At 50.9% G+C, this 142,089-nt stretch overlaps 2 protein-coding genes across 4 annotated transcripts; both read left to right on the top strand.

Moving 5' to 3' along the window:
* Positions 1–43,222: 43,222 nt before the first annotated feature.
* Positions 43,223–83,335, top strand: LOC112928727 (guanylate cyclase D-like). The gene is made up of 19 exons (XM_072725332.1): positions 43,223–43,259; positions 44,951–45,709; positions 48,024–48,319; positions 50,349–50,703; positions 53,968–54,052; positions 54,673–54,769; positions 54,857–54,985; positions 56,272–56,352; positions 59,573–59,749; positions 59,981–60,137; positions 60,414–60,563; positions 64,105–64,253; positions 67,291–67,454; positions 67,866–68,058; positions 74,242–74,416; positions 75,443–75,541; positions 76,570–76,664; positions 78,431–78,516; positions 83,031–83,335. The coding sequence occupies exons 1-19, from the start codon at positions 43,223–43,225 to the stop codon at positions 83,137–83,139; spliced, it is 3,393 nt and encodes a 1,130-aa protein (XP_072581433.1). The 3' UTR covers positions 83,140–83,335.
* Positions 83,336–97,955: 14,620 nt separating this feature from the next.
* Positions 97,956–110,534, top strand: LRRC32 (leucine rich repeat containing 32). Of its 3 annotated transcripts, none has more exons than XM_072725964.1 (3): positions 97,956–98,178; positions 102,876–102,963; positions 106,546–110,534. In XM_072725964.1, the coding sequence occupies exons 2-3, from the start codon at positions 102,880–102,882 to the stop codon at positions 108,448–108,450; spliced, it is 1,989 nt and encodes a 662-aa protein (XP_072582065.1). In that variant the 5' UTR covers positions 97,956–98,178; positions 102,876–102,879; the 3' UTR covers positions 108,451–110,534. The 3 variants fall into 3 exon arrangements, with proteins under 3 accessions (XP_072582065.1, XP_025866224.2, XP_025866223.2); XM_026010439.2 differs by lacking the exon at positions 97,956–98,178 and adding an exon at positions 98,785–99,031; XM_026010438.2 differs by lacking the exon at positions 97,956–98,178 and having other exon boundaries at positions 102,652–102,963.
* Positions 110,535–142,089: the final 31,555 nt, after the last annotated feature.

Raw genomic sequence — 142,089 nt, 5'->3', positions numbered from 1 at the left:
TGGAAGGTTATGCTTTTCATCACAAAACAAACATTCCTGAGGATCGACTCCACCCAGGGTACCTTCAGTGGGCACTGTGGGCGCTCCCACCTGCCCGCGCCTCCCGCCTCCGACCGGAGCATCCATCCCTCTGATGGCAACAGCTCGCAGGCTGGGACTCTCTTCCCTGCCATTGCCTTGGGCTGAAGGGACCCTCCTCATCTAATGTCACTCCCCTTCTTGGGACCAGCCCCCAGCTACTGACTGGTCCAAATGGGGCTCTACCACCCAGCCCCCATGCCTAACTTTGGCCCAACTGTGAAAATTCATTCCAATGGCAGAGCTCCCCAAGGGGGTGGCTGGGTTCTGGAGGGATCTGCCTCACAGCCCAACTTGTCCTTCTGCCCAGTGCTGCTTCCGTCATTCGCCCACAGGTGTTGATCTTGGGATCCATCCCCAATAAGCCTCCGGTCAGCCCTCACCAGGAGCCCGACCCGTGACAGCCATTGCTGAGGGTGTCGATGCCTGAGAATGAAATCCCAGGAGGGGTCAGAGTGCAGAGGCCAGTGAGGAGGCCGTTCTGATTCAGCAGAGGACTGGTGAGGGCAGGGGGTGGGTGGGGGCAGGAAGGAGGAATGGATCTGGGGGACTTAGGGCACACAGAATCGCCAGACAGGGAGAGCCTGGCTATGGAAGCTGCTATGTGGAGCAGCTGGGTAGAGGTGGAGCCAATTCCTGGGCTGGGTTTACCAGGACCCAGTTCAGTCTGGGAGTGGAGAGCATGCCATGCCCAGGAGGCATCCAGATGGGAGTCCAGGAGGCAGGGCAGACTATCCACGATCAGGAGATGGACTGAGGGGCGCCTGGGTGGCTCAGCGCTTGAGCCTCTGCCTTTGGCTCAGGTGTGATCCCGAGGTCCTGGGATCGAGTCCAGCATCAAGCTCCCTTAGGGAGCCTGCTTCTCCCTCTGCCTGTGTCTCTGCCTCTCTCTGTGTGTTTCATGAATAAATAAAATCTTAAAAAAAAAAAAAAAAGGAGGTGGGTCTGTGAAGAAGGTGTGGATCTAGGGGTTAGCCAGCACCTGACAGTTTATAAAGCATTTTCTCACACCCATTAGTTTAATATGGCACCAGCCAATTTGAAGGGTCACCTGGGTCCTGGAGATCCTCTGTTGGGCTAGGTGTTAACCCTTTAGTTGCTGAATCGTGGTAGGGATGGTGATGTGTTGGGTGGGAGGGGTGACTCAGGGGGTTCTGAGCATGAGCCACTTGGCAACCAGTAAGTTAGAATCTTTGGATGCCAGCTGAATATCTGGTTCCTCATATAATCCTCAGAGGAATCTGCTGAGGCTGATACTATAATCCCTTCTTAAAAAGAGGAAACCAGGGCTCAGTGAGGTGAACAGCTTGCCAGAAATCAGACAGCACCTAAGCAGTAGAGCTGGAGTTGAACCCAGGTCCATCCGAGCCTGTATCCCATGCCTGTAATTGCTGGAGGGGGGATCAGAACCTGAAGCTCTTGGTTCTCTAGCCAGGCTTCTTTTCCCACTGTTCAAATGGCCACTTCCTGTAGTGAATTCCAGAACTTCTGATCATAAGCCAGTATCTCCTTCCAAGAAACGGTGCTGAGAATGTCCAGGCCTATGGGGGAGGTGGGGTGGAATGGGAAAACCTAGCGCCAGGCGCAAGGGAATTTCCAGACCTGGGGATCCCCCAGCTCTTGGTTCAAAGCCCAGGCATGTGTGGGAAGGTTTGTGGTCTCTCCAGTGGATAGTGCCTCCCCAGGGACAGAAGGAGACCTGGGTGGCCCAGCTGGGCCTGCCTTGGCTTAGGCCCACCACTTCCAACCTGTTTCCTTCGTGGAAATGGGCTACCTGTGAAGCAGTGAGCCTGGTTCCTGAAAATGTTCCTGTCAAGCCTGGCTGTTCACTCATTTGTTCATTCATTCATTTAACACTGAACAACTGTTTAGGGAGTACTTCTCACATGCCCTGTCCATCTGGGTCCTGCCTCACCTGGGTCTAGTCTTAACCTGTGTCCAGGCTGGGAGAGAAGTTGTGTGCTTGACAAGCAATGGCAATCCAGTAACACAGACTGGGGAGTGGACAGGGGCTGTCTGTTTGTTCCTGTGTCCCCTGGGCCAGTACACATCAGGCCAGCATAGAGATGCGATCAGCGGCTATTTATTCATGGATAAAGAGGCTGGACAAAAGGGAGGCTTCCTGACTGGTGTGAGGGAAAGCCCTGTAGATGATGAAAGTTGGGGTGGCATCTCTATCCTTGGAGGGTGCCAGCCTCTCTAGCTTCAGAGTCTGACAGCCACCTACTTAGAGGCAGGAGGTTGGACTCAGAGATGAGAGGTCTTCCAAGATCTAGAATCTTCAGTTGTGCTATGGCTCCACGTGGCATCCAGCTGCCAACAGGACACTCTGGCTATTTGCTCAGTTGTGACCCAGAACACACAGAACTGACTCTTTTCCTAAATCCTGCTCAGGGAGGAGGCGGGGAGTAGAGGAGAGGGTTTCTGCCCTCAGTGCTCTGCTATCCTGTCCCTGAGACCCAAGGTCCCAGGCACAGCTGTATAGGGTAGTGTCAGGTTTTTGAAAACATGACCTGGTAAGTTTTTTTTCTTTTTTAAAACTTTTTACATTTCCCCGAGAAGATGATTTTAGAAGCCAGTTTCTTAGTCTTCTGTCTCTCAGTCATGATCTCATCCTCACACTCATGGGCCATGGTACTCAGCAGAGAGGACAGGTCTCCCTGTGGCCCCCCACAGAAGAAGTGACTGTGTGAGGAGGGGAAGAAGCCGAAGAGACCAAGTTCTGGGGAGCACCTACTATGTGCCAGGTCTTAGGCAACGTGCCTTGCATATCATCTTCCTTTTTTTGGATGAGGAAACTGAGAGATACAGAAATCTATACAAGAGCACACAGTTGAAAACGATTACTCTAAAACTAATAAAAATGATAATTATTGGGTGAAACCATCATATAAAACACTGACGGTTTCTTTTGTTCAACCTTACACATGTTATTCAGGCACAAAGCAGTATGTTCTATGTTCTTGGGGGAATTCTCTGCAAGGAGGAGTTATTCTTCTGATTTCAAAGCTGAGGACGTTGAGGTCGAGAGAGATCAGGTGACTTGCCAACATCTCCCAGCAAGCCAGCAGTGGGACAAGGCCTTGAACTTGGGTTGGTTTCCAAAGCCCCTCAATCCCCTGGCCTCAAGCCATGACCTGCTTTGTCTCCTTTCCTGAAACTCTTGCTGACTCAGGAGATGGAAAGACACTGGCCTGGTAGTTGGAAAAGCAGGTTGGAACAAGCTCTGCCCCAAAGTGGTGGGTGGCCCTGGGCAGGTCCCTACACTCTCTAGGACTCTCTGTTCACATCTGTAAAAGTGGATTTTAGTTCATCCATTTCCCACGGTGACCCCCTCTGGGTGTGTGCTATGTGCTTGGAAGGCTGGGACCTCATTTGTGTCCCCAATGCCTGGGGGGCCCTTCATTCAGAGGGGGCCTCAGTGAACTTTCACTGACCATGGGGGCCACGGGGAGTGTGTGCAGAGCTGTGCTGGGGATGGGCAACTTGCAGGTACCAGCTTGAGTGGCAGAGAGTTCAGGTCTGTTCATCGTGGAGTGCTAGGCTGCACCGCTGGTGACAGGGCCATTCCTCCCTGTCCAGGCCTCTAAAGAGGGAGATTCTGGGGACTCCTCTCAGCCTCACTGGGGTGCTTATAGTCTGAGATGCCCCTTACCAGAATGGCCTGTGGCTCACGATCTCATTCTCACACTCATGGGCCATGGTACTCAGCAGAGCAGTGAGGGCAGAAAGGGGGGTGGTGGGGGTGGGAAGCTTGCTAGTGGGCTGCAGTGTCAGAGCTGAGCTCCTTCAGTCACTCATGTCACCAAGTATTCAGCTATGCCCCCCACTCCCACTCTAGAGAAAGAGGAGCGAGACCATGGGAACGCCTAGCAGGAGATAGACAGAGCTGTCTGTCTGCCCGCCTCAGATACCCTCCCACCCAGCTCAGGGAGAAGGGTGAGAACACCAGTGCTTTCCACAGCCAGACTCAGGGGAGGGAGGGAAGTCTGGCAGCCCCCCAGGAAAGAACTCAGATGTTTTATACCACAACCTGGCTTGACCTCACTCATGAACTTCAGGTGGTTTGAGTTGAGAGAGGCAGGGTGGGCCTTTATCTTACCATCTGACTGGCCAGCCATAGTAGCAGTGGTGACCATTTATTGAGCACTTACTGTGTGCCAAGCAAGATGCTTAACTCTTTGCATTTATTATCACATTTGATCCTCACGACAGCTCTGTAAGTTACTATTTTTATTCCCATATTACAGCTGAGAAAACAAAATCTTAGAGACATTATATAACTTGTTCAAGTTCACACATCTAATAAGTAGTAGAGCTAGTATACAAATCCAGGCTGTAAGACTTATACTCTTATCTACTCCATTATGCTAGTTCTATCCATCCATCCATCCATCCACCCATCCATCCACCCATCCATCCATCCATCCATCTACCTATGCATCCATTTATCCATCCATCCGTCCGTCCATCCATCCATCCATCCATCCAACCAGTTACCCATTTGTATCAGATAGAGTCCCAGTAGAAAACAGTTTTACACTTAAAGTAGGAGAGTTCAAGGTAGGTTTAATAAAGCTTCAAGGTAGGTTTATTTATTAAGATGAGGAGGTGTGGTGTGAAGGGAAACCACACAGGATTTTTCAGTGTCCTAGAGTTAGGAACAGCAAGGTTGATATTACCCAGAACCTGAAGGAATGAGGAGAGGAAGATATTAATGGAACCTGAGGATAGAGGACCTGACAGGAGCAGTTCTCCTTGTCAAGAGATCTGTCAGTCTGAGACACCACACAGAGAGAGGGCTTGAGAAATAAGTACCCCAGCTTCTTCCTTTCTCCTCTCTCCCTTTCTGTCTTCTGCTGGTCTTCCCTTCGGCTGCTCCAACCAGAGACCAAAGGGCACTGTGGTTGGTTGATGCAGTCCTTTCAGGTCAGCCTCCGGGACACAGAGCAGGTGTGGACAGTTGGTGAACAGAGCTGGAGAAACAAAGGAAAACAGGCAGCACACCAAACGTCCATTCACCCTAACATCTCTCCTGGCACTGTGCTAGGTCACATGTGTTCTGTTATTGGTATGAGGATATTATTCTAGGCACAATAGGCATGATTCATTCATTCATTCATTCATTCATTCACTCATTCATCAAGTACCCTTTTTTTTTATTTTTTTATTTTTTTCCGCCTTCCTACCTTGTTAGAAGCAAAAACCTTTCTCTCAGCATTCCGGCTATTCTCTCTTTAAATCTCAGGTGAATTCGTAGGTGTTCAGGATGGTTTGAAAGTTATCTAGGTAAGTTGGTGGGGCCAGGTGAGTTGAGGACCCTACTCCTCCACCATCTTGCCCTGCCTCCTCACATCAAGTACCTTTGTGGCCTCTGTGAGAAGCTCTATTCTGTGCGCTGGGAACCCAGGGAGAGGTGGGATCCAATTCTGCCTTTGAATTGCTCGCAAACCACTGATAGATCAACCTGAGATGTGCTTTGGGCTGCCTGCTTCCTTGTGTGGGTCTGGGGAGTTAGGGTTGGGGAGTCAGATGAGATGGAAGCAGTCCAACCATCAGAAAATCTATCCGCTGAATTTGACCAATTATTCTTAAGATTATGCCTTTTGGGAGTAGGAGCTGTAGTCAGGGGATGAGGGCCCAGCCTAGGGACAAAGCTCGGTGCCTTGGTCTCATTAACATCATTATGTTATGATGAGGACACAAAGCCCCAGCCATGTGGGAGCGAGTCTCAAGCCTGGAACTTCCATGGCTCCTGCAATGTGTGGGGAGGTAGGAAGAGTCCTCTCTTACCAAAAGACCAGGCCTCCACTACAGCATAGCTCTGTGCCTTTGAAGGAGTCCCTGCTTCCACCCTGGACCTGCCTCCTCAGCTGTACAGAGGCTGTCAGGATCTGTAGCTCTGAGGTTTGGTGTATGTGGGAGGAGGCCACACCTGCGACCTTCCCTGTGCTGTTCCCAGAGCTCTGACCAGGGGAGTCCCAGGTGAGTGCCTCTGGGCTTCTGTTTTTCTTCAGGAGCTTGAGGTTGCTGCTTTAATTTCCTGCACTCAATTACCACCCCTCCTCCTGGGCCTGATTTAATTACTGTGCCAAACCCCTTGGAGGGATACTCAGACTAGCTGTGAGGTTAACGGTGCCAGCTATGCTGACCCAAGGTTGCCTGGGCATGCTGGGGGCAGCTGAGAGCCCTGGATATGTGGGGGGTGGGTTGTGAGGGGTCTGCCTCTCCATGCCCTTTTACCTCCTAACACCTCAGTGTGTCTGATGCAGAGATGCTTGATGATCACACAGTGGTGTATTCTCAGCCCTGGGGCCTCTGGCCTGACAGGGATGAAGAGAGTTTGTCTCCGACTTCCAACTCTGGTCTTCTTTGCTCAGTCTGTTAAGTGGGCTTACAAAATAATTTCTTACAAGACTAAATCTATATACCTGCATCTATATACCTATATTTCAGTCTTTGTGATATGGATGAGCCTCGAGAGCACAAGACCCAGGCAGGAGTCCCTTTTGCCCAGATCTAAGATGGGTCTGATCAGATGGGAATGTCTGCTCTTCTATGGATGCCAGTGGAGACAGAGGCTGGTGGCCAGGGCCACCAGTGGGAATGAGGGGATAGTAAGGGTTTGGTATCATGGAATGTAAGGGACCAAGGGTGGGTGGTTCTTGCCATTGCCCTGGCACTATACACCGTACCTACCTCAGAACTCTAGCACCCCAGGGCCCTGAATTATCTGAGAGGACCTTCACCTGACTTGAGTTATATCCACCAGCAGGAGAAGTTAAGCATGGAGGTCACATTCCTGCACCCCAGAAGCACAGCTGAGTCAGCCCATCTATTTCTCCAACCTGAGCCTATGTCATAGCTCTCCAAGGTCAGCGCCCCCAAGTTACTGTGTTGTAAGGAGCAGTAAATTCCCTCCCACATGAAAGCAACACTCCCTTTTTGGAGTGGGGGTACATAACCCGCTTTATGTAGGACCACGACATCTCTCTGGTCACAGAATTCTGCATCTTGCCCACCGGCTGCTGATGGCACCCTCCACTCAGTTGGCAGCAGGTAACTCCTCATAGCATTTTGGCTATGCTTGTGTGTGTGACCATAGGCTTGACTGTGACTTTAAGTGTGAGTGACCAGAACCAGATGGGCTGTTGACTCTGTCCTTCATGTTCAGCTCAAGTTTCTCTTCACTACCACCCTGGTAGGTTGGATTATTATCCTCACTTTATAGCGAAAGCAGACTTTCCAAGAGGGCAAATGACTTGCCTAAGGTCATGCAGCCAATAAAAAACTCCACCTTATCACAGTGGCCCTTTTGTTCTGTAATGCACAGCAGAATTCCTGCTTCAGGAAGTGGAGAGGAAAGGGGTAGGTCTCGGCTTTCCCAGAGGATAGAGCAGGTGGTCAACATGATTCTGAGATACAAAGAGCCTGGATGGGGAGACTGACTAGGTGGGGCTTTGGAGTTCAGTACCCAGAGGCCCCCTAGAGGCTGGGGGGAGGGAGTTCAGTACCCAAAGCCTATAGAGGCTTTGGAGTCCCTGTGTGCAGCCTCCTGGACAGTACTCTTGGGCAGGTCATTTCACTTCCCAGATCTGTTCTCTTACCTGTAAAGTGGCGATAATGATGTGCTCCACTCTCTTCAGCAGATTCTCTTGAGAGTTGAAAGAAAGGCTGTGAGGGAAGCACTTAGCCTGGGGTCCTGGCTCAGTGCTCACCTGTGGCTGTCATCATTAGTGCTGGGAGGGAGGTCTCCTGGGGTTGGCATGAGTGCCACACCTGGGGAAGGGAAATGGCAAGGTGTCTCCAGGAAGGAGAGGACCTGGGCAGTGACCCAGGTTGCTTTGTATCAGGAACAATGCATGGGGAATTCTTTGTTCTTTCTTATCTCAAGAAGCCATTCCCATTTCTACACCCTCTAGTAAACTTTAAGCTTCAGATAAACAGCTGAGCTGGTGAGAGAATTGCCTGGCTTTTCAGGCTTAACCCCTTGGCATCATCACCTGATGATAGGCCCTGAGGACAGCTTCTACTGAAGCTCGGCTCAGGAGGGTGCTGGGGAGAGGGGAGACAGAGGGAGGAGCAGATTGCACCCGCTCCTGGCAGGAGGTACACCCCCCCCCCCCCCCCCCGCCTCCAGGAGGGATGATTTCAGTAGGGCTGATGTCAAGCTTCCAGATGCAGTACTGAACCCTTCAGGTCCGTTACTTATCTCTCTGTTGCTTCATCACGCAACACTTGAGATGTGTGTGTGGACTGGCACACACACTGACCCCACTGGCCATGCCCTCCACCAGGTCCCCCGAAAGCTCTCATCAAATCCAATGGACACCTCTTGTACGCTCCTAATTGGTGGCCCTCTTAGTGTCTTCGGTGCTCTAGATCTGCCCCCTTCTTCAGACACTCCCCTTAGTGCTTGTGATTCGTCTCCACACCCCGGCGGGCTCTTCCCTCTTTCCTAGGCTGTGCCTTCCCAGTAGCCTGTGAAGGCTCCTCTGTCTCCATACCCACCCTGTGTCCCACCCCATTGCTGTGTCCCAGGCCCGTCCTTGGTCCCAGGCCTTCTCCACATCACAGGTTCTCTGTCCTCCCTGCTCTGACCACTCCCTGACCTCCCTCTCTGGCTGAGGTGCCAAACTCCCCCAGCTCCATACCCACCACCCTCCAGCCTCAGGGCAGCACCCCTGGGATGTCCCTGTGCCCCATACGCCCCAACTTTTCAGAGACAGATTGCCTTCTCTTTGCCTGAAATGTTTCACCTATGAACACTTTAGAAAACGATTCGGCACCACATATTAAAGCTGAACATGGGTATACTCTCTGACCCAGACATTCCACTCTTTGAACTACTCCTCCAAGTGTGTATATATGAACTCCAAAAGATATGCACAGTAAAGCCCACAGCCCTGTGCCAAAGAGCCCAGACCTGAGACTGCCCGCGTGCCCATCAGCAGTGCAGTAAGTGTGCAGACAGCAGTGTCCGCTCAGGCTACCGCTCTAGCACCTGTTTCAAGGACTCTCACAGACACCACAGGGTTCATATTGTGTGATTCTACTTAAGTGAAGTTCAAAATAGGTGAACTAAAACTATGGTGCTGGAAATCAGGACAATGGGTTAACGTGGGTGTGTGTGTGTGTGTGCATAATGACCAGAAGGGGCCCAAGGGGACCTCTGGTACTGAACATGTTCTGTATTTTGATTGGGATGCTGGTTACATTGGTGTATTTCCTGTAAAAATTTGTCAACATGTATACTTATGATATGTGAATTTTTCTGCAAGTGTGCCAATAAAAATTCAAAACAAAGAAAGAAAATGCTCTGTGGGCTCTTGACTGCCATCAAGATAAAACCCACAAGCTCCTTTTGAGCCTGGGAAATGCAAGACCTGTTGTGACCTGGCCCCTGTCTTGCTGCCTCCCTCTCATACCCCATGGATACTGTCCTCTGGCCCTAAAGTGCCAAGGGCCATTCCCCAGAAGCAAGATGCTGTCTCTGGCCTCTGGGCCTTCGCACAGCTGTTCTGTCTGCCTGCATGCCCTTGACGGTCTATTATTCCATACAGCTACATCCCGGGACCTTTCCCTCCACCTCAAGCAGTTAGTTACCCACCTCACTGGCTCCAAACTTCTGTTCCAGCATTTATTTCTGTAGGATAGAATTGTTGCCCCCCTGTCCTCCCTGGTGGCCATGAGCTTCACCTTGAATCAATGTACAGCATCTTTGTGCAGGCATCCCTAAATCTAGCTCAGGGCCTGGGACAGGGTTAAGTGTGGATAACTTATGAAAATTAAACCATATATAGTCACACACTTAAATACTTCCATTGGAAAGAATAGACTGACATAAAGGGAGTACAAATTTTGGTCATACAGCTATCAATTAATATCATATTTTAATATTTAGAATCAGGATGTCCCTGGAAAATCTGGGCTGTCTGGTTGTCATAGTTTTTCTTGTCACAAGGGGACCCAGTGATAATCTAATTCATACTAAAGCATAAAGAGTGGAATATGTTTGCATTTAAAGAAAGCTCCCCCAAAAGGCATTTTACACAATGGAATGACATACTTATGGTGACATTTCAGGCGAAGTGGCTGATGGGTGCTACTCTGAATGTCTATATGTACCTTAGTGGTCACTCTAGAATTCAGATGGGCAATGGGCTCAGAAGGACTGTCCTGTGAGGAACTAAGCTATATTGTCTTTAATGAGAGATGCTCTAAGCAGAAAATAACCTTGGGATTCCCGAGTGTGGCCTTTCTTAGAATGTTGCTGTAGGGGAAGCCCCCAGATGTCCTACAAAAATGAGGAGTCCTCAGGGGGAAGGGGCAGCAGATCAGTATTTTTGAGAAGATAGACACTGGAAAATACCTGGATCCCAGGCCCTGGGGTTACTTGGAAATGAGAAGTGAGAAAGGGGACCCTGAAAAGCTGCATAGCATGGGCTCAGGCTGTGAGGGTGTGAGGGGCTGCGAGGGAAGGAGTGAGGCAGATGCCTTCTGCCCAGCTCTGGGAAACGCAGCCACCCCTGGGTGGGGCCAACAATGTGGTCAGGGACAGGGAGTGGAACTAGAGTGTAATTAGAGTGTTTTGTGGGCTGAAAAGGAAAAGCTGCCAGATTCCAGAGAAGAAAAAGGGATCAAAGTCTTATCCACAGGAATATGGAGGCTGAACCCTGCCCTACTAGGACTGCCATGGTCTTGGGCCAAGCAGGCAGATCTGCGTCCCTTATCTGAGCTTGGAGTGGAGATGATGGGGTGATCCCTTGGAGAAACATGTGGCCTGCCAGAGGGCCCTGTTTTGGCTGTTGGATCAGTTGGGGGGGGGCAAGTGATGCCGGGTGATGCTGGGTGACAGACAGAAGCAATGGTGGCAGTGGCTGCTCAGGTGCTCTGTCACTGGCTGGGAAAGTTGGACTAAATCATTTATGGGTCAGGCACTGAGTCCCTTATGTGGGAGACCGTTCAGGAGGCCCTAGCAACATTTAACTTTAACTCAGAAAACAACAAAATATAAAATAAAAGACAATAGCTCTAAAGGATAAGTTTACTATATTTGACCACATGTCAGTTAGGAACTTCTTTGTAAAAGGAGACAGCATAATGTCAAAACTTGAATGACGAGTCAAGAGAAATATTTGCCACATACATAAGAAGGGATCAATGTCTGGAAAATAGAACTTCTATAAATCAACAAGAAAAGATAGGCAACCTGATGCTAAACTGGGCAAAGTGTTTGAACAGAAAAGTCACAAGAGAAATAAGGTGGATTTACACATGCTAAGATGCCTGCTTTGCTGTTCCTCATGGAAATGGAAGTTAAAGGGGGGAATCTTACTTGGGAAATTAGTTTGACAAATAAGAAATGTTGAAAAATTTCAAAAATTTGACAAAACTTGAAAAATATCAATGATATCCAATGTTGATGAGTGGCAATGTAAGTTGGCATAGCCCTTTTGGAGGCCAACTCACAGACTCAATTCAGAATTTAGAATATTCATACCTTGGTGTATTTGACCCTGTGATTTACCTCTTGGTATCCACCTCAGGAAACATTTGCATATGTGCACAAAAAGAAAGATTCAAAGACCTATATTAAGGGATTGTTCATAATATTGAAAAATTGGAGGTAAATATACAAGAACTGGGGACGGTGCATTCATCCTCTGCAATACCATGCAACAACAGGGGCATGCAGCCTTACACCGTGGTCCCAGAGAGGGAGTCCTGAGCACCTGTTTTCCTGGGCTGTCCTGCATTCCAAGTAACCTGGAGGCTGAACTGAGAACATGTGAGCAAACAGTCCTGGGAGGGTAAAGGATCAGGGCAGTAGAGGTTGAGGGAGACCACTGAGCAGGGGACCAGATGGGAGACAAGTGAGAGACTGTGGTTTTGTAAGCACCCAGCAAGGTGTAGCCAGACCAGCTAGGGCCACCCCTGGGCCTCGGCTGGAGATCTCCTGTGAGGACCCCATCATCACCCTAGAGAGGCAGACTGTATGGACCCCAGCTGCTCTGCAGGGCAACCCTGTATCTGCCCGGTTGCTCACATTAGGGCCACCTCCACACACTACACACACACACACACACACACACACACACACACACCCCTGAGGAGGCAGGTGGAGGTAGAAGCTACCTGAAGGATGGAACATTTTTATGTAAGACATACTGAATATTACCTAAAGAGATTATTTACATCAGGTCAGACCCAGCTTTAAACCACTTAGACGACATTATGTAATATGTTGCTGCTAACCAAGGCAGGGCGTGGTTTGGAAGGCAAGTCAGATTAATAACAAACAGAATAACCGAGCTTCCCTGGGTCTTGGGATGCACAGTGGGCTGGATTTTGTTACCCTGACGCAATGCACTTTTTCATTCTGTTGCCTCTGCAGGGCATGCCCTCCCCTTCCCCCACCCCCAGCCCCCACCTTCCTGGTTGGCTGCACTCACCTCTCAATTTAGCCCTGTTATTCCTCCTTGGGGGACTACCCTTGAACCCCTAGGCTGGTTCCACACCCCAGAGCTCCCCGTCCTCACAGCGTTCAGCGGGCTGTGTTGTCATGCTTGCCTCTCTCTGGGGAGGGAAGGTCATCTACTATTCATCTGGGTCCCCTTAGTACCTAGCACAGTACTTAGCATTACTTCCAGCCAATGCTTGTGGAATAACTGAGTGAATCCGTGAATGAGGACTGGGAGGGGCAGCAGTTCTAGAAAACCTGGAAACCGTGTGACCTTGGGCCAGACATTTTCCCTCCTTGGGCCTCTGTTTTCTGTCTGCAAAGGAGTGGCAGCAAGAGAGCCGGGCTTCCCTCTGACCCCCTTGCCCACCCAGTCCTCCTGTGGACCCCAAGATTCCTGGGGGCGCTGTCCCTTCGGCCCTCTGAGAAATATCAGACCGGAGAACCCAGTCTGTGGAGCCTCCCTGCCCCCAGCCAGTTCAGGCCTTTGCAAAATCCTGCCACTTTTCAGACGTGGCTCATGCCTGGCTTCGTCCCTACACCCTCCTCCTTGAGGGACCCTGACTGCTTCCAGATGGGTGCGGTCCCCGCCTCCTTCCCAGAGTCCAGCAGGCAGAGTCCAGCAGGCTGCGGCCGAACCCCAGCTGAGGAGCTGCCCGGGCCTCCACCGGTCGTGACCCGGAGGAGGGGGCAGTCCCTCTTCCCTCCGCTCAGACTCTCCTGTCCTCTCCACGTGTCTGTCTCTGGGCCTCCGTGCTCTCTTGTCTTTTCTCTCTCTGCTGGTTCTTGGCGTCTGTGTGTCCTTCTCTGTCCCTCTCTCCGTGTCTTGGTTTTTCCGTGTTCTCCTCTCCAGACTCCTTTCCCAGCCGAGGGCCCCCCCTAGTCTTCCCAGCCCAGTGGAGGGGTGGCTCTAGTTTCTCCCGAAGCCCCTTTCCTGGTTCCTGACTCAACCCAGCAGCGGCCGGGCCTGATGAGCTTGAATTCCCACCCACCCCTCTGCTGAGCAGGTGCTCTGGGCCGGTGAAGGGCATCAGCACAGTGGGGGGAGCCCGCGGGACCCGAGACATCCTAGCACTGGCTCCCCCGGGGGAAGCAGGGAGTGGCTGTGACCCCTGGCCAGGGTTGTCTGGGCCTTCTCTGGGGCCTGGAGACACCCCAAACTACCCCTTGTGTGGTGGCTTGGCCCCCTTCCCGTCCCTTCCTGCGTCCCAGTGCCCTGGGCAGGGAGCAGTCCCCCCAAACAAGGGCTACACTTGTGGGCTCCCCAAGGGGGGGTGCTTCCCTCTGCTGCCTTCCTCTCGCAGAGCCTGCTGAGAGCTGGGCTATTAGATACCAGGGCTGCTTCTGTGGAGAGCAATGAAACCCCAGGACCCAGCCAGAGTGGCATGAGGGAACCCAACCAAGAACAAATGTGAGCTGGAATGTGAAACCTGAGGTGGGGATTGAGCATGGGGGATCTGTTGGGCCCCAGGCTCTGCCCCCTGCCAGTGGGGTAGCCTTAGGCCAGCCACTTCTTTCTGAGCCTCTGTTTTCCTGCCTATAAAAAGAGACAGCAGATTCCCTCCTGGTGTGCTGTTGCAAGAATTAAGGGTTAAGAAATGGATCAAACACCCAACATGGAAGGCTCCCAATAAACGTTACCTGAAATGGAATCTGCGTTCAAATCTCACCTGTGCCCTCCTAGGCTGGCACGGGGGGGGGGGGGGGGGGCAGGGGAGGATGCTTAGAAAACCTCCATGTACAAATAAAGGAAGGGATGGGGGTAGGATGAACGCACCAGTGGTGGCCTTGCACAAACCACAGGTCCTCAGTAAAATGGAGAGGTCATCCTGACCTTGCAACATTGTTATAAGAATGAAATTGGGGGGCAGCTCGGGTGGCTCAGCGGTTTAGTGCCGCCTTTGGCCCAGGGCGTGATTCTGGAGACCTGGGATCGAATCCTGAGTCGGGCTCCCTGCATGGAGCCTGCTTCTCCCTCTGCCTGTGTCTCTGCCTCTCTCTCTCCCTCTCTCTCTCTCTCTCTCTCTCTCTTTCTCAAGAATAAATAAATAAATAATTTTAAAAAAGAATGAAATTGATGGTGCCTGGGTGGCTTGGTCAGTTAAGCATCTGCCTTCAGCTCAGGTCATGATCCCAGGGTCCTGGGACAAGCCCCTCGGGGGGCAGGGGGCCTTCCTGCTCAGCGGGGAGACTGCTTTTCCCTCTCTCTCTGCCCCTACCCCTGCTCATGCTCTCTCTCTCTCTCTCTCTCTCTCTCTCTCTCTCTCTCTCTCTCTCACTGTCTCTCTTTCTCAAATAAATAAATAAAATCTTAAAGGAAAAAAAAGAATGACATTAAGTAAAGAATGTAAAAGTATGTAGTCAGTGTTCAATAAACCTTAATCCTTATACATTATGATCATGGCACAAGAATTACAAGGAAAAATTTAGCTTACAAGGATCAATCCTTATCTTTATATATGGGGCCAGTTCCCCCGCTGAAACCCAAGCTGCTAAGGAGCTTGGGGAAAGGGTCTGGCTTGCCTTTTCATGTCCTTCAGGCTCACAGCAGACTGAGTGAAGGTACCTGAGAGTTGTTTCTGTAGGCTGTTTGCCAAGTGGCCAGGGTGCGTGCTGAGGAACCAGAGCTCCAAACCCAAGGAAACCACAGCCTGGCACAGACCCATGTAGGGCAGGGTCAGGGGGCCGTTCCTGACAGTGAAGGTGGAGACCAGGGCTGAGGCTATTGACTGCAAGCTTCATCCCATCTTGATAGTGAACCTGGGCACATCCTACCTCCGGGCTGGGCACCAACTCCTGCTTCACCTGAGTGGGTGCCACAGAGCTGCCCTTACCTGATTCTGGTTGCCCTAGAACACATCCCACATGCAACCACATCTGTGCCTTGGTGCCCCTTCGGTCCTTGCCCCCTGGTACGTGCAGTCCAGCCTTCTCTTGCTGTTACTCTTTTGCTAAGCCTTTAGCTTGCCAGCTCTACTGCAGCCATCTCAAGATCTCCCAAGTCAGAAAGAGTCATTCTTTAACTTGAACCTGGGCAGTTTACCTGACTTAGCGAGCTTTAGTTCATTCACTTGTAAAGATGGGACTGTTCATACTTACCTGTGGGTCTCATGAGCACTTAGTGAGAAAACTCGTGAGAAAGAGGTAAATCCTTGAGGACAGGATTTTCCCATCACCAGTGCCTAACACAGGATCTGACCCAATATCATACATGCAAACGCAAGTGGTCCCCTGCCCTGACAGCTGCCGTCTCTGAGCACTTACTATGAGCCAGGCAAGGTGGTGAGCATTCTCTGAGCATCATTCAACCACCTAACAAATACCCGGTGAGCTCTTACACTGTCAGGTCTTGTCAACAGCATTTAGGTAATCTATCGGTGTAAAAGAGTAAAAATCCTGTCCTTGGAGAACTTGCCTTCTAGCAGAGGGAGCAGATGACAGATAGCAAACGTGAGTGTCAGAAGGTGCCAAGTGCTGTGAATAAAAAGAGCATTGCCAGGGGGAGTGTGGGGAAAAGGGAGTGGGTTACAATCTAAAATAGAGTGGTTGGTGTATGGCTCCTTAGAAGAGGAACTTTAAGCAAAAGCTTGAAGGAAAGGAGGGACTTGGCCACATAGTTATATGTGGGGGTGAGGCAGGGGGCAGGGGAACAGCCAGGGCAAAGGCCATCAGGTGGATCTGATTAGTTTCTTTTGGGTGGAGAAGAGGGACAGGAGAACATTAGGGCATGTGGCCAGTGTGGCTACTGGGCTAGTTCACCAGCCCTTAAAAGCCATCAGAAGGACTTTGATTTTTCCCTGAGTCAGTTAAGGAGCCACAGGAGGTTTTGAGGATAGGGATGACATGACCTGATTTGATTTGATTTATCTAATATTTACTCATCTTTGTAGAGATATATGTGGCGTGTGATACTGTATTAGTTTTAAGTGTCTGATCTGATCATTTGATACACGCCCAATGATTATCACAATAAATTTAACATCCATCACCACACCATAGTTACAAAAAACTGTTTTTTCTTGTGATGAGAACTTTTAAGATCTATTCTCTTAGCAACATTCAAATATACAACCCAGTATTATTAACTAGTAAGTCATCATGCTGTGCACTACATTCCCCGGTTTATAACTAGAAGTTTGTACCCTTTGACCGCCTTCACCCATGACTTATGTTTTAAAAGGATCACTCTGCAGGTACCAGAGTGGCTCAGTGGTTGAGCATCTGCCTTTAGCTCAGGTTATGATCCTGGGGTCCTGGGATCAAGTCCCGCATTGGACTCCCTGCAGGGAGACTACTTCTCCCTCTGCCTGTGTCTCTGCCTCTCTCTGTGTGTCTTTCATGAATAAAATAAAATCTTAAAAAAAAAAAAAAGGATCACTCTGCATGGCTGTTCCGTGGGTTCAATACCAGCTCTGCCTCTTTGTAGCTCTATCACTGGGCAACGCATTTTACCACTCAGCTTCATTTTTCTTCTCTCTGCAAAAAAGCAGATTAAGAATATGCGTCTAACAGATCCTTGGCAGAAATTCCCGTCTGCATTCAGGCCTAAGAATAGCAGTCCTTCTAAGCAGTTGGTCTTGTGAACTATGGCTGTATTGCTTGTGCTGACTGGCTGCTGGAAGCTTGTTGCTTTCCTACCTGCTTTAGAATTGTTTTCTAACGTTATGCCTCTTAAATCATTTCTTTACAATAACAATTCTTCCTCAATTACAAGAATAAGACGTGTTCACGTTAGATATTTTGGGAAATGAACATGTAAAATATATGTGACTCAAAGGTAACTACTTTTAGTCTTTTTGGGTAGAATTTCCATTTGATTATATATATATGTTATACACATGTATGATACATAGATGTATATGTAACATATGTATGCAACATATGTGTAACGTGTGTCACATTGAGCTACTAAACGTCTATTTTCCTTCTTCCATAGTTCCTTTAACTGAATGCCCTTTCCCTCACTCAGGCTCCCAGGGGATTGAAACTTCATGCCAGAGTGGAAAACAAATAATAAAGGAAGCAAGTATTTGGCTTTTGAGGTTTGAGTATAAGCAACACATTTGGAAGAATTAAGGAAGAGTCTAGCAGCCCAGAGTCCAAACCAGACAGGAAGCGGGGAAGGGGGGTAGCATTGGAGGGAAGGTGAGGAAATGTGGGGATCCTGTCTGTCTCCCCCTGTCTGTCCCATCTGTCCCCTACCCCTGCCTTGTCCCAGGAAGTGGGGACCAGCATGGCAGAAGAATGCTGTAGGATTCCAGGAGCAGGGAGGACCCATGCCCTCCTGTTAGCACATCCTGATGAGGCCAGGACACTTGACTTCCTGATACACCACTGAGATGCTGGGGAGCAGAGCAGAGCAGACTGGGAAGTCCCATCAGATGGGCTGAGAGAGCCCTGCAGCATGTCCCCCGGCCCACGAGAGGCTAAGGGAGGGAGAGGGGGGTCCTGGGCTCTTGGGAGGTTGTGGGGCATGATGGAGATCTCCGGGGTTCCCCTTGTCTGGTGCACACCAGTGGGACACAGTGTGGGACACACCAGTGGGATCACAGTGCCCCTCTGTGGGGCTGCACCAGTGTGCTGTGGCTGCTAACTGTGCAAATTACCACATGCTTGCTGGCTTGAAACAACAGAAATTTATTCTCAAAGTTCTGGAGGCTAGGGGGATCCCTGGGTGGCTCAGTGGTTAGGCGCCTGCCTTTGGCCCAGGGCGTGATCCTGGAGTCCCGGGATCAAGTCCCACATTAGGCTCCCTGCATGGAGCCTGCTTCTCCTCTGTCTGTGTCTCTGCCTCTCTCTCTATCTGTGTCTCTCATGAATAAATAAATAAAATCTTAAAAAAAAAAGTTCTGGAGGCTAGAGGTCCAAAATCAATTTCACTGGGCCAAAATCAAAGTGCTGGGAATGCCATCCTCCCTCTGGAGGCTCTAGGAGAGAATCTTGCCTCCTCCAGCCTCTGGTGGCTGTTGGCATTCGTTAGCTCATGGCTACACCTCTGTTCTGTCTTCATGCCTGTCCAATCTCCCACTGCCTCTCACTTACAAGGGTACATGTGATTGCAGTTAAAATCCATCTGGATAATCTGGGATAAGCTCCTTCCCTCAAGATCCTTATCCTAAACAGAAGAAAAAATAAACATGTGGGACTACATCAAACTAAAACCCTCCTGCGTAGCGAAGGAAACCATCAACAATGTGAAGAGGCAGCCACTGAATGGGAGAAAACATTTGAAGGTCATATATATGAGAAGGGGTCAATATTCAAAGTATATTACACATAAAACAACAAAATATATACCTCCTACAACCCAGTAATGAAATGAAACAAAACAAAAACAGTCTGATTAAACAATGGGCAGAGGATCTGGACAGACATTTTTCCAAAGCAGACCTACAGATGGCCAATAGACACATGAGAAGATGTTCTACATCACTCATCAGCAATGACATGAAAATCGAAACCATTGAAATAAACCATGAAATATTAGCTTGTACCTGTTACAATGGCGATCATCAAAAAGACAAGAAATAACAAGTGTTGGTGAGGATGTGGAGAAAGGGGATCCTCGTGCACTGTTGGTGGTCATGCAAGCTGGTGCAGCCACTGTGGATAATAGTATGGAAGTTCCTCAAGAAATTTAAAATAGAACTACCTCATGAGCCAGCAATGCCTCTTCTGGGGATTTATCAGATGAAAACGAAAACACTAACTCGGGAAGATATATACATCCCCTTGCTCACTGCAGCATTATTTACAATAGCAAAGATGTGGAAGCAACTGGGGTGCACTGATGGATGAATGGATAAAGAAGGTGTGGTGGATCTATAAAAAATGGCATATGTTTTGGCCATAAAAAATGAGGAAATCTTGCCATCTGTGACAACATAGAGGGGCTTTAAGGGCATTATGCTTGGTAAGCCAAAGAAAGATAAATACTGCAAGATCCCATTTATGAGTGGAATCTAAAAAAACACACCTCCACCCCCCGCCCCCAAACTGAACTCATAGATACAAAGAAATGATTGGTGGTTGCCAATAGTGGGTAGAGGTGGGTGAAATGGATGAAAGTGGGTCAAAAGATACAAAATTCCATTTATAAAGTCCTGGAGATAAAATGTACAGCACGGTCACTATGGTCAATAAAACTGTATTGTATATTTGAAAGTTGCTAAGAGGATAGATCTTAAGAGTTCTCATCACAAGAAAAAAATTTTGTGACTATGTATAAGGAAGGATGTTAATTTGACTTATTGTGGCGATCATTGACAATATATACAAATACCAAATCATTATACCTGAAACTAATACAATGTTACATGGCAATCATGTCTCAGTAAAAAAGCTTACTTTATAAATAATAAGATAAAAATAATTAAGGAGAGTCTGGGTGGCTCAGTCCATTAGACATCTGCCTTCTGTTCAGGGTCCCAGGATTGAGTCCTTCTTCGGTCTCTCTCCTCAGTCTGCTTCTCCTTCTCCCTCTGCCCACCTCCCCGCCCCATGTTCTCTGCCCTCTCTCTTGGTCTCTCTCTATCTCTCGAATAAATAAATAAATCTTTTAAAGATTTTATTCATGAGAGACACAGAGAGGCAGAGACATAAGCAGAGGGAGAAGCAGGCTCCCCACGGGGAGTCTGAAACGGGACTTGATCCCAGGACCCTGGGATCACGCCCTGAGCTGAAGGCCGATGCTCAACCGCTGAGCCACCCAGGCACCCCAATAAATAAAGTCCTTTAAAAATTAATTAAACACAATTTTGGGATGCCTGGGTGGCTCAGTGGTTGAGCATTGGCCTTCGGCTCAGGGCGTAATCCCAGTCTGGTGATCGAGTCCCACATAAGGCTCCCTATGAGGAGCCTGCTTCTCCCTCTGTGTCTCTTGTGAATAAATAAATAAAATATTTTAAAAAATTGAACACAATTTTAAAAATAAGTTAAATTAAAATTGTAAGCAAATACATAATAATTTAAATAGGCAAATCATTAAAAACTGTGAATAATAATTTAAATACATCAGTGAATTTATGCCGTAGGTGAGAATAAAATAAAGATGTCAACTCGTGCACTTCTCCGCCTCTATCCCTGTGTGTGTCCTTCCGTGTCTACCCCTTGCACAGGAACCAAAGAAGTACTGGGTGAGGTGGGGCTTGAGTCACTGCTGTTCTTTTGGTAGAGACAACTGAATGCATGAAGTATGCACAGAATAAAGGACAGAGAACGTTTTGTTGGCCTCTGATGGGTCAGAAAGGCACATGTAGGGTCTTTGGGTAGAAGAGACCAACTGAACAAAGGTGAGGAAGATTCCTTCTCTCCACAGGAGCCTAAGCTTAGCGAGGGCCAAGGTATGTGAGCCCCAGCGCTTAGCAGAACTTGTGTACTACAGGTTCTTAGCAAATGCTGAAGTTATCAATGAATTCAGTTTGCCCACTGATGGCACTTCTCTACATTATCATGCCCCATTATGTTTTATCCTGATGTGAACAAAAGAAGGGGAAAAATCAGGAGCCTCTAGCAGTGATCTGCGGTAAGGGAACTCATTTCTTTGGATCCCAGTTTCTTTTTTGAAATTATGGGATGGGATTTTTTTTAAAAAAGATCTTTATCTCATACTTTTCCATAGAAAGCAATATTCAGCTTTTGCCATATAAGGTAATATTTACAGGTTCTGAGGACTAGGAAGTGAATATGTTTTAGAGGTGGGGACATTTTTTTCTGCCTATCATGGGGACCAAGAAACCTGCCTGGACTGAAGGGTCAGGTGGACGGGAACAGGCCTTGACCCACCGCGCCCCATGAGACCTGACAGCTGGGGCCGGCCAGGCTCATAGGATATCTCCAGGGATGTTTCACCAATGTGGGCAGATGACACTTGAGGGCGGGGAAAAGGAGATGGAGCTGGTTGCATGCATGTGGACCCAGAAAATGACTGAGGTTAAGTTTTCATTGCACAGAATGGAGGTTTGTAGTACAAATTAAATTTAGTTAGAAAAATGCAGTTACCACTTTTTTGTGTACTGAGTGGTCTGCATTTGGAACACATTATGTACACTCATGAATACACTGCCAGTTAGGGCTCCTCTATTCTCTCCTAGGCTAATTTTTCTTAACTTAATAAAATGCTGTAAATTGCTTTCCATGTCATTAAGTATTCTTCTACATCATCGTTTCCACAACTACCTTTAACACTCCACCGATTGATACACAATCCTGTACATACCTTATCCTGTGTTTTTATGAAATCTTATAAGCCACTTTAAATCCTTTTTTTGCTTTTTGACATTATGAGAAATCAACATACTTATGAATATCTCACAAGGTTGTTATGAAGATTATCTATAATATATGTAAAATTTGAAATTGTAATCCACTCAAAGCTGGTCATACTTTTTTTGCCAAATTTGCTTTACTGTTCCTTTTTTAAAAAAGATTTTATTCATTTGTTTGAGAGAGGGAGAGAGAGAGAGAGAGAGAGAGAGAAAACGTGAGTGAGGGAGAGATGCAGAGGGGGAAGGACAAGCAGACTGCATGCTGATCTCAAGCCCCCACCCCAGATCACAACCCTGAGATCACAACCTGAGCAGAAACCAGGAGTCGAACACTCAACAGACTGAACCACCCAGGCATCCCTACTTTACTGTTTCTTATGGCAGTAAAGGTGTTGCTCAAATTAGAAAGCTGGGTGTCTCTGTGCTTCCCCTCCCTGCTTTCTCACCTTGTCCCCATATCTAGCCAGATCATGCCCATTCTGCCCTTGAAACTTCTGTGGGATCTGCAGGCTCTCTGCATATTCACCGCCCTCCCCTGGGTCAGGCCTTATCATCCCTCCCCACACTGTTGCCTCAACTGCTTCCTTGGCTGTCTTAGCTTGGGTTCCTCCCAAAGCAGGCCCTGAGACAAGAACTTGGGTGCACATAGGTTATTTGCGGGGTGACCCTAGAAGTAAATCAGGCAGAGAAAGGAGAACAGACACTACAGTGCACTCCCCCCCGGATGCCCGGAAGTGTCTGCAGGGCCTAGCAGGCTCCTGGGAAAGCCTTTCTCTTCATGGGCAGAGAGTAGAGGGATCAAGTAGAGGGATCAAGTGCTGGGGTGGGAAGCTGTCAGCATGAATGGAACTGTTTCCTGAGGCTGCTTGTGAACTTCAGTGATCCAAGGCGACCCAGGGCAGGACATCCTAGCGTCTGTGACACTGTTCTGCCTCTGTGTCTCCTGCACTGTTCTGCCTCTGTGTCCTTGCATCCACAGGGTTCTTTCAGAGACATGGTGTCCCAGGCTGAACTGTATGGAAAGGAGGAAGCAGGTAGAGAGATGGTGAGACAGCTCGGCTCCCACAGTGGGGCTCACTGAGGGATCGCCCTCTGAATGCAGTCCAAGCTGAGCTAAGCTGGGCCATTCTGGAAGGGAACAGGCCACAGGTGTGTGAACAAGCCTCAGGACATCAGATTTTATTTGGTTCTCAGATTAAATGGGAAAGGTCGAGTCTTCAGGTGAGAAGAAGTGACTCGGGAGGCCCAGGGAAGCCACCTGGGAGTCTACATGGGCCATGGACGATCCACATGCAGATATTTGAGAATTTACCCCGTGCGGTTTGACGATGGCATGAAAGATTTGAAGATGTATTTGAACCAGCACTAATGACAATTAATATCCATTTATATATGGATATCTACATTTTTCTTAACAGGAAAATAAAGTATGCCACCCTTGGATTATTGCCACTACTGGAAAATAAATGAATAAATGAGAGACTCATGTGTGTCATGAGATCAGCTGAGAAAGCAGCTGTCTGGAAGCCGGTGACTTTCCCCAATGGCCCCGTGACTGGCCTCACTGACGGGAATCTCAAAGCTGCCTGGGACTTGGTTCTCCATCTGACTGTTGTGTGGCTTTGAGCCAGAGTGGCCATCAGCCAGAGCAGCCCCTTCTGGGTGCTCTTAAACGAACAGCTTTCTTTACGTGCTAATTAAGTAATTAGTTCAGCAGCCGTTTCCTGGGCTGGGTCCTGGGACACAGATGTGGTTCAGATATGATTTCTGCTCTCAGAGGGCTCACCGTCAGGAGTAGCTGAAACGGGAGGCAGAGTTTAGTACTGTGATAGAAGGAAGCACGGAGATGGCAAAGGGGCCTGATGAGTCAAGGGAGATTTACTGCAGGGGTGATGTGTCAGATGGGTCTTGACGAATGAGTAGAAGTTTACTGGATAGAAACAATGTGGGGGACAGGGTGAGGGAGCATTCTTTCAGAGCCATTTATGGAGCACCTGCTCCATGTATCAGACCCCCTGCTAGGTATTAAATGGATGAAAATGATGAACACAGGAATCCTGGTGTTAGGGAATCTGAGACCCTTAGGGGCAAAGTGACATGCCCAGTGTCACATAGCATATGAGGAGCAGAGCAAGGACTTAGAACTGTCCAAGTCCCAACCTTTCCTCACCCTTACTGGGGATGACTCTGGTGGACAGCACTGGGTGGCTGATGGGGACATGGTTCCTCATTCTAAGTGTACCCAAGCCTGCTTGCTCCAGACCACCCCTCTCTCCCCAACTCCTCAGCACAAATGGAGTTGGATATGCCTTGGATTTCTGTGCCTCTCTCCATCTCTCAGGTTGGAGACTGTGAAAATATATGTCCCAGGTAAGGCCAAGGCAGGCTTCCAGGCCAGGTGGTCCTGCTGGAGGATCTTGCTGAGACAGCTGGAGAAGCCAAGCCCATGCAAATATTAGCATATCAGATGTGGTGAAGACAGAGTCTGAGCCGGAAAGGGCTCTGTATCACCTGCAAAGCACAGGTGGGGAGAGGGGGCAGCCAGAAGCAAGGAATGGAGGTTAAGGCGTATTTGATGACTAGCCCGGAGAGTCACATGGCATCACTCTGGCAGTCCCTTAGTAGTCAAGGCAGTTACAAGAGCCTGCCAGGTCCAAGGGGAGAGGGTATAAAGTCTTCTTCTTCTTCTTCTTCTTCTTCTTCTTCTTCTTCTTCTTCTTCTTCTTCTTCTTCTTCTTCTTCTTCTTCTTTTTTCTTCTTCAAGATTTTATTCATTGATTCATGAGAGACATAGAGAGAGAGGCAGAGACACAGAGGGAGAAGCAGGCTCCCTGCAGGGAACCCAATGCAGGACTGATCCCAGAATCTCTGGGTTACAACCTGAGCCAAAGGCAGATGCTCAACCACTGAGCCACACATGTGCCCCTAAACTCTACTTCTTGATGGTGAGGGGCAAGGTTCTAAAAGAGCACGTGGGATGGGAGATATTATTGCAGCTCTCTGGGGAAAATAAAATCTGCCACACCCACCCTGTAGCTTGCGTTTTGACTTTATGGTATCTTTTGATGAACAGAAGTTCTAACGTCTGTGACAATCAGACTTATTGCACTTTCCCCTTTATGTCTGCATTTTTAATTTCTTGTTCCATAAAGGAAGTTCATAAAGGAATTTTCCTATATTTTCCCCCAAACTTAACAACAACAAAAAAGTTGGCTCTCATATTTGAACCCTCAACCCATCTGGAATTGATTTTTGTGTGTGGCGTAAAGTGCAGATTGCATTTCATTTTTTGCGGAAGGATAACCAGAAGTGTCAGCGCATTCAGTGAATAGTCCTTTGTTCATCTGTTATGCAGCTGTCAGATATCAAGTCTCCATACACACAGGGGCTTACTTCTATCCCATTTCATCGCTTTAGTTGTTTATCACCTGTGCCAATACCGACTTTCTTAATTTCTATCGTTTTATGATAAGTCTCAGTAGCTGGTAGGGTAGGCCTCTCTCCTTATTTTTCTTTTGGGGGGAGTATGTTGGCCTTTTTGCTTGTTGATTAAAAGAAAAAACATTAAAATCAACTTGCAAAATTCTCTAAAAGATTTGCTGGAATTTTTAGTGGGCTGATATGGAATCTACAAATTGATTTGGAGATAATTGACACTGATAATTGGTCATTTTTTATCTGTGAATCCTAAATGAGTCCCCATTTAATGGGGGACTTTAATGTTTAATGTTTTTCTTTTTTTTTCTTTTTAAAGCTTTTATTTATTTATTCACGAGAGACACTCAGAGGCAGAGACATAGGCAGAGGGAGAAGCAGGTTTCCCATGGAAAGCCCAATGGGGGACTTGATCCCAGGACCCCAGGATTACAACCTGAGCCAAAGACAGATGCTCAACCATTGAGCCACCCGACGCCACTAATGTTTTTCAATAGAGTTTAAAATCTTTCTCCATAACAGGGCTCGTATGTCCTTGTTAAATTGATTTCAAGGCACATTTTAATTTTTGTTATTATTATAAATGCATCTTTAGAAAAACTACCTTTTTGAACTTTATGTTGCTGGTATAAGAAATGCTACTGCTATTTATGTATTTATATTCTTTGAACTCATCTTGCTAAACTCTGTGATTTTTATTATTTGAGGGTTGTTTGTCAATTATACATAGACAATAATATCTGTAAACAACAAGAGTCCTGTTTTTCCCTTTGATATCTTTATACTTCTCATTTCTTCTTATTTTATTTTGCTGGCTAGGGACTACAGAACTCAATTCCACAGAAGCTGTGACAGCAGGGACCCTTATCTTGTTCCTGATCTTAAAGAGGATTTTTTTTTTAAACATCTCACTATTGAATATGGTTTGCTGGTGGAGGCTTTGTTAGGTATTCTTTGTGAAGTTTAGGAAGTTTTTCTGCCTTCTGAGTCAAAGACACTCAGTTTTGTTTGTTTAGTCATGAGTGAACATTGAATATTACTGAATTCTTTTTCATCTACGGGATGAAAATATGGCTTTTCTCCTTTAATCTGCTATTGTTGAGTATTAGGCAAGATAATATTCAGCAGTGAATGACAGAAAGGCCAAAATAATAGCTTAAACATAAGAGGAGTTTATGTCTCCCTCACATACAAGTCTGGAGTGAGCATTCAGGGGTTGTAGGGTAACTGTATTCCAGGAAGTCCTCAATGTCCCAGGCTCTCCCATTTTGCACCCTGTCACCTGTCAACCAGGGTGGCCCTCATGACCCAAGATGGTGCCCCAGCTGCACAGGCTCCTGCTCAGGAGCAAGGGGCCAACCAACTGGCTCTCAGGAAAGGTCCTGGAGTGTGGTGCCCTACACTTTGCTTGTGTTTCATTTGGAATTTTTAAAAAAAGATTTATTTATTTATTTGAGAGAGAGAGAGAGAGAGAGAGGAAGCAGATGGAGGGGGAAAGGGAGAGGGAGAATCTTAAGCAGGTTCCACACCCAGTGCAGAGCCTGTTGTGGGGCTCAGTCTCATGAGCCTGAAATCATGACCTGAGCTGAACACTTAACCGACTGAGCCACCCAGGCGCCCCTTTATTAAAGAAAATTTTTTAATTAAAAAATTTTAAAACAATGTTCACATTTACAGAAAAGCTGCAAGTAGAGTATACATAATGTATTTTTTCCCTAATGAATATTTTAGTGTTTCCTACAAACAAGGGCATCTTCCTAGATAACCACAATAGGACCATCAAAATCAGGAAACGAACATGTGTACATTACCATAATCTACCCCTTAGGCCCCATTCAGGTTTTCCCAGTCGTCCCAATAATGTCCTTTATAGCCAGAGGATCCAGTTCAGAATCTCCTGTTATGTCGTGTTTCTTAGTCTCCTTCAGACTGAAACCATTTCTCATGACTTTCATGACCTTGACACTTCTGAAGAGCATAAACCAGCCATTCTTGCCCTGCCCTGGTAGGATGCCCTTCAATCTTGGTTCGTCTGATGTTCTCTCATGATTAGATTCAGGTTTTGAATCTTTAGCAGGAATATTCACAGAAGTGATGCTGTGTTCTCAGTTCGTGCTATCAGGTGGCACATGATTTCAATTTGTCTCATTACTGGTGCTGTTTGATTACCTTGATAGTGTTTGCCAAGATTCTTCTGCACAGGAAAATAACTCAGAAAATTATTCCCTTTCCATCTGTACCAAAAGAGTATTTTGTGGGGAGGTATTTTTTTTATATATTTTTAATTTATTTATTCATGAGAGAGACAGAGACACAGACAGAAGGAGAAGCAGGCTCCATTCAGGGAGCCTGATGAGGGACTTCATCCGGGTCTCCAGGATCACGCCCTGAGCCTAAGGCAGGCACTAAACCGCTGAGCCACCCAGGGATCTGTGGGGAGGTATTTTGAAATGATATAAATATCCCATTCTCCATCAGGTTCTCCTTCCCCTCCTCCTCCCTTCCCTTCCTCACTGACAGCTTAGACTCATGGTTTCTTATTTTATTCAATAAGCTGTAATTATCATTACAGCTTACTACCATTATTTATATTGATGCACAAAATGTTCCAGATTAGACATAGTGACTTTGGTGTTTTTTTTAATATATCCCCATCTTTAAGTACTTCCTCACTTTCCAGGACAACAGGCTTATCTTATTATTCTGGCCTCAGGAATAAGCCACTTCTACAAGGAGCCCTGCATCCTCTTAGAAGCCAAGATCTAGGTATTTGGGGTGCTCGTTGCTAATGGCATGTTACTTTTCCCAGGTCTTCTCAGTGGAGAGAGCTAAAAGTACATCTATCTATAAAACCATGAGTTCACCCCACTACCACAATTCCTCTCCAATACCACACAGCTAATTCTGTATTTCTCTTTCCATATTTGTTACTTTCTCCTCCAACAGTGAGAAACCTAGCTCCCATTAACCTGCTTATATTTACCTATTTGATATATATAAGCAATCTCCCATCATGATCACTGCCCCTTCCTTTGTGCGGGGCTTCCTCAACCCTTTCTGTGCTCTGCTACCCCATGCTGGGCCAGTCCCCCACGTGGTCGCAGGGCCTGGCAATGGGGAAGTAAAGGTCAACATTTGTTGAATCGATCCACTCAATGCTCAGTCTTTCTTGAGTAACCCTCACCAAGAAATTCAAGCTGTATGCTACAAAAATCTTTTCTAATTTTGAATTGTCAGTGAACAAGAGATCACTTGTTTTCATAACTGGGAAGATAATTTTTTTTTGTTTTTTGCTTTGTCTTTTAATCCCAGTATAGTTAATATGCAGTGTTATATTAGTTTCAAGAGGACAATACAGTGATTCAATAATTCTATATATTATTCAGAGCTCATCATGGTAGGTGTACTCTTGATCAATTGGGAAGAGAATTTTTTAAATAATATAAAATAAGGAAAACACACGGTTAAAAAACCCCTTAGAAATCAGCGGGACGCCTGGGTGGCTCAGCGGTTTAGTGCCTGCCTTTGGCCCAGGGTGTGATCCTGGAGTCCCGGGATCAAGTCCCACATCGGGCTCCCTGCATGGAGCCTGCTTCTCCCTCTGCCTGTGTCTCTGCCTCTCTCTCTCTCTCTCTGTGTGTCTCTCATGAATAAATAAATATAATCTTTAAAAAACAAACAAAAGAAATTAGCAAGGAGTCTGCTTGAGGTTCTCTCTTTCCCTGCCCCTCCTGCTGTCTCTCTCTAAAAATAGACAAATCTTGAAAAAAAAAAAACCTTATACCCTCAGAATATATTGCCAGACTCCTGATTTGAGACACTTTTCCTCAAATGCATGCTATATTTCCACATCTTTGTGAGCAATGTTCACTAAGGTGGGTTACCTTCTTGATAACTATGAATCACTGTGAAGCACACTCACTGTTAAATTCTGATGCTTCTACTCTGCATGGTCCCAGAGCAGTAAATGTGGTCACTTCTGGCATCTGTTGTTCACAACTGTACCCTCCCCGACTTTGCTGTCAGCTGGCATTACTTAGACCTGCCAGCGTGCCCACCTCCATGTGCTCCCTTCTGATAAGTCTGTGAAAACGGATATTGTTGCATTGGTTTCTTCAACCCAAACCATATCCCCAGTTTCTCTGCCTGCACCTGGTACTTGGGTCAGGCAGGAGATCCTTGGCTCCGTGGGCCCCTGCCGGAGCCCCCCAACCAAAGGAGAGGTGGGTGTGCACGGCTCTGGGTGCTTGGGTCTCCCTGCTTCAGCAGCCTGGTCTGCAGCCATACCCCAGCCCCGTCACCCCCATCTTTTCTTGCTCCCTTCAACTTGGCAGCTTTTTGTCAGGCTCTCATCTTTTCTCCAGGTTTCTTTCTCCTTTCACCATCCTTGTCTCCTCTATGCTAAGCTTGATTCTGGCACTGGCTTGCTGGGCCTCGGCTTCCTCATCCGGAAAATGGGGAGAGGGTTGAATGTAGATATTAAGGCCCCTCCTGGCTCCACCCTCTCCTACCTCCCATCTCTGCCGTCTCTTTTTTTGCTTCCTGTCTACTTACCGTATTCTCTTCTCTCTCTGCCTCTGACCCTCTGGGAGCCTCTCTCCTTCCTCTTTCTGTGAGTTTATTCTGTTCTGTGACTCCAAACATTGACTTCCTATCTTAATTTGTCTTTCTTGACTGTGTTCTTTCTCCCTTCCCTTTCTCTGTTTCTACTGCCTCTGACTCTTTAGTCTCTGTCTCTCTCTGCCCTGCGCTCTGGCTTTCTTCCGCTTCTCTGTGACTTGTTCTGAATTCTGTTTCTCCTTCTGATCACTGCCTCCTGGCTCCCTGCCCCACATTGCTTTCTCGGCCTATTCCTGAGCCAATGTGTCTGGATCCCCACCCCTTTCTCGTCCCTGCTCCCACCCTGTCCTTGTCCCCTTTCCCATCCATGCCCTGGCCTGGGGCTAGGAGCCGGGCGCCGCTGCCACGCAGCCCCTACCAGCGCCAAGCTCCTCCCTATAATGGAAGAAGCAGCTGTGAGGCTGTCTCTGACACACATGTTGGGCCCTGTTGGTTGTCTCTGGCTCACAGAAGGCTCAGAAAGTCACACGCAGTGCTCAGAGAGGATGTCCAATCCCATCACAGCCCAAACCCAGATAGCGGGCATTGGCTGCACAAGCAATCCCAACTACACACACACACACACACACACACACACACACACACACACACACACAGCGGTAGGGCATGAGCACTGGCAGTCATGCAGTCATTTCTCATCAAGAACTGCTGTTTGCTCTCAGGTTCATGTAAACAGTGTTTTCTCTCTTTGAAGTCTATTCTGGCCTTAATTGCAAGCTTTCAGCCATTGGAATGTTCTCCATGTACACATGGATCAAGATTCAGTAGGGATAGAGAATTCTGACCAATAAGGGTTAGGATCTGGCTTCATTCCCCTCAAACTGACAGGTTTTGCACCTTGCAGTCTGGACCCATGTTTTCCAGAATCCAGGCCTTGCAGACATTCCCTTGGCACCTCCCTCCCAGTGCCAGGGCACTCGTCACCTCACTCAGGACTCAGCAGCCTCGAGAGGCAGGTGCATTTATGTCCCCCATTTCAGAGGTGAGGAGGCTTAGGCTCCCAAAGTCACAGGCCCAACAGACCCACACGAGTCTGACCTGCTATGTGCTCCTCTCCCCATCCAAGGACATGAATGTGGCCGTGGGAGAAGCCGAGAGATCCTGTGGAGTAGACCTCAATGGCTGGTTCTAGTCCTGGAGAAGCCAGAATAGAGACGAGGCTAATCAGATCTGATACCCCAGCAGCTGCCCTGATACTGTCAGAGTTCTGATGAAAGGCTCGAGATCTATACTTTTAGGGGTGAGGGAGTGCTTCATTTGGGGTTGGGAGCAGGCCACATCACACGAAGTGTGTCCTTCAGGGAAGCAAGAAGCGCCAGAGTGAGCCCGGATGTCAGGGTGGGAAGTGGCAGCCTGCCTGTTTGGAGGCAGCCGGCTGGTGGCCTGCCAGCATTAGGAGGAGTGGCCTCCTTCCTCCCTCCCTGCCCAGAGCCCCTCGACATGGAGCCATAGTGGTAAGCTCTACAGACACTGTGCCAGGCCCACCCTGGCTGGGGTACTGGGCCCACAGAAGATAAGTCAACAGCGCTTTGCGCTGCAAACTCTCAGCCCCACACCCCCCAGGGCACTGGCAGTGGCCCATGTGACAAGTGTGCTTCACTTTCTCCTCACACTGTTGTTCTGGCCTTCTGGGTTCTCCCATCTACTCCTCACCATTTGCTGCTGGCTGTCGGTCAGCAGGCGAGAGTCTCCGCCAGCCTGCCCTCCGTGGCTTCTGCTCTGCTCAGTCAGCTTGCTGGGGGTGGGGGTGAAGCAGCGGTGGGCAGGCTCGACAAACTGCACAGCATGAGGAGGTGGGGGCTGGGATCCACCAGACCACAAGATTCATTCCAGAGCATTGTTCCCACCTTCTTCTGGGCTTCTGTCCTCCACTAGGTAGCAACCCCCTGCCTCCCTCACAAGATGAAATTATAACAGGGACCCTGGCTTAACCACCCTATCTCTCCTAGTACAAAGATGGAGCTGGCCCCGAGTGGGACAGCAGAAAATGTTGACGTCACGGGTGTGAATAGGATATGCCTGGAGGAACTTTATCAAGAATGAGTGCAAAGCTCCCGCTCAAGCCCAGGACAGGGAGTCCTGCAGCCAGGGGTGAGGCAGGCCCTCCGGTGGCAGAGGCTGTGGGCTCACCACCCCCTCCGTGTGGTGGGGGCTGTGGGAGCAGATTTACACCAGGCTGGCTACGGTCCCACCCAATTCTACATTGGCCTGCAGGGCCTTGGAAGGTTCTATACGCTGCCTTACAAAAAGAAAAAAGGCAAAACAAAGCATCACGGCTCCACTTTTGGATCCTCTCCCAAAAAGGGAGGCCTATCCTGTGCAAGCCACTTTCAGAAATAAGAGCACTGCAGCGTGGATAATATTCTTGCTCAAGATCAGGGCCACGGTCAAGGCCAGGGGACTGGGAATTCACTTGCTGTTGTGTTCAGGCCTGGACACTTCCTCAGTCTGGCAAGGCCGCTTGCTCCAGGGAAACACGGCATGGGTTTTCTGTTTATGTTTTTGAAACCATCTAGAGCTGGGTTTGGCTTTCTGCAGGGCCCGCCTGTCGTCAAACTCAATCTCAGGCAGCTCAAGCCAGGCCTGGTCCCTGCGATAAGTCTCTGGCAGGGATCAGGAGTGACAGCCACACATAAAATAAATGCCAATGGAAGAACTCCTGAAAGACCCGTTAAGATGGCAAATTCACCCGGCTGCCAGAGGATGTGTGAGTCAAGTTCCACATTAAAAATCTTAATTTCCCACACTACCAAGATGCACCTGGAGCTCCTGGGCTGGCTGTTAGATGGGTATTGGTTATCCACCCTGGGTGGCAGGGGAGCTCCCTTAACTCAGAGTCTCCAAGAATCTTCCCCAGCCCCTGAGCAGCTTCCCTCCCCCCAAAACTTCCACACTCACCTAGAACTCACTCCATTCCCCAGAACCACTTTTATCCTAATATGACTCTATTCTCATAGAAATCTCCTTAGGATCCTTAGAAACCACCTCATACTTGCCAGGTGGCCTTGGGTGAATCAGAAAAACCTCTCTGAGCCGAGGATATGCACACTGTAGGGTATGTCTCATCTAATTCTCACAAGCCTAAAAGTACACTTATTTTCCCATTTCACAAAAGGGAACGGCTCTGGGGTGTGAAGAACTCCCCAAGATCCCCGTTACTGGAGGTGGGCTCCTGGATCTGTCTCTAGCCTGACTCTACTCCTCGCCCTTCACCCCTGGGACTCTGCTGTGGTCCCCTATGTCTGCATCCTTTTATCTGCCAGAGCTGCTAGCAAGCTACAGGCCAAGCCCCCTGCTGGTGACAGTGTCCTCCGGCAGGCCAAGCAATGCTCCTCTAGGCCGATTATTGAGGCCTTGGTGCCCTCTGCTGCACACAGACTAAAATACTAGCCTGAGTCCACAGTGCTACATTAACATCTTCAGAAGGACACTTACTTCTTCAACCATCCATTCACCTTCCATTCACCCACCCACGTGCGCATCCATCCATCCATCCATCCATCCCAGTTTTACTGGCATCCTGTAGCATCCCTGTCACTCTCTGGGGCCCACTGAAGCCCCCCAGCTCCTTTTCTATACCTGGCCTTGCATGGGTCTCAGCAATGAGAAGGAAATGAGGAAGTCCCACACCATGTCCTTTCTTGTTTGCAGAGCGCCTTCACATCCATTGTGTCCTTTGTCCCCACAACTACCCTAAGGAGGCTTAGAATCTGCATTAAACTGATGAGGAAACTGAGCCCCAGGGAGAGACCCAGCAGCAGGGTGCAGAAGAAACAGTCTTTTGGGAACAGAGACTGATTTCAAAGCAGGTCTCTATCACTTACTAAGGCTGCCACCTTGGCAAGATTCCTTTTTTTTTTAAAGATTTTATTTATTTATTTGAGATAGAGAGTAAGTGAGAGAGAAAGAGAGCAAGCAAGCATGAGTACAGTGAGAGGCAGAGGGAGAAGCAGACTCCCGTTGAGCAGGGAGCATGACTCAGGGCTCCATCCCAGAACCCTGAGATCATGACCTCAGCCGAAGGCAGATGCTTCACCCACTGAGCCACCCAGGTGCCCTGAGCTTCCTTTGTTTAAAAAACAAAAAAACAAAAAAACAAAAAAACAAAAACCCCACACCTTATTTATTTGTTTGTTTGTTTGTTTGTTTATTTGAGAGATGGGGGAGGGGCAGAGGGAGAAAGAGAATCTCAAGCAGACTCCTCTCCCTGAGCACTGAGCTGACATGGAGCTCAATCTTATGACCCTAAAATTGTGGTCTGAGCCAAAATCAAGAGTCAGATGCTCAACTGACTGAGTCATCCCAGCGCCCCTGCCAACTCAGGCAAGTTTCTTAAGCTATACGAACCTCAGTTCCTCATCTGTAAAATTATCTCACACAACTTCTATTTATTGTGCATATGCTCTGTACCAGGCATAGCTTTCGGGGGACAGCAGTGAGCAGGGCTGGGACAGCCCCTGCTTCTCCAAACCCATACTGCAGAGGTTACAACAAGGCTTAAAAGAGATGAGGACACATCACCGTGCCATATAAGTGTCATTCATGTCACATCATTGTCACTGCCTCTATGAGGAACAGGAAAGGATTTGGAGATGCTTTGTTGGAAAGAAAAAAGGTGAGAGAATGGTTGATGTTATGTTAAAAAAAAAAAAAAGGCAGCACTCATTAGAGTTGAGGGCACCCATGGAGTCTGGAGCTGGACCACCTGGTGTTAAATCCTAAATTGAAATCTCAGCATTGCCCCTTAAGAGCTGTGTGATCTGCAGCAAGTACTAACTTCTCTGCGATTTGGTTTTCTCATCACCAAATAGGGATAGTAATTCAATATACCCTTATTATCTAGCTATTAAGTGCTGGACAGGGCCTTGGGGACCCAGAAATGAACAAGGCAGGGGAGATCTGTCCTACCTATAGGAGTATGATGATTACATGAATTATTACATGCTAAGCACCAAGAACAGTCCTAAACATATGTGCACTGTGTGTTTGCTATTGTGATTATCCTGACTGTTGACTCTTTATTGACATACTTTATGTTTGGTGTCGCTTCTTGACTATCTGTGGCTGATGAGGGTGACAGGCGGCAGGCTTGTTCTGTGGGCAGAGTGTAGAACAGGGACCCGGGTGTTGAGGCCAGAGGGAAGCAAGACAGAAGGCTTACCCGCCATGCAGCCCACAGCAGGGCAGCTGGCCTGGGGCAGTGAGTGGCTCACCAGTGGACGTGTGCAGCATGAATAGAGATACTGTCTGAGAGGTGGCACACAGGCCACTTACAGCCTCTTCCTCAGCTAAAGGCTTCCATTTTTCTGGAGGAGAGATGGTGTGGACTCTAATACTCCTGTAGAGAGTGCCCTAAGATAGAGAGGAACAGCCACCTCCTGGTCTCAACCCCAATGCCAGGCAACTGTCCTCTGCTTGTGACTTGGTCTCCACCAGGACCTGGGAGACCAGTGGAAACCTGACTGGCCTTCCCAGAAACTGCCTCCTGCTTCTAGACATGCCTCCACCCCTACATGCCTCAGACAAGCTGCCCAGCTTATGCAACGTGGCTGAGAGATAAACCTTCCCTGCCAGCCTCTGCCCAAATTGCAGATGCATGGACAAAATAAGTGGTGGTTGTTGTGGTAAGCCTTTACGTTTGAGGACGTTTCCCAGCATTAGATGACTAGACCACACTCTGCTGGTCTCCCCAGGAATTGAGAGATAGTATGCTTATAGAATGTATGGATGCATCTTGCACAAGCCAGGTCACTTTGTGCAAGTTACATACTTTCCCTGAGTGTCAGTTTCCTCATCTGTAAAATGGGGACAACAATAATAACATCTTGAAAGTACAAATGTACTTTCAATAGGAAGGTCTTGAAAATGCACTCTATGTACCACCTCCCCCCCACCTGCCCTTGTCTTCAGGGTAAAATCTAAGCTCTTGAGCCCGGTATTTGAGGGCTTTTTTCATTAGGTCTCTCCAGTCTCTTCCCCTGCCATGTCCCCAGCCCCAGGAAGCCTGGTGTTCTCCATCTCCCATACCTCCAGACACTTATCTCTGCTGGTCCCACTACCTCATCTACCTTCCTCTCCTATCCACTGCAGAACTACTGCAGACACCTGAGACCTAGTCGGGTGACACCTCCTCCTGGAGCCTTCCTAGCCTCTGCCCAGGCAGCTGGTGCCCTCCCAAGGCTCTGTGTGGACCTTGCACTTTCTTCTGTCAGGGCTATGATTGCCACAGGACTTTCTCTCTGGAGGCAGACGCCAGACTATGGCCCCATCGGGCATGGAGACCTTGTCTGATGGCAGGGCTGGGCAGGCAGGACAAATTGGCTAAAGACTAAGTTGGTCAGATGAGCCCTGGTGAGAGCAGGGTTGGAAGGCTGTGGATTCTGGGTGGACAGCAGGGCAGGACGTGCAGAGTCCTCGCTGGAGCTATCAGTCCTGAATAGACCATTCATTGTGAGCAAAATTTCCTGAGGTCTCTGGATGCCTAGTGCAGGAGGTCCCCAACCCAGAAAGATGGACAGACTCCAGAAATAGGGAGTCTTCCAAATGAATGGAGATTTGAGCCAGGCCTGCCCATGAGCTGTGTGTGTTGACCCCGACCCTCTTTCTAGGTACGCAGCCAACATCTGGATGTACCTGGCACTCTCTGGTCTCTGTACATTTGCTTGTGTTACTTCCCTCTCCTTGTGTGCCCTCCTGTGATCTGCTCCTGGGCAAACCTCCCCTTCTCCGAGGCCTAGATGGACTAAAGCTGCCTGCTCCTGGCTCTCTTGGGGAAAAGTGGCTGTACCGGTGTCTTCCATTCAGCCACCCAGATCAACTCTTTACCTTACCCACCCCTTGGAGCTCCAGAGGACTGGCCTGTATCGACAATGTCACCAGGGTTACACTGCTCCTTGGATTCCTCCCTGCCGGGGTGCTGCAGTCTGGGTGTGCTCTTTCACCTTTTAAGGCAGCCTGCTTGCTTCTGGGCTCCAGAAAGCTCTCTTCTCCCATTTCTTTGGGCCTGGGGAAGCAGCAGTTCTGCTACCATTGCCTCAACTTATCGCAATATTCCTTATGATACTTCCATCTCCACCTTTATAATAGGTCCTCATAAAGGAGGACCTCCTAGAATTATCCTAATTTGAGTGTGCCTTCAGTTTCCTGCTGGGACCCTGACTAGCACCAGGAGCTGCTTTAGGAAACAGACCCTTCAAACAGGATTCTGGAATTCGGTAGGTCTTGTATTTGAGTGATGCAGGGATAATCTTACTGAGGCAAATAGGATGCAACTTGTGGCATCTTGTAGTATCACCACGACTCAGATGATCATTAGTAGTAGTATGGGATGCAGTGCAGGTTGGAAGGCCAGTTGGCATAGCAAGTGGCTGTGGCACTTGGCACTGTGGCAACAATACTCATTATAAAGATAGTGGAAGTGCCTGGCTTCTTCTTATGGCCCAAGAGAAAATATAGAGGAAATAAATGAAAAGCCACATAACTGAGAAGATGCATGAATAGCAGAAAGCATCTATGAGAGCTTGAAGGAGTCCCTTATGTTCTGGGGCTACAGGAAAGATGTAGCTGGACAAACCCAGGTTCAGGTGGTAAAGGCTGCAGGGTCATGGCCTCCCCAGCCCAGGTGTTGTACCTTAAAAGAAGGGTACTAACAAGGAAGTAGTGGGCATTGGGGAGATATGGTTGGGGCTGAGAATTTCGACCTGCAAATTCCCCTGGACCTCCTCTGCCAGCAGAGGCAGCCCCTCCCTTCCTGTCAGAATGCGCTCCCTCCTCTGCATAAAAGCCTCCAGTGGTCCAACGCGGAGCAGTCCTTCCAGAACCTGATCCTACACTCCTCAGAACACACTCTCATGCTTGTTCATAGCCTTCAAGCCCATAACTGGAGCTTGATTCTGGCGTGGCATGGAGAGAAATACAAAGCCTACGCCACAGGAAAATTGTCCATACAGTCAAATTCTTAGAAAGCTTTGTCAATCTATATTGGCAGGAACCTGTCGGAGTAGATTCCAAGGATGTTAGACCAAGGGGAAGAATTATAAGACTCGACTGGACCAAATTCACTGACAAATGCCCTAGCCTGGGATTTGGGGTTTAGTTTTCTCATTTGATCACCTAGAAATAATTTTAGGAGTAGTTTTAATCTTCTGCTAGTTTGCCTAACTGAAATTTGAACACAATGATGGCCTCACCAGGTGAGGTTGACATGCCAGAAATTCCTTGGAATTCTTGTAGGAAAGAGCCTAAAGTCTCAGGAAAGTAAACATGTAGAAATGGATCTATTATATGCAACCAATTCACACCCCTAGGAGAAGCTGGGGTGTACTTCCTTCACTAAAGCATAAGGGATGCATTCATGGCAGGGGGTGCTAGTGGTACAGTAAAGCCATATTCTTTTCTGCAGACAACTTCTATCCATCTAAGAAGCAATTTATGACTTGTTCCTGACCCTGGTACAGACTGAAATACACTGTAAACACCCAGTGACTACACCATCAGAATTGACATGTGAACTGAATGTTATCTGATCCACTGAACCATAATACTGACATGCACAGAAGCATTCCTTAATAAAATAGAGGTGGCAAATAGGAGACCAAGGAGATGGCTCAGACTCCCATGGTACTTACCCCTGCTTTTTGCCACTTCTCCTTCAACCTGTACTCATGACCTTATTAGGAATTCCTTGTCATAGTTAGTGGAGGAGTTAAAAGTAGGCCTGGTTCATGGATGGATATTATGATACACTGGAATCAGCCAGGAACAGATGGCAGCTGCATTACAACCCCCAGCAAAGGCTAGTTTTGAAACACAAATGATGAAGGAGACCTTCCTAGTGGGCAGAACTTTAGGAGGTCCCTCTTGTTGTCCATTTTGTGCAGGAGAGGTGGCCTAAGGAACTAATTTGCTTTGACTCATGGGTAGTTGATAATGGGTCATCTGGATGGCCAAGGTCTTAGTATATTCATTTATACTGTATTATTTCATTATAGGAAAACTGGTGTCAATGAGGTCTGTGGATAGCTCTCTCAGAATAGGCACAGGGTATGAAGATACACATCCCATGCAAATGCCCCACCAGAGGGCATGTATGCCAGAGAAAGCCCTCAGTACTTAGACGGACAAGATGAGCTGTGGTTATCAGTCAGCTTCTTCCCAGCCACTCCAGGCACTTGTTTAATGGGCTCATATACAAAGTGGCCATGGCAGCCAGAATGGAGACTGTGTGTGGGCTCCATAACATGGACTTCTGTGGCTCATCTGACCACTGCCACAGCTCAGTGCCCAACCTGCCAGTAGCAGAGGCCAAGCTAAACACACAAACTAGCACCATTTCCCTAGGAGGCTCAGCCACCTACCTGTTATATCAGATCTTTCCCCTCATAGAGGAGGTAATACTTTTTTCTACTCACAGAGATAGGACTTATAACTATATATAGATTTGCTTTCCTTGCCCCCTTTGTTTTTGTCAGAACTGTTATTCCTGGTTTTACTGTAGTGGCTTCTACAACAGTGATCTGAGTAGGGGAGCATCTGACTGCAAAGAAGCTGCAACAGTGGGCTCGCTGATTTAACTTCAACTCCCATCATCCAGAAGCATCTGGCCTGATGGGACTGTGGGATGGTCTGCTGAGGCTCAGATACAGAATGAGCTGGAAACGCTGGCTTGTACTTACAGGATACAATATATGCTTTATACTATGACCGAGTGTGCTGTCTTCCTGTGGACAGAATGCACAGTTGGAAACCAAAATAAAGAGCAGTGGCCTCTCTCATTCTTAACCCACTGGAAGAATGTTTGCTGCCACTTGTGCTTGATCTTGGACCTGGCAGTCTGGAACATTTATTTTCTAGGAGACAAACAGTTCCACTGGAGAATGCAACAATTCATCTTAAGGATTGGAAGCTGAAGCTGTCCCTTGACCTTTTGTCCTTATGACCCTGAATCAACAGGCAGTGAAGGGAATCACTACTGTAGAAGCCAAGTGATGGGTCCCAGTTGCTATGAGGAAATGTCATTTGTTGCCTCACAGTGGCAGGGAGGACTGTAACCAGCACCCAGGACATTAATTGGGGACCCTGTTAGTCCTCCCTTGCCACTCGGTCCTGATCAATAGTAAATGGAGTAAATCAGTAAAGAGCAGGCCACTGAGGACTCAGTTAATTACCAGATTAATTGGTAATCTGCAGGCTCAGCTAGGGAAGGATCTGCTTCTGAGCAATTACAAAAATGTTGGGATATGAAGCAGTTCACACATCAGCAACAGCAGAAAACCTCTACCACCCCTACTGGGGAAGGGGAAAGGGGGAAAGAAGGTGGTATAGTACCTGAGCCCGGAAATTGGAGCCACATCAGGAAGGATGTTTGAAGAGGCCAGGACCAGAGAGACACAGCCATTGCTGGGATATCCTCTACATGTGGGCGTGGGTGGGAGAATCTCTGGCTTCTCTCTTTCTCCTTGCCATCATTCTCCTTTGAATGTCTCCTCTTGGCTAGATCCAGCCAGAAGCCAGCGGCAAGGGATGCTGGGAGTGAAGTTTTCATGGTCAGCTCTCTGTGGGATAGAGCCCCCTCCTTAACCTCCCTATTGGGAGCCCAGTCAGGTTTGGGAAAGTCAGCAGATGGATCTGAGAGCGAAAAGCATAAGTCGGGCACATCAACAAGGGCCCTAAAATCCTTCCAGAAAAAGATTAGGGCTAAAAATATACAACAAAAAGATAATTACTGACTTATGACACATCCACCCAGTGTGTTCCTTGACCATTGAGTTTATAAATATGAAGATTGATTAGCAATATATAAAATACTTATGTTGAATTATACTTAATTCATTATCTTTCTTTACTTTTTCTTTTTATACCAACTATCACTATGTAAAATAAAAAAAATAAATCTATTTATCATGTTTATGATTTGTTGATAGCCTACCCCTGCTACAAAGTTAGTTCCGTGAAGGGGAAAATTTTTTTTTGCTTTTTTTGTTTGTTTATCTTAAGTGAACAGTGCCTGAAACATAGTAGGTGGTAAGTCAATATTGTTAGTATGAATAAAATGATGTGAAGTAAGGAAAATACAACACCCACTTTATAAGGTTGTAAAAGTTAAATGAATTGGGATCACTAGCACATGGTAAATACTTAGTGTACTTAGTCAATTTCACCTAGGTAGGAGAGAACAGGTAGAGAAGGAAAAGCTGAAAATCCACTGGACTATAGTATCTATCTTCATAAAAGGACTCACCCCAAAAAGGAAGATAGAAAAATCACCATTATAATCCCAAAGAATCAGTGTGGTGTGAGGAGCAGAAGCCTGGACATGTAATTGGCCCTGCCACTTACTAGTTCTGTGCCTTTGGTCAATTTACCTAACCTCTCTGGGTAGTATTTTCCTTATCTATAGAGTGAGAACAACAATAATACCTGTCTCACTAGGTTGTATAAACGTTGCCCAGCACAAGGCTTGGCACATACTGGATGCTCAGTAATGCTGCTTGCTTTATTGCGGCTTGCCCAGCCTTCCTTCCTCCAGGCTGGAGCTGTCCGGAGTGCTGAAGACATCCTCCCTCCTTCCCTCCCTCAGTTCCTTTCTCCTTCATTCTCTCCTTCCTTTCTCTGCTTGGCTCCCCAGAGCCCTAGCATCTAAATAGATTGAATTTTCCAAGTGGCTTCTTCAGGCCCCTGAAGGGGACTGGGAGGAAATGAGCCATATATGAGGCGCTCCTTGGGCAAGAGCCCTGGGAAGCTGACAGGCCGCTGAAGCTGGAGTGTTAACTGTGGGGATTGTGGTGGGAATGGGGGCTCCCCAGGTCAGAGCCAACTTGACATCTGAGACCCTGGCACAACAACCTTAGGGTCTACAATGAGATGGTGAGTCAGTCCAAATGGCACAGCATAGCAGCTGGGAAGACAAGAAGGGCCAGGCTGGGGGCAGGAGTGGGGTGGGGTCCAGTCATGAGGGTGACCCTTGGCTATAGGAGCTAAAGGAGCCCTGGCTCTAACAGGAATCCTCCATCCTCCTTCCTTGTGTTCCCATTACTTTTTAATTTTGCTCATTTGTCTGTTAATGCAGCCAAAGGCATCTTTCTCTTTTTGAATTATGATACTATGAGTTGACTAATTCCATGGGCTTGGCTCTACGAGCCAAGAAGTCTGTGCCTATTCATCAGCATCCATCTCCTAGAGTCTAAAAATACAAATGGTTTTCCCCAGGAAGGTATTGAATTAACCCATTGTGCTGGAGGCGGAAGCACTGACAGCTCACACACTCCTGGGGGAAGGGCTGGGAGATATGGCCAACTTCAGAGACAAAAACCACTCATTTCCTGATTTTTACTGACAAGGAGAGCATTAGAGCTGAAGGATCTTTGGAGACCTACACATCTAAACTAAGTCTTCCTTGTACAGATGGGAAAATCAAGGCACAGAAAGAGGTGTGGACTCTTGTTCCAAACGTCAGCAGCAGAGCTGAGCTAAAAGTAGCTCTGGGCCTGAGCTACTCTGAGTCCCTGCATGCCATCAGCTGCAGGATTCCTGGGATGCTGAGTGTAGCCAGCAAGACTGTGCGCCAGGGGGGCCTGCTCCTGATTTTTGGGACTAAAGGAAATCCATATGCCTTCTGTACCTCAGTTTCTCCATCTGTACATAGAGGAGTTGGTTTAGGTACTTAGATCTTCAAGGATCCTTCAGCTGTGATATTCTAGGTGTTTGATAAAAAGTTGATTTTTGTCTTTGGTTGGGAGGTAGGAAGCCAAGCTCCAGTCCCAACACAGTCCTAACTTTTGGCAAGAGCTTAGACGTATTGCTGTTCCCCTGGAGTCAGTTTTCTGCTCCAGAAAAGAGGGTAAAAGGTTTCTTCTTGGGGTGTCTGGGAGGACAAGGCAAAGTAGTGGATCACAGGTGCTTTGGAAGGTACAAATTAGGGGGAGAGGTGGCTGTCATTAGCATCAGGCAAATATGCTGACGTTTCCAACCGGAAACAATTAGCTCTCTGTGAGCCCAGAACAAGCCCAGCTGCTCAGAGGGGTTCATCCCGAGGGGTGGGGATGCTAGGAGACCACTTGGTGCATCATAGCAGAAGAGGAGGGAGGGCACAGAGTGTGCTCCTCAGAGGCTTGCAGGAGAGCAGCCCTCCCCAAGTCACTGAGTTCCGGGCTGAGAGAACAGTAGCATCACAGGCCTGAAGAGCTCGAGGTTGGCTAGCACTGCAACCTGGCTACTTTCACAGACAGGGAGGTGGAGGCCTCAAGGAGGGCAGGGGCAGGACTGGGGCTGAAACTCAGGCCTCCACCTCGCAGTGCAGCTCTCTCTACACCATACTAACCTGCTGCTCCTCAAAGATCTCAAGATGGTGTTGATCATGGCGATGACGGTGCTGGTGATGATGATAACTATTCCACATAGTAAGTATCCACTTACTTCCATTTAGCAAGTACTACTTACTATTTCTTACCTCCCTACCACAATTGTAGGTACTCTACGCATTTTAGTCTTTGGCACAATATCTGCCAGGTAGCTATTGTCATCTGCACTTTACTGATGAGAAAATGGAGGCCAGAGAAGTTAAGCATCTCATCCAGGGTTAGGGACAAGGGAGTGAGAAAATCAGGGTTTATTCTTCTGTATGATTCCAAGGAACTTCTTATTCCTCTGCACTGAACATAATATCTTTTTAAAAAATTATTTATTTATTTGAGAGAGAGCGAGAGCATGAGCAGAAGGGGCAGAGAGACTCTCCAGTGGGCACTGAGCTCACACAGGGCTCAGTCTTGTAACCCTGAGATCATGACCTGAGTCGAAACCAAGAGTTGGACGCTTAACCTTCTGCACTAGCCAGGTGCCCAGGAATATAATTTCTAAAGACATCCTCTGCACAGACCATTGTTATTGGCATTGAGAAGTCATCCCCTTACTCTCCTGACCTGCACTTCCAAGTATAGGCTGCTTCCAGCCTGCCTCCTCTGGAAAGCCCTCCATGAGCTCACAGTACCTCTCTACTGGTCCTGCCTACTGCCTGCACTTGTGGTCAGCTCTTCATTTGGCTGGAAACTACCTCCCTATCGGCCTGGCAATTTCTTAAGGGTGAGATTGGATTTTACACCTTCCTGGGGCACCCATAGTGGAAGGCTGCTGGCTGCGTGAGGGAGGTGGGACGACTTGGCTGAGTGCCATGGATCGGGAATGGGCCACAACAAGGCTGTTGGCAGAGGCTAAGCAGAAGTGGTAGGGCTTCAGGGTGGACATCAAAGTCGGGGACAGTAGGATGGAGTGGGGCTGCTCTAGTCTGAATATCTTTGTCAAGGAGGTCCTGCGTGGGTTGGAGGATGCATTGGAGAGACTTGTCCTTATCCTGTCTCTCCGCCAACTCCATTCATCTCCCTTAGTTTCCTCACCTGTACAGTGAAGATAGAAAGATCGTTGTCTGAACAGGGCCAAGGGGATTAGAGATGCAACTGTGCATGTGCATTGTAAACCCACTTGCTGCAAACACGATGGGGTCCCTGCCCGTATCCAGGCCCTGGTGGCACTACAGAGCCCCAGAGTCTAGCAGAGTCAAGTGCTGTGGGATGGTGCTGGGCTGGAGGGGAAGGGCAGGGGCAGGCTCAGAAGGGCACCCGAAGAACTAGCCCACCTGGGATGATGAGTGCAGGAAACAAATCATAGGTTGAGAAAAGCAGGATTTATTGAACACCTAAGGACCAGAGATTGTGCTAAGTCATCACATAAAGTAGGCTTTGTTTTCCACATTTTTACAGGAATAGGGGAATGAGACTCAGAAACCTCAGGGATTGGTCTAGGGCAACAAGGATGGGAAGCAGTGAGCCAGGGCTGGCACCTTCTGAGTCCAGAGCCTGAACTTCAGCCCAGGACTGTGCGTGGGCATCACCAGTCTGTGAGTCAGTCTCAGAGAGGATGTTAGGCCCCTTGAGTGGGGGCAGCAGGGGATGTCTTCAGATATGATGAGCCCAAATCCCTCATATTATCAATGAGGAGGCTGAGGTTCTGGGGGAAGGTGCTGTCTGCTTCAAAATCATGCAGGGAGTAATGGCAGAAAATGCTAGAAAGCAACTTTATTCTTGTCCCTTTTTCCCAGGACTAGAGAGAGGCTTGTACCCTGAAGGTTGGTACTGGATGCTGCCACATGGGAAGATGTGCCTGCCCTGCCAGGGCCCATGGGGGTCCACCTTCAGTCATCCGAGGACAGCATTTTTCCGTCCTCTTCTCTCTGTGGTGCTTTGGGGTGCTCTTCTGTGGGCCGGCTCCCTCCCTGATCTGGCTCTGGGGGCAGGGACCTTCACCTTAGGGGTGCTGGGTCCCTGGGACTGTGACCCCATCTTTGCCCAGGCCCTCCCCAGTGTGGCTGCCCAACTGGCTGTGGACCAAGCCAACCAGGACTCCTCCCTGGTGCTGGGCTCAAGGCTGGTTTCCGTGGTCCTTCCCACAGGCTGTGACACCCCTCACGCCCTGGCCACATTTCTGGCCCACAAGAATACCATAGCTGCTTTTGTGGGTCCGGTCAATCCTGGTTACTGCCAAGCAGCAGCCCTGCTGGCCCAAGGCTGGGGCAAAACCCTCTTCTCTTGGGCGTGCGGAGCACCGGAAGGAGGAAGTGAGCTGGTGCCCACCTTGCCTTCTGCTGCCCATGTGCTGCTGTCTATCATGAGACACTTTGGCTGGGCTCACGTGGCCATTGTGTCCTCCCACCAGGACATCTGGGTGGCCACAGCCCGGCAGGTGGCCATGACTCTCAGGACACATGGGCTGCCTGTGGGGTTGGTTACCTCTCTAGGACCTGGAGAGCAGGGGGCCACGGAGGTCCTGGAGCAGCTCTGCAGCGTGGATGGCCTGAAAAGTAAGTGTACATGGGTGCCTTCCTCCCGCGGGCAGCAGGGCCTCATATGGCCGCTGATGGGGAGTTTCCTCTGCCTCAGACACTAGCCTGAGCACTTGATGACAGCCCTGCGTTTAATCTCACAGCAGCTCTGTGAGCTAGTCCTGTGGAGCTCTGCACTTTGCAGCTCAGAGAAGGTATGTAACTTGCCCAAGTCACACAGCTGGCAAGCCGTGCAGTCAGATTTTGAGCTCTGATTCAAGCTCTGTGGAGTGGGAGCCAAAAGCTCGCTTCCTGCCTGGTGAACTGAAAGAAATGAGAATGTAGAAGTCTTTGAGCCCAGGAAGGCAGCTAGAGTCAGAATCACTTTTTTCTTAAGATTTTATTTTTAAGTAATCTCTATACCCAACGCAGGGCTTGAATTTACAACCCGGAGATTAAGAGGTGCATGCTCCACTTACTGAGCCAGCTGGGTGGCCTGATAAATCTCTTCTTGCATTTATCAAGTCCCTGCTGTGCTGAGTGCTGGGTCGCATGGGTGAACAGGACAGACAAGGGGAGAGGGTCTCTGGGGAGACTATCTAATAGAGACACAGGTATATAAGCAGGTGGTTATGACAGAGAGGTCAAGGCCGTCCGAGGGAATAGAGCTTGGAGAATCAGAGGAGGAATAGAGCTGGGCCCTGGAGGTCTCAGGAGGCAGCAGAGGAAAGTGTTTTCTGAAACCCCCAACTGTGTCCTCCATCTGAGGGAATCAAAGCCGTTGCAGGGGGAGGGCGGGTGGGCGGCCCCCCGAGCTGGTGTGGCCGCATCCGGAGCTCCTGCCAGGTGGGCAGTGAGACCTGGCCCCAGTGAGCCTGCTGCCCATGAGGAACAGGACCTCGCTTCTCTGAGCCCTGGTTTTCCAGCAGGTGAAATGGGGATAATGACACCTGTCTCGTAGGGTCATGAGCAGCAGATGCTGAGCACTTTGTAAACACTTTATTCAGCCACATTGAGTGCTACTTGGGGCCAGAGCCTGGCTAGGAGCCTAGGGAGGTGGAGGGGAGAGGATGCCCAGGGAGCTGGACGGGAGCTGCTTTGCTCTGGGGGAGGGAGGGCTTCACAGAGGAGGTGACACCAGGGTAGGGCCTGAGAAGAAGTTGATGGCAGGCGGCAAGGAAGAGGAAGGTGTTCCAGGCAAAGGGCTAGAGAAAAGGAATGGAGGAAACATGTTGATGGGACTAGGAAAACAGCTCAGTTCTGTGTGGCCAGAGCACGGTGGCAGGAAGTGGGAGATACCTCATCAGACTCCTCCTCCACCCCTGCTGCAGGATATTGAGTTCCAACCAAATTGGGGGGCTTTCAGGGGCCAGGAGTCAGACTGGTTCAGGACACATTCCCTGAGGTTGGATTGCCAGAGTCTCACTCCTGGCCCCACCTCCTACCAGCTGTGTGACCTCCGGCAACTCACTGAACCTCTCTGTGCTATAGTGTCCTCATCAGTGACCTGAGGCTAATAAACCCCCTCCATCATAGGGTTGTGGAGATGAGAGGCCTACAGCACATAAGGGGCTTACAATAGTGCCCAGCATCAGTGACCACCGCTTGCCGTCAGTGTGGAACTTGCCCAGTCCATGCTTCCTCCCGGATGTGGCCACCAGCTTTCCTTTGTGGCCAACTGCAGAACAGCTCCCCCAACTTATAAAACAAAGGCTTTTTTGGGGTTAGAAGCCAGAACAAGCACAGGGCAGAAGAGTTGGGGCAAAGGAAGCCCTGGTTCTGTTTCTTCCCAGTCCTAGTGAGTGAGTCTCTGAGGGTCCTCCCTGCTAAGCCAGGACAGGGAGCAAGTGGCTCATGGTCCGTGGCCCACACAGCATCCAGGGGCTCAGCAGAGCCCAGGGCTCCAGGCTCTGACTCCCACATGACCAGAGGGCCTCAGGCACCAGCAGGGGAACCCCTAGCCTTCCTTGGTGGCTCTGTTTCCCCGGATTTCCTAGAGAAGGGGATTGCAGTAGGAACCTGGACCACAGCCAAGGTGAGTGGTGACCCTTTGTTGGGTGAGGCTGTAGCCCTGGCCAGGGACCTAAGTGGAGAAGAGAGGAAAGACCCAGGAGATATCTACCTGGGAGAGGTGTGTGAGGCCCTTGCCTTGGACAGGGGCTCTCTTCTGTCCTGGGTGCCTGGGGACAAAACTGGCTGCCTTATCACCAAGGCCCTATCTACTTCACTAAGGTAAAGAGCAATGTGTTCATGGTAGGGGAGTGGACCTGAGAGCCATGAGCAGCTCTCCAGGGCCACAAACCTTGGGCTTCAGGGACGGCCTGCAAGGTAAGCCTGCCGCTTCTACCCCTAGTTGTGGTGCTGTGCATGCACTCAGCGCTCCTGGGGGGCTTGGAGCAGACTGCCCTGCTAAGCCGAGCGTGGGCCCAGGGCCTAGCAGATGGGAGGCTGGTCTTCCTGCCCTACGATACCATGCTCTTCGCCTTGCCCTACCGCAACCACTCCTACCTGGCCCTTGGCAACAGTGGGCCCCTGCAGGAGGTCTATGATGCGGTCCTCACCATCAGCCTGGAGTCTGACCCTGTGGACAAGGCCTTTGAAGCTGCCAAGGCCAGTGGAGAAGTGGCTGCCCACCTGGAGCCAGAGCAGGTAGGTCAGTACCGGCCCTCACAGGGCCCAGGGTATGGGGCTGCAGGCAGGTTATATGCATTTCTCACCCACTCTAGACCTTCTTGGCCTTGGCCAGCCAACCACCTGGCCAACCAGTCCCACCTCCACTGTGGGTACATGACCTGTCCCTTATCGGACCAAGTGTCTCTCCCTAGTCCCTAGATATATGTTCTCCAACTCTCTCTCTCTTTGTCTCTCTCTCTCTCTCTCTCTCTCTCTCTCTCTCTCTCTCGCATGTCTATGTGTGTGTGTGTGTGTGTGAGTGTGCGCGTGTGTTCAGGCATGTGTGTGTCTATTAATTGCTCTCGGCCTGCTTTGTCAACTTTCCTTCTCTTGTGACTTTATGCTTCTATTTTTCTATCTCCAACTCAGTGCCCGGAATTTTCATTTCTGGCCCAGCTGTTCTTCTTCTCTCAGACACTGTCCCTTGTCTTCCTCTGCATCTGCCTAGCAAATTGTGCAGATGGGTAGGAGAGATGTTGGGGTGTGGGAGAATGGGAAAGTTTTCCGGAGTCACTGCTATAAATCTGAGGAGTGCCGGTGGTGGGGGTGTGGGTGCTGGCTCAGCTTTGATGTATAAGACTCAGCTGCTTGAGTCCCTCTTGGGATGTCTGTTTCTTGGTGACAAGAAGGAAACAGTGTCTGGAGGTGGTGACAAGGATGCAGATGCTGATGGAGGGCCTTAGAACCAGCCATTCATCTGACAGATGTGAACTGAGTCCTTCTGCTGTGCCCCTGGGCCAGGCGTCAGGAACACAGTGATGGATAAGACAGCCCTGGCCTTCAGAGAGCTTCCATTATATTGGGGCAAACAGATAATACCCAAGCAACCATATAGCCAAATTCAAATCACAATAATGTTGCCAAGAAAATTAAACAGGATTAAATAACAGAGAGTGGTCGGGATGGAATAGTGGGTAACAAGCTTTATAACAGGCAGAGAAGTCCACTGTGAGGAGGTGACACTTCAGCTGAGTCCTGAATGGGAAGGAGCGGGGAGGTGAAGATCTGTGTGAGAGCGACCAGGCAGGGCAAGCGTCAGGTGTAAAGGCCTGGGGGCAGAGTGAGCTTTGGAGGCTAGAGGAACAGGCAGAGGGCATGGAGAGGCTGGATTGTCATGAAAGGTGGGAACAGGGGTCTGAGATGAGCTTGGGGCCAAGCCACATGAGGCATTGTATGCCAGGGTAGGGGGTCTCAACTTACAAGTGAAACGGGAAAACATCAACAGGTGTTAAGTATGAAATCATTTGATTTATGTTTTTGAAAAAGACTTTTTTTTTGAGAGAGAGAGTACAAGTGGGAGGGGCAGAGAGAAAGGAAGGGAGAATCTGAAGCAGACTCTGTGCTGAGCACAGAGCCTGACCCAGGGCTCCATCCCACAACCCTGAGATCATGACCTGAGCCAAAACCAAGAGTTGGCCACCCAACTGACTGTGCCACCCAGGAGCCCCTAGATTTATGTTTTTTTTTTAAATTGCTTTGGTTGCCTGAATGTTTTGAAGAGACCCAGATGAAGCAAGGAGGCCTTTAGGAGTTTCCTGTGTGGGCTGGGTGAGCAGTGAGGGAGCAGAGGGGGTGAGGAGTCAGTTGGGTTGGGAATAAATTCTGAAATAAAACAAAAAAGATTCAAAGATGAACTGGACAAGAGAAAGAGAGGGATTGGGAATCAAACCTAGACTTGAGACACCAGATAGGTGGTAGTTCCATTTCCCAAAGTGTGGGAAGAGTGGGGTTTGTGTAGCAGAATCAGAGAGAACCTACCTCAAAGAGGGTTCTGATTCAGACATATCAGGCAGATTTGAGATGCCTGTGAGACATCAGAGTTGGTGGTGGCCTCGGAGACTATGATTCCACTGAGTAGGGGACTGAGGTCTGTGGGACCACAGAGAGGACTGTGTTGGGGGCGGGGTAAGGGTAATAATCCACCCAATTGCTGCAGGTGGGGCTCAGAGATGTCTGGGAGCCTTTGCAATGGGGTTGTAGAGTTGAGGGACCTTCTCTTCCACAGGTGTCCCCGCTCTTTGGGACCATCTATGATGCTGTTGTCCTGCTGGCCCACGCCCTGAACCGCTCTGAGAGCCATGGTGCAGGACTCTCAGGGGCCCGTTTGGGGGACCATACTGGGGCTCTGAATGTGGCTGGCTTTAGCCAGAGGATCCGGACAGATGAGAAGGGCAGGAGGCTGGCTCAGTATGTCATTTTGGACACAGATGGTCGGGGAAGCCAGCTGGTCCCCACTCACATTCTGGACACAGGCACATGGCAAGTGCAGCCCCTGGACAGGGCCATACACTTTCCAGGAGGGGCCCCTCCGGCACGTGACTCCAGCTGCTGGTTTGACCCCAATATGCTATGCGTGAGAGGTAATTCACCATTCATCTATCCATTCATCTCTCTGTCTATCCATCCATCCATCCATCCATCCATCCATCCATCCACCCAACCAATGCATTTTCCTCTTCCTGGAGTGCTCCCCACCTTGCCTGGTTAAATCTTACTTGTCTTACCTGTTAGGGCTGAAGGCCCCTCCTTTGTGCTCCTCACAGCACGTGAGTGAATTGCTTTATGTTCATAGGGTGTGTGTCCTATGCTGAGGAGGACCAGTGTCATCTGTTCCCCAGACTCATGATGCTACCTTCACTCAACTGTTTCTTTGTACCTTCTCTTCCACAAATACTGCTGGAGGACCTCCCACGTGTCAGGCACTGTGCACAGCCCCAGGGCTCTAGGAGTGAATGAAAAGATGTCTCTGCCCCCATAGAGCTGATGTACTTGAAGACCAGCCCCAGAGCCTACTTTCCAGGGGCTTCGGTATGGTGGCAGATACAGGGACAGCTGAAAACAACATAACACAGTGTGATCAGAGCTATGAATAGGGAAGCCAGGGTGATGGGAGGCTGAGCAGCAGCACTGGCCCCAGGATGGGCCTTATCTCAGGGATCCAAACATGGTGACTTACACTCTAGCCCAGGATTGTCATGATCATCCCCAATACAACTGATCAGCCACCATGGATTGAGAGAACAGATGGCAGCAGCATTGGAGCAAGTGTACTTACGGTTACAGCTCAGTGCTGCTGCCGACCAGCTGTGTGAGCTTGGGCAAGTTGCATACCCTCTCTAGGTCTCCATCTCTGATATATGAATAGGAACAAAGACCTAGGACCCTCAACCACCTGTCCTTGCACGAGGGGCAAGGCCGAGTCCAGGAGCAGGTTCTGTCTCCTTGTACTTCAAGGAGACAGAACGGGCTGTGTGGTCAGGTGTTCTCAGTGAAAACCACTCCCCCAGGGGACACCTGGGAACCCTGGGGACCGACTGGACTGTCCTATCCAGGGCTGGCTTCTCTGCTGCCTGAGTCTCAGGGTTCTGTTGGCAAGAGGATATGCCACGTTCTTTGTTTTCTCTGATTCTCTCTCTTGAAATATTAACCTTAGAGATTCATTCATTCGTTCACGTCTCCTCTCAGCCCAAGCCATATTCCTTGACTGACTCCCATTGGCAAGATTCCTTGAAACGGCGTCCATGCTAAGTGGATTAAATGTCACTTCCCCTCTTCTCTTCAATCTTCTCCACTGACTCTGTCTGCCATTCTCTTAACAGGAGCAGCCATATGGAGGCCACCAATGGCCTCCATGGGGCTGAGGCCTAGGGTCAACTGTCATGTCAGTCTTTGCCTTGCTTGGCCAGGGCCAGGGAGAGCTCAGCTCCACTGCTCAGCTCCATGCCACTTCTCAGTCACCTTTTCTATCCTCCTACAGTGCTGACCTGTTACCACCGACTCCTGTGGGCTCAGTGCTTTGAGCCTTTCTGCATTCTCTCTGCGCTCGCTCCCTTGGCATCTTATCCATTCTTATGGTCCCAGGTTGACATCTCCGTCCTTGTTAGCGCCTGAACTCCGTATCTGCCCAATCTCCTACTTGACAGTAAAGAGCTACCTGGAGGTCTAGTAGGCATCTCAAACTTGATGTTGTCTGAAACTGAACTCCTGATCTGCCCCCAACCTGCCTCCCACCATCTTCCCCATTGCAGGTAATGGCACCCCCAATCTCCCAGAGACGCAGGAGCCCTCTGTCTCCTCACACCCCACATCCAGTGGGTCAACATGCCCTGGGGGCTCTATCTTTAGAATTTTGCCAGAAGCAGAACTGTTCATCATTCACTGCCCCCACCCTGGACCAGGCCCCCGACATCTCTTGCTGGATTATACCCTGTTCCCTCTGGTCCTTGTACAACCTGGCAGGTTGGAGGATCCTTTAGAAACATAATCAGATCTGGCACTCTCCCAGCAGAACCTGCAGAGGCTTGGCCTTACCTGGAGTTAAGTCGGAGTCCTGGCCTCAAGCTTCACAGCACTCTGGTCCCCTGGGCTCCTTGGCATGTCTTCTGCTCTGCTCTGCCCTCACGTGATCACACCAGGCCGCTCCTGCTTCAGATCTTGGCATTTGCTGCCATCTAGGCCTGGAATGCTTTTCTGCCACATACTGTGTGCTGGCTCCCTCCAGAAAGACTCAGAGCTTACCCCCTCAGAGCCGGGGTGAGAGCCAGACTGGTGCTCTGGTTAGAAGCCCAGATGCCAGAGATAAACTGCCACTGGGTTTGAACCCAGGCTCTGCCACTCATAGACAGTAACTTCTCTCTGTTTTCATCTTCTGTTTTCAACTCCTCTGTTTCAAAATTGTGATCATGACCATGCCTATTTCCAGAGGTCATTGTGCAGAATAACTGAAATGAAATACATAATATCCTCAGAATAGGTGCTTAATGCAATACAATAGTATAATAGGATTGCAGGGTATTCACTGCTATTATTATGATGGCGTGAACTCAGATTGGGGCCTCAGCAGGGGGCAGACAGCAGTGCACCAGGGAAGGGAGGAGGCATGGAAGGAAGAAGGGATGGCTCCCTTCTGTGGCAGCAAGAGGGCTGGGCATTTAGCTTCCTTGGCAGCCTAAGCTGAGGCCAGGGTTGCCTGAGCAAAGTAGCCCTCCCAATCTTGCCCAGCGATCCTTAGCAGCTTCTTTACATCCAGCTCCTGACACGAGGGCTGGAGACTTGGATTCAGTGTAAGGAGGGCTCTCCTAACAGTCAGAGTGAAGGACAATGAGACTGGCTGCCAAAACAGGCAGTGAGTGGCCCATCACAGCATGGATGTAAGAAGCAGGACAGCAATTGACTGGGGTACAAAATTTTTATTCAGTACCTGCCTTGTCCAGGCCCTGTGTTGGGTGCCAGGGACAGTGTGGCGAATAAGACACAGGCCCTGGTATCCAGCTACTCTGTCTAGTAGGAAGGGACCTGATAAGCCAATAGACAAAAGACCATAGTATGATCAGGACTATAATGGGATCTGGGCAGGATCCATGGGGACCTGGAGAAAGGGAGCCCAAGAGCCCAGCTGGAAGTGCTAGGAATTAGTATCTCTGTGTGATGACCAGGCCGCAGATCGGACCTTCCCACTTGGAGGCCGTTCTGAGCCTCATCACTGGGGAGGGTTTGGATAGGGGTTTGTGCTCCCATTTCCCAGAGGAAGGACAAGGAGTAGGTGCAGGAGCTGGGGGAATGGGGTTGCCCTCCTTGTGTGGTTGTTACTGTTAGGACTTACATGCGCCCTGCTTCCGCCACAGATGTGCAGCCCCCGGGCAGCCTCATCGCTTTTGCCCTGGCCTGTATCCTGGTACTGGCCGGCGGGGCCCTCACTTGCCTCATCAGGTGAGACTCTGCCTGTACGGGAGCCTTATTCTTCCCTACCGCACAGGGGTAGGGACAGTCTTGGCAACCTGCAGGAGGCTTTCCTACCCTCCAACCCAGGACCTCAGGACCACCCAGCACTCCTGTCCATCCTAGAGCCTCCCTCAGGGCCCTGTGGAGGCTGGGTGCCTCTAGGAAAGGTCTATTTGAAAGTTGGGGAAGAAGCCTGGGACCTTACACAAGACTGTCCCTCCCTGAGGGCAATGAGGGCTTGACCACATGACTCCCTGGGCCCTTTAGCGTTGAAAACAATTCTTCCTGGGTCTGAGCCCCAGCCACAACTGGGAGGGGTTGCACTCCGCCCCCGCCCTCACCCCAGGCTCTGACTCCCCAGGAACCTTCCCAGTCAGTTTGGGAACTTCCAGGCTAGGGACCAGCAGGCATATCAGGTAAGGGGCTGAGCCCAGAGCTGAGGTCAAGGCCTCTGCAGGAGGCAGTGCTCAGCGGTGCCATCCCAGCCCAGTTTGGGACTCCCGGGGAGACAGGAAGAGAACTTTGGATCAGCGTAGGTCCAAGGGGCCAGATCAAGGTGGAGTGGCGTGTGTGCCATCCCTCCATCCTGTACTTTCTCTTGCCTCCAGATTGGGCATCCAACAGCTGCGGCTGGTGCGGGGCCCCCACCGGATCCTGCTGACAGCCCAGGAGCTCACCTTCATCCATCGGCCTCCGAGCAGACGGGTAGGCGGGGGCAGGCCTGGGGTTGGCTGGACAAGGCACTGACCGCACCCTGCTCCAGGGGCTTGACCATGCCTGCCCCCCCTCCAGCGGCTGCACATGGACAGTGTGAGCGATTCAAGGAGTGCGGTGGAAGGTGGGAGCCTGAGGTCGGTGGCCCAGGGGTCAGCAAGGAGCCTGCTAGCCCCCCAGGAACCCACCAATGTGGCCCTGTACCAGGTGAGGGTCTCTGCCACCCATGTCCAGGCCCGAGGAGCTGCAGTCAGTTTGGGAGAAGCCTAAGGAGCCCTCAGCCTCTTGGTCTTCCATATGCCCTCTTCCTGTTACGGAGTGAGAAACTGAGGCTTGAAGAGCACCAGTGACTTTCCTGGGTCCCACAGCATATCAGTGGCCTGGGAGGAGTGGGGAAGCAGGACTCCCAGCTCCCAGTTCAGCATGATTTGTGATCTGACCTTGGGAACGGCCAGGTTCTGGCCACTTGGGGCTGGGCAGTCCCAGCATGCATGCTTCACTCAGCACCAGGGCCAGCCTGGGTCACCCTCTTGCCTGGTTCAGCAAGGGACAGTGAGATCGCAGGTCCCTGGGGCCCCGAGGTGTGGGGCCACACACAACCCCAGACAGCCTGTGGGCAGAGCCTCAGCACCAGCTGATAGGGAGGCTGCAAAGTCGGGGATTAGACCAGCAGGATTCTAAAGCTGCTGAGGACACCGCGGCTCCTCGGGTGCTGTGTTCTTAAATTTGACAATCCGCTGGTGCTCTGATTCTCATATTCTGTGACTCAGCAGTTGATGAGCCGGGCTAATCACTCGGGAAGCGGCATGAGGCTCATGCTCCTTCTTTTCCACCTTCTCCCCAGGGAAATCGCATCTCTTTTATTTCTTTGATGCTGAAAGGAGGCTTCCGTGATGTACACAGTGTGTTTTGTCTCTCCTCTGAGTTAGCTGACAGGCTGTGGTGAGGCTGAGGAGACAGAAAGCCATCAGTGACAGAGGACCAAGGGCTCAGGCTGCAGCCAGCTTTGGGCCAGGTCAGCGCGAGGACAGAGCCCCGGCCCCGTGCTTCCTTCTCTCCTGCCTGCCCCTCCCCTGCAGGCCCTGGGTCACCGAGGCACTTCGCAGGCTTTGGGGTGTTGCGGGTGCCCGAGGCCAGCAGAGTAAAGCTGACCCTGAGACCGGGAGCTAACATGCGTTCCATGCACCCATTGTTAGCCCTTGGCAGTGTGGGTGGGGCTCTCATCCTCGCTTTACAGAGTTGGAACACGAGGCTCAGAGAACCAAAGTCGCTTGTCCGAGGTGACAGAGCCAGACAGTGGCAGAGTTAGGACTGAATTCGGGTCCCAGGCCCCTGGCTTTGCCCCACCAAAGTGAAAGTCTTTGGTTTCTGCTGGCCAGGAGCACACAGAACGGATACATTGATGGGGAAGAAGGAGAGGCCGAGGGACACTGAGGGATTTACCCAAGGTCGCATAGCAAGTAGTGAATTCTTTCTTGTTCTTCCTTGAACAGGGGGAGTGGGTGTGGCTGAAGAGGTTTGAAGCGGGGACTGCCCCGGAGCTGCGGCCCAGCTGCCTCAGCCTCCTGAGAAAGGTAGGGTGCAGGGGATGTGGGGAGTGGGTTGTGGAGAGGGTGCTGTCAGAAGACCCCTAGTGGGATGGAGTGGTCCCCACTCAACATAGAAGCTTCTGGTCTCAGCAAGGAGTCCTTCTTCTTTTTTAAAAAAGATTTTATTTATTTGTTCATGAGAGACACACAGAGAGAGGCAGAGACACAGGCAGAAGGAGGAGCAGGCTCCATGCAGGGAACCCGATGCGGGACTGGATCCCAGGACCCCGGGATCACGCCTTGAGCCAAAGGTAGACACTCAACCCCTGAGCCACCCAGGCGTCCCACCAATGAGTCCTTCTTATTGTCACAATCACTGCCCCATGGCTGACACCTCAACCACAGTTACATACCATCACTGTCATCCTAACATACCAGCATCCCTAAAGTCACATCACCACCCCAATATGGCCATCACCATGACCACCAGGGGCACCGTCCCTTCCATCAGTATCATCAATACCCCTGAAGGACCTTATCCTGTGCCCTCCATCCCTCTTTCCATATACCCATTTATCACTGTGTATTGATCACCCCCTATGTGCCAGGCCATGTTCTAGGTTTGGGGCTGGAGCTGAGAAGAATGAGGTTCCTTCCTTCAGGGAGTTTCTAGTCACTTGTTATCACTAACCACATAAGCCCCTTCACCCCTGAGATGGCCATCATCCTGAGAGGCACTGTGGGTTAGAGGACATTGCAGAGGATTTGAGTCAGGAAGGTCTCAGGTAGGGACACTTGGGGGGCTTAGAGGTTGAGCATCTGCCTTTGGCTCACGTCATGATCCCGGGGTCCTGGGATGGAGTCCTGCATTGGGCTCCCTCCAGGGAGCCTGCTTCTCCCTCTGCCTATGTCTCTGCTGCTCTCTGTGCATCTCTCGTGAATAAATTAAATAAAATAAATTTAAAAAGAAGGTCCCAGGTAGAAATCTGCCTCCATGAAATGCTTAGCTTTCCTGTAAAATGGAGCTAATTAAGTCCACTCCTGGGGAATCATGAGGCTTAGAGAGAACATATGAAATAACCCAGAACTGTCCCTGGCCAGGAGTCGGCCTTTGATAAATGGTGAATTTTATTATTATTATTTCCCATATGACTACCATCTGAAATCAAGTTTGGAAAGATTAAGTGACTGGAGGCGAGGGTAGGCATTTCCCAGTGGGCATCTTGCAACCAGAATGAATAGATGTTCCTTAAAAGAAAAGGCCTTATATGTGGTCAAATTTCCAATTTTGGAAATTGCTTAAGTTAGCCATTGGGCTTTTCAGAATCTTTAATATGCTCTGGTTATCCATGACTGTGTAACAAATTCCCCAAAATGTAGTGGCTTCAAACAACAATCATTTTTATGATATAATTGTGTGGGTTGGAAATTTGGGCAGGGCTCAGCTGAGCAAGTCTTTGGTCCTATTTGGCATTGGTTGGGAGTCCCTCAATGGTATTCAGCTTGTAAATGGGCTGTCAGAGGTTGGCAGACTATGGCCTGTGAGCCAAACCAGTTCTACTGTTTGGTTTTATAGAGAAAGCTTTACTGGAACTCATGCTTATTCCTTTATATATTGTCTATGTCAGATTTTGGCTTTGGATGGCAGAGGTAAGAAGTCTTTGTGACAGAGACAGTATGGGCTGCAAAGCCTAAAATATTTACTAACTGGACTTTTACAGAAGAGTTTGCTGACCTCTGGTCCAGAGGGCCTAAAATGGCTTTACTTACATGCTTGGTTACTCACATGCGTGGCAGGTCATTTGGAAATGCCTGGAAGTCAGGTAGACCTGACTTTCCACTCTGTAGTCTCAGGCCTCTTCACGTGATCCCTCCAGTGTGGTGACTCTGGGTAGAGGGATTGTTTTTTTAAGATTTTACTTATTTATTTGACAGAGAGAGAGAGACAGCACAAACAGGGGGAGTGGCAGGTAGAGGGTGAGGGGGAAGCAGACTCCCCGATGAGCAAGAAGCCTGATGTGGGGCTTGATCTCAGGATGCTGGGATCACAAACCGAGTTGAAGGCAGGCCCTCCTGGGGAGAGGGACTTCTTACAGTCATTCAGGGTTCCAACAGAGAGGGCTCCAAGAGACAGGAAATAGAAGCTGTCAGTGTCCTAAGAACCAGACCCAACATGCACAAGATCACTTCCACCATATTCTGTTGGTCACGGTCATCACAGAGCTCACTCATATTCAAGAGGAAAGGACAGAGGTCCCACGTCTCGAGGTCAGGAGTGTCATAGGATTGATGTCATTCTCAATTCACCGTGTATATTAATATGATTGTGACTTGTATTCAGGTCTCCCCCACTCACTTGACTCGAACTGTTTCTGTGAAGAAAGCCTCATCAAATAAGCCTTCTATCTTTCCTGCTTGAACAAATGTTAAAATTGCTGGTTGGGTTGGGGCTCTCTGACCTGCTGGGCAGCCATTAAGGAAGCTGTTTTCTTCTTGAGACTGACCTCTTCTGATCTTTTTCCTCTCCTCATCAGGCCTTAAGTTTTGGGGGGAGAGAATGTACAGTTTTCAGGCACATTGTGCCAATTATGTTGGGAAACAGGCCTAGATCCCTATACTGTGCAGTTGGTTACAACTTATTCACTTATTTACTCATGATGCTTCCACTCACTTGTTTTTTTTTAAGATTTTTATTTATTTATTCATAAGAGACACACAGAGAGAGAGAGAGAGAGAGAGAGAGAGGCAGAGACATAGGCAGAGGGAGAAGCAGGCTCCATGCAGAGAGTCTGATATGGGACTCGATCCCAGGACTCCAGGATCACGCCCTGAGCCGAAGGCAGGCGCTTAACCGCTAAGCCACCCAGGCATCCTTCCCCTCACTTGTTTACCTACTCATTTATCCATCCATCATCTATTATCCATCCATCATCCATCTATCCATCATTTATCATCCATCCATCATCCATCCATCCAATCAACCATTTATCCATCCATCCATCCATCCATCCATCCATCCATCTATCCATTAATAATCTATCCATCTATTATCCATCATCCATGCATCCATTCACCATCCATTCATCCATTCATCATCCATGCATCCATGCATCCATCCATCTACCCAACCATTCAACATTTCTGGTGCCTCTCTGTGCTCTGCCCTGTCCTGGGTGCTAAATATTGGAGGTCCAGGTGTGTATTGTACCTGGTCCAGCCTTGGACAAGCCCCTGAGGGCTGCTACTGTGCCTGTTGCCCCAACAGATGCGGGAGCTGAGGCATGAGAACGTTGCTGCCTGCCTGGGAGTCTTTGTGGCCCCTGGGGTCAGTGCGCTTGTGCTGGAGCACTGTGCCCGGGGCAGCCTGGAGGACCTGCTGCGGAATGAAGCTCTGCGGCTGGACTGGACCTTCAAGGCCTCTCTGTTGCTGGATTTGATCCGTGTGAGAACCGTCCCTGGGCCTGGAACTATGGGGGCCATGGGGCGGGGAGGGAGACAAGAGATGCTCAGATTCCCAAGACCTGGTCTCTTTCCCCTTTAAGAAAAATTTGAATAGTGTGGGAAGAGGTGAGAGCAGGCAGGAAGGGTTTCTGAGGTCTGTGGGATTCTGAGAGGACATGGGGTCCCTTTCATTCATCACAGCCCTCATGGACCACCATTATGTCCACTCCAGGGCATGAGGTATCTGCACCATCGGCATTTCCCTCACGGCCGCCTCAAGTCCCGAAACTGTGTGGTGGATGGACGCTTTGTTCTCAAGGTCACTGATCATGGTTATGCGGAACTCCTGGATGCTCAGCGGGCTCCCCGCCCCCGGCCAGCCCCAGAAGGTCAGCTCAGGGGGAGGCAGGGGCTGCCAATAGGTTTTGAGGCCTCTGTTTAAATCAGATGCTTATGAGGCAGGGGAGGGAGGAGATGTCTGATCCTCCAGCACTTTCCATGGTGTGACCTTGAGGTGCCTCAGGCCCTTTGCCTGTGAATGGGGCAGAACCGAAGTACCTACCTCCTCCTGGGCGAGGATGCCACCCGCGTGAAGCACCCGCCCATCTCGGCCCAGCTTGGTGGTCAGTGGGTGAGGACGGCGTGGCCCTGCCCTGTGACTGCAGAGCTGCTGTGGACGGCTCCGGAGCTGCTGCGGGCGCCGGGGGCCCCTGGGCGGGGCACCCTCAAAGCAGACATCTTCAGCATCGGCATCGTCCTACAGGAGGTGCTGACTCGAGGCCCACCCTACAGCTCCTCGGGGCTCTCCGCAGAAGGTACGGCACCCCTGTCCTCCTTCCTCGGCCTTTCCCTGGCTGGAGTCCCCATGTAGCTGGGGAGCCCTGTGGCCATCAGCGGAGCGAGGCCTGGAAATAACCACACAGACGCACTTGCCCGGTTTGACCACGAGAATTGAGTTTCTCTGGCTTAAGCCAGGCAGCCTGCAGCAGCTCGGCCCAAATGGCAGCTGACCAGCTCCAGCGCTGAAGACATTGGTGTCTGGAAGGAAACTTCCACTCCCTTCTGCCTTTGCCAGCCAGAGTCATTGCCGTGTCTGCGGGTGCTCATGCCCTAACTAGCCCCCTTGCCCAGTGTTGACTTTGTGCTTTTACAGACCTGTTTTCCCCCTCTGTGTCACTTATTTACTACACGGTCTTACACAAATCACTTCCCCTCTCTGAGCCGCAGTTTTCTCATCTTTAAAATGGGGATGGAATAAAAAAGAATGGGCCAGACCTCTGGTCCGTGTCGGAAGGGGCCAGGCTGCTCAGTATTGCGGGACTTGCTTCTCTGCCCAGATGGGGCTCCTTTAAGAGCATCTCAGTCCCTATATTTTAGGTGTGCAGGATTGTCACTCACAGCTTCCCCATCATCACCTGATCTTAGATGTTTTCTTTTCTGGGTCAGTGTCAGGGCCCAATTTCAGAAACATTTCCTCCCCTTCTGCGTTCCCTGTCAGGGTGACCCAGACCCTGGGCAGTTCTTCCAGCCATCCCCACAGCCACCCTGGCTTCTCAGCCTCAGTACAGGACAGCGATGGAGCACCATCGAGCCTACTATCCCCTCCCACCCCCAGTGGATATTCTTTAACTCATGGGAGGCCTGGCTCACTTCCTGTCTCCACCAAAGCACTGCTCAATGAGTAATGAGCATTCCAGGCCCCAAATTTATGAGGTGGAGGAGTGGGAAAGAGAGGGGCCTTTGTCAGGCCATTTGTTCAACACTCCTCAGCAGCCCGGCCCCCCACATTTGCCCACCGAGAGAGGGAAGACCAGCCAGATGGGGTGTGCAAGCCATGCTGCCAGTGCACAGCCCTTTGGGTCTAGACTCCATGAGCCTTAAGGGGAATGGACCAGGCCTGGAATGCTCAGATGGTCACCACTGAATTGGGCAGTCTAGGGCCTGCTACTTCCTGGGGAGTGCCTTCCCTGGTCTCAGGGAGTTAAATGCAAAGAGCACCGGTACTGGGGGACACCAACCTCAGCCCAGCTCCATGCCAATCCACTTCATAACTGAGTAAATCCCTTTCAGGCAAAGAGCCTCGGTTTCATCATCTATAAAATGGGGACCATGTTGCCTGCCTCCCAGAGTGGTTGTGGGGATTCAGTGAAATTCTTTATACAAAGTGCCTGACACATGATGGGCATTCCATACATATTTGCCTGAGTGGTTTTAGGGATGTGCTGATGGGGGATCCCACATTCTCTCCTGACTTCCCAACTTGGAAGCAGACCCTCCTTGCTCTTAGAAATAACATCTTTTCAAGATCCAGGGCGGGGGGCGGGGGGGGGGAACACTTGCAGCCCCTGTGAGATGGGTAGTGCATTCCTCATAGGTAGTCGAGTGAGGCTCAGAGATGTGAAGGGACTTCTCACTCAGCAGAGAGCAGTGGGTCAGTGCTCTTGCCCTAAAATCTCCTGGAGTCATCCATGGGGCATGTTCCCACATTGCTGGGTGTGTATAGCCTCTTTCCTCACCCACTGGCGTGGCTGGTCAATCACGGTGATGCATTGGGTGTGGACAGTGGGCCTGGCACGGTGAGGGAACACGAGACCTGGCCTGGCCTGGGCCGGCGGTTTGCAGCACGTTCACATATAAGGGCTCCATTTTAATGTCAAAAACGTTTGGGGCCTCACATGCCACTATCTGATTTTTAATATCCGCTGACTGAGACAATACCCAAAGACAGAATCTGCTCTGAAATCAGCAACACTTGGAAATGGATTTGTATTTTATTCATCACAACACCATCCGGACACTCTTGAAAAAAAGTTGTACGTGTGTGTGTGTGATGTATTATTGATTCCATCTGCCCACACTCTTTTGAAAGCACATACAGCTTTCCAGACCCTTTACTCAGAGGCCCTCAGGGTCTGATGCCTGCAGGCTGGAAGCCTCCAGGCAAAGAAAATTATGCAGGCCAGGAGATCAGGCTCAGATCTAGAGTTGGCTTTTTACCAGCCCTGTAGCTGTAGGTGAGCTACTTCATTCCCAGGAGCCTCAGTTTCCCTATCTGTAAAATGAGACAGGGGCTCAAGCAGTATTCCTGACAAGGAGGCCAACAGAAGTGTGTGTGTGTGTGTGGGGGGGGTGCGTATTGAAATCCAGAAAGAAGCTTCTTCTTACTGGTGCCAAGGGCTCCCACCTCCTCCGCCAAGAGAGGAGGATCCCAGTCCTCCTCGGAGAGAAACCTGCTGTAGCTCTGACAGCTCTGGGTCTGTACTATTTTATGCCCTTTTTATATGTGAGTAAACTGAGGCTCAGGGAAGTGACATAACTTAGAACATGATCTAAAAGTCCCCTCGGGATCCACTGCAAGTCTGAGCTTGGTACCCAACCTCACTTCCTCACAGTGCCCTTGTGAATCTCTTAGCTCCCTCAGTGTTCCCAACAGCTTCCTGAGGCAAAGCTTTATTGGGCAGTTGTTAGATGGGGAAACTGAGGCACAGAGTGACAGCGAGTGGCTGATCCAGAACTAGAACACTGATCTGATGGACCTCAACTTGGTCTGGTGGTCTTTATCACAGGGAGTGGGGGCAGGAAGATCATGGCAGGGGCTGTCTTGGGAAATAATAATGTTGATGGTAATGAAAGCAGATGGTCCGGTTTCTTACATGGGGAATTGGCACCAGAAAGTGTCTGGGTGGCAGAGCTGGTAGAAAGAGCCACAGTGTCAGGGTTTCAAGCACATGGATGGGCATCACTGGCAAACAGCAGTTTGGGGTTAGGGGAGAGCCTGCTAGGTGTTGGCTGTCTAACATCCATCATCTCTTCCCTCTACAGCCCTCTCAAGAAGGCAGTTAATTTTTTTTAAGATTTTATTTATTTATTTGACAGAGAGAGAGAGAGCACAAGCAGGGGGAGCAGCAGGCAGAGGGAGAAGCAGGCTCCCTGCTCCATGTGGAGCTCCCTCTCAGAACGCTGGGATCATGACTTGAGCCAAAGGCAGATGCCAACTGCCCAACTGAGCCACCCAGGTGCTCTAAGAAGGCAGTTTATTAAGTTCATTTCACAGATGGGAAGACTGAGGTTCAGAGAGATCACTCTGCTGTCCACCAGCTCCTAAAGAGATGGTGGGAGATCCAGAAATCAAAACCTACTCTTTCAGCCTCTTAGCATGAGACTCTTTCCCTGGCCACATCCTGGGCAACCCTGGCTCCATTAATAGCTTGCTCTGGGGTACGGAGCAGGGGAGCCGAGAAGTACCCTCAAGGCCTGATCCCTGCACCCCCAGAGGCCTCCCTGCCTTCTCTCTCAGGACCCCAGGCCAACCGCTTCTCACGAGCCTTCCTGGGAACCACATGATGTTTATTGCAGAAATCATCAGGAAGGTGGTATCACCCCCTCCCTTGTGCCGGCCCCGGGTATCTCCTGACCATGGGCCACCTGAGTGTATCCAGCTGATGGAGCAGTGCTGGGAGGAGGCTCCAGAGGACAGACCCAGCCTAGACCAGATCTACACCCAGGTCAGTGCTCCCCAGGCTCACATGAAATGGCTGATCAGTTCACCTCACTTTGCCCAGTAGGAGCCAGACTCTACCTCTGGGGCCTAGAAACCCTGTGTAATAAGGGGGCACAGGCCAACACCATCACTCTTGAGGGCTGGGCCTGAGGTCCACCCCCTGAAGAAAGCTTTCTCAGAACCCCGGGTTCTGGGGATGTTGGTTGAGTGCCTTCCTAAGTGTCAAGCCCCATGCTAAGTGTTATGCTTACTTCATTTGATCTTATAACAGCCCTCCAAAGAAGCACTATTATTATCTTGGCCTCATAGGAGAGAAACTGAGGCACAGAGAGGTGAAGGGCTCACCCAAGGTAACTCAGGGAGTGAAAAGTGGGGCTGGAATCCAAACTCGGGTTGGCCTCTCTGCAGAGCTGGTGCTGTACACCTCAACCCTTACTGGCCTCCAGGCACCGGAGCACACAGGCCCTTTGTGGCTGTGGAGGCAGTGCTGGTTCCCCTTGTCCGTGAGTGGAACCTGTGAGGGGCACAGGTGCCTCCCCTTCCCCCCATCAAAGTCTGCCTTGGGACCTGCCACAAGAGGGGTGAGGCAAGTCTGTACGAGTTTGCAGGGCGGTGGTGGAGTGTGCGGGCCTGATTGAGCTGGCTCACGGCTCCCACAGGACCAACCCATCAAGCCTGCGGTGACAGCTTCATGCCTCCCCTTTCTGCCCTCCACTCCCCAGCCGCAGGGAAACGTTGCCAAGGAGAGGCTCAACAAGCCAGAGGGGCGTCCAGACAGGTGATGTGGGAGCGAGAGCCAGGAAGACAGACAGGAGGAATGCACAGGTGTCCTCTGAGAACCGCCACCCCTGACTTCCCACATCCTCTTTCCACCTCAGCTCTGGCATCAGGGGTGGTGTCCTCCTTCCACAGATGAGAAATCTGGGTCTCAGAGTAAATGAGCTCTCAATGGCCACAGTGAGGGTGGGTTGCTGAGCTGGGACCAGCAGCCAATTCTTAAAACACGAGCCTGGAGTCTATCCAGGGATCAGAGATTGCCATGGCCAGCAGCAGGTGACTGTGGGGACAGATCCTGCCCAAGGCTCTGGGGCAGAGAAGTCAGGGACAGACATGAGGTAGGGTGAGCATCATGAGGGCTCCAAGAGCTCCAGGAATTGTATCACATGGGGGGGGGGGGGATGGGGCTGTGGGGCGGGGAGGGCTCTGCTAAGAGCCAGAATGCCTGCATTCACATCTATCTGCAATTTACTTGCCCTTGGGCAAGTTGATTGCTCTATTGAACTTCCACCTCCCTAAAAGTGGGCCTGGAAAGACTAACTCTGGCCTGACTTGCCATACTGGAGTGACCATCAAGTGGGATAACTAAGTTAAAACGCGGTGGTTCTCTGAGAAAGAGATAGTGGATGAGGCATTAGAGAAAGAACACTGATGCCAAAATCAAAAGGCTTGGGTTCATGTTCACTTAACATTGTTCTGGGATATGTTAATATTGCTAATGCAATTAAGCAAGAAAATGAATATCAAAAGGGGGAAGAAAATGATTGCTATCTGTAAATCCTATGATTGTGTTCCCGGGCAACCCGAGAGAAACAATGGAAAACACATCTAAAATTTTAAAATAATTCAGTGGCGTGGCTGATGATAAAATTAACATATGGAAGATCTCAATTTGAAACTCAGTCCCGCCATTATGAGGTCCTTGGCAAGTTATTTTACCTCTTGGCCTTGATCTTTGTTTTTTTCATTTGTATTATGGGAGCCTTCCTTGCCAAAGTGAACCTCCGGTCAGCATTGTGTCCTTGGAGTCTCAAGGTCAACAGCTGCCATGCCCACCCTGAGTGATCTTTAAAGCTTGCACCCCTGCTTTTAACAGGCAATACAAAATAGATGCACGTTAGCGGCTGCTGCCACTCCCCACCTCATAGGTGTTTGGTTGAGAGAAGTGGTACTAATGGAGGTTAGATATGCACATCCTCACACATGCACACACATGCATATACACACACATACACACACTAAGCTGCTGGACTTAGCAGGAATGTACTCCTTCACTTTGGCTATCATTAATTTCCTTTTCTCACTGACTGCACTTTGGGAAGGTGTGAACCAGATTGGGGAAGGTTCTAGTAAACCTTTTTTACTAGAGTTTTTGGGAACACACTGCTATATTTCCTGTAAGCTTTTCATTGAAGGTATGATTGATGAGCACACATGAATGTCCTCCTATGGAGACCTAAGAGAGGTATTTCTCTTTGCTCAGCAATCAGCAGTAGTTGTGTTTCTTTTGAGCAACCAATTTAATGCTCCACTGTCTCATGGACTCTGGATTGTGTAATCTATATTTCCCTCTTTGTTGCTAGGAAGCTCATGTTCAAAATTGTGAACACTTCTAGCATGCATTTTGCTACACCAAAGTAGAAAGCATTTATTCTCCTTTTGTCCCAGTGTTTTATCATTTTACTTTGTAAAACAAAATTTTTTTGAACAAGGAGAGAAATGGAGAGGTAGAAATGATTATATACATAAATAATCTACTTATATCCTTTCTATAGATCTGTTTATCTACGCATCCATCCTTCCAACCATCATATCCACCCATCTGTGTATTTAACTATTCATCCAATCATCCATCCATCCATCTGTCTATCATCTATCATCTGTGTATCCATCCACTCATCTGTCCATCTATCCATCCACCTTTGAGAAGAACAGAGAATGTCTCTTCTATAGTGTTGTTGTGAGAACCAGAGCAGTAGGATCAGTGTTTGTTAATGGTAATGCTATGCTGGGCACAGTCCCCTTTGTAAAGTTATCTCCCTGCCTGCCCGCCCGCCCCATACAGAACTAACTCACTTTTCCTCCCATCTGTCTGTGCTTTCCCTTCTCAGAGCTGCCATCCCTTATCTGTTCCATATCTGCTCCCCACCAGCAGAGCTCCTCCAGCCAGGGATTATGTCTGCTTCTTTCCCGTGGCCCAGATTTCCAACCTGAGAGTGTGTTCACCTTCAAGGATGAATGAGGATTTTTGTTCTATTTTTCAGTTCAAAAGCATCAATCAAGGCAAGAAGACCAGTGTTGCTGACTCTATGCTATGGATGCTAGAGAAGTATTCCCAGAACCTGGAGGACCTGATCCAGGAGAGGACTGAGGAACTGGAGGTGGAGAAGCAGAAGACAGAGAGACTGCTCTCTCAGATGCTCCCTTCGTGAGTGGCCCCTTAGGGCTCGATTGGCTCTGAGCATGGGACCTGGGACATAGTAGGTGCTCAGTAAATCTAGGTTCTATGAATTCATTCAATTTATTCATTATTTATCTAATATATTTTCATAGAGTCCTTTTATGTGCCAGGCACTATGTTGCGCTTTTAAGTATTAATTCTGCTACCTCACTCCCTTGAGAGCAAGGAGAGAGCACGGTGTCCCCCATTGGATTTCAGAGGAAATAATGTCCAGAGAGAAATTGGTCTTTGTTGGGGGGCGCCCAGCACACAAGCAGACCTGACCCAGATCCCCTGTTTCTCAACCCAGAAATTTCCCCCCAGTATCCATCCCTCACCTCCAAACTGTGGGAAGAGGGTCCTTCCACGTCGTGACTCTGGTCCTTCCCATTATTTCAGGTCTGTGGCTGAAGCTCTGAAAATGGGGGTACCTGTGGAACCAGAGTACTTTGACCAGGTCACCATATACTTCAGTGACATTGTGGGCTTCACCATCATCTCAGCCTTGAGTGAGCCCATTGAGGTGGTTGGCTTGCTCAACGACCTCTATACACTGTTCGATGCTGTTCTGGGCAGCCACGATGTGTATAAGGTGAGAAGACCAGGAGGCTGGCATCCCACCTCTCCTTTCTTTACTGCTGGGTTTGTGGTATACATTCACTTCTAGTCATTTATCTGTGTGTTTGTATCAGTTAGCTATTGCCATGTAACAAATAACACCAAAACCCGGTAGTGTAAAATTATAAGCATTTATTATGGCTCAAAAACCTATAGGTCAGCTGGAAAGTTCTCTGGACTCAGCTGGACCACTCTGTGGGCAGTTGTGGGTGAGATAGGAAGTTCTGCTGATCTTTGCTGGGCTCTCTCACATCTCTGGAACCTTGAATGGAACAGTACATGGTCTGTTAGCCACAAGCAGCCTGGTTGGTATCGTTCACCTGGTGTGGCAGGGTTCCGAGAGAGAAGGCAGAAGCACAGAAGCCTCTGGAGGTCTAAGTTGGGATTGGATGTGTGGCTGTTTCTGGCATATTCTATTGGTCAGAGGAAGTTAAAAAGCCAACCCAGGGGCACCTGGCTAGCTCAGTCAGTAGAGCATATAATTCTTAATCTCAGGGTCATGAGTTCAAGCCCGACATTGGGCATAGAGTTGAATTAACAAAAAAGGCCAACCCAGATTCAAGAAAGGGGAAATAAAATCCACCTGTGCTAGGCAAGGGCCAACAGATGATTCATCTCCTGTGCCTCCCGTCAGGGAGCTCTCAGTGCTGTAGATGAAAGAGGAAGACAATAGACAGTAAAAATGATGATCAGGGCAGGCAGAGGAGGCAAGAGGGCCCCCAACCCAGCTAGGGATAGATACGTACAGTAAAAAGCAAGAAAGGCTTCCCGGAGGAGGTGCTGTCTTGCTAGTGCTGTCCGATCTGGGTGTGGTTGCTCCAGGCAAGCCATGGAGGAGCAATGTGCCAAAGCTGGAGCCTTGGGAGGATGGGCCCAGTGAGTATGAGGAGTGCTGAATGGGTTGTAATGGCTGGATATGAAGTGGCCCAGTGGTGGAGTGGGTGGTGGCTGGCTGTCAAGACCTTCCTTGATTGAGTTCCTATTCATCTCTCCATCCTGGGTCTGAGTCCCAGCTTGGCCACCAGCTTCTGTGTAGCTTCGGGCAAATGGCTTCCCCTCTCTGGACTTCTGTTTCCTCATCTATAAAATAGGAATGATGATCCCAGCCCTAGGCGTTTACAGATGATGGTGGATCCTGTCCCCCTTGAAGAAGTGCTGTGTAAATTGAGACTGTAAAAGTGAATAGCATCCTAGCCCTCTGTGCCTGCTGTGTGGACCCCACCCTGATCCTGCCCCTTATGCTGATCCAGTTGCTGGATCTTGGGTCACTCCAGACATTGTGAGGGTGGGGTTGGGAGAGAGCTTCCCAGAAATCACCAGACTCAGACTCCACTGACCTTAGCCTTCTGTTGTGACCCACCAGTTCCCTTCCAGCCACAGCCTCCAGGGAGGCAGGGACAGGGGAGGGTCAGGCCCTGGAGCAGAAGCCAGGACAGACAGGAGGCCTGGGCAGGAAGTTTCAGAGGCAGTCTGCTGATAGCATTACGTACAGTATCCCAACAACAATAATCACCGGTACTTATTGAGTGCTTACTGTATACTGGACACTAGTCTAAGTACTTTTATATGTACTAGTTCATTTAACCATCGTAACAATCTGTGAGGTAGGAGATGGTGCCCCTAATGCATAGATGAAATGGGTGATTAACAGGCTTATCTAATTACATATTTCCAACGGGTTGTGAAGCTGAGATTTGAACTTGGGCATTCTGATCCCAAGACCCCCTCCAAGGGGCTCACCATCCTCATGACATGGACATCCTCAGGATAAAGCCCAGGTTCATAGTGGCCCACAAGACCCCCTAAAAGCTGGCCCCCTTTACCTCTCCAACTGTACCTCTGGCCACTCCACATAGACCTCTGCATTCCTCACACGTGCTTTGCTCTCAGGACCACCAGGCATTTGTATACGTTGTTGCCTCCTCCTGGGACACTGCTCTCCCTCCTTTTCATCTGGTTGCCTCCTACTCATTCTTCTGGCCCTGGGGTAGCCTCCTTCCCCTCCAAGACATGATTAGGAGTTCCTGTGTGGTGCTCTCCTAAGTACCCCTGGGCAGCATAGCCACACTTTATGGCTCTAACCCAAATCACTCTGTCCCTAGAGCATGGCCATGTCCAAACCATAGTAGGTCCTCTGGAAATATATATTGACTATGTGAGGAGCTTGCTGAAGCCCAGAGAGGAAAGTGACTTGCCCAAGGTCACACAGCCAGTAGGTGGTAGAGACAGGACAAAACCTGCAATGTCTACCACCACTGCCCCGCTCTGTCTGCTACAGTGCACAGCTTCACACTGGGCCTCAGAGACCTGAGCCCCCAACACTGCATGGATGCGGCTTCCTTCCTGCTCCCTGCTCAGGAGCCCACACTCCCACCCCAGCCCCTGGTTTGGAGGTGTCATCTCTCACACTGGCTGCATGTCCGTCTTACTTCCAGAGCCGCCCTGGCCCTGTGGGCCCCAGGAAAAGATTCTTCATCTCATCTTGCTCAGCCCTGCAGCTTTGATGTGCCCTGAGTCACCCCTGGCCTTGTCTCTTCTTCTGCTAATCTTTTCTCACACATGTGTCCCTCCCAGCTCTGAATCATGCTTTCTGATCTGCTCTGAACCCTGGCCAAGAGGTCTGCATCTTTCTGGCAGAATGAAATGAAATAAAACAAGGCCCACACGCCCCTCCAGATGTGGGGGAACAGGCAGCCTGTTCCTGACGATGTGCGAGCGCGTCTCTCATCACTCACGCCATCCGCCTCGGTTTCCCCTCCGTCCCCAGCAGGATCTGGTTACTGCTTTCTAATCCGGCCTGGGTTGGGAGGCAGCCAGGCGATCATTTCCTGGTTCCGCTGGGGTTTGTGGTTCCCTGCCAGCACGCACTGAATAAGCACTTTATGGACATCGCCCCAGAGCAGAGCCCAGGTGGACTACGGGGACAGAGAGGACTTACCCCAGCCACTCAGCCCCAGTGGACGAGACTGGCCTTGGCCACATTGCCAAGCGACCCTGGGCAAATCACTTGGCCTCTCTGAATCTCAAGCTCCCGTTTGTAAAACAGAGACGAGAGTGCCCATGGCTTAGAAGCGTTTCACAGATTGAGCAATGCGAGAGGACGTGCTATGGTTCATTCATTCACCAACTCCAAGCCGAGCACCACCATGTTCAGGGGCTAAAGCCTCCCCTTGAAAGCACAGAGTGGGGCAGGGGCCGGGGGTGGGTCCAGTGTCAGTCAAGCATCTATAGAGGACTGGTGCAGCCTAGGGACTATCACAGGGATGTCATTAACCCTCCCAATGGCCCGCAGAAGAATGGGCCATTATCTTTTCAGATGCAACACAGGTTCAGAGAGGTAAGTAACTAGGCCAAGGTCACACAGCAAGTCAGTGTCTAGAGTTGGAATTCACATCTGTGTTTGCTAGTGTGGAAACCTTTGCCTCACTCCTCTGGCTGTGTTCTCCCATCTGCAAAAGGACCGCAGCTGTGTATACCCTTGTTTGCAGCTGAGTGCCCACTATCATAGGGGTCTTTGAGTCAGCATCACTATGGGTCTGAGCTCCTAGGGGCCTGTGCCTGGTCGTATTTTTGTCACTGGAGTTGTAGGGGTCATTGTTAATGACACCAATCAGGTGGGCTCAGGTGGGAGGCAGGCAGATGGAGGGCTAGAGGTCAGTTTAACAGCTTAGAGCAACAACCATGTGCCTCATCCCCAGTCTGGGTCTTAGATCACCTAACAGAGGCAGCGCTGGGTCCCCAAAGCAGACATACTCTCCCTGAATGGCAGCTGTACACTTGGCAGCTAGAAGTGGGGTCAGCGAGCTGTAGGTCTCCAGGGCAGCCCCTGGGAAGCAGGAGGGACCTACAGACACGTGCTTACCACGTGCAGGGCAAGAGCAGAGGGAAACCCCACACTGCAACCACTATCCCTGAAAGAGAGAGGGAAAGGGCCCGAGCCATGTGTAATCAAGAGGCAGCACAGCATACAGGCTCTGGAGCTGGACTGACCCAGTTCAAGTCTGCACTGCATGACGTTGGCAAGTGACTTCATTCTCTGGCCAGCTGCCCCCCTGCAAAGTGGTAATAGAACCTACCCCGCAGAATTCTTGTAAAGGTCTAACGCGTTAATATTTGTGAAGGGTTTGGAACAGCATCTGGCATGTAAGAGCTGCTGTCCAAGTACTTAAGTGCTACGTCCTTCTTCCAAACTTGACAGATCATGGGTTCTTCCTCCCATGGGGGAGAAGTGGGTGGGCAGAGGGAAAGCCGGGCTTGATCATATTCTTCCCTCCTGGGGTATGGGGTGGGAGGTCCTCCGTGGAAATGTACACAGAGGGGAGTAGCCATGTCCCTGCCACATTTGTTGCCAGCCCACCAGCGCTGGGTGGGCAACAGCTGGTGATGGAGAGCGAGGTGGAGCTCACAGCCCGGAGGAGGGAAACATCTGGTGACCAGGGAGATTTTATGGACATGATGAAGTGGGAGCCGGGCTGATGGAGGGCTTGGATCTCAACGAACAGGGACTGAGAGCGAGCATTTTGGGCAGAGGGACCAGGCCATCAAGTAAGCACTGGGTGTCTCTGAGGACAGCAGAAAGGTTCCCGTGGGCAGAAACACGGGGAACCAAGAGCAACTGTTAGGAATTATTCAGGAAATTCTCCAAATCATGGGAATTCCTGATTGCCAGGGCCCAGGGAGCAGATGAAGGTATCTGAACAGAATGTGGCATGATTCAGGCAGGTCACTCCCTGGTTGGGGTAGAGATAGCCTGGGTGAGGGAGAAGTTTGGAGGGTGCAGGTAATAGGGCACAGTCCACAGCAAATGTGTGAGAGATTTATTGAATTACAACGCCCCCTATGTGCAGGGATATTATTATTTTATTATTATTATTACCCACCAGGTGCTGAGGAGAGCAGATAGGCCAGGCCAGGACAGCTCTGCTCCCCGGGGTCCTGGGGGTGCCAGCATTTGCTGGCTTCAGGAGAGGCAGTGCAGGAGCTGGGCTCTTTAGTCTGCAGAGGGGAAAACTTGGGTGGGGCCGGTGGTGGGTAGAGTTGCCATCTTGAGTGGCCTGGCCCATGGCAGAGAAGAAGGCCACAGTACACATCTGTGTCCCCAGTACCTGGAACAGAGAAGGAGCTTGGGAAGGGTTTGTGGCTGGAGTTCAGGAGGTGGAGCTGAAACCAGCGGGTGAAAGGCAGGTTTCAATTCAACTCAACTTTTGAAAATCAGAGTTACCCAGAGGAAGAAGCAGCCACCTCTAGAAGGGGGGGACTTTCCTATCACGAGATGTAAGCAGGCTGGGCCAGCCACTGAGGAGGCAGGAGGCAGGTGGGTGGACTTCAAAGCCCATCCAAGTTCTGAGATTCTGGGATTCTTTCATCTCCAAAACCATTAGCCAGGAAAATGATGATGATGACCATGGTGGTGACAGGAGTCTCCTATCCATTGAGCATCCATGATGAGCCTAGTTCTTTAAAAAAATTTTTTTTAGGTAATATACAGTGTACTGTTAGTTTCAAGGGTGGAATCTAGTGATTCAACACTTCCATACAACATCTGCTGCTCATCACAAGTGCCCTCCTTAATCCCCAACACCTGTTTCACCCATCCCCCCACTTCCCCTCTGGTAACCAGGGCCTAGTTCTTTCAATACTTTAATATGCATTCCACCTAAGAGGAAACTGAGGCTCACACAAGTGGGCTGCCCAAAGTAAATGGCAGAGATGGGGATTAAACCCACATTTATATGATTCCGACCCTACATTTTTTTCTAGTACATTTTGGAAAGCCTACTAGGTGTACTCATTTTCTAAACCCCCCAGGGTATATATGGGTCCAATGTACACGCGCTCCTCTCCAGATGAAGAAGCCCTGACCTGTCGCTGTGGCATTGTGGAGACAGGGTGCCCATGTCTCCTGCCAAGGCGCTCGTGGCCTGGGGCCGGTGGACAGCAGATAGGCACGGTCACCTGCAATTCAGACCAAGGCAATTTGAAGTGTGCAGATCTAACTGTTGCTAGAGCACTGGGATGGGAGGCCTGGTAGAGACGGCACTGTGGGCCAGAGACCTGAGGGGTGGGTCAGGGCTCCCCAGAAGGGCCTTGTGCAGACTGTGGGATAGTCCAGGGAGGGCGTGTTCTTGCACTGGAGCGTGAGGGCTGTGACTTCTAGGTGGAGACCATCGGGGATGCCTACATGGTGGCGTCGGGGCTGCCTCGGCGCAACGGGAGCCGGCACGCGGCTGAGATCGCCAACATGGCCCTGGACATCCTCAGCTCTGTGAGAGGCTTCCAGATGAGGCATGCACCCGAGGTGCCTATTTACATCCGGGCTGGCCTGCACTCAGGTATAAACAGGGGTGCGGGGGGTGATGGGCCAGACCACCCTCCCAACCCTGCCAGGGGCACTGGCCGGGGCAACCCCAATGGTGTACTTCTGGAATTCTGAGATTCTAAAACTCTATGATATAAAATTTGACATTTGTTTTTTTCTTCTAATTATTTGAAGCTTCTGAGATGTTATAAGTCAAAGAATCTGTGATGCTGTTTCATACACACACACACACACACACACACACACACACATTTTGTCTCAGCATCTGTCAAAGTCATCTGAGGCCATGCTGAGGAGCTGATAGTCTGATGGAAGAGGCAGGACAGAGACCTTCTGTGGCTTTGCAAACAACTAAATGTTTGCTGGGATGAGTCTAGGAGAGATCTCACAGTTTGTAATACAGGCTTCTCGGGCCCCCACCCCTTCCTCCCTCCATGGTTTCACCTGCAGGATAAAGTCCAAATTCCTGCCCCCCCCCCCCCCCCAGAATCTGCTTCCCAGATTCCATCCAACCTCATCTCCTGCCACCTCCCACTTGCCACTCCAACCCCACTCAGCTGCTTGCAGCTTCCCACAGACATGTGGGCTCTCTGCCTCTGTGCCTTGGCACCTGCTGTTCCCTGCCCACTCATTCTCTCGTCCTTCAAGATACGGCTCATTACACTACCTCCTCCAAAAAGTCCTCTGGGCTGGGTCAGACTCCCTTTTCTGGGCTGGCACAGCTCTGGTGCTTCCGTCTTACAACACTGATCACAGTTTACACGTCTCCTCCTACCCCCAGCAGGCTGGGAACTCCTCAAGAGCAAAAACTGCCTCTGATTTATCTGTGTCCCCCTATCGCTGGCCCAGAGCCTGGCACAGATATCATCTCTTCTCTAGGTATAGTTGCAGACAGCATATAGCTTTATCTTCACCCCCAAGCTGGAGCCCTGGATGTGGGGCCGAGATGGTAGGGGTGGGAGGGGAGGGCAAGTCTGTCACGGGAACCTCTCTTGGGTCCAGGACCTCCTGGAGCTCACTGGGCACATTTGAGTTTCAGGGCCCTGCGTGGCAGGGGTCGTGGGCCTCACCATGCCCCGGTACTGCCTCTTTGGTGATACTGTTAACACTGCATCCCGGATGGAGTCCACAGGACTGCGTGAGTGTCTTATATTTCTATCTTGCCTGGGGGAGGACTCTCAATGACCCCTGCAGCCTGGCTATTTGAAATAGTGCTTAGTAACCAAACCACCACCTGGTGGCAGTGTACCTTAGCTGTCAGTAAAACAATTATATGGAGATAACCTATGTCACTGGTTCTTTTAAATTTCTGTGGGGCTTTTGCGATGGTCTCATGAGGGAAGACATGACTTGAGAGGCAGGAAGCCTGGGTCCTAGCCCTGTCTGCCACTGGCTTGCTTAAGTGTCCTCGGGCAAAATACTCTTCCTCTAGGTCTTGGTTTTCACATCTTTACAACTAGGAGATCCCCTCTCAATTTTTAAAAAAAGATTTTATTTATTTATTCATGAAAGACACAGAGAGAAAGGTAGAGACACAGGCAGAGGGAGAAGCAGGCTCCATGCAGGGAGCCTGACGTGGGACTTGATCCTCGGACTCTAGGATTATGCCCTGGGCTGAAGGCAGCGCTAAACCGCTGAGCCACCCAGGGATCCCCCCCTCTCAATTATTAATGCCATTTTAGGCCCTTGCTGGCAGCAGAGGCCACTCTGATGGCTTGGTTAGAGCAGGTATAAAAATTGAAGTCCTAGGACCTCTGCTTCTGGCTGTGTAAGTTGTGTGCTCTGTTGTGTCATTTGGTACACATCCTGCATGACTAGATGTGCTGGCTCTAGTGGGAGCCCTGCTCTTAAAAGAAAAATAACTGCTTATCTGCTCTGACTCAGCCTTCACAGACTTCCTTATAAATGAAAATTATGTTCCTAGGAGTTCTGATTTCATCTTGAGTTCCTCTTAACACTCATTCTATATAATTTGTTTTTCCTCAAGGCCTCTATTTTAGTGACCAACAGTCTGCCAGAGGGACGGGAAGGTCAGGTGAAGGGCGTTGTATGGACCAGAATTGTGTATGTCACTGGCTGGAACTGGAGCTGTTACAGGTCTTAGTATTACCAAACACCAGGTATGCTGCCACCAGGTGGTGACTTGATTACTATCTTTCTCATCAGCATACAGAATTCACGTCAGCGGAAGCACAGTCCAGACACTGCGCAGCCTGGATGAAGGCTACAGAATTGACATCAGAGGCCAGACTGAGCTAAAGGTAGGGGACTTTCTTTCCTGGAACTGATGGAAAAATCCCCCCCCGGAATCCAGTTTCTGTGGGCAGCATGAGAGATTCTTACTCATCTGACTGATATAGAAGGAAATGCCTGCCTGTAGTTGAGGTTGGAGCTGATCACCTTACACATCCTCATCACTCCCCAAACTCTCAAGAACTGTTTCTTCCTGGAAACCACTCCCTCACTGACTCCTCATAGAAAGAAGGACCAGGATTGAGAAGTTACTTTTTTTTTTAAGATTTTATTTATTTATTTGTGAGACACACAAAGAGAGGCAGAGACACAAACAGAGGGAGAAGCAGGCTCCCCACAGGAAGCCTGATGTGGGACTAGATCCCAGGACCCTGGGATCATGCCCTGAGCCAAAGGCAGATGCTCAACCACTGAGCCACCCACGCGTCCCTTCGAGAAATTACTTCTACTGATGACATACCTGGGCGGCAGGCTGGTGCTCAACATTAACATATTTATTGCCACAGTAATAATGAAAGAAGGATCAATGGCCCCATTTTATAGTTGAGGAAATGAAATTAGGCAAAATCATTCGCCCAAAGTCACATAGCTTGTATGCCAGATCTGATGGCTCTAAAGCTTGTGCTTTCTCCATAACATGATCGGGTTCCTACTCATCCCTCAGAGCCCAGGAGCAGATCTCACCTGTCACGGAAGCCTGCCCTGACCCAGGTACACCCATCTTCCTTCTCCCCAGCAGTCACTATCATGCCTTCTCTCTGTACACCCCACCGGTCCCATGATGGCCCTCTGCTGCTGCCGGTGTGTCACTGGGTTACACCTGCCCATGAGCACTTCTGCATTTTTAAAATGTTAACATTCAATAACAGTAAGGGCTCGTATTCCTACGAGTGAGTGACTTTTCTTCCTACCCTACCTCCTCTAATTCTCCCATTCCTCCCAGTCAGGCCGGTGGTATGACAAGAGCAGCCTAGGCATTCAAGGCCCAGAACTATGAGTGAGCCCTAGAAATTGCATGCTCCCTGGAACTCACTTCATCACGCTGTGAAATGTCAGAGCAGGAGGGTGCAGCTCAGAGAGGAGCAGCAACTTGTCCATGGTCACACAGCCCCTGAGGGCTGGCATGTGTGGAATCCTTTGCTCTGGAGGTTATGGCAGCATGAGCCGGAATGAGTATTGTATGGGGGGAGCTGGCACGAGATGTCCTGAGGAACAGAGGATTCTGATGCCAGAAGGGAATGCAGAGAGGGGGTGGGGAGGGCAGCAGGCCAACCTCACATTCTTCAAGATGGCCTGGGGGCTCCGCAGGGCAATGCCCATCCCTGGCCAAGGGTGGGGTACAGAATCTATAGCCAGCCAGCCCTGGCCCCAGGGCCCCTCATGCTCTCTCTACTCCTAAGTGCCAGGCAGTCGTACCTTCATTCCAGGAGGCAACCAGGTCCTTCCCAACCAGTTTGGAAAAAATCACAGATTGCAGCATCTTGGGATCTCAGTTTTCCAGATCTGCTGGTCATAGAATTCATGATTTATTATTCATTTACTTCTCTAATAGATAAATATTAATTCACATAATCCTCACAACAACTCATGAGGTATTGAGGAACAGAGAGGTGCGGGAAGTTGGCCAGAGTACACAGCTAGCTAGGGATGGAGCAGGATTTGGACCCAAAGAGTGTGGCTCCCGCTCCCGCTGCTCTGCTTAGAACTGAGCCCTTTCCTCTGGCCTGGCTCTGCCCGAGGAGGTGCGCTCAATCCCCTTCCCTCTCTCCTCCAGGGGAAGGGCGTAGAGGAGACCTACTGGCTGGTGGGCAAGGCAGGCTTCCCTGGGTCCCTCCCCACGCCTCTGGACATCAAACCTGGGTGAGTACCAGGAGTTTCCCCCCAAAGCTCGGCCCCCCTTTTGCTTGAAATTTGATATTCATTCTTTCTTTTCTGATTATAAGAGTGTTATCTGCCCAATGTGGGAAACCTGGAAAACACAGGATTCTTTATTTTTTTTTAATTTTATTTTATTTATTTATGATAGGCACACAGTGAGAGAGAGAGAGAGAGGCAGAGACATAGGCAGAGGGAGAAGCAGGCTCCATGCACCGGGAGCCTGACGTGGGATTCGATCCCGAGTCTCCAGGATCGCGCCCTGGGCCAAAGGCAGGCGCCAAACCGCTGCGCCACCCAGGATTCTTTAACGATGAGAAAGTCAGTCACCTCTCTCCGCTGCCTGCCGAGACAGCCTGCTGCTGACGTTCGCGTGGGGGAGGTCGGGCTGCCTGCCTAGGGTCTCGCGCTGATCTGTGGTCTGTCCTGGCGGGGCACTTCAGAACCGCACATCCCTCGCCGGGCTTCGGATGGCAACACGTGGGTGCGCCGTGGGCGGCTCGGCCTCTCTCGCTGGGCACAACGGCCCGAGTCCAGGCCTCCCATTCTGAGCTGGTCACGGGGGATGCATGGATAAAAAGTGACTGGGCCACTTTTGTGGTTATTTCTGCAGATGAGGAATTTAGAGATCAAAAAGCAGGCACGCTTTCAGGGCCAAGTGAGGCAGATCCACAGAAAGCCTGTAACTGTCTGGCAGTTTGGCTCTTCCCTTTGTCTTCTGTCCTTTGTGACCCTATGTCCTTCCCTGAGGGCAGTGAGGATGGGTGGCAGGAAAAGCTGTTGCACTGCCCCGTGCTCTTCTCAAGCAGTAGACAGGCCACAGGGGGCCCAGCGCAGGGCGTCTGGGGGCTGCCGATGGCTGAAGTGACAGCTTCCCCGCAGGGACCCACAGACTCATTGCAGGTGTAGAGGCTGAGCCCCACGAGTGTCCCACAGCACCAGTGCATCAGAGCTTCCAGCCCAGGGTTTTCCATCATCAGAACTTCTGACTGGCTCCTCTCAACTCTCCCAGGATGATCCCTGCCCTGCCCCGCCCCATCTCTTAAGGACAAGATGTATGCGGGACACACATGTGTGTCCTGGGAAAAGACCAGCACTAAAGCAGCCCAGGAGGACAGGCTGGTGTGGGCAGGGGCTCCTGGCAGGGAGATGCTCGTGGAGGCCGTTTCCTCTCCACCTGCTGTCTGGGGGGCCCAAGGGAGTCTCTTGAGTACCCTTCCCCAGCACGGAGTTGGGGAGGGTTCCAGTGCAGCAGAGCTGGGGGGAAGGGGTGGACGGACACACGCTGGTGTACTGGCCAGGGTGCAGGACACACGGGGGCACCCTTTTTATAAGGACACCCCAGCCTCCTGGGTACAGAAAGCTTCTGCTTGCAGAAAGGCCTCCACGCTGCCCAGGGTCCTTTCCACTTTGCAGACTGCCTCTGTGGGGACGGTTTGCTGGGGCAGCAATGTGGGGTGAGGAGCATGGTATGGCCTGGGGCCTTCCCATGTGCCATAGCACCGTGGCTCACCTATCCCCAGGAGAACACCTCCAGCCCAGTGCGTCCTTCCCACTTCCACCAAGGCCCTCTGCTCCAGCCCGCCTCTTGTGCCCCTCAAGGAGCCTCCCTGGCCTCCACCACCTCCCGGCCTCCCAGCCTCCCAGCCTCCCAGCCTCTCAGCTTCCAGGTGCTCCCAGGTCCCGCCCCCGCAGGGAGCTGCGCTTCTCAGAAGGCCTGTCTGCTGACAGTGACTTCACTTCCTCACCCACTGCTCCCTGCCCAGCCCCCGCAGTCTGACTTCCACCCCACGTGCCCAGAGGGTCTCCAGTGACCTCCATCCATGTCACTAGGTCCGTGGGCAGTTTTAGTTCTCAATCCGATTGACAGCTCGGCAGCATTTCCCCTTTGCCCTCCCTCTTCCCAGAAATCTGCCCCAGGCCTCCCAGCTGTGCTCCTTCCTTCCTCTCCAGCTCTCAGCTCTCCCTCCTCAGGCTCTGGGCCAGCCAGTTCTGCTCCTCTCCGTGACCCTGCAATGCGGGAGTGGTGGTGGGGGGAGGGGGGTGGTCCCTTTCCATCTGGATGTGCTGATGACATATGTCACAGGCTGATCAGCCTGGCCTCCCCTCTGGAGCTCTGGGCTGTGGAGCTCATGCTGTCCCTCACCAGACCCTTCGGGAGCTCCACCTGGCAGCCTGGCCCTCTTTCAGAGCTCTCTCCTTGTGGGTGGCCTTGCCATCCTCAGTCAGAAAGGTGGAGGACGCTGTCCTGGAGTCCCCAGGACCCCTGCCTCCAACACACCCCCGCCTGAGGGCTTCACCTTGGCATCTCTCTTCTGGCCTGCAGCAGGGGCTGCTCACCATTCCCCCTTCCACTGTGCCCCTCCACCCAGACTACCTGGCAGTTGGAGCAAGGTCTTTTTTTTTTTTTTTAATTTTATTTATTTATTCATGAGAGACACAGAGAGAGGCAATGGCACAGGCAGAGGGAGAAGCAGGCTCCCTGTGGGCACCTGATCAGGACTCTATCCTAGGACCCCAGGATCACACCCTGAGCTAAAGGCAGATGCTCAACCACTGAGCCACCCAGGTGTCCCTGGATCGAGGTCTTAAGTACAAAGTTACCATGATCCATAGAAGATGCCCTGGTTAACACCCTCTAGGGCTTCCTACTGCTCTGAGGCTCGAGGCCAAACTCTTTCACCCTACCCTGGAGGTCTGCTCCCCTGGGCCTGGGTCTGCTCCTGGCCTTGGCTCTTTGGAACACAAGCACACTGCCTGCTTGGGACCTCCTTGCAGTGGCCTTAAAACACCCTGGAAGTCTCTCTAACTCAGGGCCTTTGCTCCTGCTATCCCCTGTACCTGGAATGCCCTGGCCTGCTCCCTTCCACCCTGCAGGCCTCAGCTCTGACGCTGCTCCTTCGCCAGGCGGCTCTGATTGCACGTGTGAAAGGAAGCCCTGGTGTCACCTCCTTCTCATCTCCTAGCACTGCATCCCCGTAGCACTTGCTGCTTCCTGACACTTCTTTTTTATTCATTTTTGGAACTTTCCCCTGCTTGCACCAGCCCCAGGAGATATGGCTGCTGATGCACCTGCAGGTCTTCCAGCACCAGCAGCCTAGGGAAGGGGCTCTCTGAAGCTCCCGCTGCCTCCCATCAGTGCCCTGGCTCACCCCATCCTAGGAGCAGGAATAGCAGGTCTGGCAAACATTTGTCATCTTGAGCTCCCTCAGCTGATGACTTTTCCACTCCCTGATGGAAACTTTAGAAAGTGCCAGAAACGTTTTCATCGTCTTGGCTCAGGGAGAGAAGAGAGCTGAGATTAGTCCCAGTGAGCTCCGCCTGACTTGGGAGCCCCTCAGGCCTTCAGGCAGGCAGGGGAGAATCGTCACCCACCTAGCCCACGGACTCAGACCTAGGACAGGGCCCACAAACGGAGGTGTGCATCCATGTGTGTACACCCACATCACATCTGTCGTGGGCATCCAATACATGCACAATACATGTGGCAAGGCCACCTGAGGCCCCTCTGCTTGCCTGGAGATGATGTCTCTCTCTCTCTCTCTCTCTCTCTCTCTCTCTCTCTCACACACACACACACACACACACACACACACACACACACACACAGAATCTCTGCAGGAAGGGCTTAGGGAGACTTATCTTAGAGTTGTATTTATAAGGCAGTTACCAAATTTTTACTTGATCTAGACGCTATAATATTTTTTTTAAAGTAGAGTTTTCTAAAGCTGCTTTTATCCTCACTTTCTGTACTTGCCATACCTGCAGAAGTAATTTAGCTTCATACTTTGGGATGTTTGGGGAAGCTGATGAAGATCAGGGCAAGGACCAAAGCCCCCCTCCCATGTCTTGGTGTAGCCACAACAGAAGTGCCCATGGAAGTGCCTTCTGTCTCATGTCACAGAAACACTCCGCAGAATGGTCCCTTCTCTCCCCACCTACCCCTGCCACACCTGCTCCCTACCAGGATGATGTGACGCCCTGGCTGTCAGTCAAGCCTTGCTCTCTTTTCCAAGCAAAGGACATAACCCTAACGGGCCCTCCTTTTTTATTTTATTATTTATTTATTTATTTATTTATTTATTTATTTATTTATTTATTTTCTAACCTGCCCTCCTTTAGGCACTGAAGAAAAGCAAATAAGAAAATGAAAGTGTGTGCAGGGTGGGAGCCCAGGGTCCCAATCCCAGTTATACCTCATGCCCCAAGAGTCACAGAACCCCCTCAGCCCACGGCATTTGGCTTCTTCAGCTCACATGTGGAGCAGGGGATGGAACTGGGGCTGGCTCTCCATCTCCTGAAGGCTGCTGGGCATGAAAGCCCCACATGCACATGAGTCTGCGACACTTCACCTCTCTGAGCCTGGTCTGGGTATGCCCCTGGAGGGACTGCTGCAGGGATCAGGAGAAGCCCAAGAAGTAGAAGGGGCTCCTTACAACAGGGGCACCCTGTTGTTCTGGGTGGTGGTATTATTATCCTTGCTTCTCCTTCTCCCCTAGGGATCCCTGGCAGGACCTGATCAACCAAGAAATCAGGGTGGCCTTTGACAAAGCGCGCCAGAGCATGGCCAGGCCTGGGAGCTCGAGTAAGGCCTTCGCTGGGCCCTGAGGAGGACAGAGGGGCAGAGGCCTGTGCCAGCCCAGAAACTCTTGTGCCTGGATACCCCCAAACCCTCTCCCTGCTGCAATCCCCACAAAGAATTCTCTTGCTGAGCAACCTGGCAGCCAATAGGGTACTCATTACTAAGTGCCCTAGAGCAATATTAATTGATGCATTCCAGTATGAATCCTGTGGGTAAACTTGCCTCTTGACACAAAAACAATAAAAATAGAAATATTCCCTCCCTTTCACGCAGTGCTTTGTTCTTGACAAATCGTTTTGACTCTGAGAGCTTGTTATCATAGAGCTGATTATTCCCCACATCAAGAACACTGTTCCCACTGTGTAGCTGAGGGGCCTGGGCCCAGAGGGAGGAGGCCCCGTGCCCCAAGTGGCACAGCTGTCACAGGGAAAAGCAAGACAAGGACCAGGAGCTAGAGCCAGGCAGATGAGGGTCCCAGATTTAGATGGATAGCCTACTGACGTCACCATCCTTCTGGGAGACTGTCATCTCTAAAATGTGTTGACAAGGCCCATGTAAGACCTGTTCCTGAAATAGGGCTCGACCATAGCAAACGCTATAAGTATGTTGCCTCCTTCTCTGCCTCTCCTGTCCTCGCCAGCCTAACCCTGTGGGTACCTGTGAGCACTGTGTTGGGAGTCCAGGTCTTGGGCTCCCAAAATCTCAGGGGAAGGAAGGGGAGTAGAGCGATAATTCCTTAGTTCTTAGGAAAATGAGACTTCTGTCTTACAGAAAAAAAAGCAAACAAACCCGCAACCAGCTCATTAAACTGGCTTCTAACATCAAAGAGTGCTCACCAAAGCCCCCGGGCTGATTTCAGAGCGGGCAGACAGACGCAGGTGGAATTCATTTCCCTGACTGAGGGCAGAGGGCCAGGGGCCAGGGGGCCGGGCCAGCCCTAAACAAACTTGTCCTTCTTCAAAAGACCCCTTGGGAAGCAGAGCTGGCACGATACCGAACTGGGGGTCGTTGGAAAAATGTTCTGGCAGGGGCTGCGCTCACAGAAGCCAGGCTGTGTGTGTGTGTGTGTGTGTGTGTGTGTGTGTGTGTGTGTACACCCACGTACTGGAGCAAGAGAGAGATGTGAGAAGCCTGTGGATGATGTGTGAATGGAGCCACAAACAGCAGTGTGGTAGAAAGTGCTAGACTCAGCTTTGGGAGATGCCACTGCCGGTCCTGACCTGCCTGACTTTGGGCAGCGGGTCCCTCTGTGCCCCGGGCTCCTGACCGCACGTAAGGACCAGCCCCTGCCCTGCCTGTCTAGTGCGGCTGCTGTGGGGCGAGGGCGGCACCGCTGGGAGGCCACGCTGCCACCTGGGGAAGGACTTGGGGCACACACGAGTGTGAACAGACCTGTGTGGCTCTCTGTATATCATGTGGATGTCTGAGGTGACAGGGGCGAGTGACACTGTCCTGTGCACGGGTCCACGTCTGTGTGTGCGCGCTTGTCTACGGATGCGTGTGTGTGTCAGGGCACCTGTACGTGAACTTATGTGTCTCAGTGTGTGTTTGTGTACATGCCAGCCTTGGGGTGTCTGCACCTGGACCACGTTAGCCGGGTATATTATGGGCCCCCGTGTGTGTGCATCTGGGCACCAACATCTGGGAGCAATGGCAGATCTCCATATGCTTGTGTCCGTGCCCACAATGTGTGTCCAGCATTTGTGGCGTGTGTCCAAGTGCATGCCTTGTACATGGGGGGTGTATGTCCTGTCGTGCCTGGATCCAGCCGGGGGGGGGGTCCTTGCTCTCGGATCCTGCAGAACGGTGTGGGGAGAGTATGCCTTGTCCTGCCCACCCTCTGAGCTGCCCACGTTGAGAACAGATGCTCTAGGGCAGAACTTGGGGGTTCTGTGGGGGGAGAACTCTGTCTCCAAGGCTGACACACTGCATATGAATAGATGCTCCCCACATTGGGGTCCTTACCTTTACCCAACTTTCCCTCATCAGCTGGGGACGAGGTCACGGAGGACAAATGCCAGCACCCACCTGGCTCCTGCATCGTGCCTCTGCCTGGGGCTGGGCTGGTTTCCTCGGTGCTGGGAGACATTAGGGCTTCTTCTTTCCATACTCACCCACTACCCAGCCTGTGCCTGGAGCCTCCAAGTACATTGTCTCAATCAAGACACAAGTTATTGGCCCACTTTCCAGATGAGGAAACAGAGGCTCAGAGGGGTGAGGTGATTGTCCATGCCAGCCTCTTCTGATCCGAGGTGGTTGCACAGCATCACAAAAGCCCAGAGAAATAGCAGTGGTCTCTGGAAAGCTCCCAGAGGAGGCAGCAGCAGGGGGGCACACGGCTTTTCTGTGAATTGGGGAGGGTAAGGACAGAACTTTCCTGGTGAGGCAGAGGAGGCTTTGAGGAGCTCATCCTCCTCTCACCAGGAGCCAGCCTGGCATTTACCTGGGGTTCCACGCATACCCCCAGGTGGAACCCCAGAGATGGGTTCATGACTTGGGGCCCCATGAAGTCCTCCATCTTTGCCATCAACCTGGTGCTGTCCTCCTGTCCCTTAGTCCATTTCCAGCAATGGGTCTCTCCTGGCACCTCTAAGGAGTGGAGTTCTCACGATGGCAGACAGAACCTCAGAGCTCCAGAAGGTCGTTGCCCGGCCTGGTGATCTGGAAGTGTTTGGTGCATGGTTCTTCAGGCAGGCACAGTTTAGGTCGGACTCCTTGGAAAAGCCAAATGCTTTAGCCTGGCATTCTTTTTCTTTTTCTAAGATCTGCTTTTCTTTTTTTTAATATTTTATTTATTTATTCATGAGAGACACAGAGAGAGAGAGAGGCAGAGACACAGGCAGAGGGAGAAGCAGGCTCCATGCAGGGAGCCCGATGAGGGACTCGATCCCAGGTCTCCAGGGTCACAACCGGGCTGAAGGCAGGCACTAAACCGCTGAGCCACCGGGGCTGCCCTAGCCTGGCATTCCTCTTCTCATGCTGGCCTCACCTCATCTGCCCCCTTCCACTCAACTCTGGTCCTGGCAGACTGACTGCTTCCTCTTCCCCAAGACCCGAGTGATGCCACTTCTTAGTCTTGTTGTCTACCTACATGTCTTTATCTTTTTTCAACATTTGGTGAACTCCCAAACATTGTTCAAAGCCCGCCTAGAGGCCACCTCCTCCTGAAATGCTTTCCCAAACCACCCTCTATACGTAATTTGTCGTTGCTATGCCTGACCCTCACTGGATGGCAGAGTTATATCTGGTTCATTCCTTTAGTCCAATGCCCAGGAGGAGGTGTGCAGTGGGAAACTGAATGGATGAACTAACAAACTAAAGAACTAGGTAGTCCGAAGACTTGCAGTGAACAGTCTCCCCTCTGCAATGCCAGCTCCCACGCTCTCCTGTCTAGTTTCTCCTCTGCTATACTCTGCATTGGGCTTGCTTAGCCTAATGCTTATTTGGGACCCTGCACACCAGGTGTGGGCAATGCATCAGTCCACAGCTTCTCCTGGCTGCCCTGTCTCTCCTTACCACCATCTCTCCTGTGGCTATGGATGCTCTCACCTCCACCCCTGCAGTCACCTGGATGGTCTTCCCTAGCCTCTAAGCTTCCCACCCGTTCTGACCAACTCCTCCTCACCCTCCACACTTCTGCTCCTCTGCTGCCTCTTCCAGGAAGCCTTCCCTGAAACCCTCATGTCACCCCTGTTACTGCAAGGAGGGGCACCTCCTCTGACCCCTCAGCCCCCAGCCACCCTGTCCAGCCCTGTCCTTGTAGACTGGGGGCTTCCTAAAGGCAGGGCTGGGTCTAAGCCCTCTTTCTGTGACCCCCGTAGGAGAAGAAATATAATAGGGCAGGGGAGGTAAAGGAGGCCACTATGGTGGCAGGTGAACCTCACTTTGAGGAAATCCACCTCCACGAAGATCCAGGTTTGCTCAAAGACTGTTAGAGCTGAGTCTATGGTCTTACAGAGGGAGGTGACATGCTGTAAAGCAGGACGAAAGGGCCACACATTACTGGACATGTTGTGTGTGTGTTGTCTCAGAGAGCAGTCCCTGTAGCCTCACAGGGGCTGTCATCATCCCCACTGCTGCTGAGCTTACCTGGGGCTGTAGGACGCCAAAGCCTGGGTTCTTTCCCAAGGGCCTGCCATGCCACCTCTTGTCCCAGCTCCTGCCCTGGACTTGCACAAGTCATTCCTGCTGGGGGCTTCAGTCTCCCCATCGGGATGAGGACAGGGCGGATGGAATCTCCAAGGTCTCTTTCCAGTCTCTGTGAGTCCCTGAGACTTTTCAGAAGTCCACTAGGGGGCAGGCAAGCTATTCCTGAGAGAAGCAGGAGCCCCTCCAGCCACCCCAAGATTCCTGGCCCCTCCCCAGCCAGCAGGCTCCAGGAGCTGACTGCCTCCCAGAGCGATACATGGGGGGGTTTCATCCCACAGAGGAATCCTGCTGAGGGACTCTCCGATGAGTGAGGCATAGTGAGAGGACAGCCGACCTCAGTGTCCTGTCCCCATCCCAAAAGCCTAGCCCAAGTTGGCTTACGTCAGAGTTTTGTCCAGTCTCCAGCCATTTGCCCTCCTATGAAATAACATCCAGGTGATGTCCACATGGCCTACCACATCTTCTAGGAGGCAGGTGTACTGGTCCCCATGCATAGATGGGAGAATGAAGCTCTTGCTGGCAATTCTCTTCCATTGCTGACATAGACATCTTTCTGGGCTCCAGGCCCAGCATCTGGCTGCCTGCTGGGCATCTCCCCAGTAAGGCACCGATCACCCTAACTGTGCTATCCCCTGGCCAGAACCAGGAGTGATCACCCTCTCATCCCTGTCCTTCCCATGACTCTCCCTGACCCCTGTCCCCATAATCAATCTCCAAATCAATCTCCAAATCTGCCCACCCACCCTGCTGAGCTTACCTGGGGCTTACCTGAGCTTACTGGCCTCTCCCTCTGTCCAGACCCCATCATCAGGATGGTACTCAGTGATGGCATCGACCTCTGGGCCACTCTCCTGCCTCCATTCCCCATTGGCCTGTGCCATCCCCAGTCACCTTCCTACTTAGCATGTTCTCCACTGCTGATGGCCAGGGCTCTTCATCTGACAGGCAGCTCCTGCCAATGGGCCCACCCACCATCTCCTCTGGCGCCCAGCCCTTTCCCACTCACGTGCCTGGCCCAACCTTGTCCTCCTAAATTGCTCAGACCCTCTGTTTCAACCTAGAGGATTGTTATTGTTATTGTGGACCACTCTTATGAGTAGTTTTAATAACCCTCCAAGATCTGGCCTCAGGGGCCTGGAGACCGTTTTGTCCAAGTCCTAAATCCTAACTTGAGGACCATCACAATATCCATTTGACCCATTTTCCACTTGTCACTGGATGCATGGCCTGGGGAAAGCCAGGCCGTTTTCCCTGTGTGTCTACCTGGAGCCCACACTCAGCACTTCGGCACAACCCTAAGACCAGACTCCACCTCCTGCCGCATCGTGAGAATGGAGAGTTTGCTGGAGATTTCCCAGGAGCCAGAGAAGAGAGTGCATCACTGCACATCATACAGCTGGGCTCTGTGAACCCCTCCCAGCCTCTCAGCTCTTCCTCCAGGCTCTTCCCTGGCAGAGCCACCCCTTCCTTTTCCCCAGGCTCAGCCCCTACCCCCAAGCTCCCATCATCCCAAGATAACCAGCACCCAGCCTCTGCTTCCTGCGTCATTGGGAGCTACCCAAAGAGCGATTATAAGATTGATCAAAGGCCCAAGAGCCTTTTAAAGGGCTGAATCAGGCCTGCCCAGGCACTGGGCAAGTTGTCCTCAAGGCTCACCTGCCTGTGGGGAGCCCTTGGAAGGGTCTTCATTTCACTGAAAAGAAACAACTGACATGGATGAATAGCTGCGCTTGAAGCCTTAGTAGGATTGTGCAAGGTAGGCGTTATTCTCCCATATTTTCCATGAAGCTCTAGAGATTCAGTCCAAGGTTATCCAGCAAGCCAACAGCAGAGCCAGACCTCGACTTCAAAGCCCCCACCACATGCACCATCCTGCCTGCTTTGTTGGCCACAGTTACATACTACATGGAAAAAGCTGACGTGGACACGGTGGTGGCCCAGCCGCCAGCTACAGGGTGGGACCAGCCAAAGGAAATGGGGTGAGCTCTTGGGTGAAGTCCAGAGGAGCAAGCAGGTGAGGCCGGGTCCCGGGTGAAGCCAAGGCCAACAGCCAGGTGTCCGGATGGCAGATGGAGGAGCTGAATCAGCAGACATCAGAGTGTGTTGTGGACAGGGGTCAAGGTCCGTGTCTGAGGTGTCAGTGGGGCAGTTGGAGAATGAAATAGCAAGGGCACCAATGAACTCTGGTCATCCAGAAGCTTTCGAAGGGCCTCCCAGGCATTGGGCAGGATGTCTTCCAGGCAAGTAGCCCTAGGGAGGGTGGTCCTCTGACAACTCTAAATGTAGAGAGGGGCAGAGACACAAGGGAGAGGTAGGGATGGGGAAGAGCAGGGGAGAGTGGGGGGCAGGGAGAGCAGGAGTGTGGCGGAGATAACTGAGCACAGTTGGGAGACAGCAGGAAAGGAGCCGATGGAGGATGTATGTGGGTGCGTGATATGGAATCTGGTCCCCGTGAGTAGTGAAAGAGACAGGAAAATGGGAAATTTGACATGTGCTTGGACCCCCCAGGGCCATCAAAGGGTTTTCAGCAGGGAGTGACCTGGTCAAATCCGTGTTTTGGAAAGACTCCATCTGGCCGCCACGTGGAGGATGAATGGCTGGATGGATGAACAGGAAAGGGAGACCCCGGGGCAGGAAGGTCTCCTGGAGGGAGGGCAAGGAGAAAGACAAGGCAGGCCAAAGGCAGAGGCAGATCCAGGAGCTTCCACGTTTAAAGATCAGATGGAAGAGGAGGAGGGGCCAGAGAAGGATCTGGGAGGAGTTGCTGGAGAGGTGGCAAGAGAGCTAGGAGAGGGAGTCCCAAGGTGCCAAGGGGAGAGGGTGATTCAGGATGGAGGGAGTGGGCAGCTGTGAAGAATGCAGCCGTGACCAAGTGACCGAGGGACCTAGGGATAGAAGAGTGTGTGTCCGCAGCAGTCCTGGACGTGGAGGCTGGGGATGAGGGGGCTGGAGTGATGAGGCTGGAGACAGGCGGAGGGAGAAGTGAGGCATGTGTGTGCGGGAGGGGGTTGGGGACAGGTGGGATAGACACAGCAAGGGTAGGCAGCAGCCCGGGCAGGTCTCACTAGGAAGCAAAAGGACCGGGCAGTAGCTGGAGGGGACATGGGTCAGCCTGGAAGGGGTTCGTGAAATAGAGGAGTGTCCATGCTGATGGGAGAGCCTGTGGGGAGAGGGTCTGCGCAGTTCTCCAGAGAGATGGCCCCTGCCAGCGGGAAGCCCAGCCCAGCCCCCAGGAGGTCAGGTGAGCCCTGATGCAAGAGGGGAGGATGGTTCTAGTTCTAGGGTCCGGGTCAGGCCTCAAGGCCTGGTCTCCCGCCCTCAGTATACACGGAGAGGGAAAGCAAGCAGACAGAAGTCACAAAGCCCAGAAGAGCCCAGAGAACCGCAGCCTGTAGGATGGAATACCCTTTCCCAAGCTTCCAGTGAGAGGGGCTGGCTTTGGGGACAGGGACAGGCATCCACTTCTTAGGAGACAGGATCCAGCCCACTGTATCCTGCAGCCCCAGCCCAGCCTCTAACCCTCCGGGGTCCTGAGCTCACAGCCTCCCATCAGGATGAATCACCGGCTCCCCTGAAGGCCATGACTCTCGGTCAGACTGTGTCCTTTCCCTTCTTCACTTTCACTCCCAGGAAATCAGCCACTTGACTCGTGTCTGATCTGCTTTGGAGAAAATCAGAGTCACAAGAGATGTGAGGTCACAGCCTAGTTCCCACGCATGAGCCCACGTGTCTATGTATGTGCCCTGGGTTTGGGAGCCTGGGTATTTTAAGTCTTTGCTGTGTACATAGGATATGAAGTATGTTTGTGGGCAATGTGCACGATGTGTTTGTGACTGGCATTTGATGATGTGTGTACATCACATATGCACCACGTTTGTGTGTGATGTGTGCAGCACATGTAGTGCTGACACAAGAGTTGAATCTGCGAGGGTGTAGGTATCTGTGTGTTGTGACGATGTGACTTTCAAGGGTGTCTCTGTGGAATGTTTGAAATGTTAGTGGACGGTGTGCACCTGTGTGAAATGTTTGTGTAAGTTTGATGCATGTTGTCTTCATGAGTTATAGCCCTGTGTGTCCTGTATGGTTGTCGAGGGGATATATGAAGGGTGTGTGTGTGTGTGTGTGTGTGTGTGTGTGTGTGTGTGTTTAGGGAGTGTGGCATGTGCTTTTGCAGGTGCATTGTGTCTGTGGTGAGTGAAGGGACTTCATGGGGGGAGGCAGGACAGCCCAACACTGCAGAGACGGGCAAAGTTTATAGCTTCCACGTTGCCATCTCCTGGCTGTGTGACATGAGCTAGCACTGCCCCCTCAAGCTTCAGATTCTCCCCCAAAGACCAGCACTTGAAGTATTCTAGGGAAGCCTTCTGATCATGAGGAAGGCCACGTGAGTAGGACAAGATGGGGGGGTCATAGTGGTCTGTGCCAAAGAAGATGACACCAATAAGAGCTGAGTGTGCCTAGACCTCTGACCCCGGGCCCACGTCTGAAGGCCCCACCTGTCCCCCTGAGGAATGGGGTGCCATTCACTCTCGTGCCTGGGGGTGGCCAAGATACATTTTTAGACAGGTTCCCTCCCCACATCTTCCAAGCACAGCTAGGGGAAACTTCACAAACCACTTCACTCCTTCCCTGAACGAAACCGGCATGAAGAAGATACAGCTGCTGCCAAAAAAAAAAAAAAAAAAAAAAGCAAACAATAACCAACCAGAAGTCACAAGCAGTGCCATCGACTGGATGAATGCCACAGGCAGGCAGGCACTGACACAAAGGAGCGCACTCTTCAAACAGCCCTAATGGTCCATCATTGCTCCACCTGACAGAGACCGAATGTGTTCAGAGAGGTGAGGCCGCCGGTCCAAAGCCACACAGCCGTGGGCAGCACAGTGAGGCTGGGAACCCAGGTGGGTCCCCCTCTGAAATCTGGGCTCTCTCCCTCAGCTTTGCCCTCCTCAGGCCACTCCTCATCCCACCCAAGAGGGGACAAAATACGATGTTCCACACAAGGGGCATCATGGTAAATTTAAAGAGTTTTAGATCACTTGCTCTTTTGGCTAATTAATGTCCCATCAAGTGACAATATGTTGAAGTATTAAATGGGTAGGTGATGGAGCCCTGCTGCCTGGACTCGACTGTACTGGCTGTGCAAGCTTGAGTTAATCACTTAACCTCTCTGGGTTTCCTCATATTTCATCTACATAAAATGGAGGTAATAATGATAATAATAATAATAATAATAATAATAATAATAATATTGACCTCATTGGGTGTTGTAGGACTAAACGAGTTACAAACACTAGGAAAGCTGCATTAGAAAACTGCCTGGGTCAGCCCGTTCCCTTCCTAACTTGAAAGCATACAGAGGTCTCACACTGGTCTCAGAATTTCACTCATGGTAAGAAAGACTCATAATCCTGTTAACCACAGCTGTCCATTCCATGCCTTCAATTTCGGCAGCTCCGTGAGGTGGGGCCATGGTCACCTCCGTCCCACAGAGGACGAAGGTCGCCCCCTGCCTCACAGGTGTGGCACTTCTCCGAGGGCGGCCTGTAGCCAGGCAGTACCCACGCCACTGAGGGTTTGCGGGAGACTCAGCTTCCGGGCCCCACCTCAGACCTACTGAACCAGAGTGTTGGGGGTACCCGGGAGTCTGTTTTATCAAGCCCTCTGAGATTCCCATCATCTCCACAGTTTGAGAGAAGCTAGGCGAGACCTCTGAAAAGCCTGTGGTGTGAAACCAGGAGTACCTCTTAAGGGGCAAGTCAAAAAAAGTAGGGTGGGAGAGAGGAATCACCCCCTCAGCACCCTCTTGGGGCCTAGAATCTGCTGTTTCTCTTGGAGTGGAAGTAGAAGAGGCAAGCAAGAGTCTCTGAAACTTCAGGAGGTGATCTTTATCTATGGGGTCATCTGGGTACTTGTGAGCCAGTTTCTGGAAGCTGTGCCAGACCTTGGGGTTTTGACCCTCCCCACCCCATCCCCACCCAAGGGAGACAGGAGCCCAGAGCCTGCTGAGATCTCAGCACAGTGGAGAACTCGACGTTGGGAAGGGACCTCCAGGGAACCCCTGGATGCAGGGTACACCCCTCATGGGATGCCCTCCCTGGGCCACAGCCCTTCCCTTCAGGGGAGCTGAGCCTTGCTTGAGGAGCCCAGGGCCCACTTCTGCCTACAGCTCTCGGATCCCTCCACCTTAGCCCCTCCCAGTCATTGTCTCCTATCACTGAGTGCTTCATCTGCCAACAGCAGGTCCCTTCAATCAACCAAAGTCACAGCCTCTCAGGTGATGAAGATGACATCAAGAGTCATACTGACCCAACACCTACTCCATTCAGCTTTCCACAGTATCATCTCAACGGTCTCTTAAATGTGGCAGAATGACGGTCCCCAGTACATAGATGAGAAACTGAGACTACTAGGGAAGAATGACTTGCCCGAGGTAGTCCAGCTGGCCTGTGGCGGGCTGTCCCCGAGGCAGCCTGGCCTCTACCTAATGCTGCCTTCAGGGACGCTCATAGGCTTGCTGTCTCCTCGGCCCTCCCCCAGGCTTGGCTGTGCTGCTGCTGGAAACTGGAACATTATACCTTATGACATCGTGGACTATAACCCAAGCCCATACTGATAACTCTGGATCATCGGGAAGAGGTTGCATCAGGTTTAACCTTCAAATGGTTAATTATGGAGGAGAAAGTTGTGTGGCTCAAAGGGACAAACCCTCAAATTCTCAGCAGCCTGGGTGCCGCAGAGAGCTGTGGTTTCATGGTCCACGGCACAGCCCAGTCAAGCTCTGGAGACGCTTCTGATCCTGCCTGCCTGCTTTGCCCAGTCTCGAAATGTCTTGCCTACCATCCCCCTCTCCCCTGGGGCCTCCCAGAGCCTCCAGACTCCTCAGAACCAGTTTTTGCTGAGCAGACTCAGAGCCAGGAGCCTCCTGTGTGGCAGCGGAGGGGTACACAGGCCCTCGCCTTCCCTGTATCGCTCACTCCCACTGCTTGGGCCCCTGCTGAGCACAGAAGCCTGGCGAAGCTACTCTCTGAGGGCCTTGGAGTCGGAGGACTCCGATGGCAATGGTTGCTGTGCCTGCCCCATTAGCTGTGTCGCACCATCCCTCTGAGCCTCGGTCTCTCTTTTGTAAAAGGGGGGGGCAACAGTAGTCTCTACCTAGTGGCATGGCCATGAGGAAGAGATCATTGAGTATAGTACCTAGCCCCAGGCCTGGTCTTGCAAGCCCTCATTATTCGCATTTAACACATCAGCTATTCCCCAGAGCAAGGGATACGCCTCTTGTCCCTTTATAAGTGTTAATTTCCCAAGCACCCAACATTGGCCTTTGGCTCTCAAACTCCCTCCAGCTGACACCCAGCAATGTCTGCTTTCCTCTCCTACTGTAAGTCCAGGAGATGGCCCATAGCTGATAGGGTCTGACCCAGTTGCCCTAGGGAGCAAAGGAGGGTTGGCGGTAAAAGAACCGGGGAACCCAGGGTTTTGCCCCAGAAGGCAGGGCCCCAGGAGGGGCTGATAAGGGACTTCCTGACTCCCAGGGGCCCACAGAGGTGCTAAGCAGGGGCAGGGAGTGAGAACAGCTATATCCTTACACTGAGATCTGGCCTGGGAGCACAGAGACCTGGGTTCAATTCCTGACTTTAAAGCTGTGTGACTTGGGGCAGTTACTTAACCTCCCTAAACCTGTTTCCTAGTCAGTAATTGCTAATGAAGACACCTAACTGAAAGGCAGTCTCTGCTTGTCTTTATCTGGATTTGCCGCATGAGGTGAAACAGACTGACCCACAGTGGGTATCCAGCAAACAGCAGTGGGAACCAAATCGACACCCCAAGGCACCATGGTCCTTTCCATTCCAGTTTTACAGTTCGATGAGGACAGCAAGGCCCAGAGGTCTAGCGACTTGCCCAAGGTCACACAGGATGTGTACATCATTTGCCTTCCTGGGCCATCCTGTGTGGTCTCAGGGGCTACTTGCTCCACACTTGAGACTTTTGGGTTTCACCTTGGCCTGAGGTGAAGCCCTCCTGGGGAGCCTCGAGCCTGACTCGGTGCCTGAGAGGGTCCTCTCAGCTGGGCATAGCAGTCCTAAGGACACAAGAAAAGACACGTCTACTGTCTTCGCTGACAGATGCATGAAGAAACAGGAGCATATTCACAAATATACCAACACAATCAAGGCAGAGCCGCCCACTGATGGGCCGTTCAGGAGAACCTCCAGGAACAGGGATGGAAAGCTGGTTTCGGTGGCCTTTTAAAGAAAGCCACTCTCTACAAGGCTGCCAGGCAGCCCGGACTCTGTGGAGTTCCCACCCCCCCCACCCCCCCCCCCACCCCCCCCCCCAGATCAAGCTCAGACTCCTGAACTCAGCCTTCGAGGCCTGCGGACTCAACCGTCCTCCATTCTCATTTGCCTCCCTTCTGGTCTGTGAGCTCCATGAGGGTAGGTTCTGGACATTTTTACTCTTCAACTTTCTGCGGCCCATCAGGGAAAGGAGGTCATGTTTACCTAGCAAGTGCCATGGGCCAGGCCTCTCTGACCAGGTACTTTACATACACAGCAAGCCATGACGTCAGATGCTATTAGTCTCTCTTTGCAGATCCGCAAACTGCGTTTAGAAAGATCAAGCAACCTGCCAAAAGTCACACAGTGACGTGACTGCCAAAGAAGTGAGGAGATGAAGGGATGGGTGGCTGAGCACGTGCGTTCTTGGCTTTTAGCCACCAGGCCCAAGGGGCACCTATGGCAGGTAGGCACACTTGGTTGCCCATCCGTCTCCAACTCTTGGGGAGCCCCATCCGGGCACTGAGTGAGGTGGAACCCCATGAACTAACTAACCACAACCACAGCCTTTGGAGGTGTGTGGGAGGCCAACTGCTGTCCCCTAGCCTGTCAGAGCCCCAGCCCCGCCCTACCCCAACACCAGTCAAAGCTCTGTGCCAGCCCAGTGGTTTCTGCTTGGCAGCAGCTCAGGAAAAATAAGCTGGCACTCAGCCGGCCTGGGCCTGGATGTGGCAGGAGCAGGTCATGAGGGAGAACCTGGGAAATGCTTGAGTCCGGCTCAGCCATGCTCTGCCCATGCTGTTGGGATGTCACGGAGCACTTTCTGGATGTTTGGCCCCTTGGACAAGGATCTGGAAAAGGAAGCCAGCAGAGGTATCACCAATAAAAACAGCAAGAAGTTACCTGACATGCACTGGGTCCAGGCTCCACGCTGGTTCACCATACTTCATTCTGGCACCAACCCCAAGAAGTAGCTACTATCTTCCTCACTTCACAGACAGGGATACAGAGGCTCCAGTTGACCTGGAGCACTGGAGTCCAGAGAGAGGGTTGGGGTGAGAAGCTGGGACCTCAATGTGCATAAATCTGAGCTCTCCGGTGGCCAAGAGGGATGGGGGGGAGGTTTAGACATCTTTCCTGTTCCTGCACCCTTTCCTACTCATGCTTTCATTGCTGTTCAGGCCTCTCCTTAGGGAAGATTTCCCTGACCTCCTTCCTGGGCCACCTGCTATCAAGTTTGTCCTCTCTGGACTGTCCCCATCTACACAGGCAGGTACCCACAGTGAGCCAGTTGGGAGGAAGTAATGATGGCAGCCACCTAGGGACTCAGAGATTCCAGCTTCTACTCCCAGCTTTACCCTGATTTACCACAAGGCTTTGGGTGGTCACTTTCCCATCTGTAAAATGGGGCACCCTGTGTCACAATCAGGGCTGGGAAGGGAAACATTCTATCCTTGGAACTAGGGCCCAGAGGAGGGCCATGAGCTTTGTCTCCCAGGCACCCTCACCCTTGGGTCAACACCTAGCAGGGCAGAGCACCTGTGACTACCGAGGGCCAAGGCATCTAGGAGAAGGGGTGGCTTTAGAGGTAGACATGCCTCAACCTCTAATGCAAAAGACAAGACTACCACTCGGCACTGGAAACCAACCTGAGCAAGGTGGTGCCTGGAAGAGAGCACCCAGATGGGCCTGGACTTAGCTTTGTGGACAGATGGGGCTCAGATCCCCGCTCTAACAGGCTGTGGGACTCTAGGTACGCCATGTAACCTTCCTGAGACTCAGTTTCCCCAAACATAAATGGGGACCTTACTAGTCCCAGACAACTGTTTTTTTATCTATGCTTCCCCTCCCATCCCTAGCCTCAGTTTCTCCATCTGAGAACTGGGGACTTCGACGGTACCATTTCACAGGACTGCTTCAGGGTCCCGGAGCTGATGGAGGAAGGCGAGCGTGGACACAAGAGCACAATCAGAGAGGGGAAGTGACCTGCCAGGACTCGTCAGAGGGGGTGGCCGCGGCGTGGGGAGCCCTGTGGCCGCCCCAGGGCCAGTGAAGGGTCATTTCCTTCCGCGTTCAGCCCCGCCGGCACCTCTCCTGTTTGCCCACCCCTAAGTGCGGCGGCGCCGCAGCGGGGGAAATCGGGGCCAGGCCGGATTTCCTCCGCGGACCTGCAGCTCCTAGAGCCCCCCCCCCCCCCGCTCCCTCCCCTCCGGACCCCGCGGGGCCACGAGCTGCACGTGCGGCCGTTCGGTGGCGGTCGGGGCGGCCTCGCCCGCCCGCGCCTCCCAGCGACCCCCCCGGCCCTGCCACCCCGCCCCTGCCTCCCGCCCCCTGCCAGCCGCGGTTCCAGCGGGAAGGTGCTTCACCCCCTCGCGCGTTCCGGAGAAACCGAGTCACGCGGGGGCGCGCGGGCCGGCGCTAGGACCCCGCAGCTTGGCCGGGGGGGGGCGTGGTGGGGCGGGTCGGCGGGAGAGGTATTTAAATTGGAGCCCGAGCCGCCCCCTCGCGGGTCGGGTTCCCGTGGGGCGGTGGAGCAGCCGCGGGCCGCCGCGGGCCGTGACCCCGGGTCTGGGCGGCAGGTTTGCGCAAGATGTGCCGGGGCTGCGCGCGAGAGGAGCGGCGGCCGCGCTGAGCCAGGTAGGAGCGCCCGGGCGAGGGGCCGCGCGGGGCCGGGCGGGGCGGGGGACCCCGCCGTGCGCCCCTGCGGAGCGCCGGCCGCCGCGGCTCCCCCCGGCGCCTCCCGCCCCGCCGCTCCCGCCGCCGCCCCTCTGCACGCGCCGAGCCCCGCAGGACCCGCCCTCGCCCCCGAGGCTCCCGTCGCAGCTGCTCTTCCCGCGAAGGCGGAGGCCGGCGTTCCTATTTGACAGATGGCAAAACTGCGGCAGGACGGCCGGCACGCACTTTCCCGGGAGCTCGCAGCCAGTCACGGGCAGGGCAGGATTTGAATCCAAGGCTCTTACCGCCGCGGGACTCCCGCCGGCCGGGCGCGTCCCCGCGCACCGCAGCTAACAGCTGGCCCGACTCTGGGGTGGGGATCGGCCGCGGCCGAGGGGCACCCACCTCTCCCCGAGGGGCTGGCAAGCCGGCCTTCTTGGTGAGTGGTAAGATGCGAGGGACCCCCACCCCCACCCGAGCTGCCTGAAATTCCGCCATCACAGCTACATTCCTTTGGGTTAAGGTCTAATTCCCCCGTGGGATGCACATGTCTCCAGAATGGGGCTTGCCCTTAGTGATTCACTGCTTGGTATGAACGTCCACAGCAGCTCTCCCAGGACCCCACTCTGCTGGTGACTGGGGCTGAGAGGAGCGAGAGGAGCACCCCAGAGCCCAGCCCTGGGAGCCTGCCTGTCTGTAGGGGTCGGGGTGCCGGTGGGGGGTCGCTGGATGTGGTTAGGGAGGGAGATCTTGGCCTGCTGTAGTGGAAACATTTGCTCTGGAGGCAGACCGACCAGATTCTGAATTCGTCTATTTACTGCCTGTGTGACTTTGGGTAAGTCACCTCTCTGAGCTTCATTTTCCTCATGGGCAAAATAAGGACAGTTCTATAGGGAGCAGGCTACTAGGCACCTGATGGAGAAAACACAGCCTTTGGGTCATGTGGACCTGGGCTAACCCCCCGCCCCCACCCTCAAATGCTTATGAGCTGGCTAACTGTGTGCTAGGTCTCTTTCTGAACGTCAGTTTTCTCATCTGTAAAATGGAAATTATGGTAACCACCTTATTGGGTTGTGACTTCAAATGAGATAATACAGATCAAGTGCTCTTAGAAGAGTGTCTAACACCCTGAAGTAGTAGGGATAGGCTTATTACAATAGTAGGCATTGCCCCCCTGACACACACACTCCCTCTCCCTCTCTCTCACATATACACACACACACACACACACTCACACACACACACTCGGGTATTTTTTGGTATTGGTCCTCCCAGAGTCCTGAAATGTCTCCTGCCTTCTCTTTCCTAGGCTACTAGTCTGCAGGCCTGGGGCCCCTATCCTCGGCATGCCTCACCTGTGCCGTTTGGCCCTCTGGGTCATTGCCCCAGGTGGGGAAGACCATGTGTCCAGGACACCTTCATTACCATTCTCAGCTTTATCGTCACAATGGTTAGGGGAAGCCAGTGGCAGAACAGCCACCAGGAGACTTGCTGTACGGATGGGACACTTAGGCCCTGAAAGGTTAAGGGACTTACCTGGGGAGCGCAATACACAGTAGTGTCTGGATGTAAGCCTGGGTCTAAGTGACCACAGTCTTCCCTCTTGAAAGTCACATGCTACACAGCGAGTCTGGGGCACTCCTGAAGGGTGCCCACAGATGAGATGCCAGGGCAGATTTCCCCGTGCTAGAGGGGCTTCTGCAGGATCCACAGATGCCCACCTTGGGGGTGGGGAGAGATTTGGCAGGCAGAAGAGGGGCTGGTGAGGGCGCCTTTGAGCAGCACTGCCTTCAGGTTCAGAACTAAGCCAGGTCCCTCCTTGTCCTGACTTCACAGCCCCCTGAAGTAGAGCTTCTACCCCTCTCTTTGCCATTCTTTCAATAGATGTTTGGTGAGCACCACTTAATAGACCCCTGTTCTCATAGAATCAGAAATACATTAGCAGGAAGTGATCAATGCAAGGAAACAATGAAATGTGTGAGAATCCAGAGAATAGCATTCCAGGCAGAGAGAGTAGCAGGGGCAAAGGCCCTGGGGCAGGAATGCACTTGCTATGTTTGAGGAATGGTGAGAAAGCTAGAATTTGGTAAGGGCAGGGCAAATGGGAGATGTGGTCAGGGAGGAGATTGTGTAAAGCTTGGATTTTATTGGAAGTGCTCAAGCAGTGAGAGTCACACTCCAATACATGATTTAAAGGCATCAGCCTGGCTGTGTATGGAGGACAACCTGGAGGGGCCAGGGTAGGAGCGGGGCTGTTGCTGCTTTCGAGCCCAGGGCTTTGGTGGTACCTCAGTGCGGAGCAGTGGTGGAGGAGGGAGGTAGCCGACCCAGCGTCTGTTTTTCAGGCAGGGCAGACGTAACCTGCTGATGGGAAGAAGTGTGGCTGGGAGACGAAGGGAGAGTCCAGAAGGAGTGCTCTTGCCACCGTCACCCTGTGTCAGTTCTCAGTGGCTCCCTGGCCTGCCTGGTGATGTGAGATGGATCCCAGGGGAGACTGAGTCCTCTTTGCCCTGGGTCACTTCCCACAGGAGTGGGTCAGAGGAACTAACCCCGCAGAGCTCAGTGCTGTGCTCATTGGAACCTCAGGGTCTGTGGAACCTGGAGGATGAGCTATACATCGGCCAGCCTTGGGGAATCAGAGAGGGCTTCCTGCAGGAAGTGATATCTAAGCTGAAACCCAGAGGATGAGGAGGCATTCAGCACAAGAGAGGGGAGGAAGTGAAGGTTTAGGGCAGTGAAAAGGTGCTCACAGAACCGAAGGAAATAGGAGGCTGCCATAAGCCAGAGTGGGAGAGGGGACAGTGAGAAGTGAAGCCGAGGGGGAAGAGCTGGCTGGGCAGGCACGCTCCCCAAGGGCCTCAAAGGTCCCAGTGAGAGGTTTCCATTCAATTCTGAACACACTAGCTTTCAAATGGGTGGTGATGTTCTGCTTTTTAAACAGCAGAACCAAATTTCCTGTGAACACAGGTGAGAGGCGAGCAGCTGTGGGGGGCAGGGGGCCCAAGGCCCCAAGCTGAACCCAGGGAATGGGGTTGAAAACACAGCATGGTGGCCCGTGTGTGTTTGGGCGAGAAAGAGCCTCAGAGTAGCCATCTTCACTTAAAATTCATCACAAGGATAGTAGTGGATCCTAAAAGTCGAAGACCTAGCCCTCACAGGTCCTATAGATGCTTCTTCTTCTAAAGCACCCTTCAGAGTTGCAACTCAGCGCTCATTTATTGAGTAACTTTCTGGCGTAGAGGTTCAGGGTACAGATTGCCTGGGCCTGCCACTAGTAAGCTGTGTAGCCTTGGTCCTGCTACTTGATCTCTCCAAGCTTCGGTTTCCCCATCTGCAAAATGGGAATCGTCATCCTAGAACCAAGTCCTTGGATTACTATGAGGATTAAGTGAGTTAATACATGTAAAGTATCGAGAAGAGTGCCTGGTGTGTGATAAGGGCTTTGTAAGGGCACTTTCATTTGATCTTTAGCAAAACTTAGGCAAATTGGCATTAACCTGGTAAGAGGAAACTGAGGTTCAAGACTTGTACAAGGCCCCATAGGAGCAGGAGCAGGTCAGTGGAGGGAAAGAGAGCAGTTACGGGTGACTAAGTCTAGTGCTCTTGGAAGGCTTTATGTATCCTCCCTTGTTAACACTCAGTATGCATTCTGACACTTCTCTGCATTTAATTATGGCCCCAGGTCGGAGGACAGAGCCAAACTTGAGGAGGCATTCAGTTAAAATATGAAAGGAAGAAAGAAGGAAACAGAGAGAGAGAGAGAAAGAAAGAGAAAAGAAAAAGAAAGAAGAAAGAAAGAAAAGAAAGAAAGAAAGAAAGAAAGAAAGAAAGAAAGAAAGAAAAAGAAAGAAAAAGAGAGAAAGAAAAAGAGAGAAAGAAAGAAAAGAAAAGGCTTGATGTATACTCCTAGCACTTGGCCCAGGTCCTCAGTGAGTGAGCCCCTAACAGTACAGGGAATCAACTCTGCTCAGGGCCTGTGAAGTTGCCCTTACTCCACCTCAGCTGCACACAGAGAAGACACCAGCAGGTCTGAGTGGCCCCCTGCACTGGCGGTAACTTCAGTGAAAGTAAAGAGCCTGGAGCCTACTCCTGGGGAAGTCCACAGCAACAGTGCTGGGGGCAGGGTAGGCCTCCTGGCGGAGCTTCCTGTCAGGGCTCCAGGCCCAGCCTTCAAACAATGGCAGGGACTCCAGAATCAGAAAATCAAAAGAAAAAGGGCAAAATAAAAGTCCAGGGGTGGGGGGATTGAGGAATTCCGTTCCAGGGCCTAAGAAAGTAAGATGGGGGACCTACTTCTGACCTGGGTGGAAATGTAGTCAGAGGCCTAGCTACCCAGTTCACCCCATCCCAGCCCTGAGCTTGGCCCAGGGCAGCCCTTAGAGTCCCTCTGTCTCCTGTTCACCCCTCCAGGTGGTCTTCCAGCAGGTAGGGTCTTTTGAAACCTACATCTGACCAAGTCACACTCTCGCTGCCTGGAGTGACAGCTTAGCACCTTGGCCCTGCACTAGAGATCCTCTGGGATAGGCTACAGACCCCAGCACCCATGGCTGCCTCACTCACAGCACCTTTTATCCAGCTCTGGCTGTGATGTGGGGCTCCCTGAAGGATGGGAGCAATGGGGGCTGGCAGTGGAAACTAGTGGTCTTACAGTGTTCCCCTTTCCTCCCCACCCTCTGCAGAGCCATGAGCCATCAGATCCTGCTGCTTCTGGCCCTGCTGACCCTGGGCCTGGCCACCTCCCAACGAGACAAGGTGCCCTGTAAGATGGTAAGCAGCCCCGCCCAGGTGGGCTAAGCCCCCAAGACTGTCCTCCTGTCCCAGCCCTACAGGCCAGAAGTCAGAGGACATTTAAACCTTGCATTTAATGAGTACCTGCTAGGATGTTTAAACACTTTATTATGTACTCGGAATCCTGTCAGGTAAGTACCATTACTCCCATTTGATAGAATTGGAAATCGTGGTTTAGAGAGGTTAGATGGCTTGTCCAGGTTCAACCGGCTAGGACCAGTGGGGCTGAGATTGGACTCAATTTCTCCAAGTTGCCCCTGCAGGGCAGCAGACCCCCTGGGTGATATAGAATATGTGTATGTGTAGGGAACTAGAGGTTGGCTAGTGGGGTCCCTCCTGGGCCAAATCCCCTTTTCTTGACTTGGGCCCAAATGCTGCTTTCCTGATGGGACACCTCTCACTCATTGCTGCTCAGATCCAAAGCTGCCTCCTCCAGAAAGCCCCACCCTGACCGCTCCCAGGCTGATGTGCTTCTGTTTGTTCCCCGTCCTGGACTCTCATACTGAGCAAATGGGATAGCTGGTGAATGCATCCAAGCCTGTCTCACTTGCTGGACCAAGAACTTCTTCTTGGGTAGCAGGTTGTCCAAGGGCAGCTCTGAACTTGGCTCTGTTTGGAAGCTCAGAGTTCAGGGAGCAGTGGGCACCCTTAGAAACCAAGTTCTGTGAGCCACCCTGGCCTGCAAGCTTCCTCCTGGTTGGGCAGCCCAGTGCTGCCCTGCCTACCAGCAGCCCCCGCTGGGCCTCATGGGCACTGGGGTAGAAAGCAAGTATTAGGCCCTGGGCTTGGCCAGCTTTGTGTCCTGGCTCAGCTCTCAGGGGCTGGTGTCCTGGCAGCTTTTAATATCCTGAGGTGAGGCAGAGTGGGGGTAACGTGGGTCCCAGTACAGTGCCCCCCCAGCAAATGCTCAGTAAGTGCTGGCTGATACTATATACTGTGCTGAAGAACAGTAGGAAAAGGAACTTGCTCTGGTACTTGGGTACCTCTGACTCTCTGATCCGGGGTAAGCTCACCCCCGAGCCTCAGTTTCCTTAGGTGGGTTCAACAGGGTAAATAATGCATGCCAGGATTAAACGAGGCAAGGGGTCTGTGTACCCAGCCATGGAGCCTGCCACAGAACTAGTGTGCCATGACAGTGGTGGTCATGGTGTTCCTTTTGCTGTTTCTTCCTCAAGTCAGGATGGGCCGGGGAGCTGAGGATAGGGATGAAGAGGCTGTGCCTAGCGGCCCAAGCTGGTGGAGATGTCATGAGGAGCCAAGGGGCAAGAGCCAGGCATGGCTGGCAAGGTGGCTGGGCTAGGTATGTGGTTTAGAGGGGCATTCAGCTGCCCGATACCCTCGAGAATGCTGCTTGGCTGGAGGTGCTAGGGCCAAGTGACTGGACTGCCAGGACCAGGACACCTGATTAGTCAGGTGCCCCATGAGGGCAGGTCTGCCGCCCCCCCCATCCCACTCCCACCCTCCCACACACCTTGGAGCTCTGGGGAAGAAGCTGAGAGCTGGGCCGGCAGGGAGCGCCCAGGCTGGTGTTCCTGTTCCATGGGCTCCGCCACTCACTGTGACCTTGTGCCAGTCACTGCTGTCTTCACTTTTGTCTCCCCATCTGGGAAGTGGGAAAGCCAGAGTCTTTTTTACTCTACTGGTCTTTAACTCTGGTTAGAATACATGGATTCTCTTTTCTTTCCTTTTAGAAAGGTGATGATTCAGTCCCTTAGCCCTTTACCAAGCCACAGTGGTGTCCGTGACTCTTTCATTCATTGAAAAAATTTATTGAATACCTTTAGTGGGCCAGGTCCAAGGCATCCACATCCATCACACCGACCCCTGTTGACTCTGAGCTCCCTGCCTAGCAGGTCCTGCCCAGGCTGCCACAGTCAGGAGCCAGAGCTATGAGAGAGGGAGTGCAGGGCTGTGGTACTCCCTCAGAGCCCAGGGAGGGCTCCCCACCTGCCAGGCTCAGTGCCCCAAACACTAAGCCTCAAGCCCTGCAGATCTGGGTGGGGAGGGGTGAGGATAACCAGAGTGGGGACCAGCAGGGAGGAGGCCCAGAGGCAGGTGTGGGAGGGCACAGAGGGCAGTGGTCAGGTGTGGTCACTGCATAGGGCTGGGCTGGAGGGGGCTGGGAGGAGAGGGGACAGGTCTGCAGGGGCTATAAACAGCCTTAAAACCTGCTGAGGGTCCTGGACTTGCCCTGGAGGGTTTAAGCAGAGTAGCTTGGAGAGGAGGTTTCTTGTAGCAATTGCCAGGAATTTGGCAGTTGGAGAGGTCAGAAGGGGTCTGTGGATACAGAGAGCCCGGGGTAGGAGTGGGCCTGCACTGGGTGGTTGTGGAAGTCAGACCATTTCCTGGAAAAGTCTGGATTCCTGGGCTCTTTGAAAAGATGAGAGGGAGATTGTATTTGCACAGAAAAAAAGAAAAAATCGGGCTCCTTCGAAGTCACATGTGCTAGGAGGACAAAGTTGGCCTTTGGCTATAAAACAGATATACGTTCAAACCCCAGCTCTGCTCCTCCCCAGCTGAGTGATCTCAGAGCCCCCTACCCTCTCTGAGTTTGGGTTTCTGAAAAGAGGGGTGACCATATCTGATGGGCTTGCTTTTGTGAGGCTCCAGTGAGACTGTGGGCCTGAACGAGCTAAATAAAATGTAATACACTGAGTCAGTGCTGGGGAAAGGTGTTACTCTGTGGATAAGAAGCCTGGAGTGGTAATGTGACTTGGTGAGGCTCACACAGCAAAATCCTAGTCTTGTCACCAAAGAAGGTGGGTTGGGACCCTGGCCATCTTTCCCCCTGCTTCCTACCCCCTCCCCTCTCCAGGGGCCAGTCTGGACCAGGCCATGGTGGGCAAGGCCACTGATGGAAGTGGATCAGGTAGCAGCAGCCAAAAGGAGGTCTCATCTGGGGATAGGCAGTGAGAAAGGCAGGCACTAGGACCCGGGACTCTGCCCCATGGAATGAGGGCTTGAATGAGGTCTGAGGGTAGGAGGCCAAAATAAAAACTGATGAGAGGAGTGCAAATTGCATTTTGGAAACATTTCTCCCCCAAAATGGTTTCTGGTGTAACAGCAGCTGGGTAAATTTAACTATCTGAGCACGTAAAAGGAACCCAGGATGTGAACCAGAAGGCCCCAGGTTCCTGCTCAGTCCTATTATTCACTGGCTTGGGGTGGTTCTGGGTGATATATGGCTTAGTTTCCTGTAAAATGGGGCAATAGTCAGTGTAGGATGTTTTGTGAGTTCATCTGTCCTCTTGTCTGTCTGTCATTTCTATGTCTGTGTATCCATCAAACTTCCTTAAGTCCCTCCCTGATACCCAGCACAGTACTGAGTGCCAGAGACAGGGGCACGGAGAAAGCTAGGGATCATCCAGACCAGAGATGATTGGGCTGGGGTGGAGGAATGTGGAGCATCTTGGGAGCCAGAGGAGAGGCCTAGCTAAGCTAGGCTGGGGGGTGGGTAGGGGTTGGGGTTGAGACATCCTTCCTAGAAGATGTGTCTGGTTCCTCCCCTTACTGTGTCCACTAATGCCCACTGCTCTCCCTGACCTCTCCAACCCACCCCAGGTAGACAAGGAGGTCTTGTGCCAGGGTCTTGGCCTGCTCCAGGTCCCCTCGATGCTCCCGCTGGACATCGAGGCCCTCGACCTATCTGGGAACCAGCTGCAGAGCATCCTGGCCTCACCCCTGGGCTTCTACACAGCACTTCGACGCCTGGACCTGAGCACCAATGAGATCAGCTTCATCTACACCGGTGTCTTCCAGGCCCTGCCCCACCTGGAGCACCTCAACCTGGCCCACAACAACCTGGCAGTGGGCACCATGCTGAACGCCCCCAGCCTGGGCCCCCTGCCTCATGTGACATCTCTGGACCTGTCCGGGAACAGCCTGTACAGTGGCCTGGTGGAGCAGCTGCTCGGGGAGGCGCCTGCCCTGCGCACCCTCTCGCTGGCGGAGAACAGCCTGACTCGCCTGGCCCGCCACACGTTCCGGGGCACGCCCGCGCTGGAGCGGCTCGACCTCCACAGCAACGTGCTCATGGACATCGAGGACGGTGCTTTCGAGGCCCTACCCCACCTGGCCCACCTGAATCTGTCCAGGAATTCCCTCACCTGCATCTCCGACTTCAGTCTCCAGCAGCTGCGGGTACTGGACCTGAGCTGCAACAGCATCGAGGCCTTTCAGGTGGCCCCAGAGCCCCAGGCTGAGTACCAGCTGGCCTGGCTCGACCTGCGGGAGAACAGACTGCTCCGCTTCCCGGACTTGGCTGCGCTCCCGCGACTCATCTACCTGAACGTGTCCAACAACCTCATCCGGCTCCCTGCAGGGCCATCCCAGGGGGGCGAGGGCATCCACGCGCCTTCAGAGGGCTGGTCGGCCTTGCCCTTCTCCCACCCCAGCCGCAACGCCAGCACCCATCCCCTCTCCCAGCTCTTGAACCTGGATTTGAGCTACAATGAGATTGAGCTGGTCCCTGAGGGCTTTCTCGAGCACCTGACCTCCCTTCGCTTCCTGAATCTCAGCCGGAACTGTTTGCGAGCCTTCAAGGTGCAGCGTGTGGGCTTCCTGCCTTGCCTCGTGTACCTGGACATCGGCCACAATGCGCTGGAGACGCTAGAGCTGGGCTCCAGGGCCCTGGGGTCTCTGCGGACGCTGCTCCTCCAGGACAATGCCCTGCGGGACCTGCCCCCCTACACTTTTGGTGGCCTGGCCAATCTGCAGAGGCTTAACCTTCAGGGAAACCGGGTCAGGCCTTGTGGGGGGCCAGGTGAGCCCAGCCCCTCAGGATGTGTGGCCTTCTCTGGCATCTCCTCCCTCCGAGTCCTGAACCTGGTGGACAATGAGATGGAGATGCTCCGGGCGGGTGCCTTCCTCCACACGCCACTTACCGAGCTGGACCTCTCTGCAAACCCAGGGCTGGATGTGGTCACGGGGGCCTTGGCGGGCCTGGAGGCCTCCTTGGAGGTCCTGGCCCTGCAGGGCAATGGGCTAGCCATCCTGCAAGTAGACCTGCCCTGCTTCAGCTGCCTTAAGCAGCTCAATCTTGCCGAGAACCGCCTGAGCCACCTGCCTGCCTGGACACAGGCCGTGTCCTTGGAGGTACTGGACCTGCGGAACAACAGTTTCAGCCTGCTGCCAGGCAGCGCCATGGGCGGCCTGGAGACCAGCCTCCGGCGCCTCTACCTGCAGGGGAATCCACTGAGCTGCTGTGGCAATGCCTGGCTGGCCGCCCAGCTGCATCAGGGCCGTGTGGACGTGGATGCCACCCAGGACCTGACCTGCCGCTTTGGCTCCCAGGAGGAGGTATCCCTGAGCCACGTGCGTCCTGAGGACTGTGAGAAGGGGGGACTCAAGAATGTCAACCTCATTATCATCCTCACTTTTGCACTGGTCTCTGCCATCCTCCTCACCACACTGGCCACCTGTTGCTGTGTCCGTCGGCAGAAGTTCAACCAACAGTATAAAGCTTAGAGAAGCCAAGAGCTGCGGGACAGCTCAGCCTGGAGACCTCCCAGGTCAGCTGGGGCGCCGGAGGCACGGACAAGGGTAGGGACTGACCCAAGGTCACACAGTGAGCCAGGGTCTGAGAACTCTGGTCTCTAACTTCTGGCCCAGGGCTCCTTCCCTTATGTCCTGCTGTACTGGTAGGGAACCCACTTCCCAGGCCACACATGTGGTCCAGCTGTGGCAGCCGGAAGTCAGGCAGTTTCAGGAGTGACAGAGAATAAGGTTGACAGATCTGACCGACACATGTTTGCCAAGCATCTGTTTTGTGCCACATCCTGCTCTGGGCACTGGGGACGCTGGTGAATGAGACACATCCCTGCCCTCGAGTGTCCCCCAGTCCTGGTGGGGAGGTGGTCCCAAAGCCATGCAGTGACCACGCCGAGTGTGGAAGTTCCAAGGCTGCTGAGTTATGGAGAGTCCTGCCCCGGTGGGGCCAGAGCACAGGAGGGACAAGACCAACAAGACTGGTCTGAGACGTTTCCAAGCAGACTGTTTGTCACATCTTCCAATAATGACTTTCAGCTTCTCTGGAACATGTAGAGCTTGTGACCGGAAGAGAACTGGAGCCACATGAGTACATCTTGGATTCAGCTCTGAGGCCACAGCGGCTCCAGCAGAGCCTGGTTAAGAGGCTGTTGCCCGGGTTCTGGCCCTGTGCTGGACCATTCCATTTCCTGCTCCCGACAGGCTCTTTCCCTGCCTAGCATGCTGGGGTTGCACACAATTGCCCTAGCCCCCCAGCTCCCTACGCAGGCCCCCTGTTCATCCCCAGCCCCACCCCGGCTGATGAGCCAGGAGTCAGAACCCTAGCGATCCAGTTCTGTTCTGCACCAGGCTTGATGGCAGCTGGAACATTGGCAGCCTCTTTCGGACAGCCCTCTGAGGTTGGTATTTTAACCCATTTTACAAAAACTCCCTCCAGGGTCCTCCAGCTAAGAAATGCCATACCTGAGATTCAGGCTAAAATCCTCCTGTCTCCAGGGCCTGCCCTTTGCCACTGCGGGGGCTGTCTGCTGTTAGGTGGACAGGAAACGGCCCCACATTGAGGGAGCAGGGCCTGGGAGCATCCTGTGCTGCACTTTCCCACCCACTCCTCTCCCTCGTCTCTCCCAGGCAGGCAGACACAGGCTCTCTTCTCCTTCTCGGCCTCAGTTTCCCTTATTCCCACCTTTGTAGACCGATGTGTGTTCATCTTTTTCTCTTGCTCCTGCATTCCCTGGTCCTCCATTGAGCACAACTGGCAGTTTGAGACCATTGAGTCCAACCTTCCCATTGTACAGATAGGGAAACTGAGACTGAGGAAGAGAATGGAGTTTGCTCAGAGCTTCACGAGCCAGTGGCAAAGCCTGTGACAAAAGTGGATTCAGACCTCATTGAGGGTGTCAAGGGAAATTGGGAGCTGGACCTGAGTGATTTCCTTCTCTCTCAGCTGTCATATGACAAGATAATGCTGGCCCCAAACACTCTTGGGTCCTCATCATGCAGGGACTTTTTCCCTTAGAAAAGTGGTAGAAAACCCCATCTAGATATAACCCTCTATTTCTCATGGCGTTGGAATCATGGGCTGTCTAGGAAGCCCTGGGGGTAGCCCAAGACCCTCTGTTGTTGTCTTCACTATCTTACCCATGTTTGGCCCATGGTCTGGCTCATGATGGTGCTTGGTAAAGTGTGAGATAATGAAAACAGCCCTCTCTCTGCCCCATTTTACAGATAAGAAAACTGAGGCCCAGAGAGGGTCAAGGACTCAGGGAGTCAGTGGCAGAGCTGGGGCTAGAAGCTGGTGTCCTGGCCCCAGCCTGGGGCCCTGGTGGTGTGTGGGGCAGCCAGGTGGACCCAGTCCTGGTTGGGAATCACAACCACAGGTGCTCACTGCACAGAAACACTCTTCCTCAGGCCTGGAGTGAAGGGGTGGGCCCCTTCAGGCCTGATCTTTGAAAACACTACACAATGCTGCTCTCACCTCCAGGAGCCAGGCCACAGTCTGGCCTGGGGACCAGCTCTTTGTATAACCCACATGAATGTATTAAAAAAATAATTTTGGAGAAACAGTGGGGCCTGCCAGCATCCTCCTTATTGTGGATCATGGGCATTATTGCATCTACTTGAACCCTGCTCCCTCTACTTCTATCCGGGTCTTTGAATCCTCATGGCAAACCTCTGGGGAGATGGGCTGAGGGCCGCTGAGGGGAGACTGAGGCTCTGGATCCTCACCGCCCTCGCCCTTGGGGCCCAGCCCTCATTCCCCTGCCACCCCCCTGACCCTCTCACTCAACCAGCGCTGACCCCACCCTGCCCTTCCTGCTTGGGCAGCCCCTGTGCTCAGCCCCCTGCCTCATGGCAGAGGCCATCCTGTCTGTCCTGCCCGCCCTCTGGGGCCCCCTCTGCAGCCTCTCCTCTCTCTCTGTGACTTCCTTTCCCATCGTGGTTGTGTGGAAGACTTGCCGAACTGAAAAATAGTAAAAAGACCCCTAAGCCATTTTCCCTTTCCTTTTCTTATTTCATGGGTAAACTTCTTGGCGAAGTAGCCCCCTCCTTCTCCCCTCCAATCTCAACTCGCCTGGGGTAACTTTGCCCACCCTACCCCCACGCTGGCCTGGCTGAGGTCACCAAGGAGATCCTTTGCTGAACTCTGTGCACCTTCTGGACTGCCCCTCCTCGACCCCTCAGCTGCAGGGGTCGCTCACCCCATCCTCCCCGTCACCCATGCCCTCCCCTCGGCACACTCTCCTGGCATCCAGGCCTCCCACACGTGGTTTCTGCCTTCCTCTCAGTCCACTCCTTTTCAGACTCTGCTACAGGATCACCTTCTTCAAGCCATCTGAATGGTGATCACCAGGACTCTGTCCCAGGCCATCTTCCCTCAGGAATGTCATCACCCTCATTGTCGTAGCCATTCCGTTGCTCTAATGATGCCCACATCTCTGGCTCCAGCCCCAGCCGGCCTTGGGCATCTGGCCCTGATACCCTGAATCCAAGAGGCCTTCCCAGCTGGAGAGCTAAAGGTCTCCCAATGGCCAGAGAACTGAGTGAGTGGCCAGGCCGCAGTTCAAGACTGACCTTGGAAGAAGAGCCAGGGAGCAGGGGGTGAGGGTAGGAAGAAGAGCTTTCCTGGTTCCTGGAAGGAAGCTGGAGGGTGAGGGTGTGGGCTCTGAGGTCTGGGGAAGGGACAAGAGCCACCTCACCCATGGTGGGGGTGGGGCTGAGGAGCTCTGAGGTGGAGTCAAGAGAGCAGGGCATTCCCCACCCTCTACTTTGCAGACCCCTGAGCCTGTCCTCATGTGGCCCTGTCTCCCCGTCTCAGCTGCCTGACACCCAGACATTGCCCTCTTTGGCGGCACCTACTTTCCCTTCCCTACTTCCTCTCCCTCTTCCTTCCCTTCCTCTTCCACAAATCCAGCTCAGTGATGCTCCACCTCCTTTATCCCCCAAACATCCTGGAGATTTCTCCATGGCGGCTTCTCTGGGCCCTGACCTCTCCCCTCCCAGTTCCTACTCCAAAGGATAATTTTAAATGCCTATTTCATAGATGGGGCTGGGCGGTGAGAAGGCATGTGACTCAGTTCGCTGGCACACAGCAGGTGCTCAGTGAAGGCCTAAGGGAAGTCAAGAGCATAGGCTGCACTCAGCCCAGGGCTCTGCAGACCTCCAATCCAGCTGGAGCCCACCAGGTCCCTGGCCCCTTTTCCTGGCAAACAGGGGAGTTTGTTCACCTGGCCAAGACCCCCAACAAGGCAGAAATTCCTGTTTTCAGCCAAACATGGACACAGCTGCCAACTAGGTCATCAGAGCATCCGGCAAGTCCCAGAGAGAGGGGAGGCCCTTGGCTACCCATGTCGCAGCCTGCGGTGCCAGGTCACCCAGCCCATTCAATTCAGTAAGCTGTAATGGGGCTCCTGAAGGTGCGGGGCCCCGCAGGAGCCAGGCTACAGGCCTGGTGGGCAGGAGGGAAGGAAGGCAGCACCCAGGGCCCATGAACTGCCTTAACTTCTTGGTCCCCTGTGCTGTCACACCCCTACCCCCACCCCCCAGGGGGCCACGGTCTGCTTTCTGTGCCCCTGCCCTTCAGGCAGCTCACAAGGACCCTGCAGTCCATCTCTCTCTGGCCACCTCCGCCCCTGTGCTCAGAGCTGACAATTATTGGCCGTTTCCAGGTTGGCCCTACACCAAACACTTGATGTACATTGTTATATGCAATTCTTACCATCTTTGAAGAGATTTCTATTACTATTAACCTCATTTTAAAGACAGTGAGACTTGGGGATCCCTGGGTGGCTCAGTGGTTTGGTGCCTGCCTTCGGCCCAGGGCGTGATCCTGGGGTCCTGGGATCGAGTCCTGTGTCAGGCTTCCTGCATGGAGCCTGCTTCTCCCTCTGCCTGTGTCTCTGCCTCTCTCTCTCTGTCTGTGTCTCTCATGAATGAATAAATAAAACCTTAAAAAAAAATAAAGACACTGAGACTCAAGGTCCCACAGCTGTAAAGCATGAGAGCTGAGACTGGAACCCAGGTATGCCCTGCTCCAGAGCAGCAATCTTAACCATGGGGTTCCCCACCTCCCAACACCAGGCTCTCTCCCACCTCCTCCACCTGAAATGTCTCACCCGCCCTGACCCACCTGCCAAACTCCTGTGTCAACCCTGGCCTGTACCACCTCTTCTGGGGAGTCTGCCCTGATTTTCTTCTACAGCCCCAGGCTGCTGTGGGCCACAGTGGTGAGGATCTCTGCCTGATATGCCACCAAATTAAGAACTCCTGGAGGGAAGTTCTACCCCAGTCCTCTCAATGTCCCCAGGCCCTGTGAACCAACACAAACTGTGAGTTCAGAAAAGGTTTCCTGAATGCAGGACCCCAGCCCTGCAGGACTTAGACATTTGTAGGGATTAAGATCGGCCCTCAGATAGAGAAGGGGGTCGTGGGCTTCTCAGACAGGTGCAGGGGACGTGGAGGACACAGAGGGGGATGCAGGATGTGGCCTGCCCAGGGCAGCAGTAACCAGTGAGGAAGCAAAGGAAAAATCTTCTCTCGACATCCTCTACTTTCCTCCACTTTCTTCTTGCCTCTGGGACCCTGTCTTATCTTCTCTTCCCTTCCTCCTTCCCCCTCTTCATCTCTCCTTTCCCTCCCTTGATCATCCCCCTCCTAACCCAGAAGCAGTTGGGGCCGTGGTAGCTGAGGGTGGGGAGGGGCAGAGGGGAGAGAGAGGGAGGGAGGCCCGAGCTGTTTATAGGAACTGGAGCAGCTCCATCCATCAGCTCTGTTTGGAGCAGGAGACCAAGCATAATAAATACCTTGGCTCCTCCCCAGCTGTGCTTTTCCTGAACTTGGCCATTCGAACTCAAATCTCTCTGGCCTGCTGGTTCTCAGGACCCAGCTCCCACCCCACCCCACCCTCCTCCCACCTCCCTCTGCCCTGGAAAAGAGTCCCGCCTCCAGGACCAGAAATGCAGGGCTAAGTCTAGGCTCTGCTTTGGGTGTAAGGGCAAGTCCTGCCACTTGTCTGTGCCTCCATTTCCCCATCCCTAAAACGGGGTCATAATCACTGCTCACCAAATGCACAGTGCTGTTCACATTGTAGGCCTGAGTCGCTTGAGCACCTACTCTGTGCCAGGCCCTGCAGGGTTCCTGGGAACAGCCAGACAGGGCCTCTGCCTATTGGGTGGAAGGAGAGGCCACACCACATCACAGGCAGGAAGTGGTCAGCGCCGTGAGGGAGGTCCAGATTTTGTGCTCTGGAAGATTGTTTGCAGCAGGGAGCGGCCCTTCCAGCTGGAGGAGTGAAGGGAGGCTTGGAGCACATCTGGGCTGGCCAGGGGGGAAGGCTAGGATTTCAGCTCACGGAGGTGGGGAGAGGCTCTTCCAGGCAGAACAAACGGGAGCCAAGCAAACCCGGGTCTGGACTGGGCAGACAGGAGTGTGCCTATGCCAGCCTCCTCCCCAGACTCCCACTTTGTCCTCTCTGGTCCTTCAGCACTTTCCATCCCAGCCTTCCAGCCTCCTGGAATCTTCCTTCCTTCCCTGGAGAGCTTCGGACTCATCCAAGCCGTGGATGTGTTCCTGGAATTCGGCAGTCATGTCCCAACCCCACCCCACCCTCCAGCGCCCCACCGAAAGCCACCCCAGAAAGTGGAAGACTCAGATCAAGGGAAAAATCACTGGCCAATAGCACATGTTTCTGGAATGAACAAGGGAATAAATGTATAAAGGAATGAATAGAAGAGTGAGTCAATGAGAAGGAGAACAAGTGAGTAAGCGAATTACTACATTCAAGGGACAGTTTCTTAAGTGGCTTCACTCACACTAGGTGCTGGGCAAACACGACCCCGCCCCTCGCCGCACTCGCTGCCTGTTGGAGGAGATGCACGTCCACACCCGGGCTTGCACGCGCACACAGCGCACACGGATCGAGACAGCTTGGCACCTGTGATGAGTCCTATGCGGGGAAACAGCAGGGCGGTGTAATCGAGATGGGCAGGCTGAGATGTCCTCCCTGAGGACTCCGGCTATAAGCTGAGCCTCGAGGAGGACTTGTTGAGAGAGTGGATTAGTATTAGTCCTTCTCGCCTCTTGCCCTCATTCCTGTGGAGTTGCCAAAATGCCCAGGAGAGTAGGAGCCGCATGCTAGACCCTGAGGCCAATTTTCATGCACTGAAAGCAGCCCCCTCCACTGAAACCTTCTCTGTCTTCTCTGCCTCGCAATGCCTTGACTGTACTGTTCTAGAATCACGAGAAAAATAGGAAAGGCCACATATAGATTAGCGGGAGTGATCGCCAAGGGAGGGGGCCCAGGAGTCAAGCATCATGGGGGTGAGGGGGCTAGGCTGCAGGGTGAGAGTCCAGTTCCAACGACCCTTGCTTTTTAATTTTGGGACCGGTGGGGGAGGCAGGTAGCACGGGCTTGGCGCCCTCCTCCATTCCGGCACCAACCATATGAGCTTGGACCAACCCCTCTCTTCCATCCTAGGTAACTTCAAACCTTCTCATATCTATGTGGGTTTAGTAACACCTGTGTGTTTTCTCCATAATTATCATTGACAGACACATTTAAATTATATGCAAATACACACATACATGTATCATAGTTTTATAAAAATAGGATCATAGTAAATATGTTTTCCTGCATCTTGCTTTTTTTTTTTTTTAAGATTTATTTATTTATTTATTTATTTATTCATTGAGAAAGAGGCAGAGACACAGGCAGAGAGAGAATCAGCCTCCATGCAGGGAGCCCAACATGGGATTCGATCCCGGGTCTCCAGGATCACACCCTGGGCTGAAGGCGGTGCTAAACCGCTGAGCCACCCGCTGAGCCACCCGGGCTACCCCTGCATCTTGCTTTTTTAATTGAACAATACTTCAAGGAAATCCTCCCCTCTAATTCATTTTTTAATTATTTATTTATGATAGTCATACAGAGAGAGAGAGAGAGAGAGAGGCAGAGACATAGGCAGAGGGAGAAGCAGGCTCCATGCACCGGGAGCCTGACGTGGGACTCCATCCCGGGTCTCCAGGATCGCGCCCCGGGCCAAAGGCAGGCACCAAACCGCTGTGCCACCCAGGGATCCCCTCCTCTAATTCATTTTTGATGGTACATAATATTCCATAGTGTGAATATTCCATAATTTATTCAGCTGTTTGCCACTTAATGGAACATTCACTTTTTAATCTTTTTTTTTTTTGCAACTATAAACATGCTGCAAAAACATCCTTGTTCATATGCCCATATCTCTGGGAGTTGTATTTGTCAGATAAGTTCTTACAAGTAAAATTCTAGATCAATGGATAGATATTATATATATGATGTATATGATTTTAATAAAGCTTACTTTTTAAAAAGAGTCCTGTTTCACCCTTCCATAAACAACTTATGAGAGTATCTTTTCTGCACTTCCCTGCCAGAAATGCGGGTGATATAAAGAGAGACATCTAGAGAGTCATCTCTCATTGTTATTATTTTTTTTAAAGATTTATTTTTATTTATTTGAGACAGAGAGAGAAGAGGAGCACGGAGGGAGAGGGAGAAGCAGACTCCCTGCTGAGCTCAGAGAGCCCAACTTGGGGCTTGATCCCAGGAGATCCTGGCCTGAGCCCAAGGCAGCCACCCAGGCACCCCCACCCCGGCGGCCCTCTCTTTGTTAACATTAAATCACATTTCTCTACTGCTGGATCTGAGCAGCTTTTCGTTTCCTTGTTTGCCATTTGGATGGGTTCTTCCATGAAACATCCATTTTTATCCTTTGCCCATTTTTCTGTTATCTTTTCCTTGTCGATTTGTAAACCTCATTGTACACTGTAGTTATTCAACTTTATCTAGCACTTTTATAACAAATGTTTTCCAAAGCTCTCTTTTGTCCGTTGACTGTGATTGTGTATCTTTGCCCCACAATGCTTTTCGGCCTCACTTCTCCTTTGTAGCTTGATTCAATTGTTTCACTCAGATTGTTCGTATAGTCTTCTAAATTTTTTTCTTCTTTTATTTTTTTTACACTTAGATCTTTAAATAATCTGAAATGGATTTTTGGTTATGCAGTTGGGTAATTGGTCAAATTTTGCTTCCAGATGAAGAGTGATTGTGCCAGCATCATTTATTAAATAATCAAAGGTTACTCTATCAAATATTAAATTCTGATATATGTTTAGTGTCTATTTCTGGATTTCCTCCTCTGTATATTTCACTGATCTAGATCTATTCCTCTATTATTACTCTAGTGATTGATTTTAGAGTTTGTTCTGAGATGTATAAGGTAAGTCCTCCTGCATTGCTATTATCGTCCATAAATTTTTGGCTATTTTCAGGCATTAATTCTTCCAAATAAACATTTCATGCTGTTTGGAATTGATCTGGGGAGTTTTGACATTTCTGGGATATCAAAGCTTCCCATCCAAGACTATAGTATGTCTCTCTATTTGTTCAGAACTTGTTTTCAATCCTTCGACAAGCTTTTTTCATGTTAGCCCTGTGCCTTTCTTGTTTAATCTATTCCTAACTATTTTGTGCTTTTTGGCAATATTGTCAATGGAATATTTTTCTATTTCCATTTTTATGTGTTTTCAAAACAGAGAAAAGTGGTTTTTAATATTTACCTTGCACCCAACAACCTTATCAATTTTTTTCTTCATTCAAATAAAGTCTTTTGTTTCTTTTGTTTCTGCATGTGTTTTTGCTTTCTGTTTCTCTACTAGAGACTCTTGGGTTTTCTAGGTATACAGTCATTTAATGACTTCATTGTTCCCACAGCTCCCTTGATACCCTCCCCACAGCAGCATCTGCCTCAGCCAGGCCTCTCCTTGCCTGGCCTACAGCAGGTTCCAGGGACACCCCCCCCCACACACACACACATGTACACACACTACCCACCATAGAGCTTTTTCTTCTAGGGCCTCTCTTCTCAAGACTCACGGGTCTATCCTCTGTCTCCCTGATTTGCAGGGGCAGAATGGAGGTGTGGGTCGGGGGCGCTCAGAATCCCTACTGCTTTGTTCTACCCCAGCTGGAATTCTATCCTTCTCCTAGACCAAAGGTTGAAAACTGGTGGCCTAGGGGTCAGATTTAGCCTTTAGGCATGCTTTATTTGGCCCACATAGTGGTTTTTTAAAACATGGCTTAATTGCCAACACTTAAAAATTGGAAGGTTTTTTTTATATGAGAACATATAAAATCTGGCTTTCTGATTTTTCTTAAAATCCTGGAAAATCTGAGAAACTGGATGCCAACCAACAGGGCAATGAGAGGCTGAAGCTGTGCAGTATCTCCTTTTTTTTTCTTTTTTTTTTTTTATAAATTAATTTTTATTGGTGTTTGTGCAGTATCTCCTACCTAGACTATGAGCTTCTCAAAAGCTGAGTGTCATCCTGTCCCCTCTGTACTCCAGCACCTGACACAAAGCCTGGCTCCGGGCAGGGGACATGAAAGTTCAATTTCTTTTGTTCAGTATCATGCATAGATTTCAAGCACTTGTGAAGTAAGAGTCTCTTACAGTAAGGGTTCTGACATTTATTGTGCCATGGACCCCTTGGCAATCTGTTGAAGCCTATGGACACTTTCTCAGAATAAGACTTTTTAATTTGTAAGACAAAAAATACATATGATTACGAAGGAAATAAATTCTATGGAATGCAGTTATCAAAATATTTAAGAAAATAATCGTGATTGAGTAATTTATGCTTTTTATTAACATATTAATAATGAGACGTATTATTAACGTAATTATTAACGTATTAATAATAATGAGATCTAGTGGTAGGTCTAATAACCACTGTAAAATCAAAGCACCAATGAGCATAAACAATATTTCGAGTGATCTGCAGCATCACTCAAAGTGACTACTCAAAGTGATCATCATCAGTGAAAGCACTGTAATAAGGCATGAAAACACCTGTGATTTTTGTTGGCAAAGGGACTGCTACTGCTAATACTACAGGGGTTTGTACAAGGCCTAAGGCCTACACTTATGATGGAAAGAGCTGTTATGTTTCAATTCAAAGATAACGACGGAAATAAAAATGCACTTTTTTTCTCATTTGAGGTCATAGACCTCAAGAATTCTACCCATGGGTCCCCTGGATCTCAGTTCAAGGACTCTGCTTTTGGAAGAAGGTGCTAATGGCAATTACGATAGAGCCACAATAACAGAGAAACATAATCCCATAGAAACCACCCCAGTCCTGGGTGTTCTCGTTTAGGGTGGAGTTGGGGTGTAAATTAGATCACTTTTTCTGGAGGACTCTTAGGCAATATGTTCCAAGAATCTTAAAAATGTGCATCTGCTTTAACCTAGCAATTCTGTTTCTAGGAGTTTATCCTAAGGAAATAAAGATGTAGCCAAAGGAAAATTGAGTGTGAGGATGTTTATCAGAGCCAAGTGCACATCCAGCTTTTGCAGGGCCTGACTTTCTACAATTGAGAGGGACCCTGCAACTGAAGCTTCATTAACCTCACATAAATTGACCCAATCATAGCATTAGCAATAATAATCTAAAATTAGAAATAACCTAAAGCAGCCAACAATAGGAGTTTGATATAGTAAGTTATAGTATATCTATACAAGGGAATACTGATCATTTATTTTTCTTAAGATTTTATTTATTTATTCAGAGAGGCAAAGACATAGGCAGAGGGAGAATCAGACTGCCTGTGGGGAGCCTGATACAGGACTCCATCACAGGACTCCGAGATCATGACCTGAGCTGGAGGCAGATGCTCAACCACTGAGCCACCCACATGCCCCCTGATCAGTTATTTAAATGATATGAGAGGCATCTGGGTGGCTCAGTCTGTTAAGCATCCAACTCTTGTTTTTGGCTTAGGTCATGATCTCAGAGTTGTGAACTCAAGCCCCACACTGGGCTATGCAGTCAGTGGGGAGTCTACTTGAGATGCTCACTCTCTCTCTGTCCTTCCCTCCACCCCACGCTCTCTCTCTCTTCTCTCAAATAAATAAATAAATAAATAAATCTTTTTAAAAAATCTCTAAAATGGGGGATCCCTGGGTGGTGCAGCGGTTTAGTGCCTGCCTTTGGCCCAGGGCATGATCCTGGAGACCCAGGATCGAATCCCACGTCGGGCTCCCGGTGCATGGAGCCTGCTTCTCCCTCTGCCTATGTCTCTGCCTCTCTCTCTCTCTCTCTCTCACTCTCTCTCTCTCTCTCTGTGACTATCATAAATAAATAAATAAAAAATAAAATAAAAATAAAAATCTCTAAAACGATATGAATGCAGAGGTGTATTTACTGACATGGAAAGATGTTCAAAACATAGTATGAAGTGAAAAAACAAGTTATAAAATATATGTAGGATCCCAGTAGTTTAAAATAACATTCTAGTTATGTGTAATAGGGTGTTAAATGGGACTTGTCCTGTCTCAGAATGGCTGCTGTCTCCCGGAGCCTCCTAAGTAGCACCAGACACAAGCCAGCAGGACTAGAGCAGAGACAGTAGTGTCCTCACCCGCCTCAGCTCCCTCTAACTTTGCAGTAGGCACTGATCCAGGAAAGGAGGATGGTAGCTAAGGCTTTCCAGGGGGTCAATTATCCAAGTGCCTGACACCACCCCACATGGCTCAAGCCAAGCAACTGGGGCTTCCTGGAGCTTAGAGGACACAGAACCTGAGTCCACCTCTTGCATGGAAAAATTTGAAGATGAGAACAAGGTGGCAGGTGCCTTGGTGCCAGCCCAAGGTGGGGATGGGGGCTGCTGCAAGAGTAGCTTGCGCTTCCAGAGCTTGACAGTAAAAGAAGAACATTTCCAGCTGCATGATAGCTGAGTGTGAGTCAGCCTGAAAGATCTCTGCCTAAGATGTCTGTCCTGTCTCTACAGAGGACTTGTCAGCAGGCGTGGAGAGGACAGGCTCCGGTGGTCAGCCAGGTGTATTTCCCCCAAGCTCCCCTAAGCCCACCACTAGTGGGAAGAGACCACAGAAGAGGGTCTATGCACCCCCAAAAGTGTTTGCCTCATAAGAGCAAGGGCCAGGGTTTGGGCATCTGGCACCCAGAGGGTTCAAACATCGGTTTACAAAACCCCATTCTGAGCAGACCTAGCACTTTGCTTTACCCTCCCCCAACTTCCACTAAACTCTGAGCCTTGATTCAAAAGTGCAGAACAGAAGGAGAGGCAAACGATCCTTCCTTTCCTTGCCGCAGGTTTCTGAACTCTGGCTGAGAGCAGTAGGGGAGGAGAGAAGCTTTGAGAAACTCCAGTTTGCTTGTTCATTTGTTGGCTTGTATAATTGAGGTATAATTTACATATGGTAAAATTCACCCTTTGTGTAGAGTTCTACGAGTTTTGACGAATGCCTACAGTTGTGTAATCACCACCACAGCTGAGATATAAAACATGGCCATCCCTCGGGAAAATTCCCTTGTGACCCTCTGTAATCAATCACCTCCTGCATCTCCAGCCCTTACTAATCACTGATCTATCTTCTGCTGTAATTTTGTCTTTCCCAGAATGTTATATAAATGAAATCATACAGTATGTAGCCTTTTGAGTCTTTTACTTTGTACAATGCACTTGAGGTTCATCGATGTTGTTGAAAGGATCAAAGTTCCTTCCTAGTACTGAACGGGGCTTCATTAAAAAGAGGTACCATGAGGTGTGTAATTATTCACCTATTGAAGAACAATTAAGCTGTTTCCAGTTTTTGGCTAGAACTGTAAATACACCTGCAATAAACATTCTCATACAGGTTTTGGTTCAGACATAAGGTTTTCATTTCTGTTGGGTAAAACCAGGGAGTGAGACCATTGGATCCTAAGGCAGGTGTATGTTAACTTTCGAAGCCAATCTCAAACTGTTTTCCAAAATGATTGTTTAATGTTTAATTCCCATCAGCAACATGTAAGATTTCTAGTTGATTTTCATCCTCCCCAACAGTTGGTATTGTTGTTCATGGATCTAATTAATAGGAGTGTAGTGGGAGAATGAAGTTTCTTCTGTGCGTGTATGTGTCGTTGTTGTTTTTACAGACAGACTTTTTTTAAGAGCGGTCCTTTATCAGCTAGGTCTTTTGCAAATATTTTCTCCCAGAGACTGAAGTTTCAGTTGAATTGGACTGAGTTGTTTTTGTTTTGTTTTGTTTTTAACTTTCAGTTTTGAAACAATTTCAGGCTTGCAGAAGAATTGCAAGAATAGTACAAAGAGTGCCCATAGAGCTTTCACCCAGATTCCCCAGCTGTTAGCAATTGTTAACATTTTGCTTTGTCATGTTCTCTAAATACACCCATTTTCCCCAAACCATCTGAGAGTAAATTGCATACATCACTACTCCAAATTTTTAACATGTTATTTCCGAAGGAAAAAAAGACACTCTCTTATGTAACTACAGTACAGTTATCAATCCCGGAAATGTAACCTTGCTATGATACTATCATCTAATCTTCAGGCCAGATCTAAATTTCAGACTTGCGCCAATAATGTCCTTTTAAAAATTTCCCCTCTGATCCAGAACATAATCCAGGATCCTGTATTTATTTGGTTGCCATGTCTCTTTCGCCTCATTTAGTCTGGAACAGCAACTCGTCTTTCACTGTGTTTTATGACATTGACACTTGTGATGAGTCTGGGCCAATTATTTTGTAGACTGGCTTTCAATTCGGTTTTGTCTGACATTTCGTCTGTCAGATCCTGCCTTTTGGACAGGAATGTCACAGAAGTGATGTTGGTTTTTCTCCGGTCACCACTTCCGAAGGCCCCTCATCACTGAGTGTGGCTTTTACTATATATTAGGGGGAGAAGGGGAGAAAAGACTAGAAGGAGGATAGTGGCCAAAAAATAAGAGTGGGAGAGGGATTTCAGGTGATTTTTACTTTCTTTCTTTGACTTACGTGTTTATTGGACTCGCATCCAGCAAACCCTGAATCCAGCCAACCCCCACCTCCAAACCCTGCCCTCTCACCCCCTGCACTTTGGCCTTTGGTGCTCTAGGGTTAAGAAGGTCACAGTCAAGAGGTAAAGAAAATTACACAGTGTTATCTTTGTCTTTTGAATTTCTAACATCCTAGGTCCTTCCACTGAAGGGATTATCCAGAGTCATTTTCCCTGAATGCAACTTCACCCTGTGCTCCTAAGATCCAGGGCCATTGTATTTTGAGATATATATATATATACAGTGAACTTACCTTACTCAGGAGCAATAAGAGAAAAATGATATTTTTTAAAAAGGTGAAAAATGACTTGCTTCCATGAATTGACATTTTGAATTGTGGACCAGAAACCTCAGCAGCCTGGGCCGGGGGTGGCTCATTCCTTTGCTCCCTCACCAAGAGGCTGTCAGAGAGGGGACCGGAAGCAGGGTGACTTATATGTCACTGCCGACATCATGGAAATTCTCAGTATGGCATCTTCAGAAGGAGGAGGAGCTTGGAGGCAGGCACGTCAAAGGGGAAATGCCTTCAGATCAGTCATCAGGCCCACATTTCATCCTCCTTTGTGTCTCTCATCTTCTCTTGGCCGGTGGATTCAGGCCTTGGGAAGTGGTTGAGCCCCTGGATTGTGGCCTCCTGACCTCCCTGGCCTCCTATCTTCAGCCTGCTGGCTCCTTCCCACTCTGCTCTCCCCACTGGAATTCCTTCCCCTGACAGCTCTGTGCTTCAAGGGCAAGCATCAAAGTCACCTCCTTCAAGAAGTCTTCAGAGAGACTTTACTGGAAGACTCCTGTGGGCTGGGGTCTGTCCTGGGCCCTGAGGGCACAGCAGTGAGGGTGACACGGGCATCCACCAAGGGAGCTGAGAAAGATAAGCCCATCAACACAGACACAATGGGACTTGAAGGGAAGGATTGGAAAATGCTATTTGTAGCAGAAAAACTAAGTTGCCCTTTCAGGTGGTCTATGAGTTTCTCAGGGCTGCCAGAACAAAATACCACAAACTAGGTGGCTTCAAACAACAAAAATCTCTGTCTCCTGGTTCTGGAGGCTGCAGGTCCGAGGTCACTGTGTAGATGGTGCCAGACTCCCTCTGAAGGCACGAGTGGAGGAGGCACTCCAGGCTCCACTCCTTGATTCTGGTTGTTCCCTGGATTGGACGGCACAATTCCAGTCTTTGGAAAGGGATCCCCTGCCTCTGCTGTGTGCTTGTCTGCACCCCAAATCCCCAGGGTCAGAGGAGGTCAAGGACCCACCCTATTCCAGTAGGATCTCTTCTTAATTAATCAACATCTGCAAAGACCCTATTTGCAAATAAGGCCACATTCCCAAGGTACGGGGTGGGGGGGGCAGGGGGGGGCGGTTAGGGTGTCAACATATGAATATTTGGGGGATGACCTGTAATTGTAAATAAAAATAAAAACCTGTAACTGGTAAATAAAGGCCAGAGCCCAAAGGGCAGGGATGAGCATGGAGGAATAGAATGGAAGGTGCTAGCTCAAGCCACAATTGCCCAAGTGAGAAAGGCAGCCAGGTCAGAAGAGGGATTTGGGAGAAAGACAGAATCAGCTCATGGAAGCTAAAAAAATAATAAAAAGTTATTGCTGTGTGGTATGCACTGTCTACTCTTCCATGTTTCCACAAAAGCTATTTATGCTCTGAACAGCAGAGTAAGGGAGGGGATTGCACGCGTGCTGACCTCAAAGGCAGGACCGGGCCAAATCGGTGCTGCCCACCAGGCGCCAGAGCCCCTGGGTAACATGGGTACACCCACGGCGCTGGGGGCTCTTGATGGAGGGAGTGGAGTGAGGAAGGTCCAGGGCAGCAGCTTCGTGAGGGAAGAAGAAACAGACACCGCGGGTTGTATCTGGCATCGGACTCTGCCATATGTGTTCACTTCTGAGGGTGCATTTGATTCAGTAGATACCAGCCAAAGAGGGCTTTGAACCCAGGAAGTTCAACAGCAAAGCCCATCTTCCTTCCAGAGCTCCTCGGCTGCACTCTGACCACAGCCCCCCTTCGGCCATTGGAGGACCTCGTGCACCGCTGAGCTCCAACAGGCCAGAGGTATGGGCGGATGGAGGCCTGTTGTCGCGCAGCCACCTCCGAAGCCATGGTCACATCCCTTGGCTCACCTTGGACTTCAGCAGAAGCTCACCTCCCCTGGGCAGCATCTGACCCCAAGCTCGAGCCCCAGGCTCCTGAGCATCACAGGAGTTGGCTTGGGCGGGCGAGCACAGCCAAGAAATCTGAAGGGCCTTGCCTGAATGGGAGGGGGGCAGCAGAGAGACATCCAGCTTCCTGTCCTGCAGGTGGCAGGTTCTGGGGGGCATTCTGCAGGTGTCACCGGGTCCTGGTGGAATGCAGCCCCGTTACCCACTGTGGAGACGGATGCAACACGCCCTAGCACAGGCTTTTCTTCCTTCCCAGTTTTGCTCTCCCCACTTCCCCACTGCTGCTTCCCGGCTCACCACCCTGGTAAACTACTCACACCAAGACCTGGCGTCACACTCTGCTTTTAGAGGAACCCAAACTAATAAAGTGGTGCTGGCACAGGAGGAGATGAGGAGGAGCCCCTTCCAAGGGGCCAGTCTACAACAGGCTCAGAGCCACACAGCAGGAAGCCAGGAAAGTCGAGTGAATTATGGCTCAGCTCATAGGATTTCACTGTAGAGGGAGAGTTGGAGAGGGGGGCCTGGCATGCACACAGGTGAAAAGGTCTACTAGGCTCAGGGCGCCTGGGTGGCTCAGCTGGTTAAGCATCCAACTCTTGGTTTTGGCTCAGGTTGTGATTTCATGGTCGTGGGATGGAGCCCTGGGTCAGGCTCCATGCTTAGCAGGGAATCTGCTTGAGACTCTCTCCCTCTCTCTCTGCTCCTCCCCCTGCTTGCATATGCATTCTCTCTCTCTCTCTCTCAAATAAATCAATAAATCTTTTTTTAAAAAAGATAAAGGGTCTGGACTCACATAAGCATGGAAGAGACATGCTTAAATTTGGGGTCAGGAAGACAAGCTAAGAGGCCACTGTCATACCGGTGTAGATGATGAGACCCAGATGAGGGAGAGAGGAGGATGGGGTCAAAGGTAGTTTAGAAGGTCAAACTTCTGCGCTTGGTCAGAACTTGGAGGGGACGTGAGGCAGGAGTCGGGGAGGATGGGGACATGTTGGGTGTGGGTTCTCATGGGTTATGAAGGTGTCTGGGGTGTGTGCGGCTCCTGGGAGGGAGATTGGGCTTGAAGTAGGTGTGGCAGTGTCTACCTAGGGACTTCAGTGCTGTCTGTCACTCCTGGGCCTCTTCCTGCTGCTGAACCAAGAGGGGTTGCCCTGATGTCTCCTAATGGTCTTGCAGCTCCCCTGTCTCTGGTACCTTCCTCACCACCAACTTGAGGATGAACAAACTGGGTCCAGATCTCTACTCTCCCAGGATCCCCCAGCAGGACTCTCTGCCTCTTCTCAGCCTAGAGCCGGGGACATCCAGCCTGTCCCAGGGGGTGGGGGACACAGAGAGACCCAGTCCCAGCCCTTGGAAGCCTGCCTCTCATTGTTTGCACAGTGGCACCAGCCCAGAAACAACTCAAGAGGCCCAGGGGGAAGCAGGCTTTGCCAAGTCACTGCCCTGTCTCAGGCGGGTGTGGATGGGGTCGTGGGGGGCATCCTAATGGAAACAGAGTGCAAGGCAGGATGGTGGGAGAAGGGTCCAGCTCAGGCCTGGCTAGGATTCTGGCAGGCAGGACCCCAGCAGGAAATGGGGCCACTCAAAGTGAGGGGCTGAAGAGTGATGAATGAACAGATGGACAGAGTGAAGGGAGCCAACAGACAGGGAGGAGCACCCGGACAAGCAACAGCAGGAAGCCGTTACCTTCCTACTGGGTCAAGAGGTGGCAATGGTGTTCTGAGGCCAGTAGCGCTTGGAGCTCTAGAAGGGGGAGCTGTCAAGACTGCAGGAATGTGAACTGGTGCAGCCACTCTGGAAAACTGGTGGAGGTTCCTCAAAGAGTTAAAAATAGACCTGCCCTACGACCCAGCAATTGCACTGCTGGGGATTTACCCCCAAAATACAGATGCAGTGAAACGCCGGGACACCTGCACCCCGAAGTTTCTAGCAGCAATGTCCACAATAGCCAAACTGTGGAAGGAGCCTCGGTGTCCATCGAAAGATGAATGGATAAAGAAGATGTGGTCTGTGTATACAGTGGAATATTACTCAGCCATTAGAAACGACAAATACCCACCATTTGCTTCGACGTGGATGGAACTGGAGGGTATTATGCTGAGTGAAATAAGTCAGTCGGAGAAGGACAAACATTATATGGTCTCATTCATTTGGGGAATATAAAAAATAGTGAAAGGGAATAAAGGGGAAAGGAGAAAAAATGAGTGGGAAATATCAGAAAGGGAGACAGAACATGAGAGACTCCTAACTCTGGGAAACGAACTAGGGGTGGTGGAAAGGGAGGTGGGCAGGGGGTTGGGGTGACTGGGTGACAGGCACTGAGGGGGGCACTTGATGGGATGAGCACTGGGTGTTATTCTATATGTTGGCAAATTGAACACCAATAAAAAACAAATTAAAAAAAAAAAAAAAGAGTGCGGCCAGGCAGGGAGGAGCAGGGAGACCGAATGCAATGCGTGGACTTGTCTTTCCCTCTCATTGGTCTCTTGCCACAGCCTCCCATTGGCCAAACCTGCTGGAAAAGTAAAGCAGCCACAGAAGTCAGCACCCTAGGACGCAGAGCAGGGCACGGGACAGACTGGGGCAGATGGGGGTGACCAGCGCAGCATGGAGCCTGGGTGAAAGTGCTCGCCACACTGCCTTCCAGATGCTCAGGGAGATTTTCTGCCTCTTTACTTTCCGCATCTGGGGAATAGGTACAACCGCAAGTGGCTGGGTGCCAGTCACATACAAGCCCTCCATAACTCCCTCTGTCATCTAGTCCCCCTACATTTTATTCAGCAGCAAGCCTCCCACCCCACGTACCCATGGGCACCCTACAGCATCTCCAGTCCTGTGAATCCTCAAATTAGATCCGAAGCTCTCCAAAGCATCTTGGTGTGCAAGGCTTCGAGTCTAAAGACCTGGGTCAGGGTCCTAGTGCCATCCCGTACCTTAGCAACTCCCTTTACATATCTGCATCTTGCTTTTCTCGCCCACTAGAAAAAGTCATTATAAACATTTCATCTTATTATTTTTACCCACACTCCTTATTACCCCTTCCCCATGTGCCCTTGAGTTATTCTTTCAGGAAGGAGCTGCCTTCACTAATTCACACAAGTGAATGACTAACGACAACCAACTCTGAGTTCTTCAAGGGACAGGGAGGACAAGCAGATGAGTCAGTCAGTGAGTTTATAGGGTGTATCTTATTCACGTCTGCATCACTGGTGCCTAGTACAATGTCCTCCTCCGCCTCATGGGTAGAGGATAAATATTTGCAGAATTGTTCTACTCTTGCCTCATGGACTGTATCCTGGGTATCCAGATGAAGCCTGGCAAACAGAAGGTGCTCATGTGTGTGTGATCAGTACATGAGGGGATGACTGAATTCAGTGAGACCCATCCGAGTGTAGGGTTCCTGGCTGGGAAAGGCCCACAGCAGATCCTGGGGAGCCAGGATCTCCTCTCTCTGCATGCAAGAAGTTGAGGCGTTGGCAACAGCTGCAGCCAGCTGGCACTAGGTCCCAGCAAAAGTCATTGTTTGGCCCAAACAGGAAGCCGCCCAAGGGGAAGTGTGGCCTCACCTCAGCAAACCCCTGAAGAGTGGCCCCCAAGAAACTCGGAGACATGCTGATGAGCATGGACCAATGTTCCAGCTGCAGCACCCCACCTCAGACTGGTTAGTGGACCTCACCCGATCCTTGGGGTCTGGTCAAGGAGGACAGGGCTGGGAGCCAGGGTGGTGGGGTTCTAGTCCTGTGTGACCTTGGACCACCCCTCTCTGGACATATCTCCTCATCTGTCAAATGACAGATTCAAACTATGCATCTGTATTTGAATAGATCTGCATCTGGCCATCTGATGGGGCTCTCTGGTGTCCTGTCTCTTGGTGTCTTCCAAGATGAGCCCATGGAAGGACCCTTTTTCACAAGAAGATGGGAAACCCGATGGCTCTACAGAGCTTCACAATTAGTTAAGCATCATCTCCTCATTTCATTTGCTCCCCCAATAGTTATGCCAAGAGGTATAGGTGGGGTGCACAGTCCCCTTGCACAGAGGGGGGCCCAGAAATTCAGACAGGATTCAAACCCACACCCTTGGCCTTGGATCCCGAAGCTCTCAGGAAGCCTCACACCACGAAGGAGAGTGTGCCTGCTAAGGAGGGAGGCAGCACCCAGCCCTGCAAGGTGGGCTCTGAGTCAGAGGGCCGCTGGTGGACAGGCGCTGTGGAAGCCCAGGGGAGCAGCACGCCCTGAGCTTGGGAGAGTAGAGTCGGGAGCTTGACTCAAGGGCTGGCAGCTTGAGGCCTGCTTGGTTTGTTTGCTGTGCATTTATTTTTCTCGGTTCAGGCTCTGCCACTTACCCAGCGTGACCTGAGGGAGCCAGTCCACTTTCCTCTACCTCAGTGACCTCAGTGGTCATCTGGAGATGTCCATTCTGCCAAGGCCTGGGGTGTGTAGGGATCAGATGAACTGATCGGGAGCGGAAGCTCATCATCACCTGGATGCGTTGGTTGCCCGTCCGGTTTCTCTCTTCTTCCTAGGACCCCAATATTGCTCATTCCTCCCACCCCCAGGTTCAACACAAGATCCCAATTAGTTTAAGCCAGTCAGCACATGGCAGGTCCCCAGAGACTGTTACTGATTGCAAACATGACCCGGTTGTCCTATCCAAATGGAAGAGGTGGTCTTATGGTCCAAGACTGGGAGACAAGGCTCTTGCCATCTCCTGCCCCACATGTACATGGAAGCACGTAGCCCCCGTCGCCACTGGCAGCGGTGTCTCCACTCCCAGGAGAGTGACAGCCATCATGGGGCCACCAGGGTGTCAACTACGGACAAGAGAGAACTAGAAGAGCCTGTGCTCTTCAGGACCACAGGAGCTGCCTCTGGTACCAGCTCCGGACTTGCAGGGGAGGGACATGAGGTTCCGTGTCTTATTAAGATGTTGGAGGCAGGCTGTCTCTTATTTGCAGCCAAAGGCATCTTCAGCGCTCCTCATCACCTTGCAGCTTCTGATGCACAGAGGGGAAACAAGCTGCCCTCCCCACGTTGGCTCCCTCTGGATACTTAAGCCGGGAAGACAGTTGCGAAACCTCTGGGCTCCCGGCCAGGGCTGACGACTTGTTCGCGGCTTTTTGGAAGCTCTGCATTCTTTCCTCTCTGTTCCTTGAGCCAGAGACAATTCCTCCCTCTCCGCAGCTGGCCTCTGCCTCAGCCCAGGCCGGCCCACTGACATTAATGCTGCAAGATTGATGAGGTGGGGAGACCGAGAGCCTGGACCCCGAGACCCAAGCCCCAGCTTCTCCCTCTGCTTAGCCTCTGGTTTTTTTCCCCTCCTCTCATCTGCAGGGACCATGGCCACTTTGCAGCCTTCAGATCATAGAAGTTTTAGAACATGAGACCCCCTCGGAGATGACCCAGTACAGATTCCTTGGTGTACTAAAGTGGAAACTGAGGCCCAGACAAAAGCAAGAAAATTTACCTGGTCACAACCCAGGTGCCTTGATTCTCAGTCCAGGAGTCTTTCCCATGGGCTAGAGAAAGGTTATACATTGACACAGCTTTTTCTGTGTTGAGTATCGACTATATACCTGGTGTCTCTTGTCTTGATCCTTCTTTTCCATCCCCATGGCCACTGGTCTGGTTCAGGCTTTATACCCTCTTGCCTGAGGGTTGGCCTCATTCTAACTAACGGTCTATCCAGTTTCCACCTGTAATCTTGCTGTTCACTCCTCTAGCAGCCAGAGGGATTGTCCTTAACACAGACCTAACTCTGTTGTCCCCTACTTCTCCGTCTATAGGACAAGATCCAGGATACATAATACATAACCTAGCTTACAAGCCCCTCGAATTGGCCATTGCCTAACCTCACCTGTCAAACAAGCCCTGTATTCCCTCCTTACTACTAAACTCAGTTGATGCCTCCTCCAGGCAGCTTTCCCAGATCCCTCCATCTCTGAATGGTGCTGTGCTGGAGCCCTTCTCAGGGTGGGATGGTTTGGCTCCACTGGATGGTGAATGCTTCCAAAACAGAGACATGTTCACTCAACACCACCGGCTGCCTGCACCCTGCACCAGGTTCAGCCTATCTGCTAATCTGACTTGGGTGTGAGTGTCTCTCTCTCTCTCTACTCAGGATCACAGACACTGAAAACCAAGCCAGGCCTGGGACTCTGGGATATTACAGGGGCAAATCTTAACAAACAGTCCTCTCTGAGCGCAGCCAAGAAAAGCCCTGAACTTGGAACTCAGTGCTGGGATTCTAGGAGCTCCACTTCCAGGAATTAATCCTAAGGGGAAAAATCTAGAATGTGAACAAAGATGAACATGGCAAAACTTATTCGTAATAGCAAGAATCTGGAAGCAATCTAGAAGTCTGGCACTAGCAGAAAGGTTAAATGCATTAACATATATTCAGCTAGTGAAATATTGTGTGGCCATTAAAATTATCTTTGAAAGCTGTTCTTAGCACGGAAAAGCATTAAGTGAAAAAGAACAGAGTATGAGACCATACGTGTAGTATGATCATAACCGAAAAAAATGCACACAGACCGGGAGGAAATAGACTAAAATGCTAAAAATGGTTGACCTGTGGTGGAAAGATTACAATTTTTCCTTGGTTTCAACTTCCCCGCACTGTCCAAAATTTCTACTGTAAACTTGTCTTCATTCTATTGTCTGAAAACCTCTTCTGTAAACATTTACTCATTTTGGGGGTCACCCGGGTGGCTCAGGTCGTGACCCTGGGGTCCTGGGATTGAGTCCCTGCATGGAGCCTGTTTCTCCCTCTGCCGGTGTCTCTGCCTCCCTCTATGTGTGTCTCATGAATAAATAAATAAAATCTCTTTAAAAATAAATAAATACATACATACATATACATACATACAAACACTCATTTTATAGCTGGAAAAATTAATTAGACGATGGGGAGAAAAGAGATCAATTCTAGTCCCAACTCTGGTGATAATTGGACACATGGCCTTGGGCAAGTCAACCCCTCTCTTCATGACTTAATTTCCTCATTGGTTTGTTCATTCGTTCCTTCCTTCATTCATTCTAGAAATCTCTCCTAAGAGCCTCACCTGAGCCAGCTAGGCACTAGGGACCTGAAAGCGAATCAGAATCTAAACATATCAAAAAGACACATAAACTTGTTCATAAGCAGAGAAATTCCGATTAAAACCAAGCCACAAAATCTTATCTCTCAGGTTGGCAAAAACCCCCAAATTGGACAATGCCCTCCGTTGGTAGGACTGCGGGGAAGCAGACCTTCTCATAGATAACCTGGTTGGAGTACAAAATAGTGCAAGCCCAGCTGAAGGGAAATTTGGTAACTTCTAGCAAGATTACTTATGTGTTTACCCTTTGACCTAGCAAATCCACGTCTAGGAATCTATCCCAAAGATACACTGGCAAAATTAGACAAGAGTATATATAAAGCTATTCATGAAAGCACCATATTTCTGATAGGAAACCCCTAGGAACCAATTAAATGCCCATCAGTAAGGATTAGCTGACTATAGAATAGACAGTTCTACATCTAGGAAAGGGAATGAGGAAGATCTCTAAGGGGCTGTGATAAAATCATCTCTAGGGTACAATGTTAAGTAAAAAGGCAAGATGGAATAAAATGTGTATACTACATTGTCATTTATGAAAGAAAGAGAAAGGAATATTAAAATGCATGTTTTCTTTATTAAAACAAGCAGCTAAAATGTAAAAAATAAAATATTAAGATGGTTCTTTATCTAATGGGAGAGGAAATATGGTAAAGGGAATTGGGGCAGAAGCTAGACCTCTCTGAGTATGCCTTATTGTGTAGATTCACCTGAGAATGTGGTTGGCATACACTTTACATAAAAATAGGGCAGGATTAAATCAAAATAAAGTCTAAAGCAATCCCCTCCAAATCAAAAGCGAAATGAAATAAATGAATCTGTATATTGAGCTGATGGCTTCACCATGCAGAGTTGAATTATTTCAAATGATTTGGAAACTTGGTGCCCTGACTGCTGATCACCAGTAGTGTATGCATTCTGAAGACAAAAGAACTGCAGACAAATCATAAATGTGTTCAGTCATCATATAGTTAGTAATACTACTGGTAAGTTGTTGTTCTGAAGTTCTGTAATATGTAAAGAGAGTAGGAGAAAACAAGTTAGTAATCCTGTTAATAGTTAGGAGCAAAGTTTTTCAGTATTAAAGAAAAGGACATATAAATATAAGATCAAAAAAGTAAACTAAAAAAAAAAAGTAAACTAAAAAACCTATAGCCTTAGCTTTTATTTAAAATATCAGTATGAACGTTTGATGTTTATTTTCTTAAGAAAAAAAAAATCTCCCAGCTCAGCACACCAAAGAGGCTAGAGGCAGCGACCAACCAAACAGCACTGAGCACTCCTAGCATCCAGATTCGTGGTCTGTAAATACCATTTCTCATTAAAAGAACCGCAGCCTCTTGGAGAACTGACTGGTTCCACGTCTGGGCAGAAAATGCACAAGACAAACCTGGACATCTCATCGTACTAGAAAGTCAGAAGCAAATAAACACTGCCAGGGTCAGGTCAGAAGAACTCAGAAGCCAATTAAAGAGATCCCCTCTGGCCAGACATGGGACACTTTGAGGGATAACAAGGATACTAACTGCAATGGGTAGAAATATCGAAATTATTACAAACTATGAGATAACCGTGATACAAAAAACAAAACAAAACAAAACAAAATCCTTGTTGGATATCTTCAAAGAAGTTGTTAGAGAATCAACTTGTTATTCTGAAAATTGATAAACAAGGTGCAAGCATCCAGCATTTATCCTGCTTTTCCTAAATAAATTGTACCTCAGAGAAACCAGAGCTGATGAGAGGAGTTTCTTTGTACAGAAGTATTCCAACTAATAAATGAAGAAGAAACGATATCTCTAGCCAAATACAGATCGAGGCAGTGATACCAAAGTCATCTGAAAGCGCAAAAAGACGGGTAACCAAACATTATGTGCCTTGGAGGAAAGGCCACACACCTCCTAGGAAGTATTCGTGCCAAAACCGTGAATCTGAATCTAATCTTTTTTTTTTTAAGATTTTATTTATTTATTTGAGAGACAGAGTGAGTGAGAGAGAGAGAGCACACATGAGCAGGGACAGAGGGAGGGGGAGAGGCAGGCTCCCCGCTGAGCAGGGACCCCCCCCCCATGCGGGGCTCCATCCCAGGACCCTGAGATCATGACCTGAGCCGAAGGCAGATGCTTAACCCAACCGAGCTACCCAGGCACCCCTAATGAAGTCTTTAGATCTAATTGCTAATTTGTAGAAAAGGGGATTGAAGAATATGATAAACAATACCATGGAGGATGCAGCGGGGATAGTCCAGGATGCAGAAAACCTACAGGGGACAGACAACCTGGTTAGTCAGTGAATAAACGCAAGACGAAATAAGAGAGGGAGGAGAAACCTATACATTGAAAGAGATTTAAGAGACCCAGCAACCAAGTGAAATGTACAGACCTGATTTGGATCCCGATTTTGAACAAACCAACTTCAAAAGACCATTCACAAGACAGATTAGGGAAGTGTAAGCACTAGTGAATATTGGGTGAAAATAAAAAATTGTTATTGAAATTAAAGTATGATAGTGCTATTCTTTTAGGACTTGATCTTTCACAGGCTGCAATATTTGTGGACAAAATCATTTGATGTTTTGGATTTGCTCTAAGTAATTCAGTGCGGGAGAAGTCGGGGTTATCAGCGAAATAAGAGTGGCCTCGAGTTGGTGAGGGTTGAATCTGACTGAGGAATATGCCTTTTTTGGTGTGCATTTTTGTGTGTGCTTGGAGTTTTCCACAATAAGATGTCTTTGCTGCTCTCAGGGAAGTGGAGAGGAAGACGTGGGCTGGTTCCCTCCAAGGTGGGGTTGGGACAGAGCTGGAGTGCTGACTCCCTCCAGAGTGAACCCAGGCAGGAACGTGCATGGGGGGGGGGGGGGGCAGTGCTCTGTAGAGGGAACAGTGTAGCCAGTACAGGAAAGTTCCACAGTCTGGGGATGGCAAGTAATGACTGCACCAAAGGAGCAAAGGGACAGATCAGGGGAAGACGGGGGTGGGGGCGGGTACAGGTCATTGAGAGCATCCATCCCAGACAGATTTGCAGCCAGCCTATGTGTGTGCATCCTTCTTGCCTGCGAGGGGGTCATGAGTTCTCATTTAGCCTCACTGAAAATCCAGTTGTGTGATGTCAATGGCATTTCCTTTCAGAAAAAGGAAATGAGGTTAGCAAGCGTGTTACCAGGAAAGGAAAGTTAGTTGGGCCCCACCCTTTGCAGCCCCACGTTCCTCCCCCACCACCCCCCACGGCACACCAGGCCCTCCTGCTGGAGCGGGGGACAGGACCCAGAAATGCCACAGTTCAGACAGTATGGGTGAGTGCCGACTGTCACAGAGCTGACTTCTGAGCCGCGCTAGTTCACCACCAACAGAGTCAGCACTGTCTCCAGCTCCTGGGCCCTGACCAGGCCACATGCAGAGACGGAGGTGACAGGGGGCTCTGGGGGCTCATTAAATGTCAGCAAGGCCCTATAGACGAGAGGAGAAGGAACATGGCCAGGATCACAGGGAAATCAGATGAGAACCCAGTTACAGGTCACAGACACTGGAGGTCAGAGACCCGTGAGGCCTGCCATGCCACAGGGCTCCCAGAATGCCCTGCTCCAGTTATAACTATTAAGTGCTTTTATTAAAACAAACCACTCCCTGACTCTTAGCTTTTGAACAGCTGAACACTTCTTAAAATGCTATTATGAAAACAAAATAAAAAGACATTTCAATGCATCAGATAAAATTGCTGTATACTTTTGAACAGAAAGAAACAATTAGTAATAAATTGATAATTTGGTATGTTTGGCAAACCAGTCTTTTGAAAGATTGATCACTTGGGGGCAGCACTGGTGGCTCAGCCATTTGGCGCCACTTTCAGCCCAGGGCGTGATCCTGGAGACCCAGAATCGAGTTCCACATCGGGCTCCCTGCATGGACCTGCTTCTCCCTCTGCCTGTGTCTCTGCCTCTCTCTCTCTCTCTGTGTCTCTCGTGAATAAATAAATAAATCTTAAAAAAAAAAAAAAAAAAAAAGATTGATCACTTGGTAAATTGGCCAACAAGTGAATACATTTTCAGGGACTTGACTCAGAGCTCCTCCACCCCTCCTCCTAACTGTGAGGAGGGCCAAGCCCAGCTCTTCCCTCTGCTGCAAGTGCCTGGCCCAGGGCCTGGCACACGATGGGGTCAGGCATTGGCAAGTTAATTGCTGAATAAACTAAAGATAGGGAATTTTGATGTTGGACCTGAACGTCCTTGAGGGTTGAGAGGGTGACGGGAGGTGGGTTAGCAGTGGTGGCTCCGGTCATCCCCTGACACAGTGAGGTAACGGTGGAAAAAACCCTCACCTTTGCTCTTATTGCAAACGTCAACTTGGGTCATACTTTCCATCATGTCCCCTGCAGAGAGGGCGTCTGGTTCACCCTCCCACACATCCAGGGGCAGGGGGTTTTCAGGTGAAGTGGAACTAGGTGTTTATGTCTCTGCATCTTTGCAGGTTCGCTCGGCAACAACAGAACCAGAAAAGGCAGTGTGCATACCTGGCACGCGGCAGTGTGAGTTCACACATGTACATGCAAGGGGAGTGTGTGTGTGCAAATGTGCACGTGTGTGCAGGTGTGTTTGCACACAGGTGTAGGGAGAGCTGAGATGTGTTGTTATGTAGATACAGATGCTTATGTATCTGTGTTGATTGCTATTGTGTCTGAATACGTATAAATGAAGAACATATGTGTACTGACACTCCTACTGGCACGGCTGTGTTTGTGTGAGCATCCACTTATACACAGGTTTTCACAATGCAAGTATGTTGAATATATGCATCTGTTTATACATGGAGGTGTATGATGATTGGGGATGTATGTGTGCATATTTGTGCTGTTTGCATAAATACACACTGTGCATTTATTTCATCCATATGAGTGTATGGGATACACCTGTATGTGTGGGGTGCATATTATTCTGGAGGCACACTTTGATGTAGGAGTATGGATAGGTGTGGTGTGGAGGTATGGGTGCTGTGGGGGTGTTTTGTAGGTGCCTTTGTGAGCAGGTGTGTGTATGTAGATCTGCAAATGTGTGTGTACAGGTGAATTCACATGTGGTGTGTGCCCCTGCATGTGTGATTTGTGTGGCATGTACGAGGACATACGGCTGCAGGTGTGTGCACATACAAACCCTCCCTTGTTGCCCTTTGCTTTGCTTTCCTCTTGGGGGATTACAGAGCTTCTGAGTCCTAACCATGACCGGTAGCTCTTCCAGGAACATGGTTTCCTGGACCTGGGGGGTACCAATGTCAGAGGTCCCCCGTGAGTGAGGAAGCAGGTGGCCCAAGGGTGGAGGCCCCAAGGGTCACTGCTGTGGACCAGGTTGCTGGGGGAGTGGGGACACATGGGGACCTCAGTGCCTGCTGTGTGCCCTGGGGAGTGTTACTGCCACCCTGAGGCCTCAGCCCACACTTCGGTGGCTTTCAAAGCCTTTGTTTTTTCTTTCTTTCTTTCTTTCTTTCTTTCTTTCTTTCTTTCTTTCTTTCTTCTTTCTTTCTTCTTTCTTTCTTTCTTTCTTTCTTCTTTCTTTCTTTCTTCTTTCTTTCTTTCTTCTTTCTTTCTTTCTTTCTTTCTTTCTTTCTTTCTTTCTTCTTTCTTTCTTTCTTTCTTTCTTCTTTCTTTCTTTCTTTCTTTTTCTTTTTCTTCTTTCTTTCTTCTTTCTTCTTCTTTCCTCTCATCGAGCTAACATAACATCTCAGCAGGACCTCCTGGGTGGAAAGCAGAAGGGTAAGTAGGAGTCATGTGGCTGACGGCTGGGATTGCGAGGCCAGGAGAGGCTCCAGGAACACGGTTCTACTCAAAGCCTAGGCTGTCCCTGGCCTGCTCAGTTTCCATTCTGGTTTACAATTTCCAAAACATACCCACATCCATCATCTCAGCTCGTCCTTGTACACTTCCTGGAGTCTGTTTGAGGAGGCCGGGAGCAGCGTAGTGTCCAGGACTGGCCTGGTTCCGCCCCTGCCTCCTCCTCTATCTGGGCTACTTCTGCCTGTTAGCCTTCCTCAAGGCGAGAGTCATGTGAGGCCACCTGAACTGATGCCAGGAGGTGGCCCATCCGCATCAGGCCCGTGGGAAGCAGCCCCAAAAGGTAGGCTCTTGTGCCTACAGTCATCCACATTTTACAGGTGAGGAAACAGAGCCCCGTAGAGGCTCTCCCACTTTGTTCAAATCGACCTGGTGATGTTGGAAAGAGCTGGGGCCCAACCTGACTTCAGAGGTCCACCGCTGTCATCAGATGTGTTTTCTTGTTCTTCCGGGCTTGGCCGAGCCGTGGTAAACCCTACATGTGGTTCTGTGGTTGCCCGCCCAGAGCCACCAGGAGCCGGGGGCTCCCCTTGGTGAGTGGTAGGATGCCCATCCCCTAGGCAGCCGCAGCCTGCTCTGGCCCACAGATGCGCAGGTCCTGTCTAGGATGGATGCTCTGGGCACATGTACGACGTGCCAGAGGCTGTGCCAACCTGGCGGCAAGATTCCTTCACTTCACTGGTTTGTTTTTAAAATCTGTGGTATAGAGGTTATGACCCCATTGGACAGATATGGAAATGGAGGCACAGAGACATGAAGTGACTCGCCTAAGGTCAAAGGTCTCCAGTGAGAACCCAGTTGTTCTGATCCTAAAGCCCATGTTCTTAGTCCCTCACCCTCTCACCCCTTCCTTATCTTGAACTTGGGGACAGCTGTGAGGGGCAAGGACAGGACATTTGGAGACACACAGGAAAGGAGGTCCAGCATACTTTCCAAAACATGGCCTCAGGGGTATTGCCCAGTTCCACGTACTGGGGCCTTGTCATTCTCCAGCAAGAGATGGAGCTGATTGCCCTGCCCCTTCTAACTCTGTGACTGCCTCAGTGAGCAGAATAGAGCCGAAGTGACACTGCATAACTTCCCAGGCTAAATCTTCAAAGGTGATACAGCTTCTCCCTGTCTATCTATCTGTCTCCATCTCTCTCTGGAATCCAGCAGCCATATTATGAGGAAGCCGGGCCGCACGGAGAGGCCACAAGAGGTGCTCTGGCCAACAACCTCACTTAAGGTCTCAGCCGAGGCCAGCTTCAATGCGGGACATGTGCATGGACCATTCTCCAAATGGTTCCTGCTCCTGACCACTACCGTCCCAGATACTGAATGTCAAGTGGAGCAGAGATGAACTATCCCCCGTACACCCTGCCCAAATGCAGATTTGAGAATAAAATCAATGTCATTGTTTCAAGCACTTAAGTTTTGGATGCACAGCACTGAGTAAGGAGAAGAGCTTTCTTCTTCCCCGGCAGCCCGGCAGCCCTCGGAGTCACCCCAGCCAGGTAGAGGTGAGCCCCTCCCCGTGTCCCACTCCCACCCTGCAGGCAAAACCAGGCCTCAGTCCTCTGCCGCTGCTGGGCCCGGCTCTCACTTGCAGCTACGTGCCCCTGGACAGGTCACCAACTCCTGTGATGTTCAGGGTCCTCTGTGTCATGTGGGAACTGCAATAGTACCTCCCAGGAGACTGGGGGATTCATTACAGTGCTCCTTAGGTGGATGCAGGCATATGAGGCCAGAGAGGAAGGATGAGATGTGGCTCCAGTCTCTGACTTGGTCAAGGGGAGGAGGAGGAGTGTGTTTCCAGGAGGCTGAAAAGTGGTCAGTTCTGGTTGCATTACGGGTGAGAAGCCAGGCTCCCGGCAGGACCAGGTCCGCAGGAGTGCGGCCTTCAGCTTGCTCACAGATGGAGCTATGGGAAGGAGAGGAGCAGGCCTGGGCAGGTGTGGCAGGATCTGGTCAAGGGTGATTGAGAGAAGTAGTGGAGGGCACAGCGAGCAGGATCTAGAAGGATGGACAGGGAAATCCCGCCGGAGCCAGGTGGGCTGACCGCACCTGTGCGTGGGCTTGGAGGCTGCTCAGAAACTGAAGGGAGCCCTCCCTCCCCTCAACCCCGGCGGCCCAGCTCTATCTAGGGAGATAAAGTCACCGCAGAGGCTCCCAGGCCAGAGACATCCTTATCAGGCTGCCGTCTGGGGTACTTGGGAATGTAAACACGCAGCCCTGCGATGAGCCAGCCCTGGGAAGATACAAAGCAGATGCGCAGGGCGGTGGCCCCTGTCCCTGCCCCCATTCAGTCTGCAACCCTGTGCTGGGGGGTGGGGAGGGAATCCCAGCCTCCCCAGTGGCCTGGGGGTCCTTTACTCTTATGCCATGTGCCCTGCTGAGTGATCGGCTCCCATCAACCAACTGAAATCATGAGAAGCCCTTTAAGTAACTTTGTTAACATTTCCTTTTCCCAGAGAAGGAAGCCCCCGCACAGGGAGGGACAGCGCTTACACAAGTTCCCAGAACTGGGATTTGAGCCCCAGAGGCCTGGCTCTGTAGACTGTGTGGTGAGGGCTGTGATCAGGGGCTCCGACCATAAATAGCCCTTGCTGGCTGAGCTGGAGTGAGATGGAGAGGGGTCAGCCCCGAGTGCGTGCCCCATAAGGCTCAGGCCCCTTCCCCACCACCCGCTCCCAGGCCCCTGCTGTGCCCATGGAGCTGGGACCTATGGCCTGGGGCTCCCAGGTCAATGAGGCCCCTTCACGATGTGCTCCCAGGACCCAGAGGTGCCCACATCAGGCAGCGGGAGCAGGGAAAGGGCTTGGGGTTTGGAATCCAAGAGATGGGAGTTTAAATTCTGGCTCTGCTCCAATCTGGCAGAATGATGCTCAGTAGGGCCTGCTCATCCCTGCACCTCATTTTCCCCACCTGTGGAACAAGGTGTGGCCTAGAAGCTCTTCCAGGGCCTTGGGCTCTGACATTCCAGACTGTGTGAACCTGAGCATCTGTGTCAAAACCAGCAGAAATGCAAGCAAGGGGCCATTTGCTGGTTTTCCTGGGGGAGGAGGCATTGAGCAAGAACCTGAAATATATATATATCTTTCCTCTCCCTTTCCTCCCTGCTTGCCTCCCTTGCTTTACCCTCCTCCCAGCCCAACTTGATCTTGTCCCCAGGCTGAGGTGCTCCCAGGCTGGGCAGGGAGCTGTCAGCTTTGTGTCACAGGGGCTCAGATCAAGATCTATACAGGATACAGTGAAAGAGGGAGCACAGAGTGAAAGAGGGGTCAAGATTCCTTATGAGAAAGTCCCTGGGGACATAGCCCTTGAAGAATGGGTGGGTGTTTGCCAGGCATACTGGGGGAGAAGGAGGAAAAAAAGCCTTGGGTAGAGGGAGGTAAGGGCCAAAGCCTGGAGGTGGGAATCTGAAAGGAAGTGTGTGTCCAGCCAGGATGGATGGCTAGAACCCAGGGGCTCACCAGGTCAGCAGGGGGCAGGAGCCAGAGGATTAAGAGGAAGGGCCTGGAACACCAGGCTAGGAAGCCTGGGCTCTCCCCTCAGGGTGCTGGGGAGCCATGGGATGGTTTTGAGGTGAAGAGGAGTGTGATCAGAACAGTGCATCCAAAATGTGTCTCTGGCTGCGGTTCAGAGGTTAGAGGTTGGACCAGAGTGGGGAGATGGGTGGGAGGCTGGGAGGGCACCAGAGACGTAGGCAAGAGAGGAGACCAGAACCCAGTCAAGGGTAGTAGGCAAGGAGGGGCTATTTCAGAGATGAAGGGAAGGCCTTGGGGCTCGGGTGGTTATCAGGGGAAGGAAACCCCAGGTGTCTGGCTTGGGCACAGTGTGGGTGATGGTGTCCATCACTGACAGGTGCTAGAAAGTGGTAGTGTTACTGGGGTCCAGAAACAGGTTCTATTTCGGACACACAAAGCATTCTTATGTGGTGGCTGGATCCTGGGCTCAGGGCCTGACCCTAGGAAGGCAGGCTCCACTTCAGGCATGGGAATGGGATGTGGGGGTGGGGAGGGGATGAGAAAGGCCACTGCAGAGGGAGTGTAGTGGGGAGTGACTAGGACAAGGAATGAGACATTGGGAAGATGTCCCAGGTGTCTTCTCCAGGGTCTGGAGAGGAGGCCTCAGGGATCAGGATAACAGAAACCTGTGGGTGGCATGGGTGGCT

Source organism: Vulpes vulpes, chromosome 11 (assembly GCF_048418805.1).
Source record: "Vulpes vulpes isolate BD-2025 chromosome 11, VulVul3, whole genome shotgun sequence".
NCBI lineage: Eukaryota > Metazoa > Chordata > Mammalia > Carnivora > Canidae > Vulpes > Vulpes vulpes.
This window is presented reverse-complemented; position numbering and strand designations above follow the sequence as displayed.

Bases quoted from the DNA above. Each gene is read 5' to 3' on its own strand.
- LOC112928727 (XM_072725332.1), top strand. From the start codon at position 43,223: ATGACGGTGCTGGTGATGATGATAACTATTCCACATA. The intron at 45,710-48,023 runs GTAAGTGTACAT...TTCTACCCCTAG, and splicing joins CAGCGTGGATGGCCTGAAAA to TTGTGGTGCTGTGCATGCAC. The intron at 76,665-78,430 runs GTAGGGGACTTT...TCTCTCCTCCAG, and splicing joins GAGGCCAGACTGAGCTAAAG to GGGAAGGGCGTAGAGGAGAC.
- LRRC32 (XM_026010438.2), top strand. From the start codon at position 102,784: ATGTGGGGCTCCCTGAAGGATGGGAGCAATGGGGGCTGGCAGTGGAAA. The intron at 102,964-106,545 runs GTAAGCAGCCCC...AACCCACCCCAG, and splicing joins ACAAGGTGCCCTGTAAGATG to GTAGACAAGGAGGTCTTGTG.